Here is a 144,179-nt window from a genome sequence, read left to right as displayed (position 1 = left end):
TGCACCCCACACACCCCAGCCCTCTGCCCTGCACCCCACACACCCCAGCCTTCTGCCCTGAACCACACCCCACACACCTCAGCCTTCTGCCCTGAACGCCCCCATACACCCAGCCTTCTGCCCTGAAACCCCCCCACACGCCCCCAGCCCTCTGCCCTGACCCCTGAAATCCACCCCCCTCCAGGTCTGGGATACCGGCTGCCGGCCCCTTGCCAGCCAGCATCCCGGCCACAGGCCCCGCTCAACCTGCTGTCAGCCTAGATGAACAGAACCCCAGGCTGGCAGCGAGCTGAGCAGGCTGTTGGCATAAGATCAGCATTTTAATTTAATTTTAAATGAAGCTTCTTAAACATTTTGAAAACCGTGTTTACTTTACATACAACAATAGTTTAGTTATATATTATAGACTTATAGAAAGAGACCTTCTTAAAATGTATTTCTGGCATGCAAAACCTTAAATTAGAGTGAATAAATGAAGACTCGGCACACCACTTCTGAAAGGTTGCTGACCCCTGGTCTGGGAGATGGCCAGTAGGGGTTACTGATATTTATTATTTATCTTATTATAAAAAAAGACTCAAAACCATCTAGATATACACATACTGTTTTAGCTTCTTGTTGTGCCTTGTCTTCAATTAGGCCACAATCCTGCAATTGGCTCTTTGTGGAGGTCTGTCCAGGTACAATGAGTTGCAGGATTAAGGCCATAGATTTTAAGCTCTTCGGGTATCATATCTGAGTATGTTCTTGGCTCCCTAATTCCTACATAAATGTAAAGGACCTAATTCTCTGTAGCTTTGTACCTTCTGTGGTCATTTACACCTCTGCAGAGTGAGTTTAAAACACCCCCATTCTGACTTAGTAGCATTTGCTCTCCCTTTTGCGTAGTGTAAATGATGGCAGAGGTGCAATGCAGTAGAGCATCAGGCCCGTAACTAATTATTTTTGAATAAGGAAAGAATAAGGCAGGAGCCCTTGGGATCTGGGGGTCTATAGTGTGTCTGCACATGAAAGTTTTATTCCAAAGTAACAGAGGATGTGAATCTAAAGCAAAGTAGCTATTCAAGAATAAATCCACATGAAGAGAAAATTATTCCAGAATAAGAATACCTTCTTACAGTGCCAAAGTGGATTAAGCTAATTTGGGAACAGGCACCCTTATTACAGAATAAAAGTGTCTGGAATAACTCTCATATAGACAAGCCCTAAAATGGAGGAAGGATGTGAGATTCACTATGGGCCATCATGGTGCCTCATACCATTTGATCCCAATGTGACCTGAGGGAAGGTGGAGGACAGGCAGTAGCTGGAAGTCATGTGACTGCTTCCCAGCTGTCCAGGGATGAAGGATATATGTAGGGAAGGGAAAATGTGTGTGGATCCATTCCAATATAGTCTCAGTACACCATGTTTTCATAGCAAATTGAGCACAGACTGAATAGGGTCCTGAAAAGTTAATTTTACCTCTGACATTTAAGGCAGACATAAACCAGAAAATAATATTTGGATACAGCAGTGGTTAGACAGGAAAATCAAGCCTGCTTTCTCTTTCTGTGTCAAAGTCCAGAGCCCTTATTTCAATTTGACTTGAGCAAACACCTCCTCCTTTTAGCCTATTTAAAATTGATATAGTTTAACTTCTGTTCATCCAGAGCTGCTAATCCCATAGGGAAACAATACAGCGCTCAGAGCAAGTTGTTGGGAAGGGATGTAAACAATTCCCATGAACACTAGAGACAAGAGGATCCATTTGTAACACTGACCCCTCCCCTAGCCTGTTTAGCAGCAATTAGGCATCCAGAGATAATTGTTTAAATGGAAGCTTCCCAATGGTAGAATCTTAGACAAAAAGCTCTCTCTCACTGACAGAAGTTGGTCCAGTGAAGATATTACCTCACCCACCTTGTGTCTCTGATATCCTGGGACCCATGTGGCTACTACTACACTGCAGAGATAAAAAGCTGTCATTAAAAGAGAGCCTTTTTTAGCATAGCTGATGATCCCAAATAAGACCATCATGTCCCAAGTCTCCACAGTTTCAGTTTAAAAATTGATGGGGGATGGAATTCCCTGAAATTATGGTCATGATTACCTTGGGAATAGATTGTTAAACTTCTTAGCTTGTTGGGTCAAAGAATGGTTCTTTCTGCAGTCTTTTATGGTGACTACATTTAGCAAGAACATTTTAATAGATCCAAACAACACTACATGCAAAAAACAGCCAGAATTCATTTTGACATATGTCAATATACTGTAGTGGGCTAAATTTTTCCCATAGAGCTCATCTTCACTTACAAAATTACAGGGCTGTGGAATCATGTCAATTAACACACCATTGACCATGACTTTGCAAGTAATTTTCAACATCATTTCAGCTGGCCTTGGGTAAACCCTGCAGAAGAGAATTTACCTGTTGATCCAATAAAGGCCTGTAATCTATTTTTATAGTTACCAGCAAAGACAGAGATAATCCAACCCCAAGAGTTGACTGCAGCTTTGTCTTTACTAGAGAGTTAACTTTGTGTGATCCATGAGTTTTTTGTTAACACGCTTCACGTTCAGACATCAAGTCTCCATAATTATGCCATAGTAGTGCCACACCACAAGGCAGCCACCACATTGTGAAGTACAGGGCAAACCACAAGTTAGCTTGCTTCACTTATTGCCATCTTGAGACGTTTGCAGTGAAAACATGCAGCCACTCACAACAATCAATAGATGATGGTCTGCCAAGTCTTACCCACAAGCACTCATGGCGTGCAAACCTGTGCCTATCTTGCCATTTGCCTGTGATCTGTCCCCTAACCAGATACCACCTGCCTTCAATATGGCTCTGTTCAGTGTTCTCAGTCCCACACTGCTTCCAGTAGCTACAGAAGGGCAGTGAATGCCCATCAAAAAGACCAGATATCAATATGTATCCGCCTTGCTGGAGGCTGTTACCAAAGACTTGGTCAAACTTTGGGCTGAAGGGAGCCTAACCCACAGCTCTGGGACCCACAAGAGGAATGTTCAGCAGTATGATGGCATAACTTGGAAATTGCAGCCAGCCCAATCAAGAGATTAGTTGGACTGGACAACAGTGAGGGGGGGAAATGAAGAGATTCAAGGCAACCAGAGGACCAAGGACAACAGTTCCAAGTCTGATGCTGCCCCAGTGAGATGAGATGAATCATGTGCTAAGCAGTGTCCCTAGCACACATCCCCATTTCAACCTGTAATCAACTGTGGATCTGGGATGGGTGCAGATTTGGAGTTTGGATGTCTGCAAGGACACAGAACTTGCCACCTCAGCTGTGAGCAGCCAGCCCGGAGAAAATATCAGCTCCAAATTGCAGGATCTCTCCAGTGACCTGAGCCCCAGGGAGCACAGTGGAGTGGAAAAGTCCCTCATGGAAGAACTGAAGGAGGAGATGGGGTGTGACAGCACATGCACAGAACTCCACTGCTGTTCTGCAGTGTGGTCATGCTCTATCAAGTTAGGCTAATGGGAAATGCTTAACTCGTGATTGCCTAACTCTAGTTAGACTGCGCTGAAGAAAAAGCCTCCAAAATCAAGGCTTCAGGGACTCTTATTAATGAAATGTTAGCACTGGTACTGTGTGGTGTTAATACTCAGAGCATGCTAAGGTAAGAAACAATGAACTAGAGCTACTGACTGCTTTTTTTTTTTAAATGTGTTTGTCCATCCCCTCCACCAACTACTTTGTGACAAAATGTGTTAACCTGCATCTACACTTGGGAAGAAATAAGGGTTTGCTAACCTTGACTTAACCTCAACCTCTTTTCCTAATCTAGGTAAACCTTACAAGGGGACTCGAGAGTCGGCCATGACCAGCTAACACATTTTTAAACATGATTATCTTTGTTTATATTAGGGGCTAAATGGTGTTAACAACATGTTTGTTTTATTTAACATGTTTTTTTAATTGTCTTTTACTTTCACAAAGTAAACAAACCCTATGCTAACTAGCTTTTGCACAAGCTACTCCCCTGTTCTTATAAACATCTCCAATCTTTGTGCTCATGTGATATATTGTCTGAACATTTCCACTGTTATAGTTTCACACTTTGAGCTGGCAAGTCAGACCATGAATTATCAGCACTGCCACCTTTTCAATTTGTCCTCCCAGACAAACTCATTGCATCACAATATCCTCACCATTGCATACTGCCATCTTGCATCAAAGTGCCACAATGTACCATCCCTTGACATTGTGAAAGCTCCATTTAAAAAAAAAAAAAGTGGGGGGGGTGAGGGCTTCTGGTATTCTGCAGGCTTCTGCTGGGGCACTCAAGACTAATCAATTAGAATCAGGATAGTCCCAATTTGAAAGAGGATGGGTGGCAACTACTTGCAATCCAAATGACCAATCTTTAAGCAGCAACAGAGCAGGAAAACCAAATAATAGCATAGCTTCAGGGCAAAGCATAAAAATGGTGGGAGTTTTTGGGTTGTTAGTGTTTGGGGTTTTGCCACAGCTCAGGTTTGTTAGGGAAGGTTGGGGAGGAATGAGACTGGATGGCTCAGAGCAGTGATTCTCAAACTGTGATCTGTAGATGATTAGTAGTCCACAGAATTCTATGCTCATATATTTGATTTGATAAACAACAAAGGGTCAAGACAGTGAGCTTTTGACTTTGGAAACAACTTTTATAAAAATAATGCTAGGTAGTCAAAGCAGTTAATTACAAAGATTAGCCCTTAGGAATAATCTTAGCTAAGAGTGTGCTTTTCATTTCCCTTCATTCACTACTGAGAATATTCTCTCAGCAGGTATGTTATTCTCACAGAATGCCTTCAGCACTTTAGCCAGAGATGCAAATTAGGGAAAGGATAGTCTCATTTAAAGCCAGGACTTTCAAAAAAGCCATCCTATTTGGATGTCTAAGGCTTGATTTACACACTGTTTTTGTACTGAAATAACTGTTAGTTAGTAGTGTGATTTTCCCCCGCTCCTCCCGAAATAATTATTGTGACAGATATGGCAAGCTTCTGCAAGATCCTTGAAAGACTTTATAGTATTATATTTATGTATTACTATGAGTCAGGATTGTATGTAATTTCTTTACAGGGGAGATGTGAAAAATCCTCCAATCCCATACAGTGTCTTTGGGATCCATTGTTTTAAATGGATAGTTTATATATCATTATATTCTACTCCATGTAGGAAGGCGCTACCACAGCTCCTCCAAGAACTAAAAATGGTGCGTAGTGGTGAAGGAAAATCTCTGGTTGGGTTATAACCTGGTAGAAGTAACCATCTCCTGGGGAGGCTCACATATACTAGTTCAAACTAGATTCTCCAGAGACCAACAGAACAAGAAAGTACTTTTGGGTGAATAGCCTGAGTTTCAACTGACTCAGGACCACCTTTCTGGTCCAGCAGACAGACCAGACCTTCTGGTCAATCCTTGCAGAAGGGTTAGAAGGACTTGGCCTAATAGGACCCCATAAGACTGATGGGTGACCTCTGGTAATGTTAGCACACACATAGGAACTTCTATGGGTTTTAATGTTTCCTCTGTATTGCTTTCACCTTAAGATAAATGTGCTTGCTTATAAAAAGCAAGTGTGGTAACTTTTAGCTGCTGGCAATTACAGCTGTCCATAGCCTTTGAAAAGAAATCAAAGCACAAGTGCTTTCCTGTGTAGGCAGTCTGGCTTGCTAGGGATATCACAGTGTAAGCTGGGAACTGTGCAGCCTGGAAAAAAACCAGTAAAAAAGAGAGAGATGACAGCTGAGGAGCTAGTAGCCTAGAGTGGATGCCTTTGGTGGACCACACAGGGGCAATATAAGTGCAGTTGCCCTGATCTGTGACAGTTATATGGTTACAACCCCTAGTATGGACACAGTAGTACTGGTTTAAAGGTGCCTTAAACATACAGCTTATTCCCCTTCCCATACTATAAGCATATTTGTACTGGTATAACTGCATCCACAGTAGGCAGGTTTACCACTTTAACTACGCTGCTATAGTGAAGGATATACAATTTTCTAGTGAAGACAAGGCCAAGAAGTCTCTTAAACTCCTTTGAAAACGCTAGCCTAACTGAAGAGTTTTTTTTATCCGTGTTTCCTGAATTATTGCCTTCATTTCCTGACAATCTGGTAATTTCTTATCACTGTTTTAAGCAATAGAGTATTTGTCAAACACATCAGTCCCTTTGCATTCATGTCTCAAGAACACCCCAGACTTTTCAACTGCACATGGCAAAATTTTGCAGTATTATGAATGATGTTGTCTCACATGTTAAGATATTACATGTATATGTTAAATATAAATTCACTGGTTTCTTCAGTTTAGTTACCACAGAGTCAGTACTCTGTTTAGTTTAATTTCAGTGCACCAGGGCCACTGTCTATTCCATGTTTCACCAGTGTAACTGAGATCAGAATCTGGACCTTAAAACTGAACCACTATGTTATGATTTTATTTAGTTCACAATATTTTTGCAAGCTCAAGCCACACAGTTACAGGAAATTAAACTTAAATGGCACAACAGAACACCAGCACTTTCTATGAGTCTGTCAAATTAGGAAGGCATCTTAAAATTGCATGAGCTAATTTCCTCCTTAGATTGACACACAGCATTATTGGCATCAAGCAACCATGTCAAGATGTCTTGCAGAGCTTCTGAAACACCAATAGGAAAATTAGTATACGTAGCAAGAGCAGTACGTGGAAGATGATTTTATTTGCTTTGGCTGAACACCCTCTCTGCTCTCTGGGGACATTGACGTGCGTTCTTGTAATCGTTTTAGCTGTTTCACATAATAAGGCTTTCTCTAACAATAGGAATGAGATATTCTGCATGAACAGCTGAACCACAAAGTATGTTGTTGTTGGCTTTTTTTAATGTCGAGGGCCAGTAGACAAGCCCATTCTGGATAGTTAGCTGTTTGTTGGTAATCTGAAAGGAGGGAAAATTGAGTTTGTGCCCTTTCTTGCTTATAACGGGGATCTTTTAACAATAAAAGTTGGTTGTTTTTTTTTCCAGATTTACCTTAGAAATATTGGTTCTTTTGATTAAAAACATGATCACAGCTGCCCCTTCAGATAAGAGCAGAGAAATCTCTCATTCCATGGGTCCTCTAGTAGAGTAAGACTTTGGAGTAAACCAGTGAAGACAACCCAATTCCTCTTCTTCCAAATGTTTCTCAGGTGTCTGCATTAAAAAGACATTTTCAAAGAGAATTTTTTCAGAGCTGAGGGCTGGCCTCCCTTTATGCAGCTGCAGTTTGCATCATCAAAAACTGCACCCTCATTTGTATCTACAACCAGGTATTTAGAGGTGCAAGTATCCATATTTGTACCCAAAACTGAATTAAAGGTGTTACACTGTGGTTACAAATTTTGCAGGTGCAAAAGAGAAGCTTCCTCATTCTTGAAGAGTTGGTAGATAAGAATCACTTCCCATCTCAAAGTCAGGTTCCATTCCTTGGTATGTATAATATCATAAACCTATCAGTTCCCTAGTCGTCTACATAGTCTTCCACGAAAAGCAGGGCAGATGAGACCTGGATTTCTGATATAAGAAAACAAGCAAGGAAAGTGCTAAAACTAACAAATACTTTCAGACCTTCTGTGAAGTGATGAGTCATCCCTGAACTAGAGCCTGATTAAGCCACATGCAGTGATGAGTCGTTCCTGTGCTAGGACCAGCTCCTGGATTGTGGATTGACTGGTGACTTTCAGAGCAGGTATACAGCCTCATAGGAGAAACAGCAGCTCAGTCTGCCCAACATCACTTCATGGCTTGGAACTCTGCCCTGCCTGATAGTGGTGACACTAAGGGCAGCTCTACACTAAGGGCGGGGGTCGAACTAGGGTACGCAAGTTCAGCTACATGAATAGCGTAGCTGAATTAGAAGTACCCTAGTTCGAACTACTCACCCGTCCAGACGCCGCGGAATCGAAGTCCGCAGCTCCAAGGTCGACTCTGCCACCGCCTTTTGCAGTGGTGGAGTACTGGAGTCGACCGCGGCGCTTCCGGAGTTTGAACTATCGCGTCCAGATTAGACGCGATAGTTCGAACTCCGAGAAGTCGAACTCACCCCATCGACCCAGCTGGTAAGTGTAGACTAGCCCTAAGTTGCCTTAGCCTGCTCCAGTTCTCCAGCTCTAGCTGGCCCTGCCTCCTGCCCTTACGCCAACCTAACTTCTTGCCCTATGCTTTCCTTGTTCCAGCCCAGCTCTTAACCCCTGATTCCTGTCTCAGTATCCAACAGTTTGGCCAGAGTCACTTGTCAGACTCAGTGGCCAAGATGGATTGCCTATGCCCACAGGTGCCCCCCTACAGTTGAAATGAAATCTATAGGCACTCCCCCAATTGAAATGGAAGATCTTGTTCAAGGTCTTCAGAATCAAGTGGCCTCGTTACAATGGGAAAATGCTTTCCTGCACTTGCAGGTCCCAGCAGTACAGGGCCTCCCACACCATTAGCCATGATGGCACAAGATCTAGGCCCGAAGATCCCACTACCAGAAAGATTTGATGGGAACCATCCGAAGTTTTGGAAGTTTCTCAGTCAATGGTGCCTGCTATTTCTGTTGCACTGGGCAATGTACCTGAATGAACAAACCCAGGTAGGGGTTATTAACAGCTTATTGATGGGTGAAGCATTGGATTGGGCTCTGCCACTCATGGTGTGGGCAGACCCAATTCTCCACAGCTCTGATTAATTCATTTATCTCTTTGCTCATGTTTGATGACCCAAACTATGCCTGTTCTGCCAAAGTTTCCCTGCAGTTACTCAATCAAGGCCCTGGACCCAGGCGGCCTACCCACCCATTTCCAACACCTGGTTGCTGACACAGTTGAAACAATGTGGTGCAGATTTACCATTTCTACCTAGGCCATAGTGAACAAAAATGAACTGGCCTGGGTTAATCCCCCGCACACTGCATTTCACCCTTGCATAGAGTTGTGTATTCAGATTGACAGCTGACCATTTGAACAGTGTCAGGAAAGCCTAACTCTGCCCTATTCCCGCTCTCTGTCCCCAGCAATTGCTGGAGCTGAAACCATGCAGGTAGACATAACACATAGGCACCTCAAATTGAAAGAAGGAATATCATCATCTGAATGGCTTTTGCCTGTACTGTGGGAAACAAGACGGCTTTGCCACCAGGTGCCCTCTCAAGTCCTGTTTTATGGCTAGTGTGGGAAGACAGGCAGGTTCATCCACGTTAGGGGATGTGACCGGATAGCATAATCAGGTTCTCCAGGCAGACCCCCTCTGCTTCCTATGTGTATCCTAACCACAGTGGACAAAGGCCAATTGCACCTTCATATCAATCTCTGGCATTGGGCCCTACCTACACCCAAAGCAAGCTGCACCCAGCCTGCAGTGATAGACTCCAGAGCCTCTAGTTATTTCATGAACACCGGATTTGCTAAAGCAACCACCTGCCAGGGCAAAGGAAGCTCACCCCCGAGCTGTGGAGGCAATTGAAGGGAGATTGCTGTCCTCGGGCCCAGTTGTCTGCGACTGCACCCTGCCATGTTGTAATTCAAGACCACCAGGAAACCCTGCAATGTAATCTGATTGACTCACCCCACTTCCATGCTTGGTAACCATGGCTCTCCTTCTAGGATCCAGGCAGTTCCTGGAGAGCATGAGAAGTGCAGTTCAAGTCTAATTATTGTCAGCACCAGTGTCTATTCCAGGGGCAGGCAAACACTTTGGCCTGAGTGCTACATTGGGTTTCTGAAACTGTATGGCGGGCCGGTTAGGAGAGGCTGTGCCTCCCCAAACAGCCAGGTGTGGCCTGGCCCCCCACCCCCTATCTGACTCCCCCTGCTTCTTGCCCCTGATGGCCCCCCATCCAGCCCCCCGTCCCCTGACGGCCCTCTTGGGACTCCTGCCCCATCCACCCCTCCCTGTCCCCTGACTGCCCCCTGCTGCCCCATCCAAACCCCCCTCTCCTTTCTGACTGCCCCCCGGGACCCTGGCCTCCATTCAACCCACCCCTCCTCTGTTTCCCACCCTCTGACTGCCTCGACCCCATCCACAGCCCTGCCCCCTGACCACCACCCTGAACTCCCCTGCCCTCTATCCAACACCCCCTCACTCCCTGCCCCCTTACTGAGCTGCCTGGAGTACTGGTGGTTAGAGGCGCTACAGCTGCACTGCCCAGAGCACCAGGACAGGCAGCCATGCTGCCCGGCAGGAGTCAGCCACGTCGCCACACAGCACAGAGCACCGGGTCAGGCTGGGTTCTGCAGCTGCACTGTTTGGTAAGAGCTCACAGCCCAGTCGCCCAGAGTATTGCACTGGCGGTGCAGTGAGCTGAGGCTGTGGGGGAGGAGGAACAGCAAGGGAGGGGTCAGGGGCTAGCCTTCCAGCTCAGCAGCCAGGCAGGAGGGTCCCGCAGGCTGGATGTGGCCTGCAGGCTGTAGTTTGCCCACCTCAGGTCTAGTCCAACCTGGTGTCAAGGACACTAGATGGAATCTGGGCAAGACCACCATTTTCTGCACAGGGCAGGTTCTGTGTGAGCATAATTCACCAATTACTGTGAAATACAAGGACTTTGCGGATGTATTCATTATAAGAAATACCAATGCCCTGCCCCCACACAGGACTTATGACTGCCTCATAGATCTCCAGTCAGGGACTAAAACCCATTCAGCCAAGCTTACCCTTTGTCAGAACCTGAACTTGTGGCCCTACAGGAATACCTTTATGAAAATCTAGCAAAGAATTGTATCTATCCTTCTAGATCAATGTGGCACTTATATCCTGGTCTGCAGCCAACAGGGCAATCAATGGAACAAACAGCCTTTTGTACTCAGTATGGACATCTCATGCTTTATGGTCTCTGTAATGCCTCCAGTACTTGTATCCCATTTTTGGACAGACTTATTCAAACTCCTGGAAGTCCCTTTTATCCCAGTTATAGCTTCCACCCCCAATTCCAGCCATCCATATCACCAATCTCCCACGTCCCCATGGTCTTTAATTTGTTTCAACACATTTATCACATCCACTTGGCCAAGGAGGACTTAAACTTGGCCAAGGAGGACTACAAACAATATGCTGACCTCCATCAACAGAAGTCTTCTTCCATGTCAGTTAGAGACAAGATATGGCTCTCAACTGAGCCCTTAGATTCCTGTCAGCCCTGAAGGAAACTAGATCACCATTAGCTTGGCCTATTCTGGATCAGCCAACAGATCAATCTGGTAGCCTTCAAGCTCCAGTTACCCTATACCATGAAGATACATCCAGTATTCCATGTTTCCTTGTTAAAGAAATATGTGGATAATACACAAACATCCCCCCATCATGGTTCAGGGGCAGGAAGAATACCTGGCAATTTCCTGCAGTATCCTTGAAAACTCTTATTGAACTAAGTTTAAATATATTTGGGTTCCACTGTATTAAATGCAAAGGTTGTGAGTCTGGATATCAAGGGACTATACTGAACAATTTGGCAGATAAGAATGGTCTTTTGTGACCATACATGTGAAGATTTCCTGGGCAATATCTATGGGAGATGAATGCAAATTCCCTACTCCCAGTTACGCAAAAACCCAACCTTTTGAAGCTACACCCTGAGGAGTGGGCCTTTGTCTGTTGATTACCTGTTCTTGGAGTCCCAAGATCACATGATCAAGCTGCATAAAGAAAAAACTACCCCATTCATAGGGGTGTGAGTTCTCAGGTAAGGCTGTTATGAACTTGTAAGCATAGAAACAGCCTTTTGTGTGATTGGAAGGACTGATTCCTATCAGAACCCTTGTTGAAGGTGGGGGTGATCTCTGGTAACTTATTAGCGTGTGTGTAGGTTCTTTTATTGGTTTTAATATGTTTTTTTTCTGTAATGCTTTCACCTTAAGAATCAATGTGCTTGCTTAGAAAGTACTTGTGTGGTAATTTATACCTATGGGCAATTACTTTGCTCATTGCCTTCAAAGAGAAAGCAAAGCACAGATGCTGGCCAGTTTAGGCAGTCTGGCTTGCTGGGGATCACACTGTAAGCAGGCTGGAAAAACCCCACTCATGAGGGGGAGAGAGAAGCATGTCCACCCAAGACAGCTGATGGCTGAAAAGCCAGGAGCCTAGAGTGGGTGCCCTTGGTGGACCACAGTGGGAGAATTCATGTTCAGTTGCTCTGAACTGTGACACTATGGTCTCCCACGTTGATGAGGGGAAGCAGCAACCAAAACTAGCATGAGGTGCAGCAGCAGCATATCTGAATTGAAATATTTCAGTTTTCAGGCATTCAGGTTTTATATTAAAAATCAATATTTTCCATGAAAAAAAACAGTTTTGTCTGAAAATTTTGACCAGCTCTAATCTGAAGGCACAATTTGTCCCAAGACATTTAGTTCTGGATGCAGATCCCTACTAAAGCCTAAGGTAAAGGGGACATGTTGCATCACTTTGGAACATACCCTTCAGATGGTGATTAGAGCAGCACCAAGAGTCCTTGACGGATCAATCTGTAGCCTTCCTCTGCCAATGGGAGGGTCACTGTGAAACTTCTGAAGGTTGTGAGGAGCAAGTAGAGAAGGATGCTGATCCCACGTTAGTAGTTAGTTCACGAATTACCGAGGTTGTTTATTTTTTTAAATGTCATAGAAGAAGAAATAGTGCTCCGTGCAGGATTTCCCCCAAACTACTAGACAGTGGGGGTCTATGCATGCTTTCGCTATTTTTATTTTAATGTTTTCTCCCTTTGCCATTTAGCTCCATTTCAAATAACGGCAAGGTATATGTTCAAGCCACTTGATAGCATTCCCTCCCCCCCCATCTAATGATAGCATTAGAGCTGGTAAAAAAAAAAAAAAAAGCGGTTGCAGATGGGTTTTTTGGATTTTTATAATGCGGCACTTGTAAAGAAGCCAGCTAGACTGAGATTAGAACTAAGGGGAATGTACATAAAGAATAGCAAACTTCCTTGCTTCTTGGGTACCTCTACACCCAGGGGCAGCTCTAGACATTTTGCCGCCCCAAGCACGGCGGCATGCCGCGGGGGGTGCTCTGCCGGTTGCCGGTCCCACAGCTCCGGTGGACCCTCCGCAGGCAAGCCGCCAAAGGCGGCCTGCCTGCTGCCCTCCCGGCGACAGGCAGAGTGCCCCCCGTGGCATGCTGCCCCAAGCACGCACTTGGCGTGCTGGGTCCTGGAGCCGCCCCTGTCTACACCTTCTGGAAGGGAGATTGGGGAGTGGACATGAGATGGGACTGGTGCTAAGCACTTCCAGTTTCAGAAACTGTAGCTTGGTTCAGTTCAAGTTCTAAAAATGGGCAAAGATTCATGAGGAGTCTTTTTTTTTCTTAACCAAACCAATTTACCAGTTGCCTATTGATGACAACCCAATTAGGCCTGACATGAAAAGTGAAAAAAAAACAACAGAGAAAAGGGTGGTAAGAGTCTAGTTTTATTACAGAATAACCACTATGCAACACATGACAGTGTATATATGAAAGAGTGTATGGAAAAAGTGTAGTATACCTTTAAGGAATAGGCTGCGCCTAGACCTGGGAATAATTAAGGAGACCCTGCAGCATCCTGGCAGCTGAGTCATATGAAGAGATAGCAGGCTAGCAGAGAAAGAGGAAATAGAGACTGTAGTGGGTGTGGCAGTTGCTTTTTTAGGCACCAGGCACCAAGGCCAATCTGACCCAGACATTTGGGTGTGAACAGTAATTTGGGAGCCCTGAATGTGCAGCCTGACGACTGGGCTGTTTTGTTATAATGATGAGCTGTCCTGAACCCTTAGCATGTCCTCTTTTTAATATCTGGCTAATTATGTGTTGACTTCTCCTTGTCTTGGGTTGTTAAAGTTAATCTAGTGCTGCTCCACTTAAGGAAATGAATGTAGAGTACACCTGCAATACTACACCAGGCTGCAAAGGAGATATGCAAGGGCTGCCTACACCTTTACAGTAAGCAATTAAACCCTACATGAAAGCTTGATTTTAATTCCAGTAGGATTACTACTGTTACTAGGATGCACTTGTTCCAGTAAACCTGTCTCAGCTGAGCACTTACTGAAGTATTGTTTTAAATCAATCCTGGCTGTAGAATAGTAAGAAGCAACTAATATTGTAAATGATAATTAAATGCCTAATCTTCCCAATTTGTGTATAGTATATAATTTTACCAACAATAGCATTCAAATATCCATAAATGAACCATAATGTGATGATAAATGAACTGAAAGCTTATCCTAATTGCTTGCTCAATGCTAGCTGTATAATCAACGCACACAAAAACACCTACGTGGACAATAATTACTTTTAACTACTGCAAGTCCAGTTAAAAAGAGTTAAAATCCCATTAATTCCATCACAGGTCTTTCCACTTTCTGAATAACCCCACTATTCACTGTAACTATCCCCCAGACCTAGCACAGCCTACTTGCACAGTGAAGGCAAACATTTTGCCTCTAAAATGTCCTGGGCTGCACTAAATACCAGTGTACCTATGGCAATACGGGTGGTGGAATGAGCTACCTGCCTGAGTACTATGCAGTGCATTGGGGGACACTATGCTGGCAGCTAGCCCAAGCTGCTGCCTGTGCCACTGTGGCCACACTGCTATTTTTAGTCACTAGCTCAAGCAGAGCTAGTGCACGTATGTCCACCCATACTGGGAATTACGCCTCCCAGCTGCTGTGTAGACATATTCTAAAGCTTTAAGCTCCGTGCTAATTGAAGCCCTTCCTCCTGTCTTCAGAATATTAGAATGTTATCCTCATAATAGCACTCCAAGTCAATGGTGTCTTGAACCCTGATCCAGCAAAACGTTTAAGCACATACGTGTAGTCAATTACATAGTCACTGAAGTCAACAAGATTGCTGCTCACCTGCTTTAAATGATGTATGTGTTTAAATATGTAGCTGGATTGGGGCACTGGTGTGGCTGTTGCCTGACATCTTAAAAGTAAAGCCAGAAGAAATGGAGTGTTTTGATCACCCCTGAGTCTGAAGTGCAATCACAGACCAGTCAGTGGCATCCCCTCCAATCTGCTATTGTTATCATTTATTCATTTATTTAGATTTATAACTCAAAACCAAGAAAAGGTGCTTATCTAGTGTAGGCTCTAAGTACCCTTGACAACTAGTTAAATAAACAAGCTAACAATAAAGCCAGCGGCAGCCTCCAGCATATACAGCAGTAACAGGTTAGTCCTTGTAGAAGAGGAAAGTGAGGAAAATACTCCCTCCTTCCTAAATAACAAAATGGAACTTCAGGCAGGGGTGGCTCCAGGCCCCAGCACACCAAGCGCGTGCTTGGGATGGCATGCCGCGGGGGGGCACTGTGCCGGTCGCCGGGAGGGCGGCAGGCCGGCAGCCTTTGGCAGCGTGCCTGCGGAGGGTCCGCTGGTCCCGCGGCTCTGGTGGACCTCCCGCAGGCGTGCCAGCAGAGGGTCTGCTGGTCCCGCGGCTTCGGTGGAGCTGCAGGACCAGCAGACCTTCCGCAGGCACGCCTGTGGGAGGTCCACCGGAGGCGCAGGACCGGCGACCGGCAGAGCACACCCACGGCATGCCGCCGTGCTTGGGGCGGTGAAATATCTAAAGCCGCCCCTGACTTCAGGCCTTAAAAAAAAATGACTAGAAAAGCACCACACCACACTGGGCAATCCAGGCCTTGAAATGCTATGGAAATTATTAGAATCAGTTGATCACTTCTTTCATGTGTTCTGCTATAATGGGAGAAGTGGAACTACAGTGTCCAAATAACCTAAAAGCTTTATGACAGCTGCACTAAACTGTTTCCATCAAAACATACAATCCTCTAAGGCCGTGGTTCCCAAACTCGTTCTGCCGCTTGTGCAGTGAAAGCCCCTGGCGGGCTGGGCTGGTTTGTTTACCTGCCGCGTCCGCAGGTTCGGCTGATCATGGCTCCCAGTGGCCGCAGTTCGCTGCTCCAGGCCAATGGAGCTGCTGGAAGCAGCAGCCAGTACATCCCTCAGCCCGTGCTGCTTCCAGCAGCTCCCATTGGCCTGGAGCAGCGAATCACAGCCACTGGGAGCCAAGATCGGCCAAACCTGCGGATGCAGCAGGTAAACAAACCAGCCCGGCCCACCAGGGGCTTTCCCTGCACAAGCGGCAGAACAAGTTTGGGAACCACTGCTCTAAGGGAATCTTGGAATGCAGAAACTTAGGATCTGATTCTTAGTTACTTTTTTCTTGTACCTGGAGCAGGGATGGGGGCAAAGGTGGCTTCAAGCCACATTTGTACTCGCCTGTATTCTGAGGCTGTGTACCCTTGATGGCCCAATGTCAGTTAGAGGAGTCTCTAATTTACAACCTATGTCCATGGCTCTCGAAGGACTCTCTGAGGCAAATCTTTCCAGCCACATCCCCAACATGTCTCCAATCTCTCCCCTATGCTGGGGGCTCTCCGAATATGGAGTATTCCTAGGGGGCTATTTCTGCCCACTGCTACACTGGCTACATAATACAAAAGGTCGTTAGTATAGTTGAGAGTTAGGCTTCTTGTCTGGAAACTACTCTTCTGTCTTCCCCCAGGAACAGCACTCTCCTAGAACTACATATAACAGACTATTTTAAAGTAATATCTCCTTCAAGTCTGTCAATTAAAGTAGCTATTGGTAACATGTGACATAAAGGTCCTACCGGAACACCTTCCTCCCCATTTTTGAAGTGTTCATTTAGTTGGAGCTATTATTTCAGGCCAACTGCACGCTCAAGCAGACATCAGTTAGCCCTTAGCTAGATGGGAAAGTTTTACTAGTTATAATAGTAAAATTATACCAGCATCTCTCTAGCTCTCCCTCTCACACATACATACCCCCGCCCTGTGTGAACACTTATTCCATTATGAGGGCTTTGTTGTTGTTTAGATTAAACTCCTCCCCAGGTAACATAAACTAAACTGAAAAAAAAGGCAATTTTACATCATAATACCAATGTCTGCATGGAGAATTATCCCAGTATAACTGTAGCACTTAAACTGACACCTTAGGCTACACTGAAAAAGCATTCCCATATTGACAAGGCCTTACACTCTGTTCTGATTTTCAAACTTTCCTTCACAACCATGATGTCTAGAAGTTTTTGTTTGTTTGTTTTTATTTGAATTGATTTAGGTTTTTTTATCATGAAAGCGAAGACTATGATCTCATATTTGATTCTAGGAGCAGGGGCCATAGGCATTGGCCTATAGTGCCTATGTCAGGGGTCTCAAACACACGGCCTGTTGTTTGGTGGTGTTTAGGACTTTCCAGAAGGAAGGGGGGAGGAGCAGGGATGCAGTGCGCTCAGGGGAGGAGGCAAAGAAGAGGCGGGGCTAGGGTGGGGATTTGAGGAACGGTTTGGAATGGGGCAGGGTAGGGGTGGGGCCTCATGGACTAGATGAGCAGTCTGAGGTATGAAGTTCAGCATGTATGATTCCTTGCTGTGAGTAGTTGGGAAGAATGTTTGTTAAAAGTGGCAACGTATTTTGTATGAATAGGTACTTCAAAAAGTTCCTGCCATTATAGCTATGTGGATAAACTGTTAGTGTAGATCATCATCAGTGTTACTGACCACATAAGCAATAGTTACAGGTGTTTATTAAAACCCCTCTTTGCATTACAGTTTTTAAAAAGTTAATGCATTGACTTTTAATAGCATACTATATTACTCTTTATTTTTTTTCTTTTTTGAATATACTTTGGTATCGTTGTATGAAAAGGTTTCAGTGATGCGGCCCTCTGGCCAATGTACTAGTCCTCATGTGGCCCTCGTGGTGACTTGAGTTTGAGATCCCTGGCCTTTGTCTTTATCTGGCCCCAGTCACATACATAAAAATATATGTTAATCTTTCACTAAATCCATCAAAAATGTTATGTTAGGGTCAGGTGAATGAACTTTTATTTTAAAGGAAAAATTGTGAAGAGTTAATAATATTGTTGTATATAAAGGTGGTTTGGATTAGTTCACCAAACTGGGCTGCCTAGTCCTACTTTTTTCCTTTAACTATTGTACAGATTATCCTTTGCCAGAATTTCAGTACTAAGACTCTTGGAGAAAAATGCTTGGAAAGGATAAAATGTAATATATGGAATAAGCATAGAGAACTACCTTATGCCTTTTGTAGGTTTATTGTGTGAATCTACATAGTTGTGAAAACAGGAATAACACTGCACAATAGTACATATAAACTGGGACTTTCACTTTTGAATCAGTCCAACTCATATGTTAAATTACCATTTGATGATGGAATAATACCTACGTGAATTATATTTGTCTACTGACTCAGCTCATACAATGATCTTTGCAGTAGCCAAATGAGTAGGTGCAGAGCCAGAGCCTAAACCCTGTAATATTCTCACATTATTTTTCCAAATTAATTTTAGAATTACAGAAAACACCGTACAATTGTGCATGTAATCTTTCATACCATATAAAGGTATTTTAAACCACTCACATTTCTGAGAGAGAGAATTTAGCACCTAGATATTTCAGCAATAGGCACTCTAAATACCATAGATACTGTAATAGATAGATAGATCTTAGTTGGATACCAAACTATTGGTCCACTTTGTTGCAAATTCTTGGACTAGTAATAAAGAGTGGCCAAGTAGCACCAGTATGTTGTGTTATTTCAGCTGGGAAAGCAGCAGTGTGAACTAATACCAGACACCTAACTCAAAACAAGTTAAATCACTTTATTCTATCAGCAGGGAGCCTGTTTTCTGGTCATTTAGGTATGGTGTGCTGTTACACTGTATAGCAAGCATAACAGTGCAACATGTCCAAAAAAATGAAGACTTGTATTGAATAGTCTATTTTCAGATCAGAAAGCAGTTGTGAACTCATCTAGCAACTCTCTGCAGTTGAAGTAATGTGAGGAAATGATACAAAGTGGGCATGAAGTGAAAGCAAGCACTAGGTGGTTCCATCTCCATAGACTCTGAATCACTGCACACACAAAAAATTGGAATGCTTGGTTGTTTATGTTCTTGAGCATACATAATTGTAATGCAGTTTTCATTCTGTAACTGTCTCACCTGAGCTGTTCCTGTATTCTGTCAAACAAGTGTTTGTAGGGATGGGGCAGGATGTGTTGCTCCCAAACAAAACAGAAGTTCCTAAATACCAAAAGTATCTTGAGACTGGAATAAGGAAACAACTAAGATCAAGTTTCTCCGCTGTAGCTGACATCTGCTCAGTACAGCAGGAAGGAATGGTCATAAGGGAACCACTTACAGCTGCCCAGTTTGCACTGCTCTGCCCCACCTTGGCTGCACTAATATAGGGCCTGCTCTAACTTAAGCAGGTTGGCAGTAGTTCCAAGGGACCATTCACCAGCTGGAGATAGCTAGAGGGCCAAGCACTTTAGTTACACCCCATTTCTGCCTTCAGCACCCTCTGCAGAGAATGATACAAGAGGTGGCTATACCAATTGCTGGGGGACTTCCCCATAGTAGAAGAGATACAGGTGATTTCCCCAGTGTTAGTGCCACCTGACCACAGGCATTGTGCCAAGGGTGCTAGTGAGGAAAGCTCCCCCATGCACTCAAAAAAGGGCCATGCACAGTCTAGTCCAAAGTTGGCATTTATATATTTAAAGGTCCCTGCCACAAAAATAAAAAAATTCACGGAGATAAAAATTTCCCTCAGACTCTCCAAATACTATTTTTAATGATATAAAAATAGAAATAATTTACTTCAGGTTATATTCAGAGATGATTAGTTTCAATAAAATGCGCTATGGTCTAATCATTCATCAGCCTACAATACAGCTGCTATTTATCCCTTGTGTATATTCTGAGGCAAACTGAAAGGGTACTTTTGAAGTGTTCATTTAGTTGTAGAAGCAGCTACATATACTGTGATCCAATACATCATAAACAGCTGGAATAAATCACATTATGCTTCAAGAGTATGGTATGCAAAAGCGGCTGAAAGCAATACTAGCCTTTAAAAAAGCCAATAAAAACATTGGCATAGCAAGGAAGCTGTGCAAATTACTATTTTATATACCTTTCTAAGGAAATTAAATCACACTTATCATGAGAGATAAATCAATCAAAATCTTCCAAGTGACTAGCACAATGGAAATATTTACAAAAGTCTTACATTAAGTGCTGACAAGCCCAGAAGTCAGAAAATTCAAACCTGAATCTGAAATTCCATCTTTAGCCTTGCGTATAGTTACTGCAGCATGTGGTATGTAAAATTACCCATTGCTTAGAGACCACTGCAATCTCTAGGCAAAACAAAATGAGTTAATCTTAACGTCTAATTTCCTGGCTTTTGCTGATTTAAATTAATCCAGTAATGTTATTTTAACATGCTTAGTTTATATAATTTTTCTTTTAATTTTTTCTTTAATTTTGAAGAGCCCTCATCAACAAAGCTTTCTAAAGAATAAGTTCACTCTGCTATGCTGGAGTTAGCCCTGAAAAATCACTCTGATGCTGTACAACTAACTTTTGTATAACCCACTAAAAATTCCCCCTAAATCACTTTTAGTCTTAAAAATCCTTATTATGTATTTTCTCCATACACTTTCCTAAATAAAATAATGAGCTTTTTAGAAAGACATTTACTAATACAGGACCCCGTGATACAAACTCTTACTATAAATTCCGTGGAAAACTATTCTTTCAGAATTTTTCACATGATTAAGGATTGTCAAGACTGGGTTTGTAGTTTAGATGGGACTAGTCCACATTTTACAGACTGATGGCCTACGAAGTCACTTGTAAATTACAGGTGTGTAACTATAGCTGTAATGGTACAAGCCCTAATGTAGTTACAGCTATCCTGGTACAAAGGTGACTATACTACGGACTTCTGTCATCATAGCTACATCAGTCTGAGGTATGAAAAGATGTGATTTGGGGCTGGATAGGACATACACTACGCAAGCAGCCAACTAACATCACTAGACAGGCACTGCGGTGGAACCCCCAAGGCAAGCGGAAAAGAGGCCGTCCAAGAAACACCTGGCGACGCGACCTTCAGGCTGATAGCAAAAAAATGGGCTATACCTGGAACCAGCTAGAGCGAATGGCCCAGGATAGAGGACTCTGGAGATCTGTGGTTGGCGGCCCATACCCCGATTGGGGTGACGGGCATGAGTGAGTGAGTGATAACAGTACTGGCAAAAGCCCATAGTGTAGACTTAGTTAAACAGGCAAAACTGGACTTTTACCAATATTGCTTGTTTTGCTTGGAGTGGGTGGAATAAGCTATACTGGCGAAAGCACACTTTTGCAGGTATAAGATGCATCCACATTAGGAGCACTTTGTCAGTATATAATATGCTGATACAAACAGACAGTGTTCATGGACCTTGTCTTTACTGCAAAACCAAAAAGTGGGATAACTAAGCGGACCGGGGGTTGCAGACAGGGGAGTTTGAGGGAGTTTGACAGAGGGAGGCCTACGATGGTTAGGAAGACCCGCAACACCTGTGCCAGCACTGCTTCTGTCTCCTCCACCTGCGCCTGTAGCCAGACAGAGCACCTGAGCATGGATGCTTCTACCCAGATCCTGGTGTGGTTTTGCAGGGACTGTAACTTGCAATTCCCACTTACTGATATTCAGGCTGAGGAGACCATCCAATGTGAAAGGTACCTGCTGGTGGAATCTCTCAGGCAGCAGGTGGGAGAGCTACAGGAGGAGGTGGCTAGGTTGAGGAGCATCCGAATCCACGAGCAATTCCTGGACAGTGTCCATGTGGAGACAGCTGAGGTAGCTGTCCCAGTACACAGGACTGCTGACACACCACTGGTGGAGGAGAAGATGGCTCAGGGTGGACGCTGGCAGTTGGTTACTTCTGGCAGCAGGCAGTGCACCACCCCTGCCCCGAACCCTCCCGCCATGGTAATAGGTAACCGTTATGCTCTTCTTGATACAGGAGAGAAGGAATCACCCCCTACAGCAGAGGAAGAGAAGCCTCATACCCCTAAGGCTGGGAGGTCTGCTGCCACCACTGTGAATAGGAATCTTAGGATAGCGGTGGTCAGAGACTCTCTGATGAGGGGAAAGGAGGCACCCATCTGTCGCCCTGACATTTCATCTCAGGAGGTATGCTGCCTGCCGGGGGCCCGTATCCAAGATGTTACAGAGGCATTGTCGAGGATTATTCAGCCCTCTGATTACTACCCCATGCTACTCATCCATGTGGGCACAAATGATACTGTGAGGTGTGACACTGAGCAGATCAAGAGTGACTACAGGGCTCTGGGAGTATGGGTGAAGGAGTTTGGAGTGCAGGTGGTATTCTCTTCGGTCCTTCCTGTCAAAGGTAGGGGCCCGGGCAGAGACAGGTACATTGTGGAGGTGAATGTCTGGCTGCAAAGATGGTGTCACTAGGAGGGCTTTGGCTTCCTCGACCACGGAATGCTATTCCAGGAAGAGTAGCAGCCGTGTTAGTCCGTATCCGTAAAAGAACAGGAATACTTGTGGCACCCCAGAGACTAACACATTTATTTGAGCATAAGCTTTCGTGGGCTACGATGAAGTGGGCTGTAGCCCACGAAAGCTAATGCTCAAATAAATTTGTTAGTCTATAAGGTGCCACAAGTACTCCTGTTCTTATTCCAGGAAGGACTGCTAGGCAGAGATGGCGTTCACCTTTCAAGGAGGGGAAAGACCCTATTTGGACACAGACTAGCTAACCTAGTGAGGAGGGCTTTAAACTAGGTTTAAAGATGGGTCAGAAATAGAAGGGAGCGTGGGCTATAATGGCAGAGAGAAAGGAGGGTCAGGGCAAAACTAGGAAGCAAGATCAAATCAGTATCTTAGATGCCTATATACAAATGTGAGAAGTATGAGTAATAAGCAGGCAGGAAGAACTGGATGTGCTAATAAATAAATACAACTATGACATTGTTGGCATCACCAAAACTTGGTGGGGTAACGCACATGATTGGAATGTTGGTGTGGTGTGTGTGGATGGGTACAGCTTGCACAGGAAGGATAGACAGGGGGAAAAGGGAGGAGGTGTTGCCTTATAAATTAACAATGTACACACTTGGATTGAGGTGGAGATGAACATAGGAGACAGAAGTGTTGAGAGTCTCTGGGTTAGGCTAAAAGGGGTAAAAAACAAGGGTGATGTCATGCTAGGAGTCTACTACAGGCCACCTAACCAGGTGGAAGAGGTGGATGAGGCTTTTTTTAAACTAACAAAATCATCCAAAGCCCAAGATTTGGTGGTGATGGGGGACTTCAACTATCCAGATATATGCTGGGAAAATAACACAGCGGGGCACAGACTATCCAATAAGTTCTTGGACTGCATTGCAGGCAACTTTTTATTTCAGAAGGTTGAAAAAGCTACTAGGGGGGAAGCTGTTCTAGATTTGATTTTAACAAATAGGGAGGAACTCATTGAGAATTTGAAAGTGGAAGGCAGCTTGGGTGAGAGTGATCATGAAATCATAGAGTTCACAATTCTAAGGAAGGGTAGAAGGGAGTACAGCAAAATAGAGACAATGGATTTCAGGAAGGCGGATTTTGGTAAGCTTGGGGAGCTGATAGGTAAGGTCCCATGGGAATCAAGACTGAGGGGAAAAACAACTGAGGAGCGTTGGTAGTATTTCAAAAGGACACTATTAAGGGCCCAAAAGCAAGCTATTCCGCTGGGTAGGAAAGATAGAAAATGTGGCAAAAGACCAGCTTGGCTTAACCATGAGATCTTGCTTGATCTAAAAAATAAAAAGGTCTCATATAAAAAATGGAAACTAGGACAAATTACAAAGGATGAATATAGGCAAACAACACAGGAATGCAGGGGCAAGATTAGAAAGGCAAAGGCACAAAATGAGCTCAAACTAGCACAGGAATAAAGGGAAACAAGAAGACTTTTTATCAATACATTAGACGCAAGAGGAAGACCAAGGACAAGGTAGGCCCACTGCTCAGTGAGTGGGGAGAAACAGTAACAGGAAACTTGGAAATGGCAGAGATGATGAATGACTTCTTTGTTTTGTTCTTCACCGAGAAGTCTGAAGGAATGCCTAACATAGTGAATGCTAATGGGAAGGGGGTAGGTTTGGAAGATAAAATAAAAAAAGAACAAGTTAAAAATAACTTAGAAAAGTTAGATGCCTGCAAGTCACCAGGGCCTGATGAAATGCATCCTAGAATACTCAAGGAGCTAATAGAGGAGGTATCTGAGCCTCTACCTATTATCTTTGGAAAATCATGGGAGACAGAAGAGATTCCAGAAGACTGGAAAAGGACAAATATAGTGCCCATTTATAAAAAGGGAAATAAAAACAACCCAGGAAACTACAGACCAGTTAGTTTAACTTCTGTGCCAGGGAAGATAATGGAGCAAGTAATTAAGGAAATCATCCGCAAACACTTGGAAGGTGGTAAGGTGATAGGGAATAGCCAGCATGGATTTGTAAAGAACAAATCATGTCAAACCAATCTGATAGCTTTCTTTGATAGGATAACGAGTCTTGTGGATAAGGGAGAAGCGGTGGATGTGGTATACCTAGATTTTAGTAAGGCATTTGATACAGTCTCGCATGATATTCTTATCAATAAACTAGGCAAATACAACTTAGATGGGCTACTATATGGTGGGTGCATAACTGGCTGGATAACCGTACTCAGAGAGTAGTTATTAATGGTTCCCAATCCTGCTGGAAAGGTATAACAAGTGGGGTTCCGTGGGGGTCTGTTTTGGGACCGGCTCTGTTCAATATCTTCATCAATGACTTAGATATTGACATAGAAAGTATGCTTTTTAAGTTTGCAGATGATACCAGACTGGGAGGGATTGCAACTGCTTTGGAGGATAGAGTCATAATTCAAAATGATCTGGACAAATTGGAGAAATAGTCTGAGGTAAAGAAGATGAAGTTTAATAAAGACAAATGCAAAGTGCTCCACTTAGGAAGGAACAATCAGTTTCACACATACAGAATGGGAAGAGACTGTCTAGGAAGGAGTACGGCAGAAAGGGATCTAGGGGTTATAGTGGACCACAAGCTAAATATGAGTCAACAGTGTGATGCTGTTGCAAAAAAAGCAAACGTGATTTTGAGATGCATTAACAGGTGTGTGGTGAGCAAGACATGAGAAGTCATTCTTCTGCTCTACTCTGTGCTGGTTAGGCCTCAGCTGGAATATTGGTTCTGGGCACCGCATTTCAAGAAAGATGTGGAGAAATTGGAGAGGGTCCAGAGAAGAGCAACCAAAATGATTAAAGGTCTAGAGAACATGACCTACGAAGGAAGGCTGAAAGAATTGGGTTTGTTTAGTTTGGAAAAGAGAAGACTGAGAGGGGACATGATGGCAGTTTTCAGGTATCTAAAAGGGTGTCATCAGGAGGAGGGAGAAAACTTGTTCACCTTAGCCTCTAAGGATAGAACAAGAAGCAATGGGCTTAAACTGCAGCAAGGGAGGTTTAGGTTGGACATTAGGAAAAAGTTGCTAACTGTCAGGGTGGTTAAACACTGGAATAAACTGCCTAGGGAGATTGTGGAATCTCCATCTCTGGAGATATTTAAGAGTAGGTTAGGTAAATGTGTATCAGGGCTGGTCTAGACAGTATTTGGTCCTGCCATGAGGGCAGGGGACTGGACTCAATGACCTCTCGAAGTCCCTTCCAGCCCTAGAATCTATGAATCTATGAATGTGCATTAGCTACCGCGCTGTAAAATCCTAATGCAGACAAGACATTGTAGTTGTTACCACAAAGTGGCTAGGCAAGATCAACACTATATCCCTGACTGTGGTTGACCTTGCCTAGTTTACCTCACAGTAAACCCCACTCCCCAACCACTCTGAGGCAGGATCAAATACACCTAGACCGTCCCTCACAGATGTTTGTCTAACCTGTTCTTAAAAGTCTTCAGTGATGAGGATTCTGTAACTTCCTTGGCGTAACCTATTCCAGGACTTAATTATCCTTATAGTTAGAAAGATTTTCCTAATATCCAACCTAACTCTCCCTTTCTGCAAATTAAGCTCAATACTTCTTGTCCTACTTTCAGTGAACATGGAGGACAATTGATTATCCTCTTTTTTATAAAAGCCCTTAACATACTTGAAGGTGATTATCAGGTCCATTCCCCTCACCACCTCCCAACCTTCTTTTCTCAAGACTAAACATACCCAATTTTCTTAACGTTTTCTCATTGGTCAGATTTTCTAAAATTTTAACATTTTTGTTGCTCTCCTCTGAATGCTCTCCAATTTGTCCACATCTTTCTTAAAGCATGACACCCAAAACTGGACACAGTACTCCAGCTGAGGTCCCACCATTGTCGAATAGAGGAAAAATCCTTCTGATGCCTTACATACCACACTCCAGTTGATAAACCCCGGAATGCCATTTGCCTTTTTCACAACTGCATCACATTGTTGACTCATATTCAATTTATGATCCAATATAACATTCAGATCCTTTTCTGCAGTCCTGCTGTCTAGCCAGTTATTCCCCATTTTATATGAGTGTATTTGATTTTTTCCTTTCTAAATATAGTACTTCGCACTTGCTTTACTGAATTTTATCCTATTCGTTTCAGACTAATTCGGTGGTATATCAAGATCATTTTGAACTCCAATCCTCTCCTCTAAAGTGATTGCAACCCCTCCCAGGTTGGTGTCATCCGCAAATTTTGTAAGTATATTCTCTACTCTATCATCCAAGTCACTAAAGAAAATATTATAGTACCGAACCCAGATCAAACCCCAATGGGACCCCCTTTAGATAAATCCAGCCAGTTTGACATTGAACCATTGCAGTGCGGCTTTGCTATAGACTGAAAACACTGTCATTGCAGCTGCAACAATGCCCTTGGCCCTCCTAGCACTAACTCTACAAGTCCATCTGCTATCTCCTTCATCAAAACCAGTTTGGGTCTGCCTCATCCTTCATCTCACCTCCACACAAGTATGGACTGTAAACAACATCCTCATTGACCATCCCACTCCTGTCCCGCCATCAGTCCTAATGATCCAATAATGACATTTTCAAAATGGCCTTGTCCTCCTCAGCCACTTCAAAAAAACTTTGGAAATCCAAATCTGAATGCATGAACTAAACAAACTTTTTTGAGTTGTTCAAAAAACACCAGTGCAAGATAATCATATAGAAATGACATAAAGCCTCAAAAGTTGAATACAAAATTATAAATTGGATATTTACACATGGCTGTCCTGTCACAAACCTATTGTGGATTATTGCATCTGTCCCACATCTCCCACCACAGAATGTCTATGATTTGCAGTGTAGTTATAGCTGTGCTGGTCCCAGAATACTAGAGAGACAAGGTGTTTGAAGTAATATCTTTTATTGACCAATCTCTGTTGGTGATAGAGGGACAAGCTTGCAAGCTTACTCAGAGCTCTTCTTCAGGTTTCCATGTTATAAAAGTTACTAATAAAACTGTGTTATATGTTATCTCTGCTGCTCTGCTCATTTGGAAGTAGGGCTTGCCCTAAATTGTGAGGTAAAAAGTAGGGGTGTGATAGGCAGGGCCTTTGTCAGGGCTCACATTCAGGCAGCTTCAGAAACTTCCACCCCCATCTTCTCCTCTGTCACTTACCCTTCTCTGAGGGGAGGGGCCACCTCCTCTCACTTTCTCAGAGGGAGAGGCTACCTCCTCTCCATTGAAAAATTACAGTGCATTCACCCTGAACACACCCTTCATCATATATACCCATACAGAGCTGAGTCCCTTTACCATATTTACATTCTGATTGCGTACTCACTAATTCAGCCATTTCAGATTTAATAGAACTGAAATAAACACCATTAAATTCTTGCTCTCTCAAGGTTCTCTCTAAAGCACTATTTTTAGGAGCTGTTAAATGATGTCTAGGAAGGAAACCTTTATTGCTGAGGAGATTATTCTGGGGCTGGGAGCAATAGGGGAGAGAGAGGAATGCTTCCAGAAAGAAAGACCTTTCCTTATATAAAAAACAGCCATTCTGTATTGACTCTGAACATCCTACCTCCTCTTAAGAATGAGCTGGAGGAAGAAGTGGGATGTGTTACCTGTCTGCTTGAACTGACTGGATGGTTGAGCAGCTTGTCCTAATTTATTAAAAGAATGGGAGCGGGGGGGAACCTGAGTTTTGATGGTCTGTCCCTCACAGGGCACTTTACATTGATAAATTAGGCCACAAGTGCCCAAAGGAGCTATAGCAAACTAGAGGAGGAATCCGCTAAGAGTATGGCTTTGTTTGCAAGGATTCCTTTAGAACAGAGTCTAGCAGCATTTATGTCCCCTAAATGTCAGGTGTCCTTGAAAGGTGGAGATATCAATTTTATCTTGTCACTGAAATCTTTGGTCCAGGCAGAGCTAGGGGCCCTCCTGGTAACACCAAGGAGCTAATTAGATTTGCTTCCAACTTAATGAAATCCTGAACAAAGTCATTAAGGGTTTAGATGGCAATAATTGACTTAGAAAGAAGCTAGTGAGATTCCATAGGGAATTACTTTATCTGACTATAGATGTGAGATTCATTCTATGGATGCTCTGGAAATGTAAAATTCATAAATGGTGGCTCCCAACTGAGAATCTGCAATCTTGACATTTCTGTACAAGACCTTTTCTGTATTATGGTCCCGCACATCCCTAAGGGATACATTGGAGTCTAATGGGCCCACAGAGGATTTGTGGCAGGGTGCTGAAGAAGGAGGAGCTAACAGACAGAACCCCTTGTTTGATTGTATTAACATTCTTAGCTAGTCGCTTGGGCTGCCCACCAATTAGCTACTTTTGATGCCCTATTGTTTGGTTGTTGCAGTGACCATGATCAGTACTATAAGGCCTAGAGTCGTATAAAGGAACTGTCCACCAATTAGCTGCTTTTTCTTAATGAAAACCAACATACACTTTTCTTTCTTGGAATTTTTTAGGAATAAAGGAAACATTTATCATAATTTCTTAAATTTGGCTAAATGTACAAAGAACTAGTGATATAATTAAGTAGATCAGCTCTTGCTGAGAGACTCTAGAGGGCTGTGCCTCTAAGGCTCAGAACCACTTCTCCATACCCTAATCTCAACCATAACAAGGCAATAGCCACTTTAAGCTGTGTGAAGCCTGAAGTGTCACATGAAAATCTAGGTCCACTCCTGAAGATCTAGCCTCTCCCTGTGTAGTAAAGCTCACTCATGAACCATGTTGCCATCAGCTCCCTCTCCAAAGGCTGCATAGTCCCTCATGCTCACTCTCCCAGGTGGGAAAAGTTAAAGGAGAGGAGTTTTTACATCTAATAAACCCCAGAGTAGATTTCTAAGTTCACTGGATTTCTAGCAATGAGACTACTCCCATAAATAAGTAATACTTATGAGATTACTCCCATAAATAAGTAATAATAAGAAAAGGTTTGCAGGATCAGTTCGAAATTTACTATTGTAATATAGTATAACATAAGTTCCAGACTGTTGTTCTCTTCAAGATTGTCTCTGTACTATAGCTCTTTACATGAACATTTTTCACAGATAAGTGAATTCCATAATAAATAATATGTTTGTACTTATACAGCTCCTTTCATTACAGGATCTCAAAGCACCTTACAAAGGTGGGTAAGTAAGCCTCATCTCCATTTGTAGATGCAAAAATGAAGTGCAAAGAAGTTATGTCTCTTGCCCATGGTCAGTGGCAGAAGTATAAATAAGATACAGGTCTCTCTACTCAATCACATTATTAATTTATTTATTATTACTGTAGAGACTAGGAGCCCTAGTCCTGGGCCAGGAATCCATTGTGCTAGGCACTGTGCAAACTCTGATTCCATAGTCGACATTTCTATACCCCCTCCCTCATTCACCACCGTACAGTAACCTCATCCCAATGTTTTTCTGCATTGTTCTAGGGTAAAATCCTGGCCCCGTTAAAGTCAATGGCAAAATCCCATTGATTTCAATGGAGTCAGAATTTCACCCTTAGTACATTATATTACTATTCCTCATAAGAGATAATTTTCTTTATAAAGGAATGGGTGGTTTTTTATTTGTTTTCTTTTCTTTTTTTTGGTTGATAGTTGTTGGGTTATTTTTTAATTACACAGTAAAATATATTTATCTGTCTAATACAATGGCTCTCATTAGGTACCTGATTTTTCCACCAAAACTCACAAGTCTTCATTTCAAATGTATAGCACAGATCTAAAGCCTGGAAACTAATGTGGCACATTCCTAGTCATACTAGACTGTTGTGGATGAATGAATGAGCTTCATAGAGCAAATGTAAACCAAAACCAAATGAACATAAATAAGCTGTTTTCACCAGTTCCAGCCTAAATCTAAATTTAAACGTCCCTTCAACAAAATAAAAAGCTTACAACTGAAGAAAAGAGAGACATTTTATTATATAATATGGGTCAGCAAAATCAGATATCAAGGAAGGGCCTTTTATAAGCTGGCAATTACTTTATTGCAGAGTGGGATGCACAGTTCTAATAGTCATAAGTTATAACAACAGTGGTGGTATTCTGACAGAGCCGTAGGAGTGAGTGGTGACTACAACTATTTATAGCAAATGGGATAAACAAACACTTTTACTATAACAGCAAACAGGGCTATTTTGTAAAGAAAACACACTGAGGCTTGTTCCTATTTAAGGAACGGTATCTAAATCTGTGGGACAATAAGAATGGTGCAGGAAAAGAGAAGAAACCCAAATGTCTGCTACATGTTAAATTACATATAAATTATAGGCTGGAGACTCAAAGAAATTATAGTGAGGAACAATATATTCCTCTAATTGGTTAAATGATTCTCCAGTATAACATAGGTTTATAAAACATGTACTGCAAAAAGACTGAAATTCTATTTATGGGAAAATTATAATGAGAATGCAAAAAATCTGATTGTATTTTAACAAGGAACCAGTTTAACAAATAAACTGTACTACTGGGAAAGTATATCGAGGTTGACATGCTAGTAATCATGAAAAAGTGAAGTGGAATACATTAATTTTTTAAATAACCTTTATAGTCATAATTTTTAAGTATTTATGCAAATAACAAATCTAAAACAATGAAATTATATACCAAATAATATGAAACAAGGCCAAGATCAAGAAAAACATGTAACACAGCAAAGATGCCCTAAATACACAAAATACACAAAATTGCAGATAATCTTCTCTGACTCACACAGTTTAAAAAAAAAAGTCCTTCTATTTCTAGTTTGTGTCTTATACTGCATCCTCTCTGTCATGTTTTCCCAGAACTGGGAAACACAACAAATATAACCACTTCCTTCCTCCTCATTCAGAACACCATGTAGAAAGTTAAGCAATAATCATCACTGTTGTCTTCTAATATGATTCTGACTTGTAGAGAACTCTTTATGTAAAGTCAACAAGTTTAATTATATATATTTCAGTCATATATAGGATACTGAGAATAATTAAGAATGCATATTCTTATTTTAAAGGTGAACTGAAAAGTAAAAGTTTGGCTCTGTGCTCTTGGCTGCTCCTTTTTGATGTAGAAAGATTGCGTCCAATTTTTGTATTTCTTTTTATTTGTGTTTATTTATTTTAAGTTTCTCTGCTTGTTTTTAATATTGGAAATATTGGGTCCTCATATGCCAGATCCAAAGACAACTAAAAAAGAAGATGCTCAATTTCTTCAATTGATCTTAATCATACCAGTGAGAGTTTTCCAACATAGACAAAGCCTGAGAGGATAGGAGATGCTGAGTCTTATGCTGTCTATGAAATAGCACCTCTACACTTTTATATACATTGGAGAGGGACAACTACAACTCAGATTGCAGCTTCTTGAGACATCACTGTTCATCACTGCCTGCAAAAATCTTCCTGAGATCCTCCAGCAGAGAGTAGGAAGTGAGAAACTAACATTTCTACTATTTAAAAAGGAAAAGCAGAAACTAAGTTTGACCAGTCTTTATACATCATACAGAAGTATGAAAGGACAAAAAAAATTTGCTTTGCAGTTCACTTTTAATAAAAACACAGACTCATACACCAGAAATCCCCTAGTTAAAAGCTAAAATAACATATAAATTTAGAGCCTCACCTTTAAACCACTTCTGCAATTCCCAGTGCTGGGCCAGCTGTGTGCCAGACAACTCCTTCAATGTAAATTAAAAGTAGTGTGAAGGCCAATTTATGCTGACTGTAAATCCCCCCAATGCGCCAATATAGCAACTGGGGATCAACAAGATGCAGGGAAATCTTGGCCATATCTCTATTTCCCAATCACAACCTCTGTATCAGCCATAGGAATGATGAAGGCACTCTCACACCATCTGTATACCATTAATGTATATCCCACACTCGGGTTATATTCCCATGAACAACTGTACCAGCTTTAAGGTCACTTTGCATTTGGCATGTGATGACCCAGGCCATAATCTTCAACCATGAGGAAAATATACCTGAACCAAGGTATATAACAGACTTATTTTTAAACATGGTGGAACGGTAGTCATGACTGGAGTACAGGTATGGAAGGGTATGTGCTGTTTAGGAAAGACTGAAACAAAGGTATAGGTGGGGGAGTAGCATTGTATGTCAATAATGAGGTAATGGAATGGATAATACGGAGTCTGTTTGGGCAATGGTCACATTAGGGAAGAAAACTACTAGAGCCTCCCCTGGGATAGTGATTGGGGTGTGCTATAGACCACCGGGATCTAGCCTGGATATGGATAGAGAACTCTTTAATGTTTTTAAGGAGGTAAATACTAATAGGAACTGTATGATCATGGGAGACTTTAACTTCCCGGATATAGATTGGGGAACAAATGCTAGTAATAATAATAGGGCTCAGCTTTTCCTAGACGTGATAGCTGATGAATTCCTTCATCAAGTAGTAGCTGAACCGACGAGGGGCGATGCCATTTTAGATTTGGTTTTGGTGAGTAGTGAGGACCTTGTTGAGGAAATGGTTGTAGGGGACAACCTTGGCTCGAGTGATCATGAGCTAATTCGGTTCAAAATAAATGGAAGGATAAACAAAATTGCATCTGAGACTAAGGTTTACGATTTCAAAAGAGCTAACTTTACTAAATTAAGGCGACTAGTTAGGGAAGTGGATTGGACTAACATATTTAGGGATCTAAAGGCAGAAGACGCCTGGGATTATTTCAGGTTGAAGTTGCAGGAGCTGTCAGAGGCCTGTATCCCTACACCCTCTGACCTTATTGAGGTCAGAGGGTGTAGGGATGCAGTGAGAAAGGCCAAAAGCCGGGTAGAGATGGACCTTGTGAAGGGAATTAAAACCAATAGTAAAAGGTTTTTTAGCCATATAAATAGGAATAAAACCAAGAAAGAAGAAGTGGGACCACTTAAAACTGTAAACGGAGTGGAGATTAAGGATAAGCTAGGCATGGCACAATATCTAAATGAATATTTTGCCTCGGTCTTTAATGAGGCTAATGAAGGGCTTAGGAATAGTGGCAGAGTGACTGATGGGAATGAAGGTGCGGGGTTGGAAATTACAGTATCCGAGGTAGAAGTCAAACTTGAACAGCTTAACGGTAGTAAATCCGGCGTAAATGGAAGGATAAACAAAATTGCATCTGAGACTAAGGTTTACGATTTCAAAAGGGCTAACTTTACTAAATTAAGGCGACTAGTTAGGGAAGTGGATTGGACTAACATATTTAGGGATCTAAAGGCAGAAGACGCCTGGGATTATTTCAGGTTGAAGTTGCAGGAGCTGTCAGAGGCCTGTATCCCTACACCCTCTGACCTTATTGAGGTCAGAGGGTGTAGGGATGCAGTGAGAAAGGCCAAAAGCCGGGTAGAGATGGACCTTGTGAAGGGAATTAAAACCAATAGTAAAAGGTTTTTTAGCCATATAAATAGGAATAAAACCAAGAAAGAAGAAGTGGGACCACTTAAAACTGTAAACGGAGTGGAGATTAAGGATAAGCTAGGCATGGCACAATATCTAAATGAATATTTTGCCTCGGTCTTTAATGAGGCTAATGAAGGGCTTAGGAATAGTGGCAGAGTGACTGATGGGAATGAAGGTGCGGGGTTGGAAATTACAGTATCCGAGGTAGAAGTCAAACTTGAACAGCTTAACGGTAGTAAATCCAGCGGCCCGGATAATCTTCATCCTAGAATATTAAAGGAATTGGTGAGTGAAATTGCAAGCCCGTTAGCGATAATTTTTAACCAATCTCTAAACTCGGGGGTTGTACCGTTTGACTGGAGATTAGCTAATATAGTTCCTATTTTCAAGAAGGGGAAAAAAAGTGACCCGGGTAACTACAGGCCTGTTAGTTTAACATCTGTAGTATGTAAAGTCATGGAAAAAATATTAAAGGAGAGAGTAGTTACGGACCTTGAGGTCAATGGCAATTGGGACAAATTACAACATGGTTTTACGAAAGGTAGATCGTGCCAAACCAACCTGATCTCCTTCTTTGAGAAAGTAACAGATTTTTTAGACAAGGGAAATGCGGTGGATCTAATATATCTTGATTTCAGTAAGGCGTTTGATACGGTACCGCATGAAGAACTACTGGTTAAATTGGAAAAGATGGGGATCGAAATGAAAATCCAGAGGTGGATAAGGAGCTGGTTAAAGGGGAGACTGCAGTGGGTCGTATTGAAAGGTGAGCTGTCGGGTTGGAGGGAGGTTACCAGTGGAGTTCCTCAAGGTTCAGTTTTGGGTCCGATCTTATTCAATCTATTTATCACTGACCTCGGAACCAAAAGTAGGAGTGGGCTGATAAAGTTTGCGGATGACACGAAGTTGGGAGGTATTGCCAATTCAGAGAAGGATCGGGGTATCCTCCAGGGAGATTTGGATGACCTTGTAAACTGGAGTATTAGTAATAGGATGAAATTCAATAGTGAGAAGTGTAAGGTTATGTATTTAGGGATGACTAACAAGAATTTTAGTTATAAGCTGGGGACGCACCAGTTGGAAGTAACGGAAGAGGAGAAGGACCTCAGAGTCCTGGTTGATCGCAGGATGACTATGAGTCGGCAATGTGATGTGGCCGTTAAAAAAGCTAATGCGGTCTTGGGATGCATTAGGTGAGGTATTTCTAGTAGAGATAAGGAGGTGCTAGTCCCGTTATACAAGGCGTTGGTGAGACCTCATTTGGAGTACTGTGTGCAGTTTTGGTCTCCCATGTTTAAGAAGGATGAATTCAAACTGGAACGGGTACAAAGAAGTTCCACTAGAATGATCCGAGGAATGGAAAGCCTGTCGTATGAAAGGAGACTTGAGGAGCTCGGTTTGTTTTCCTTAACCAAAAGAAGGTTAAGAGGAGATATGATTGCTCTCTTTAAATATATCAGAGGGATAAATACCAGGGAGGGAGAGGAATTATTTCAGCTCAGTACTAATGTGGACACGAGAACAAATGGATATAAATTGGCAGTCGGGAAGTTTAGGCTTGAAATTAGATGAAGGTTTCTAACCATCAGGGGAGTGAAATTCTGGAACAGCCTACCGAGGGAAACAGAGGGGGTGAAGGACCTCTCTGGCTTTAAGATTAAGCTTGATAAGTTTATGGAGGGAATGCTTTGAAAGGATAACGTGATTTAGCCAACAGATCAATAACGTGCGACCACTGGTAATTAGTACCGAGGGTCAATGTTGGGATATTGAAAGTCTTTTTCTTGAGTGTCTGGCTGGAGGGTCTTGCCCGCATGCTCGGGGTTCAGCTGATCGCCATATTTGGGGTCGGGAAGGAATTTTCCTCCAGGGTAGATTGGCAGTGGCCCTGGAGGTTTTTCGCCTTCCTCCACAGCATGGGGCAGGGGTCGCTTGCTGGAGGATTATCTGCTACTTGAAGTCTTTAAATCAGGATTTGGGGACTTCAACAGCTGAGTCAAGGGAGAGAATTATTTCAGGAGTGGGTGGGTCAGCTTTTGTGGCCTGCATCTTGCGGGAGGTCAGACTAGATGATCATAATGGTCCCTTCTGATCTTAAGTTCTATGATTCTATGATTCTATTTCATCTCCCTTTCATTCATCTGCATTGAAGACTGTTTTAACAAGTGAAAAAAATCATTTCATCATCACTGCCAAGGTACATGAAAGACACATTTTGATATATAGGGAGAAATGTTAATGGCTTGCCTGCTCATCTTTATGACTAGATTAATTAAATCTAACTCTGAAGACAAGAAGCAAATATTTATTAATGTTTATGTTTTAGAAACATATGCCTTAAGATTGCCTTTTTTAAAATAGGGCCCCCAATCCTGCAGGCACTTATGCATGTACTTAACTTTTAGCACATAAGTAGTCCTAGTGTTTATAGAATATGGCCTAAAATGTTAATAGGCAAAAACAAAAAGCTAAATACACTATAAAAAGATCTTTCTTTGAACTAGCCTTCGGTTGTGTTCAGCACTTTCAACCAAAGCTTTAAGTATAGTTATTTCAGTTTATCATTGACTTGATTATATTTTCATTCCACCCTGTTAAATAAATTACCCTCTCTTTTAATCCACTCTCCCTAGTTTAAATCTTTTAAGCAATACCTTAGTCACAGTTTCCTAGCTAATTTAATCCATGAGCTACAAGAATTTATTCCTACTGACCAAAAAATATTGCTAATTATGATTAGATATCTTGATTCTTAGAAGTCAAATTGTCATGTCATGATTATATTGTATTTACTTGACTCCAAAAGTTGTAATGGTTATTTTGCAGATAAATTATTGATTGGTTTTTCCTACTTCTTAATTCCAAACTTTGGTTACCTTAGCAACTTTCCCATATCCACTGGGATTTAAAATGTTTCTGAGCTATAGGACATCTGCTGAAAAAAAGAAGACACATCATGCTGTGCAAGGTCGGACTTTTCACATATATCGTATCCATAGGTAATGTTGCTATTTTAAGATACGGCATTTAATAAATTGATTGTTATCTACAAAGGTCTAATTTCAATGACTACTGTTTTTAAGCAACATAAAGCAAAGGATTGTATTTAATGGTAGAGCAAATTGTATGAATAAAGAACAGTTTCATTTTATTTCATGTGCCATTTACCTGTTCTTCTACAATTTTGTTTAATCTCCTGGGAAAAAAAAACCCACTCAAGTGATGGCTATTTTATTTACATAATCACAAAATAATTTTCAGCTATTGTTCTTTTCATCAACCTTTTAAAAAATAGGATCCCTGTCTGTTTTGATATATACCTTCTAGGAATAAGCACTATACTCACAGGCTAAACTACAAATTAAATTTTAGGGGAACAGCCTAACACTGCATAAGATTAAATAAAACAATTCTACATTCTAAATAGTGCACTGTTCTTTTAATATGCCTCCTACTAGACTACATGTTCTTGGAACTATTGTTGTACCCATCTGAGGCTGTTGGTCCCAGGATATGAGAGTGACAAGATGGGCTGGTGATATATTTTACTGGACCAACTGCTGTTGGTGAAAGAGACAAGTGAAGGAGAGCTCTGTGGAGCTCAAAAGCTTGTCTCTTTCACTAACAGAAGTTGGTCCAATAAAAGATATTAGCACACCCACCATATCTCTCTTGGAGTTCTTGGAATTTAACGATATTACCTCTAATTTCACAAAGTCAATGACCAGTAGAGACACTAAATTACAAAATCCCAAATATATGCAAGCCCAAATCCAGCACTCTAGAGGGTATGTTGAGTTGGATAGATGAGTCTTACCTTGCACTATGCAGGTCTACAAGGAAACTCTATGCAGATTCTATTACTTGTTACAGCAGTGAACAACTGTACAGGCCTGTATGAATGGTGTTTGCAGAGCTGATTGCTTGTAAAACAAATACAGATTACACAGTATCTAATTCTGCATAGCTAGTATTCAAGCTGGTATTTCAATAAATTCACAGAATCATAGAACTGGAAGGGACCTTGAGAGGTATCTAGTCCAGTCCCCAGCATTCATGGCAGGACTAAGTAACTAGACCATTCCTGACAGTGTTTGTCTAACCTGCTCTTAAAAATCTCCAATGATGGAGATTCCACAACCTCCCTAGGCAATGTATTCCTTGCTTAACCACCCTAACAGTTAGGAATTTTTTCCTAATGTCCAACCTAAACCTCCCTTGCTGCAATTTAAGTCCATTGCTTCTTGTCTTATCCTCAGAGGTTAAGAAAAACAATTTTTCTTCCTCCTCCCTGTAACAACCTTTTACATACTTGAAAACCGTTATCATGTCCCCTCTCAGTCTTCTCTTTTCCAGACTAAACAAACCCAATTTTTTCAATCTTCTCTCATAGGTCATGTTTTCTAGACCTTTAATCATTTTTGTTGCTCTTCTCTGGACTCTCTCCAATTTGTCCACATCTTTCCTGAAATGTGGCACCCAGAATTGGACACAATACTCCAGTTGAGGCCTAATCAGCGTGAAGTAGAGCGGAAGAATTACTTCTCAGGTTGTGCTTACAATATTCCTGCTAATTCATCCCAGAATGATGTTGGGTTTTTTTGCAACAGCGTTACACTATTGACTCATATTTAGCTTGTGGTCCACTTCCCTTTCCGCAGTACTCTTTTCTAGGCAGTCATTTCCCATTTTGTATGTGTGCAACTGATTGTTCCTTCCTAAGTGGAGTACTTTGCATTTGTCCTTATTGAATTTCATCCTATTTACTTCAGACCATTTCTCCGATTTGTCCAGATCATTTTGAATTTTAATCCTATACTCCAAAGCACTTGCAAACCCCCTGCCTCTACACCTCCCCTCCAGCTTGGTATCGGCCACAAACTTGATAAGTGTATTGTGTATGCCATTATCTAAATCATTGATGAAGATATTGAACAGAACCAGATCCAGAACTGATCCCAATGGGACCCCACTCGTTATGTCCTTCCAGCATAACTGTGAACCACTGATAACTACTCTCTGGGAATGGTTTTCCAACCGGTTTTGCACCCACCTTCTAGTAGCTCCATCTAGGTTGCGTTTAACTGGTTTATTTATGAGACGGTCATGCGAGACAGTATCAAAAGCTTTACTAAAGTCAAGATATACCATGTCTACTGCTTCCCCACTATCCACAAGGCTTGTTACCCTGTCAAAGAAAGCTATCAGGTTGGTTTGACATGATTTGTTTTTGACAAACCATGCTGACTGACACTTATCACCTTATTAACTTCTAGATGTTTGCAAATTGATTGCTTAATTATTTGCTCCATTATCTTTCCGGGTACTGAAGCTAAGCTGACTGGTCAGTAATTCCCTGGGTTGCCCTTATTTCCCTTTTTTATAGATGGGCACTATATTTGCCCTTTTCCAGTCTTCTGGAATCTCTTCTATCTTCCATGACTTCTCAGAGATAATCGCTAGTGGCTCAATATCTCCTCAGTCAGCTCCTTGAGTATCCTTGGATGAATTTCATCAGGCCCTGGTAATTTGAAGAAATCTAATTTGTCCAAGTAATTTTTAACTTGTTCTTTCCCTATTTTAGCCAATTGTATTGATACCTTATGAATGCAACACACAAAGTGTACAAAAAGTTCAATTAATATTATTACAGTAATCCGCAGAAATTCTAAGCAGACATTTCCAAAAGTAGATGCTGTGAATAACTTTTTTTACAAACTACCTTACTATTGAAAGATTATCAGTAAGATCAAATTTTTCATATGTACATTTAAAACAGTCAGTGATTCAGGCACTCTTATTTCAGAGACCTGTACTTGTGGAGGCATGTTTTAACGTTCAGATGAGAAAATGAATAATTAAGTTGACAGACCACAAAATATGCCCATATCATTCGCCACTCCACTAGCATCATGAATTACACCTGAAGCATCTGTTTACACCTAATCTACAAGGTTTTCACAGTGTACTAAACAATGCACAAATGATAAAAGGGGGTGCTTTCTGGTAATACTCAGTTGTTCCTCCCACCCATACACAGACTATTTCATAGCTTTCTCCCAAAACAGACTATCTTAAATTTAAAACAAACAAACAAACAAACCCTTTACTGGTTAGACTAGGGGGCAGCCATCTGGACATCAGGGATTTTGTTTATCCAAGTGCATCTGAGATTTGGCATTCTATGGATTTTTAAGTTAAAGTGATTGAATGACAATTAACTCAAATTAAAAAATGAATGTAGACAAAATCCATGTGAGAAATGGACTGTGGCAAATCTTGCAGGGGACAAAAGGTAGTGCTTAAAATGATTGTGCCTCTTTTCCCCCTATCCCAGGTGACTGTGCCTATGCTTATGCACAGTAATAAGTACTTGCAAGATTGGGCCCTACTTCTGATTAAAGTGACAAAACTGTAGAACATTTTTTTTAAATGACCAGAGGTCCAGCTAACTAACCAGGGGCTGATCCTGCTAGAATTAAAGTCTGTGGGAGTTTTGCCATTGACCCCAAAGGGAGGGGGATTGGACCAAAGGCTTTTCATTGTAAAAGCTCTTTTGAAGTTAATGTCTCCTAATTTGTGGTCCCATTAATCTCTTGGGAGCCCCTGATGTTGCACTCTCTTGCACCAATGGGATGTTAGCAATGTTCTCCTGATGAAAACTCTCCCTCTCAGAACTAAAATACTTTAGGAGACCCCTTACCACAAACAAAAGGCATTTCCAAAGCAGGATTCTATCTCCTTTGTCTCATTCTGTACACTAAACAAAGTAATCCTGATTTGTAGCCATGTGGCAATGACACTGCAGCAGCTATAGCCTATTTCTTACTGACAGTAAAGTAAATCAAATACTGTAGGATAGTGAAAACTAAAAAAAACATTGTGATTGTTGTTACTGCATGTTCATTATCTTTTTTTTAAATGAACTAAAATGTTTAAAACTTTTTGCTCACGTTAGTATTGAATAAAATAAAGGAAAGTTGGCAAGAGAAATTTCCTTTTTTTTTTTTAATTTGCAATCTATATAATCATGCATCTCTGATCACATCTGTTTTTTCCACATTCCCTCCCTCGTCCCTTCTACATATGCACTAATCTGTCATGCAGGCATAGGCACTGGAGGAATGCCTCAGTGACCAAACTGCTGACCCTTTTACTGAAAAGCTCCTTGCCCCACAGCATGCAGCTCTCCCTGGGCAAAACTGGCAACAGATGGGAGAAGGTAGAGGAATGTCTCCTAACTCTTTCCCCTCCCTTCAACCATACTTCCCCCACCCCACTCCAAAACAAAGCCTGAAATATTCTAAGAGATTTCCCTCTACTTATAAAAAACAGCCTTTAGAAAGAAACAATTAAATATAGCTTTTTTTTTAAACTGGAAGTGGATTTCTTAACTCTGGTGACTATATGATACCATCTCATGAAAAAAGTAATGTTACTAGAAAAGGAATGGAGACTGTACAAATTTTAGGGCTCATCTACCTATAGAAGTTGCACTTTATACTTCTATGTGTCCATGCCAATGCTGCACCAATTTAACTAAATCAGTTTAAGATCACACCTGGTTTTAAACTGGTACAACTTCGCATCCATCTACGAAGCGGCTGAGAGGTGTAATTCCCAGCTGGGGTAGACGTACGCGCACTAGCTCTGCTCAAGCTAGTGCCTCACAATAGTGTGGCTGCAGTTGCACAGGTGGCAACTTGGGTAGCTGCCCGAGTGTGTACCCAGGGGGCTGGGTGGGATTGTACATGGGCGACTAGGCCAAACTGCCACCTGTGCTGCCGCAGTCACATTGCTATTTTAGGCACTAGCTCAAGCAGAGTTAGTGCGTGTATATCTCCCCTGCTGGTAATTACACCTCCCAGAGGCTGTACAGACATAACCTTTGTGTGCAGACTAGGCCTTTAAATTCTTTCTCTTAAAAAAAAATCTTACTTAAAATAAATACAACCTAGAAAAAAAAAAGAGAGTGGAAGGGTAGAGATCAAATAAAACACATAAAAAACATAGCCCAGGCCATATGGCATTAATCTTGCAGTCTATAAACCATAAGCTCATCCTGCAATCAGATCCAAAAACAAGAACCTTGACTCTCTTGCAGCGTCCCATTAGCTCTGCCCACACTAGGGAATTTTTGCAAAAATTCCCCATCATTGCTAATACCTGTTCAGTTAAAACAGTGATAGCATTAGCTCTAGTGAATGGGAAAGGCTGCCAATGACATTTTAAGCACTGTGTTTTAATGAAATGAATTGCTCTGAACAGGGTTAGAGACAAATTTATTTGGGCATAAGCTTTCGTGGGCTGATGAAGTGGGTTTTAGTCCACGAAAGCTTATGCTGATACAGACTAACACAGCTACCATCCTGAAACCTATTCTCCAATAGTTATTCTGGTCTATTTCCCTGTGCAAACAGCCCAAAGAAGACCTGGATCTGTGGTAGACAGTAGACAAAACCATTTATTTCAGTGGAACTCTGTGCAGGATCCTCAGGTCTGGAGGATAGGGGGAGGGATAGCTCAGTGGTTTGAGTATTGCCCTGCTTAAATCCAGGGTTGTGAGCTCAATCCTTGAGGGAGCCATTTAGGGATCTGGGGCCAGGGGTGGCTCTATGTATTTTGCTGCCCCCCACGGCTTGCCGCCCCAAGCACACACTTGGCATGCTGGGGCCTGGAGCCACCCCTGTCTGGGGCAAAAATCTGTCTGGGGATTGGTCCTGCTTTGAGCAGAGGGTTGGACTAGATGACCTCCTGAGGTCCCTTCCAACCCTGATATTCTATGATTGATCCATTTGCAGGACCAGGCCCTTAGGTCTCACTTTGTAAAACAAAAAGCTTTGATACGATCATCCGCTGTCCCCATCACCATTCATGAGACTCACTTTGTCTGTGAGCTTTCAGGACCTGATCCAAAGTCCACTGAAATCAATGAGAGCTCATTGATTTTAAATGGGGCCTGGATCTGGCCCCAAGTGAATGAACAAATGACGTGAAACTTTACATAGAGTCATAGACTTTAAGGTCAGAAGGGACCATTATGATCATCTAGTCTGACCTCCTGCACAACACAGGCCACAAAATCTCACCACCCCCCCCCCACTCCTGTAACAAACCCCTAACCTATGTCTGAGTTATTGAAGTCCTCAAATCGTGGTTTGCTCAGGATTATTTACATCACTGCATTTCCTCAGATGGGGAAATTAACAAACAACCCAAAAACAGATTATATATGGAACATGCTTTCCTTTTGCAATTGCTAAAAATGTTTGTTTTCATCAGAACAAAGATCACTGACTATCTAATCAAATCTCATTTTCTGCTCTATAGCACACACACACAAGGCTTTTTTTTTTTTTTTGCTTTCCTTGGAGTAGGGGGTTGGACAGAACATGTCTGTCTTATTGCCAGGGCTCCTGCAGTGAGCTGTTTGAGAGTCCTAGAGGGAAAAGCAGCAGAAAAGTCTCAAAGTCATTAACTGAGGTAAATAGTTCCAAAATGTTGAGAAAATGATTATGCAAGCCACAGAAAAATAGAAAGAGGAGGAGGGGGAAAATACACTCAGTGCAAGGCTAAGTAATGTTTAGAGTAAGGGAACAGATGATTTAGAGGGGGGAATTCCCTGGCTTCTCCCAGGTAGGAAAAGCCCCATTGGCAATATGTTTTCCCCCTCTATCTCTTCCTCTATCTGTGGTCTGTATTATCATTACATAAATATATTATGACACAGTCCATGACTTCAAGACCTATATATGGAGTTGTTTATAGCAGTGGTTCTCAACCAAGGGTCCAGGGCCCTCTGGGGGGCCACAGGTAAATTTCAGTGGGTCTGCCAAGCATGGTCAGCATTAGACTCATTAGGGCCCTGGGCAGAAAGCCAAAGTCCCACCACGCAGGACTGCAAGGAATATTGCAGAGCCCCAAGCCCTACCACCTGGGGCTGAGGAAGCCTCAGCAACTTAGCTTTGTGGTGCCCCCTGTGGTATGGGGCCCCAGGCAATTGACCTGCTTCTACCCCTTAATGCCAGCCCTGGCTTTTATATGCAGAAAAACAGTTGTTGTGGCACAGGTGGTCCATGGAGTTTTTATAGCGTGTTGGCAGATGGTGGGGGGCTCAGAAAGAAAAAGGTTGAGAACCCCTGGTTTATAAGACACCACTGGCTATGTCTACTACCTATATCCTATTTGTCCCTGCATTTTTACTAAATGACACAGTCCTGTTAAGATTTACACTCTTTCTAGGGTCCTGCAAAGAGATGTGTATTGACAGACTTGATTTCAATGGGGCATTGCACGGAGGCATACCAACAAAAAGGTCTTTGGAGGATTGAGAGGGAGCCTTAATAAGATAAACGCTTACCCGCAGAGAATTACACATTATACATTCAAGAGGTTATTTCTTTTCACATATGTATTGTGTTAGTTCTGTGTGTGTGTGTGTGTGTGTATAAGTGTGTGTTATTATTCTAAAGTTTATTTTTACTAATTTGACCCAGGAGTGGGGTCTATCATTGGCAAGAGAAGCCAAAAGAAGTGTATACTGAGGAAGAATTTTGAGTAGGGAGATCGTATGACATGGAGGATCAGAAAGGACGGTCCAGAAATAGAGAGCAGCTTAGAAGAAAGTGCAGCCACTTGTGGAAGAAGGGAACAAAGGGGGTGCAGAAGAAAGCAGAATTAGTAGTGTGCAGTGTCTGAGCAGGACAGTAGTAAAAGTCAAGTTATGCAGGACCTTGATGAAGAGGACAAAGAGTTGAATTTGATGCGGAAGAAGATTCCGAGCTAACAAACGGACACTAAGGGCCATCTACCCTAGGACAAAAGACATATTTTAAAAACATGTTAGCTAACACTTTTTAACTAACACATTTTTAAAACCATAGTGCAGACAGGGTAAGTTGTATTTTATCACCTAGGTTCCTTGTGCTTGGCTCTTTCTTGATTTGGGTGACTTGGGTCACCTAAACAAGAAGTACAGATCTGTAACTCTCTGTCTCTTTTTTTACAGGAGGAATTAAATAGATGACATTTAAATTATCAATACTGGGCATCTGTGTTAATAGTTTCCAGGCTCACTGCAGACTTATAGATACATCCGTGCATCAGGCCGAGTCTACATTAGAAAAGTTATATTGGCATAACTATTTCAGTTAGAGGTGTGATTTTCTTACAAAAAAGTTATACCAGCATAAACCCTAGTGTAGACATAGTTATCAGTTGCCTTCTATGGAAATAGTTTATTTTGCTTTCACTGTGGGGGAGGATGACATTTCAACTAAAACAGTGTAAAGCAGCCTGAGTACTTACCCAGGGGGTCAGGTGGGTTTGTGCTCGGGTGGCTAGCATAGTTAGCAGAAATAGCACTTATCTGTCTACCTGGGCTGCGAAGCACCCTGCCAGCTGCTGTGCAAACATACCCATAGCATAGACAAGCCTCAGTTGGCCTCAAAAAATGTGAACCGAGTGTTTCTCCAAAACCATAGGAGCTAGAGACTGACCTCTTTAAAAATACAAAAATTGACACCTGGCCAGTAATGCCACAATCCACTAGATACTACCCATGCTACCACCTGGTGAAGTAAAGAAACAGATTGACAAAGCCAGAAGTCACCTACTACAAGACAGGCACAACAAAGAAAGTAACAGAACACCACCAGCCATCACCTACAGCCCCCAACTAAAACCTCTCCAGCACATCATCAAGGATCTACAACCTATCCTGAAGGACTATCCCTCGCTCTCACAGACCTTGGGAGACAGGCCAGTCCTAGCTTACAGACAGCCCCTCAATCTGAAGCAAATACTCACTGGCAACTACACACCACACAACAAAAACACTAACCCAGGAACCAAACCCTGTAACAAACCCCGATGCTAACTATGTCCACATATCTATTCAAGGGACACCATCATAGGACCTAACCACATCAGCCACACCATCAGGAGCTCGTTCACCCGCACATCTACCAATGTGATATATGCCATCATGTGCCAGCAATGCCCCTCTGCCATGTACTTTGGCCAAACCGGACAGTCTCTATGCCAAAGAATAAATGGACAAAAATCTGACATCAGGAATTATAACAATCAAAAACCAGTAGGAGAACACTTCAATCTCCCTGGTCACTCAGTAACAAACTTAAAAGTGGCAGTTCTTCAACAAAAAAAACTTCAAAAACAGACACCAACAAGAAACTGCAGAACTGAAATGAATTTGTAAATTGTACACCATCAAATTAGGCCTGAATAGAGACTGGGAGTGGACGGGTCACTACAGAAACTAAATCAGTTTGTTAGTCTCTAAGGTGCCACAAGTACTCCTCCTTGTTTTTACAAAAACTAATTTCCCCTTGCTAAATACTCACACTTTCTTGTCAACTGTTTCAAATGGGCCACCTTGTTTACACTGGCCTCATTAACTCTACAAAAGTGATTTCCACTCCTTTTTGTCAACTGTTGAGAATTGCCTACTTCCAACTTAAATTTAATTGGCTCATTAGCGCTGACCCCCCACTTGATAAGGCAACTTCCATCTTTTCATATGCTGTGTATTTATACCTCCCTACTGTATGTTCCACTCCATGCATCTGATGAAGTGAGTTTTGCCCAAATAAATTTGTTAGTCTCTAAAGTGCCACAAGGACTCCTCGTTGTTTTTTCATGTAAAGAAAGACAGCATCTGCCACAAAGAACTCACAATCTAAGGTTACATCTACACTTAAAACACAAGAGCAGCACATCTGTGACACTGTAGCACTTCAGCATAGACACATAGACTCCCATCGCTGTAATAAATCCATCTCCCCAAGAGGCAGTAGATAGGCTGATGGAAGAATTCTCCCATCAACTTAGTGCTGTCTAAACCGAGGGTTAGTACGGTTTAACTGTGTAGCTCAGAGGGTGTGGATTTTTCACACCCCTGAGCTACATAGTTGTACCAACCTAATTTCCTAATGTAGACAAGGCCTCAACATTTAGGGCACCCTTTCACCGTAACTACATTAGTCAGGGGTGTGAAAAATCCACACCTATGAATGAAATAGCTACATCAATCTAAGCCCTAATGTAGATACTCAATTAACTCAAGTTAAATGACAGATGTCTACAGAAACCCAAGAGGATGATAAAGCGATGGAGGCAGGAGAAGACAAATTAGGTGGTGTAAACCACAAAACCAATGATGTGGGTTGGGGTCTCGGGAGGAAGACATGGATTTTGTGATGTTGTAGAGGACGCAGAAGCCAAGAGTTGCAGCAGCATGGATGCATGAGGCCAAGGAGGTTTACATTTCTCTATCACCATTTCAGCCACACATGAACAAACTACACCACCTTGGTTGGGTGGGAGAAGGTGGTGGGCCAATTGTATTCACAAATATGATTCAACACCGCAGCAGACAGCACAGGCGAGGGGGAGAAGGAGCATGAAAAGACAGAGGGGCCAGATAATCAGATCGCATGTCACAGAGAGCTGGGGGTGTGCATGAGTTTTGATGGGGAATCACAACATACACCGAGAGAGTTTGGGCAGCGAAGAACGGCGCTGCTCCCCTATCTGCCTCCTGTTGCGGCAGCTCCGCAAACACTGGAGGAACAAGGGGTTTGTTTGGTCAGTCAGCAGTGGCGGCTGGAGCGTCCCCCCTCCGCCGGCCTGAGCGCTGGGAGAGCCCCGCTTGTCCGCGCAGCCAGGCAGCCCCCCGCGGGGTCAGGCGCGGGGAAGGTGACTCCACACGAGCGCACTGACGGGGCAGGGCTGCTGTGGGGAGCGTGCGGAACGTGCGCCCGGATCCGTGACTAACACCCCCTCCCCCCGCACGGACACAGCCCCGGGGACAGCGCGGGAGGCCCAGGTGTGCGCCCGTCCTCCCAGCTCCGTGCCCCACCCCGGGGGCTCAGGGAGGGGGCGCAGAGCGCCCGCGGGGGGAGGACAGTCTCGTGAGAGGGGGGGGTTCGTGAGAGGCTCAATCCCGGTCGCTGGGAACGTCAATAATGACATCAAACATGATTAAATAAGTCTCCGCTGACGTCAGCACCTCGCACCTCCCCCCGCGCGGAGCTAGGCTCGTGCTGGCTCCCCGGACCACAGGCTCGGCCGGCCGGCCGGGGCGGCTCCGCTCGTGCAGTGGGCGTGTCCCGCGGGGGCTCCGTGCGGCGCGATAGGCGGAGTGGGCGGGCCCGTTGGGCGTGTCCCCGCCGGAGTGGGCGGGGCATTGTGCTGAGTGGGCGGGGCGTGGCGGCGGCTGCGCGCTGGCGGGGGTGGCTGGTACGTCAGCAGCAGGATGGCTGTAGCTGCGGCGGCAGCGGCGGCAGGCAGCGCAGCCCCGGCGGTGGCAGCAGCAGCGGGGCGGGGGGCAGTGTAAGATGGCGGCGCTGCGGGAGGGGGGCAGGTACGGCGTGTCCTGCGGCAGGGTCACCCAGGACAACGTCACGGTGCTGCACGTCAAGCTGACCGAGACCGCCTTCCGGGCTCTGGAGAGCTACCAGGGCAACAAGGTGAGGGGCGCCCATCCCCGGCGGGGATCAACCGGGAGGCGGCGAGGGCTCGCCCTGCCCTTTGTGCCCGGCGCTCGCCCTGTCCGCTCCCCCGGGAGGCGCTGCGAGAGGTGGCAGCTGGTGAGGAGTAAACGTCTTTGCGGGGCTGCCAGGCAGCGAAGGGGTCCGGCTGGGCTCCCCTCCCCGCTCCCCCCCCCGGGGGGTTCCGGTCCCTGAGTCCCCCACCGGTGGGGACTTTCCCCAGTGAGACCGGCCCCTCTTCCCCCGTCGCCTGCTGCCGAGCCAGTGCCCGTGGCACGGGAACAACCCAGCCCTTTCTCCCCTGTTGGTGCCAGCTGGTGTCCCTGGAGTCAGCGGTGACCGGAGCCAGCAGCTCCCCGATGGGGCAGATTTCGCTGAGCTGTCATGTCTGTGTTTGGCTCTGCCAGTCTCCTCCTCCCCCCTTCAGACCTGACTCCTAGGGAAGGCGGGAGGTGGCTGACTGTGGGTCTGAAGTGACAATGCCATCCGTGACAGTTTTATTACACATCTTTATAATGCTGCAAAGAAAACTTTCTTTTATGGCAGCTCTCCCCCATCCCGCCTTCCCTGGGCCTCCCTGCAGCCAGGCGGCCCTGAGAGATTATGATATGCCCCATGTCTCCAGTGACAATGGCTGCTGCTGCTTCCAGGGGCTATTGTTCAACACAGGAGAGTTAAAGTTGCAATAGATCTGCTGCTAGTTGGGGTGACCTGTCTTTTGGGGGGTGAGGGTCTTGTCGTTTTGGTCTCTTTGTCCTTAAATCTCTTTCTAGAGGGGGAAATTGATCTTAGGTGTGGCTTAGTGTAGTTAAACCGATTAAAAATTCTGGATGGGAAGTTTTGTAAAGTTTTGGGCAGCATTTACATCTTGTGGCTTTAAAAAAAACACCCCAAAACAAACAAACAAATAAAAAACCCTTCTTTAGAGACTTTGTGCAGCAGGGCAATGGTGCCCATAATCTTTTTCCCTGACTGTAGTTTTCCAGTTGAAACTTGAGACCTCAAGTTGCATTTAATGGAAGTTAAAAGTGGCTACGTGCTACAGTATGTCCCCGGGAGGAGAAGGAGGATTAAGCTCTAATTAGACTGTGTCCTTTCACTGGATTTCAAGCTAAATATCTGTCTTTTCCCCTATCCCTTCACTTAATTATGGTTAAAAGAGAATTGGTGGGGCTTCTGTGTAATTTATTTTGTAGTGTGTAATGCAGGACCTGGGGAAGAGAAGGTACTGATTGAACCTTTCTTTTCTGAATATGCTTTCTTAAGTGCCAGCAGGCCTTCATCCAAAAGACCTATTTCACTCATTGAATCAGCTTCTAGAAACACTTCTTAAAAGTGTATATATAAAGAGTAAAGTGGTCACACTAAAAGGAGAGATGAAGCTGGGTGATGACTTGGCTGTAAGTAACAGGTTCTTGATTGACACCAGATGCTCTCCCAACCTGGCTACTCTTTTCCTTTACAGCCTCCTTCACAGTAAAGGCTGACTCAGACCTGGATTTCCCAGAACTGACCCCCAAATTGAGCCTTTCCCTATGACTAATAGCTGCTTCTCCTTCCTCCATAATAAACAGCTTACTCTAAAAGAGTGTTCGAGTGTGCCGTGCTCTGTCTCCTCTGATGTGCTGGCATCTTATGTTTGTTTTAACATGTTTGGCAGCTTGCTTTCATCTTGCGCTCTTACCATTTAGCAATGTCTAGCCAGCTTGGGTTCCTGTGCTACATAATTATACCACAGCTTGTCCTTTTTGCCTGTAAAACTGGCTTACTGTTGCCAAATCCAGAGCAAGAATCAAACTTTGAATTGCCACTTGCCCTATATATGTTTGGGGAATTGCAGCTATTACTATGGCATGAATAGTTGGGGTTTCTTTTCGTCTGGTGGGGGACTTAATTCCTGCAGCTCTGTGTGTAAACCTTGCTTCCGTGGGTTTTATGCATTATTCACAGCCCCAGAATGAGTTCTGTCTGGGCAGGGTTAAAATGGTCACTCATGCACTGTAAACTTTTAAAGGGACAGCTATCCTTGCGAACCAGTGTCTTAAGAACACTTCCAGATCTTAAATGGAGAACTTTAGAAATACTTATAATGCTCCATCTAGTGTCACTTGGTTAAGTAAGTTACAACATTCTTCGTTATAACTGCTGACTAAATTGTTTGTTACCTATATAAACTGTTTCTGAGCTTGGAAAGTCACAGCAGTATGTGGGAGGGCTGTAAAATCTATTGGCAATGTCATTAAAGGGTTTAAAGCAAACTTGCACAATGCACATGTGTACTTAAATGACTAAAGTTTTTGTTGATATTTGAAGTTGCAACCATATTCCAAGTTGTTAAAATCATAAAGATAATTAAAGTAATAATTCAAGGTGTGTTGCTTGTGGTAGTGAACGAAGGAAACATTCTTACTGGTCCATATCTCAGGTGAAATGTGTACTTCTCAGATCAAGTTTGACTATAAGGAAAATATTTCAAATGTGTTTTTTAAGATAATTGTATAACTTTTAAACAAATTACTTTTTAGAATTAAATTTGAATATAAAATATTAATTTTCACGTGTGTAAACTGTAAATATGGTGTATAATGTTGTAATCTGAAATTGACACTTGCATGTTAGAACAGATGACATTTTGGACACTCTGCTGACGGCTGTAAAACTGCTTTCCTCACTGCAAGTAAATGCTTCTTGAATGAGGTTTAATTGCCTGGGACTTATAAAACAATTATGGTTAAATTATAACTTTATTTTTAAGTGATAATCAGTTTCTCAATTCTTGTGGTCTTTCAAAAATATTTTTCTAGATATATTTTTGATCTTTCTTCATTATTCTGCAGTTTAAAGGAAAATTGAAGTATTAACAAAACAATGACAAATCTGAAGAAAAATTAAATGTCTTCATAAGTACATGTTGCTGTTTTATTATCTTCATAACTGAGTGGGATTCTCTCTATGGAAACTGACTCTCTAGCTACAGTTTAATAGAGCAGGAATTGAAAATGAGAGAGTGGGATCTGTCACCATTTGAACAGATGGCAAGTTAAAGAACTATAAAGCTGTTACATAATACTAATTTTGTTTGCATAAACAAATTTCAAGTTGGTTTAGTCAATGAAATTTTTAGTTTAAAAAAACTGACCAGTTTAAAGGATTAAATCAATTTAAATAATTTTATAACAACCCTGACATTTTTCTACCCAAGCAGTCATCTATATCAGACTGTCAGTGACTGCTTACTGATTATTGAATTATATTTGAGATGCCCTTCAGTATTTTAGCAATTGATTAGAATATCTTTTTATATCATTACATTTTCTGGGTGGAGAAAAAAGGAGCCACTTTTCATAATCAACATCTAAATGGTCCCAATTATGTCTTGCAATTCACACATCATTGAGATGGCTGGGGAATGAAGAGTTCTCACTCCTGCAGCTGCTATTTTTTTAGCTGGTAATACCTGTCTGTTAGCCTAGATAGATAGATAGGTATCAGAACACTAGCTTAGTTTAGGAATCAGAATAGCAGCCGTGTTAGTCTGTATCCGCAAAAAAAAACAAAAAAAAACCAGGAGTACTTGTGGCACCTTAAAGACTAACAAATTTATTTTCGCATGAGCTTTCGTGAGCTGCAGCTCACTTCTTCGGAGCTGCAGCTCACGAAAGCTCATGCTAAAATAAAGTTGTTAGTCTTTAAGGTGCCACAAGTACTCCTGTTTTTTTGTTTTTTTTAGTTTAGGAATACACTGGTTGCAATAGGAAACTTGTTTTATTGAAAATTTAGAATTTGTATTGCATAGAATTGAAGAATGCTGTAAAATTCTATTCTCTTCACCTGTACCTGTCATTTCTCTGCCCTCCCTAATGTTACCAATTCTTGTTTTGAAGGGTTTCTGTGTAATACACGAGCAACATTTCAGAGGAGACATTAGTCAAACTTGCAGAGGTATGAGGAGAGGTCAGGGTCAAGTCCTAGTGAACCCATCACTGTAGTGTCTAGATACCATGTTAGTATGCTGCAAAGCAGTGTTGCACTTGTGTTTAATACTCAAATAGTTTACATAAAAAAGTGACTGAAAAGCACCCTACCTTGTCATAGCTATTAAACTAAAAGTTTGCCTCCTTGCACATAAATTGAATTCTTAATGCAAGGATTCTTTATATTTTGGTTTAACTAACAAACAAACATAGTCATATCTGCAACAAAACTGTTAACTGAATCCCTTCAGCATGGTTCATGTTGCAGGAAATCCTGATTCTTTACTTGGGATGAAAATGTAGGAGATGGGGCCAGCAGTAATCTATGCCTAAAAGGTCCTAGAGCAGTGTTTCCCAAACTTGGGATGCCGCTTGTGTAGGGAAAGCCCCTGGGGGGCCGGGCCGGTTTGTTTACCTGCTGCGTCTGCAGGTCTGGCTGATTGCGGCTCCCACTGGCTGCGGTTCGCTGCTCCAGGCCAATGGGAGCTGCTAGAAGTGGCGCAGGCCGAGGGACGTACTGGCCGCCGCTTCCAACAGCTCCCATTGGCCTGGAGCAGTGAACCGCGGCCAGTAGGAGCAGCGATCAGCCGAATCTGTGGATGCGGCAGGTAAACAAACCAGCCTGGCCCGCCAGGGGCTTTCCCTAAACAAGCGGCGTCCCAAGTTTGGGAAACACTGTCCTAGAGCATATGGAGTGCCCTTTTTAACATTTTTATAGGGCCAAGTATATACACACTTCCTGGATAAAATCTTGCACTGTTATACTACCGTGTTTGGTAGCAATGGTGGGAGCACTAGTGTACACAGGCTCAGGTAACTGCTAGCATTCTTACTGCTGTGTGGGGGGTTAGGCAACGTAATAGTGAAAATGGCTGAGCCCTGTTCACACTAGTATTCCATTCAAAGGTAAAAGCAACAAAGAATCCTGTGGCACCTTATAGACTAACAGACGTTCTGCAGCATGAGCTTTCGTGGGTGAATACCCACTTCTTCAGATGCAAGAAGAAGTGCATCTTGCATCTGAAGAAGTGGGTATTCACCCTGCAGAACGCCTGACAGATCCAGACTAACACGGCTACCCCTCTGATACTTGACACCATTCAAAGGTAGAGCTGAATGGAATACTAGTTTGCTTTCCCATGCAAAAATAGAGTGAATGCTGCAGATTATTCTGGGTGCCTTTTAATGGAAAAATCCTTCCATTTTCAAAATCTGAAATGTAGTTATCGAATGACAATGGCAATTGCTACTGGTCCTGACCAATGAGAGAATAGAGTTGAGAACATGGATTCCAAAAATATACTACCTTAGATTTTTTTTTTACTCAAAAACTAAGTAGTCATTCAAGTTTCTCAGTTGCAGAGGCAGTGTAGCTAATAACACGAGTCCAGTATATAATCTTATATTATTTACACTTTGAGTTTACGGAACTCAAGCAGCTAATCATTTAAAAAAAAAATTCTAGGCAGTGTTTTTGCCCACGTGAGGCTTTTGATTTCACTTGATTGGACAAATCACTTGAAAATGTACACTAAGGAGTAATCCTAGTTGGCAGGAACATGGACCAAAATTCCTATAGGTTGGTTTGATTGATGTAGTCCATGCTTCCTCAGCTACCTTCAACTGGCTTTCTGCTCTTTAGTCTTCTCCAGTTTGACCATCTTCTTTTTAAAGACCTGTCAGTACAGAAGATATCATTATGTATCAAAATCTCCAATGTGCTTTTGTTCTATCTGTTGAGCCAACTTGGTAGAAAACTGGTGGTACATAATTAACCTTATTCAGGGGGTGGGAGATACCTGTGCATGGGGCATGTGAACAGACAAGGTCTCTGCCCAAAGGATCTCTTAATAAACTAAACAGTAAACCTAGATGAGAACAAGTTTGGTGGTTTTGTTTTCCTCACAAAACTAGACATTGGGTAATTGAGTGGAGCAGTTCCACTACAGTTGTTTTGTGATATTCTGCTACACAGGCTTGTATTCATTCTTTACCTCAAATGTATGTTTAGCTGGAAACTACTTTTTTTTCCCCTGGGGTAAAATGTGACTGCAGCAATGTTTGAAAGACAAAAGCTGCATTGTATTGCCATTTGATTTAACTTTTACATTAAGGTGGTGATGCTCTGAATAAAGTCCCTCATAGCAGTATAGGCATGAACAATCCTGCCAGAGGGGTTCTCCCTGTGGTCACAAGCAGTCTGAGTTATACTCAGACTGCACTTGATACCTCAGTATTTTATTTTCCTTGGTGATCTTTCTGTCTGTCTTGTTGCTATTGGTCACTTACGTTTAGTGCAAAGAATGTATTGCTTCTTTGTTTGACCACACAAACTACTGGATCATTTTACTTGGCAAGGGTGCTGCAAAGCAATAAAGCCTGAACCCTACTTAGGCTTCCACTTAGCAGCTGCAAGTCCACTAATTTAAGATTTGAACTTTGGGTCCTTCATGATCAGAAAGTCCTGGTGTCATATCAGAATTTGAGATTAACGCCGGGTAAATTACTGCAGTGCAGAACTCTTTCGAAGGTTGGGATTGAGGGAAGAAAGCTTGCATTCTGAATGGTTCTGTCCTTTTATTTAGATAACATGTTATGGGTTGCTCTGCGATTAGAAACTTGAAGTTCTTATGTGGCATTTTCTCAGTTGAAATAGATAACCTAGTGTCTCAGCCAGCATTCCTTTGCTGAATTGAAAACTGGCTTATATTTCAAAATCTGTGAGCTCGTCTAAGAGCATATGGCTATTGCGTTAACCTACACAGTCACTACATTAGTATCTGACTCAATGCTTTGTAAGGAACCTTTATACATAACTTTTTACTTAGAATATTAAACTAAATTTTACTCCAGAAAATGAAACTATGGATTGTTTCTTCTAAATTTTCTTTGTACTGAGCAGGCTATTAACTCCACTGAGCACTACATTTTTGTCCCTGGGCAAGTGTTAGCTTGTATTTGTCACCCCTCCCAAACACAAGGTAGGGGTGTGTGTGTGTGAGAGAGAGAGAGAGATGGTGTGGAGGGGGGGAAGATGGGGGGGGGGGGTTGCCCCAGGGTGACTCCTCTCTAGTATAACACACTAGTCTCTGTCCCTGCCATTTGCAGCCTTAGAAATTTGGCCAGGAGTCAGTTTGGGGGGGGGGGGTGTCAGACATGCACACCCTCCGGCCAGGTTCTCCACTGCCTCTCTGTGGCAGCAGCAACTGCCACAACCCTGGAAATCAACTGCTGGGCAAGGGGGTGGGGTGCAGGATTTGGCCCATTCAGACCAGAGCCACTGCTGACATGGATTGGCAGCAGAGAGCCCAGGCATCCCTCTCCCTTAAACTTCTGTGCATGGGGCATCCCAGAGCTGCTGCCTTCTCCCAGCTGTGCAAGCATGTCTGTAGCCTGGTCTACACTATGCGTTTAAACCGGTTTTAGGAGCGTAAAACCGATTTAACGCCACAACCGTCCACACTAAGAGGCCCTTTATATCGGTATAAAGGGCTCTTTAAACCGGTTTCTGTACTCCTCCCTAACGAGAGGAGTAGGGCTAATATCAGTATTACCATATCGGATTGGGGTTAGTGTGGCCGCAGATCGACGGTATTGGCCTCCGGGCGGTATCCCACAGTGCACCACTGACCGCTCTGGACAGCAATCTGAACTCGGATGCAGTGGCCAGGTAGACAGGAAAAGCCCCGCAAACTTTTGAATATTTCCTGTTTGCCCAGCGTGGAGCTCTGATCAGCACGGGTGGTGATGCAGTTAAAAATCAAAATAAAGAAAGAGCTCCCGCATGGACGATGCGGACGTGATCGCTGTAAGGGCAGGCAAATCTGTTCTATCAGCGCTCCGTTACAGAAGACGAAATTCAAAATCATTTTTTAAATATCTCCAGACAGATGCCATAGCAGGGACTCAGCGCACTGCTGCGTGACAAGCGTAACGGAAAGCCAAAGAATCAAATGGACGCTCATGGACTGGAGGACTCAAGCTATCCTACAGTTCCTGTAGTCTCTGAAAAGCATTTGCATTCTTGGCTGAGCTCCAAATGCTACTAGGGTCAAAAATAGTGTCCGCGGTGGGTCAGGGCATAGCTCGGCAATTTACGCACCCCCCCACCCACCCCCAGAAGTGAAAGGGAAAACAATCCTGTCTTGACTCTTTTACATGTCACCCTATCTTTACTGAATGTTGCAGATAGACGCGATGGTGCAACACTCAACACCAACATCCTTGCTTCCCCCACGCTATGGCTGGCTGATGGTACAATACGACTGGTATCTGTCCTCGTCATCAGCCTATTGGCACATGGGGCAGTGCAAAAGGACTGGTAACCATGATGACCAGCATCTGTTAGGTCGATCAAGGGCGCCTGGTCCTAATTTTTCCTGGTAGATGGTGCAGTATGGCTGATAACCATCGTCGTCATAGCAACAGGGGGCTGAGCTCCATCAGCCCCCACCCTTCATGTGTAAAGAGAAGATTCAAGTGCCCGTGAACTAGCAGAGGGATGCTGGGCTTCTCTCCTACACACTCCTTACTGTCCTGTCTGGACTATCATAGCAGCTGGAGGCTGCCTTCCACTCATATCTCACTAACAAGTCACTGTGTCTTATTCCTGCATTCTTTATTACTTCATCACACAAGTGGGGGGACAATGCTACGGTAGCCCAGGAAGGCTGAGGGAAGAACGGAATCAACAGGTGGGGTTGTTGCAGGAGCACCCAATGTGAATAGAATACAGCTCATAATTTCTGCAGGATCTGACACAGAGCAGCTGTGCTCTCTGGTTCTCTGATACAGTGGTTCTCTAGTACACTTGCCCATATTCTAGGCAGGACTGATTCTATTTTTAGATACCAAAAAGGAGGGATTGACTCAGGGAGTCATTCCCAATTTTGGCTTTTGTGCCCCTGGCTAAGAGCAGCCAGGGGCACTTATGACAGCAGCAAATGGAACAGTGCAAAAGGACTGGTAGCCACAATCATCTTATTACCAATTTATGGATTGGTAGATGGTACAGTATGGCTGATAACCATCTCTGCTGTCATGCAAAAGCAAAAGCATGCTGCTGTGTAGCGCTGCTGAATCGCCTCTGTCAGCGGCATCTAGTACACATACAGTTACAGTCACAAAAGGCAAAACAGGCTCCATGATTGCCATGCTATGGCATCTGCCAGGGCAATCCAGGGAAAAAAGGCGCGAAATGCTTGTCTGCCGTTGCTTTCCCAGAGGAAGGAGTGACTGACGACATTTACCCAGAACCACCCGCGACAATGATTATTGCCCCATCAGGCACTGGGATCTCAACCCGGAAATTCCAAGGGGCGGGGGAGGCTGCGGGAACTATGGGATAGCTACGGAATAGCTACCCACAGTGCAACGCTCCAGAAGTCGATGCTAGCCTGGGACCGTGGACGCACACCACCGATTTAATGTGTTTAGTGTGGCCGCGCGCACTCGATTTTATACAATCTGTTTTACAAAACCGGTTTATGCAAATTCGGAATAGTCCCGTAGTGTAGACGTACCCTGTGAGACCTCTGTCCTCCTGAAGTGCTTTCACTCTGCCTCCTCACTGCAGAGGAGAGGAGCCTCATGCACCCTGTGGAGGAGAGGGAGGGCGAGAAGCAGGTTCTTAAAGGGCCACACCACGTTCCTGCCAGGGCCACCCAGGCGTAAGCAGCACTGGAAAAGATTGTCACATGGCCATGCAGTTTGCAAGGAACATTACTACAGACCAACATTAGGAACTTTTACTACGTAGGACCAATTACATGTAAACTGTTCAGAGTACAGTGGATTGTTTGAATTGTTGAATACTTGATATGGACCCATAAATATATGCTGACTCGATATATTCATTCAAAAGTGCACCTGAAGAACACATTAAAATAGGCCATGTTTTGAGTTCCGCAGGCTTCTGTGAATGGGAAATTTCAACAGAATGCCACCAATTTGAGGTTGATCTTGACTAGCTATATGAATGTAAGAACTACCTGTATCTAGTCTCTGAGGATTTTATAGCAAGATAGCTAATTTCAGTTAGCTATCCTGTTGTAAAAGGACCTGTTCTTTTGCAGTGAAGCTATGGCCAAAGACAAAACAGTCTAATTTTAACACACACAAGTAGGTTGAGTTAATGACTAGGCTTCCCCAGAGTCTTTAATTTGATCTGTAACTTATGTGAAAAGTACAAATTGCCTTATCTTCACTAGGATTTTAACTGGAATTAAGAATACACTTCTTCCTAGTAAAGACAAAGTCTCAGACATCTTTGCATCAATTACATTCTGGTCATGGTTTTTGAGGGTTGTTTAAATAAGGTGGCTTGGAGTATCTCAAGTGTTCACAAGACACCTAGCCCCATATCACTTGACAACAAACTTCCCAAGTTCCTTTGATACTGTTTAACTCGGTGTGGAGGCAAGATCCTTGACCTTGGAAGCTTCACATAGTTCTGAATGAAGTCTTAAAATTAACTTTTATGTCAGCAAAACATTGCTTGGTGCATATGTTTAGCTACAAGGATGGAAATACGGCTAAGCAAAACTGGAACATGGTATGAGCAGAATTTCTATTAGCTTCATTCAGATTTTCTCTTGGTTTCATTCAATTTTTTTTTCTTGTTGCTTGTTTCAAAGTGGTCAAAAAAGTTAGGTGAACCAACTAAATTGTCTTCTGAATTAGGAAACTGGTAAATTTTAATTGTTTACCCTTGGTAGCTCTTTCTTTGCTTCCACAGTGAAACGTCAGGTCTATCAGACTAAGGGTATGTCTTCATTGCACAGTTAATCCAGACTTTTACCTGGGTTTTAGCCCAGTCCCCTATACAATCCACACACACAAACTTCTAACAGGTTTGGAGGTGCATTAAGCTCAGGCTAGTTTGTGGCTGGGGTATAAATAGAACATGAGCTCTAGTCTAACTCAAGATGGAATTTGCCGACTTTGAAGTTAGGATGCAGACAGTATCACTGCTGATATTCCTCCAATGCCCTTCCCATAATTCCTCCCAAAAGACAGACACATTTTTCCACAATTAACTTGGAGAAAGAGCCCTATAGTGTCATCACAAAGAACCGTGGGATATGCCCTCAGAGTCACAGGTGAGTGCAGAAAAGTAAGGCCATGGTAAAACATAGGGTTTAGCCTCGCCAAAGCGACCGCACAGCAAACCTAGATGTTCAGATACCAGTGCCAATCACTAGGGTTAACTGTGTTGTGAAGACATACCCTTAATTTGATTACTTTACTAAATTTACTATTTCAAAAAGAAATACTGTGTCTGAGAAGTTAGTTTAAACTGCAAATGGTGGACTGTTTCATTTTGTTGGGGAATAGGGAACACACTGCTATTAGGAGCAGCATAAGTTCCATCAACATGAAGGTTTTTTTTTTCAATGCTTTGGCTGTAGCAGTGTTGCTAGCATTCACAAATTCAGAGTATATGATTGTTAGTCCTGCTGCAGGAACTCTCACAATAATATGAAGAGCTCCTGCCTTCCCACAGTCTTTAGCCCTGTGCTTGTGGAAGCTCTCATCTTCCCTCCCGCAGCCACTACTATCCAGTCTTTTCCTCTGCTCCTATCCTATCACCCCAAACCCCACTCTCTCTCTATTCCTCTGTTTCTATTCTGCCCTTCCCTTCCACCAACTCCTGTCTGTCACCCCTCATTCTCTGCACTTCTCAGCCTCTTTCCCCTCTCCTTCCCCCCCACCCCCACCCCCAACTTGAGTCAGGAAGCATGGAGGAGAAAGTTGTGTCTCAGTTCTTATGGCTAGCAGCCACTGAGGCAACACGAGGAACAATTTCAGGAGAAGTTGTGCTCAGTCCCTTGCAGTCTGGGTTGGAGCATGTCTCAGTTGTTTTGTAGTGATGACAGATGAGTGGTCTGGCCAATATATTGGAGCTGTGTAGGGATGCGGTATGATCCTTGTGGATGGAATCTTCAGAAAATTTAGTTACCAGCCTCTAACAAACTTCTACTGAGCATATGTGAACTGCAGTTTTCAGAGACCTGTAACTTGGCCAAATTTGGACAGATTGTCAATGATAGCAAACAGTACATACCTGACACCAGGGTGACCCCTCCTACCAAATTTCAAATTCCTACTACAAGACATGGAGCCCTAGAGGTTTCCAGTGAAATGGTTAAAAGAGGTGTTGGGTTTTTTTTTAATATGGGTAAAGAATCTTTTGTTACCCTACCCCTCTACTTGGAAACATCTGAAATATTTTGCCTGATATTTCCCAAATTCTGTCTGAAACATACCTGGCATGGAATATTTCAGCCGAATGGCTAAAGTTCGGCAAATTTGTAAGCAACTAGAAACAAGGCCTTATAGAAAGTGTTGAATAGCCATAACTACAGGCAATGCTACCAGCTCTACCTATAAATATTTACTGACTGTATTATATTATGTATTGTTTGGAAGAAATAAATGTAATCCCACAATCTGATAACTTTAGATGGAAAATGTATGCAATTTTCAATCTGATAATATCTCCTTGGAGGGGGAAGAGGGGGAAGGAAGTTGAATCAGACCAGGAAATATGATTTTTATTTTTAAAAAACTCATGATTTGCAGGGATCTGATTCAAGCTTTTTGATTTTTTGGTGTTGGCCTTATTATGTAGAATGTTGAGCATTAGTTGGCATGCCTTACTGCATTTTTTAGCACAAAAGCTACACTTTAACATTGTCTAATTTAAAATTAAAACTTAAATTTCAGTAACTTTAAAAATTACATGGGACTTCTCAACACAGATTTGAGTGTATTTTTTGCCACTTTGTGTGTGAAAGACTGGCTACCTTTGTAGTATTTCTACAGTGAAGAGCTTATTTACCTCTAGTTTATTGTATTTGGATCAATCCTAGAGTTTCCATTCATGTAGTGTTACGATGCCTAAAGTTTTTTAGGTTCTCTATTATAGCTTTTTCTGATTAAAATGAACCATTTTGTGTAGGCAGTTAAAACAGGGTGCCATTGAGCATCTTTTTAAAATATTTAAAATGTTCTGAATCAGAGTTAATGATTACACGTATTACCATAACACACGCCTCTTTATTCTTTAGCAGGCATCCAGAGCTATTATAAGACAAAATTATATTGCCTTAGTTGTCTTTCTGTGAAATTTTGCTGCTGCCCAACTATATTCAAAGCACCTCCTCTCAATTTTTTAAGTTTGTTATATTCTGATCTAAGGAAACCAAGAAACTATCGACTTTTTATGATGCAATATGTAAATGTAAACTTATGGAACACTTGAATGGGCCTTAACAGAGTTTTTAAAATGAGTTATTTTTGGCTGTTACTTTTAACTTTCACTTAATTATTGGAACTAAAAAGTCATGGAGAGAAACTTCAAAGAAGAACTCTAGTTTTACAAATTAACAGACGCTTCACGGCCCCATTCCTGGTCTCACAAAATGCTATCTAAGTTGTCTCTAACTACTCTTTCAGGACAAATCCTGATACGGACTTTCTGTGTTCAGTCCTTTTTTTGGAATTATTTGTTTATGGTTTTAAGTAATGTGTTCCTAACACATTGTTGTAAACTTCAGTAAGTGTCAATTAAAAGAATGATGAAAGACTCTCCTTCCTTTTATGTTGGGTAACCTGCTTCTCTTTGGGTTTTGACATGCAAGAACAGCATGTTTCTACAGTCATATAGTCCCAGTCAGTTCAGTCCCCTCAGTACTAAATTGTTGAGCATGATTTGCATTTAGCTTCTTACTGTATATTAGCTAAATATCCAGCAGGGAGTGACAGGCATTTTTTTAAAAAACCCTCATTTTTCTTATTCTGGGTGGTGTTGCTGAGTTCAGTTAACCCTTTTAGATCATTTAATAATTTATGTAGGGCCCTACCAAATTCACTGCCATGAAAAATGCATTACGGGCCATAAAATCTGGTCTCCCCCTGTGAAATCTGGTCTTTTGTGTGCTTTTACCCTATACTATGCAGATTTATGGGGGAGACCAGCATTTCTCAAATTGGGAGTCTTGCCCCAAAAGGGAGTTACAGGGGGGTTGCGGTATTGCCACCCTTACTTCTGCACTGCCTTCAGAGCTGGGCGGCTGGAGAGTGGCAGCTGCTTACTGAAGGCCCAGCTCTGCAGGCAGCAGCACAGAAGTAAGAGTGGCAATACCGTATCATGCAATCCTTACTTCTGCGCTGCTGCTGGCGGCGGCTCTGCCTTCAGAGCTGGGCTCCCAGCCAGCTGCTGCTGCTCTCTAGTTGCCCAGCTCTGAAGGCAGCGCTGCCACCAGCAGCAGCACAGAAGTAAGGGTAACAGTACCACAGCCCTCTCTACAATTACCTTGCAACCTCTCCCCCTCCCCCACTCCTTTTTGGACTCCTACAATTACAACACTGTGACATTTCAGATTTAAATAGCTGAAATCATGAAATTCACTATTTTTAAATTCCTATGACCCTGAAATTGACTGAAATGGACCATGAATTTGGTAGGGCCCTAAATATATGTAATCTTAGGAGATCCTCAGTTGCAGTTGTACTTTGACTAAAATTAATATAATTTGAAGGATAATTCAATGTAACTATAACAGCTGTCGGCAACCTTTCAGAAGTGGTGTGCCGAGTCTTCATTTATTCACTTTAATCTAAGGATTTACGTGCTGGTAATACATTTTAACGTTTTTTAGGTTTCTCTCTATAAGTCTGTATAGAATATAACTAAACTACTGTGTAGGTAATGTAAACAAGGTTTTCAAAATGTTTAAGAAGCTTCATTTAAAAATAAATTAAAATGCTGATCTTAAGCCGCCGGCCTGCTCAGCCCGCTCCTGGCCTGGGGTTCTGTTTACCTAGGCCGGCAGCGGGCTGAGCGGGGCCTGCATCCGGAACCCCAGGTTGGCAGCAGGCTGAGCGGAGCCGACGGCTGGGACCCCAGCTGGCAAGGGCCGGCAGCCAGAACCCCAGATCAGCGGCAGGCTGAGCAGGGCTGGCAGCCAGAACCCCAGACCGGGGTATGTGTGGAGGGTGCAGGAGTCAGGGATGGAGTTGTGAGGTGGATGTAGGGAGCTGGGGTGCAGGGGTCAGGGCAGAGGCCTGGGGGCGTGTGAGGGGGTGCAGGAGACAGGGCATGGAGTGTGAGGGGGCTGGGTATGTGTGGAGGGTCAGGAATCAGGGCTGGGGTCATGAGGGGGATGCAGGGGGCTGGGGTGCAGGGGTCAGGGCAGAGGGCTGGGGGGTGGGCTGGGATCAAGGGGGTGCTCCCACCCCCTGCCCTGAGCGGCTCACAGTAGGGTGGTAGAGGGATACACCCTGCTCCTACCTCCTTTCCCCGCGTCCTTACAGGTCTGAGCAGCGAAGGCGCTGGGGCTGCTCTTTTCCCCTCCCTCGCAAGGGCCATCAGTGGCAGGGAGGGAGAGGAGGTGGGGCTCGATGCAGCATGCTGGGGGAAAAGGCGGGGGAGAGGGAAGCTTGGCTGCCGGCAGAGCCTGCTGTACAGCAGCAGCCGGCAGGACCAAGCTTGCTTCTGCCCCCTGCCCCCACCAGAGAGAGCGGGGGGCGGAGAAGAGTGGATTGGGTCGGGGAGCCTTTTTAATGGCACGTTGCTGCCTGCCGGGGTCCGGCTCAGCCTGCTGCCGGGGTTCGGCAGCGGGCTGAGTGGGACCCCGGCAGGCATCAGCATGCCATTAAAAATCGGCTCGCATGCCGTCTTTGGCACGCGTGCCATAGGTTGCCGACCCCTGAACTATAAATTGGTTTTAAACCATGTAACCTTTGTCTGTGCAGTTCAGTGACCAACTCAACATATGGAAGAATGTTAGGTTACATCTGACAAAGCAAATAGCACTTAAGGGAAAAGTTGGATCCATGCTGAAAATCTTGAAAAATTATTTAATGCATATTAAAGCTTTGCTTGGTTTCTAAATGGTATTATGGCTTATATAGCTGTTTACAGATTATGGAAACAGTTTTTTACATCTTCATCAAACTTGTATAAATTTAGAAATACACTAGGTTTGGAGTACTAAACAAACTTGGTACAATATACAAGTATTTCTCTTACCTAAAGGTTCAGGTTTTCATTTTATTGATAACTCTTCTATTTTCATTTAGGGATTGAAGTTCAAGGTCAAATGTATTTACATTTCTTCAAATTATAAAACATTTATAAAAATGTAGCTTTTAGCTTATCTTTGTCTCTTGTTACTAAAAGGTATACAGCTCTGCAAATGTCTGTTTATATTATTTTGTAATAGCAAACCCTGTTCTGGGTTGGAATTGTGAAGTTTGTTATAAGATTAATGAGTTTTTCACTTTCTTTAATTTTTTTTATAGAATTGTATTCCTTCTCGACCCTCAATCCAATTTCAAGGACTCCAAGGGGTAAGTTGTTGTTTTAGTTGAATTTTAACTTGGCAGATAATGCAGTAAATAAAGCTTAGTTCTTTCTTGCATGTCTGCCTTTTTTTCTTCTAGAAGTGTTCATAATTAAGAAACAACTAATGTATATCTCACAAATAGTTCAGAAAAGATTACCTCCTCAGTAAACTTTTTTCCTTTAAATAGATTTAGATATTTGGCATGTGTTTTCCCTTAAACCCTAAACACGAAGGAGAGGAGTTAATTTGTATTGTAAATCAGCAGTTTAAATAGAATAATAGTGGAATCAGAAGAAATCACAAATGTAGTCCACTTGAGAACAGTGTAGGTAGTTCTTAAACTATTGTTTCTGAGCTATCAGTGATATGAGCTCTTCTTGGAAGTCTGTAAAATAAAATGTTTTTGGAGCCAGCTAGTGAAGGGTTGAGCTGAGGATGGGAGTGGAAATGGGGTCTATGAAAGGATTCTTCTCTTATGAAGTGGTCCATTTAAATGAAACCGAGTGAGACTTAATGCAGGAGACAAACTTGAGTACAGGTTATGATTTCCAGAAATACTATCATGCAGTGAAAGCATTTTAGATGATTTTCTTAAGATGGACAGTAACCAGCCTCTATGGAAATAGATTGTCTGTCTGTTTATAAAACAGACACAATGGAAAACATTTCATAAATTTGTAGTTCTACAACAGGCTCAGAGCCTTTTTTTGGACTTCATGCCAATATAGTTAACAACTTATTAGTGTTTAAATTCTAAACTTAATTTCCTATTCTCTCCCTCAGCCCCCATTCCATTGTCTGTTTCCATTTGTGCAGAAGCTAATGTGACAGATGTTTACTTGTTCTTATGCACTACTGAGATTGTTCTTAATTGCTGCAAAGAAGCAGTAGGAAGATTTATGAGGTGATAAACTGGTGATACATTTAACGCTAACACTTAAAATCTGTATGGAGTGTTGTGGCCATGTTGGTCCCAGGATATTAGAGAGAGAGGGAGTATCCTTTATTGGACCAACTTCTGTTGGTGGAAGAGACATGCTTTTGAGCTTACACCAAGCTCTTCTTAAAATCTGGATTTTTATCACAGTATGTCAGATACTGAATTTTTTATATAGGTGAAGATCTTAACATGTGTAATCTGTGACTGATTCTAAGACAATTTTTCTACTTTACTGCCTAAACATTTTTAATGCTAGAAGACATTAATGTATATTTTAGTTTTATTAATCAAGGACAGTGTTTTGGAGGCCTCTTCCCTTTCCCCTTAAGAGACCTTTGCAGTACACTGGAGGAAAAATGTGTGTTCTGTGTACTGAATGCTTCTAAAATTCCAGAGTCATGTTAAATACATGTAGTACTTATTAGTATGACACCATTAATGCATTCTCTTCCACATGCAACAGAACAGTAAAATACACTTAGAGGAAAGGTAAAATGTTTACATAACTGTTCTAGTCCTTCAAGGTATCCTTATTTTTTTAATGAATGTAATTTGTGCTAGTATTTTCTGTTCATGAGAATACACTTACATTGTGAGGCATTACTAATAAAGCATTAATTTTGTTTTAAGGATATTCTGGTAGTTATTTAAAAATGTATTTTCAGCAAAGTGTTTTTGAAAACTTCCCAATCCTCTACACCTTTTTGTTTTTTTAGAAGGGATTTTGCTGTGTTGTTCAGTATCCTTCAGCATTTGTTTTTGTCAAATTCCATTTTAAGTCAGCAAAAGCACTGATTGATTTGCAGTTGCTAGACTTCTGAAGTTGAACTGACACTTAAGTAAATATAAAAAATATTAAATATCCAAAGATCACTAATCTGTAATGAAGACGTAAACGTTCTTAACAAATATTAACACTGTAGTTCAAAGTGAACTCATCTGTCACTTAATTGTTCTGTGACTGAATTCCATACTTGGGATTTTCTTTCCATTGGCGTGGTTGATGCCAGAGCTAACATCTAAAACAGAATAAAGAATGCAGCTGTTAAAATACCTCAGCTGTTTGTTTTGGGAGAAATTTGCACAAGATCCTGGGCTTCTCAAGAAAAAAGCACTTCAGGTGATCATTATAAATGTATTTGTAATAAGTTCTTAATGTGTATTTTGTTATTGACTTAGAGTCTGGAAGTTTCCTATGTTTGCTCTAGCAAGCATTAAAAAGATGTTGCATGGAGATACTCTTACGAAAGGGATAGTATTTTAGTTTAGTATTACCGTTCATACAATAACAGAATAGAAGTTGTAAAAATGGTCTTAGCTGTAGGTATCTACCCCTCTCCCCCCAAAACTAAATGCTTTAGACCAGAGTGTGACAAAACTGCAGCTTGTGAGCCACATGCTTCTCTTCTCTTCTACAGTTAAAGTGCAGCTCACAGAGCCCCTCATTCCCCACACCTATTCTCTGCCTACCAGACTGGGGTGGGGGGGAGCTCAGGGTTTTATCCCCGCAGGGATGGGGGTGCTGGGGCTCAGTGCTTTAGCACCTCCCGAGCGCTGATGCCTTCCCCCCCCCCACACACACACACCATAGGACAGAAGCTCTGAGCCCTGGCGCACTCTTCCTGTAGGTCTAAAGCCCCTAGCCCTACCAGCCCATCAAGTAAACGGAGAATGGGGAAGATGTGGGGGGCTCCAGGAAATACTTCAAAAAAAGTTAAGCCCTGATGAACCCGATACTGTGAGAATGAGATAGAAAGAAAAGCTTGCACGTGCACCTTATATCAGGAAATTGCATCGTTCTATATTCAGATGTTGTGCTGTGTGGTCCTCGTGTGCTTGCGATCTCCTTTAATTCCCCAGAATACATACTGCATTTACTGTTCATAAGTCACAGTTGAATAGTTTTAGATTGAAGTGTTAACCCTATGTTAATTTCATGGATGGCAATGAACTCTTCAAATTGTAAGAAGTGCAAGTATGAAGAAGAAAACTGAAGTTTTAAACTAGAATGGGAGAAAGATTTTTGCATTCACTGTTAAAGATGGCAAACCCTTGTCTTATCTGCAATGCATCATTCACTCACTACAAAGCGAGCAATTTGAAATGTCACTATGAAATGTATCACAGTAACTTTTTTCATCTAAATACCCTCCCGAATCAGAATTAGGTGTAATTTTTTTGCGGCTAGCTTGTTTTTCCTTAAACAGTCAACAGACCCTGTTTTTGGCATTCAGTAAGGAAGCTGACACAACGACCTGAGCTAGTTTTGTTATGTCATTGGATATCACTCGTGCAAAATGTCCATATTGTGATGAAGAATTTAAGAATATTGCAGAAGTGGGTGCAATTTTACATCCAAGTAACACAAAACTTCAGTGACTAATAAAGCAAATTCCAATTTCATGCCACACTATAAAGAGGCATATCGCCTAGATAAGTGCTGATGTTGCAAGCAAGATGCAAAACAATCTAAAGAATTCTCTATCATTCAGCCTAACTGTCGAACAATCCACAGATATACAAGATAAACCACAACTAGCGATATTTGTACACTGTTTCCATGGATGTAATTGTGAAAGGAAAAATGTTGGATTTGGTGGCGCTAAAAGAAACAGCTCACGGTGTTGACATAAAGAACGCTCTTGACAAAGCAGTGACAAATGTCGATGTACCACTGGATAAACTTATCCGTTTTGTAATGGATGGAGCACCTTCAATGGCGGGGGGAAAAGTAGACCTTATCGGACTCTTGAAAAGTGATCCCAAATTTCCGGAGTTTATCCCTGTTAATTGCATCATCCATTGTGAATATCTCAGACAGATACTTCAAGTATGAAAATGTTATGAAAACGGTCCTAACAGTTGTCAATTTCATCTGCTCAAATGGGGAAAAAAATTTCATCAAAGAGCTGGATCTTGAAGACCAACCTAACCATGTCTCTTTCTACTGTACTGTGAGGTGGTTATCAGTCAGCAATGTGTTAAATAGGTTTGTGGAACTGTTGGAGGCTATTGGTGCTTTCCTTGAAGAAAAGGAAAAGGGGAAGTCCTGTCCACAACTGGGGATGAGAAATGGATGCAGGATCAAATTTAAGGGAGAAAGCCATTGTAACTGATTATTTTCCTCAGATTACTTCCAGTTTAATTATAAACTGACTTGTCCACATTCTGGCCAGTGAAGGGAACCTTTCAGCTTGCTAGAAAGCTTATATATTTCCTTGATGATTATAAAGTTCATACAGTCACCTAGATGCCATGGCAATGAGTGCCCTCTAAGTACTTGTAATAGTAATTAGTGGGGTATTATAAGGATGGTCATTTAGAAAACAGTTTACTTTTGAGATAACATAGCATGACTGCCATGCTAATATCTTGCCATAATAGGCAGCACAACAACTAGCTAATTTTACATAAATGTAAAATACAGCATACTTTATAGACACATCACACAAATTTAGGAGCAGTCTGGAATATGATAAACATTACATAACCTTTGTCTAGCAGACAGAGGTTTAATCAGATCTAATGGCTGGAAGATGAAGCTAGACAAATTTGGACTAGAAATAAGATACACATTTTTAACAGTGAGGGTAATTAACCATTGCAATAATTTACCAAGCTCTGTGGTGTGTGCTTAATCACTGGCAATTTTTAAACCAAGATGGATGTTAGAAATGATATGCTCTAGTTCTCTAATGAATTCCTGTTCGAAGTCCTATGTATGAGAGTCACAATGGTCCCTTCTGTCCTTAATCTAGGAACCAAAAAGAATAAGACCCACTGATTATATCACCTGCTTTCTTTCCTACTTACAAAAGGGTGCCCTAACACTAGAATCTGAGGGGATATACTTCTCTCTTCTGTGCAGCCATAGTCCCCACCAAAATATCAGCTCAAGAGCAGAACTTGATTGCACTGAGGGAGTCTAGAGCCCACCGTAATTGGAGAAAGTGCAGCAACTTCTAGTCACTCTCCTAATACTAAACAGTCCATTGTATTAAAAGATGGCAAGTTCAGAGCTGATAATGAAAAATCCTTTTTCATACACAACACAAAATTAGCCTGTAAATCTGATTTCCATAAAATATCATTGATGCTGAGAGTTTAGGAAGATTTGAAAAAGCATTGATCAGTAAATGGATAAGAATTTCTAGAGTTGCTATAGTAAATGTTAACATGTATATACAACTGTTTTGTCAGGGATATAAACATTCATATATCAGAGTATGACCAACTCCTTACTGGTAGAGATTAGGAGAAAACTTTCCTTGGAGGCAGGTTGTTTCCGAACTGCCTAATGCATGGTTTCTTGCACCTTCCTCTGGAGCAGCTGGTACTGACCACTGTCAAACAGGATACTGGATTAGATGGACTACTGGTCTGATCTAGTACAGCAATTCTTACATACAGAGAAAGCAGCCACAATGCACAAATGAAACAAAGACCATGTGGAAAGAAGTTGAATTACTGTCCCAAGTTACAAAGACTAGCTGTATGCATAACTTTAGGGTTCAGAGTAAAAATTTCTTAATAAGAAATATCAGTAATCCCACATCTCTTATGCCATTGTTGATCTAGACTTCTAAGAAGTTATGCTTCTTTTGATCTCCTGTGATAGTGAGTACTCCTAACTATTGTCGTCATTCTCCTTGTTACGGTATTGTTCAGTAAGATGACTAAAAGGAGGGTCTGCTCATTATCCACTATGCCCTCCGATTTTGTCTACATTTTAAAACACTTCTACCTTTCCAAGGTAAGTCTAACTCTCGCAGCACAGCACTGTGCTAGGGGATCACACACTTTCTATAGGATGATCTTATGGCATACACCAGGGGCCTCCGTTCCACCACACAAGCTCCTTGTGTGCCACCCTCCCATCCCTCTCTATTTCTAAAAGGACTTAAGTCATGAAGAGAAAATAGATTTGCTTCTTTAAACCAAGGAACTCACTCCTCCAATTCAGCACTTCCTGTAGGTGAGAGTAAATAGGGGATTCATTTAATTGGTGTGGTGAATCTCCATACAAATGCAGACTGAATCTTACCTTCCTTTCACCTCCGCCTTGCCCAAATTGCACGCTTTAGGAGTGGGTGGTGCTAGAAATACTTTACTGTCACTGCTACCTAATTCAGTGTGGACTTCTCCATTTTTATGTTCACAATTGCATTTCACTTCCTATATAGATCCCATTACCTCCAGAAAAATACAACCTTTTTCATATCTGGTAAACTATAAAGATCCAAGTTCAGCACTAATTAATGTTTAATACCCTGGAGCTGGCCACCTCTGCATACTCTTCTTCTGTTAATCCAAGTAATACAAAATTTTTGGTCTAAAATAGTTGCGATTCTAGTAATCCCTGAATGTTTAGACACACTTTCTTTAATCAGCCCAAGATTCTTTTACCTTCCACAGTTACTCCACTGGTTAACTAGGTGTTCGTTAAGAGGGATTTAGCTAAACAGAAAGACAAGGGGAAGGGAGACTTGGAGCAATGGGGAAAGAGCAGGTGAAAAAAGGGAAGGAAAGCAGGAGAGGTGTGGAATGAGGCTAGGGTAAAGAGCTGGGGGCTTATCTACACTTAAAAAGCTACTGTGGCATGTCAGTGAAGATACTACCTAGTAATCCACCTCCCTAAGAGGCTCTGTCTGCACTGGGAGTTAGGTTGGTATAACTGCATCGCTCAGGAGTGTGGATTTTCCACTTACCTGAGCAACATAGGTTATACCAGCATAAGTTGCTAATGTAGACCAAGCCTGAGACAGGGTTAGAGGGAGTTGAAGCAAACAGCCAATCGGCACAGGGCAGAAAAAGTCCCGTCAAATTTTTAGAAAATGTGTCCATTGGTCCCAGCTGAAGGTGCCTCTGCAGCTGCTATGCTTCAGTCTCTGGTTGGCTCTTCCATGTAGTCTTTCCAAAACACCATATAGCTAAGGGGAGGGGATGCACTAAATGGGGTCTCAGGGTAAAATGGTTGTCTCTCTTATATAGTTCTCAGTCCCAAAATAGGGTAGGCCCAATTTTACCTCTTCTCTCATACCCCAGTGCAGCAGTACCTGCTTAAGCTGCTTCTGTATTTACATGCATTGTCTAGGAAAATTTCCTGGCTTTTCAGCATTTGGTGCTGTTGGGCACAGTTTAGCTGATAATGTAGTTACAGGAGATGAACTGAGAGAAACACTTAGACCAGTTCTTGTCAGTGGGCTTGGGTTCAGTGTGGAAGAGAAGCAGAGTTACTTGCCTGGAGGGGGCAGCAGTGGCAGCAGCTGGAAACAAAAAGGCTGAATTTCCTGCTCCAAGTGTTAGAGATTGTACAAGGAGAGCAAAGGGTCATGAGAGATCTCCTCTGGCACTTTGATGGAGGCTCTGTGAGGAGTAGCAGTTGCACATTACATTGTACACTGTACACCATGGTAACTGAAGAAATTTTCCATGCTTTGGAATACATGTTTATTGAAAACAATAGGAAGGAAGATATATCCCACTTATAAGTTTATGGGGATGAGAAGAAATGATGCAGGAGGAAAAAATAAAGGCTCTGGTCTCCCAGACTAGTATTTATTTGCTGGGAAAGTGTCAGATTAAATAACTCTCCCTTTGAAGAGACCCACCTGTTAAAGTATGAACTGCAGAGGCGAGGACAGTAGTAGAGAGGTAGACAGTTAATTTCACTGTGCCCATATCTACACTAGGGGGAAAAGGGTGTTTAAAAACATGTTAGCTAACTTGTATATAAATACTACTAATTTTCCTAGTCTAGACAAGACCTTGGTGATTGTATGCAATATACATCCAGAGACTTTGCAGAGCTTTCTAATATTTGATTGCTTTTTTGGGGGACTGGGAACTAATAAAGACAAAGTAGGCCTAATGAAGTACTGAGGCAAGGATTTCATTGTTTTCAGAAGGAGGTAAAGAGAATATATTTTGCTGGTTGTACCACCTTGGATCTATGCTTTCCGGCATATGGAGATACAGTACTTGCTGATTTGGAAATCTGTGGGAATGAGATGTGAGAGGAATATGACAACATTCTTTTAAAATGCATTGCATACTATCTACATGGATGCATTTTACTGTAAAAAAGATTAATCAGAGTTGGGTATATACAGTAGCCTTTCAATAGAGCTTAAAACCAAAAAAAAATTGCTTCCTGATAGCCAGGAATAGAAAATGCAAGCTATTCCTGCTAACAGCAGTGTTGACTGAAGAATTCTTAAATTATGGCTCTCTGACCTTCTGCTAAGTGTACATCAAATAGGAAAAACAAACATTATAAATGTCCAAAAGTTTATCTTGAGTTGAAACATTGCACTTTCATTCTGATTACCCAGAAGTCCTTGACTTGTGCATGGAAGTTCTCTGAGGATTATTTAATTTTAATTTAAAGAAAGCACGACTAATAAAAAAAGTGTAGTAAAGTTTCTGTTTTACCTGAGGGTACAAGGGCAGAGAAGATTTTTGAAGTTATAAAAAGATGTAGGGTACCAGATCCCGGATAGGAGAGGCAGAAGGGAATTGGAAGTGAGGAAGGTGAGGTGTGGTACCCTCTAAAGAGCCTGGCGGTATGACAAAAGAGAGGTAGCTGGGAATGCTTCTTAGAGATATGGAAGTCAACTGTATGTTTAAGGATGGAGTAAAAGGAGCCAGAGTGACATTTCAGAGTCAAAAGCAGCAAAGAATCCTGTGGTACCTTATAGACTAACAGACGTTTTGCAGCATGAGCTTTCGTGGGTGAATACTCATGCTGCAAAACGTCTGTTAGCCTATAAGGTGCCACAGGATTCTTTGCTGCTTTTACAGATCCAGACTAACACGGCTACCCCTTTGATATTTCAGAGTCAAGTGACTCCTGAGCTAATCCAAAGGGTTGTCTTGGGCAACTGCTCTGCCTAATGGTGTCCCATTAGGCTTTATTCTCTCTCCCAGCTTTTTCAATGGCTACATGAAGCTGTTGGGAGAGCTAGTAGACAACATGGATTGAAGTGTGAGCAGTACATGGATAACACCCAATTCTGTACAGTCTCTACATCTGAAAATACTACTTCCAAGCTTTTCTTGCTAAGATCATCATGTGGATGAAGAGAAGCTGGCTGACAGTTAATGTGGATGAGACTGAAGTAATGCTAGTGAGATGAGAGACGCAACCTAATGAACAACTCCTACATAACTGTCCTTTCTAGTAAATGCATCAACCTTCAAACTGTAATAGAAGGAATGGGTAGATATGTCATCTTAGTATTGTCTTCTGTACTATCCACAGTAACTATTTTGGAATATTAAGTATGTAAATGCTTTTACTATGTAATGTGGTGCTTCCACCAGGCATTTTTTTAAGACTGTCAATTAACATTAAGATGTATACACTTTCAAAGTAAACTTGAAGCATATGTGACTGCAGTCATCTGCTTTGATCTATTTAATTGGTATTGGGGAAATACTCTCGAAATATAATTTTAAATGGAAGGAAAATACCCATCAATGGAGTGTTTGGAGAAAGCAAAACAGTCTGCAAAGTACATGGAGGCTTACTCTTTAGTGGGTCAAAATCTCACAGAATTTCATACAGAATTATCAATCATGCAAGGGACACATACATGAAAATTAGCTGCATTTTTAAATATTTTCAAGTACCATGCCTGCATCTGAACTCTGCCAATTCTTGTGGGTTTATAATCAGTCTTTAAAATGTGAAAAAGACCATATAAATGGGAAATCACGAAACTGACTCGATACAATGCTGTCAGATACACACAGTAAACTTGAGGAAATATTTTTATTTCAGTTATAGTCATTAGTGAACAATAGTAGGCTGAAAAAAATTCTGCATAGTAATATTTTTAGTGTTCTATAGTAACCTTGCAGACTCTTAAGATAAATCTGATATACAGGATCAAAAGTGGCCTCTACAATAGGTCTTTTTATGGCTGATGTTTTATTATTAATCTACCAATTGGGAAGATAAACTGTTATAACAGGTTCAGATACATAATCCAAGATTTGTATCTGCTAATTGAACTACTTCACTTAAATCCTTTCTCTTTACTGTATAATGTTTTATTGAATGGGACAAATACACATGTTTTGAGTTTAAATAGCCGAGTAGTGTGCAGGTTTAGTCCCTGTCTTTCTTTCTGAAGGCCAGCAGTTGTCCCAAGCTGCTGATGCGCTCTGTCCAACATTGGTGATCAAACTAAAAATGGCAGTGACTTTTTTCCTAGGCTTTCATTTCAAGGAAGAAAATCACACATTGTACTAGTTGTTTAAGTTAACACCAATCATGTCTATTGGCCAATTTTATAAGCAAAATAAAAGGAGGATTCCAAAAAGGGCATTGTGAATGTTGCTTTTAAATAAACGTTTTCCTTCAAAATAGGTTATTTAATGTGTTGAACCTTCAAATAGATTCCCCAGGAATCTCTTAAATAAGAACAGGAGTACTTGTGGCACCTTAGAGACTAACAAATTTATTTGAGCATAAGCTTTCATGGGCCACAACCCACTTCTTCGGATGCATAGACTTAAATAAGAGTTTGTCTAACTGCAAAATAAGTTTAACTTAAAATATATGGGACTCAAAAACATCTGCTTTATTTTTGCTTTTGTAGAACGGCATGTTAGAGCATGCATTGCATGGTTTTGCTCTTCTATTGAGCATGTGAAACTGATACTTTTTAAATCTACAGAATACAGAACATGTTGTGTACTATGCACAAAGCTTAGGATGAGTGTATTGAACCAGGAAAGCAAGTTTTATCATCTGACTTCTGATTTCTTGTACAAAAAGATATGTGTATTTTGTATTTTTACAAGCAACTTGATTTAAAATAGATAAAAGTATTTGTCTGAGAGACTTTTAGTCCAGGAGAGTTTAAACAAATCTATATAACCAAGCTATTTTTAACAGTCTTATTGTTGGTTAATATTCTTGTTTTCTCTTCTCCCATCCTTGGTTTGTGCCTTCATTTTTATTCTAGAAATCTAGTCCTGTCTAAATTCCACTAAGATTAACTGTAATTTAAAAGCCAGGAAACAAGGTACTGTAGGCTCTACTTATGTTGTTCTGTGTTTGCTTGGTTGGCCAAACAGTAAGGCTTTTGCTTATTCAGTAATGCACCTAATCAACGCTTAACTTTCAGTACACTAATAGTCCTATTGGAGTCAGTTGGGCTCTACACATGACTAAAGTTAAACAAGTGCTTAAGTGCCATGCTGAATTAGGGCTGTTTGTTGTAGACCTGAGCAGGGTTCAACTTGTATAACTACAGGTATAGTCTTGTATCCTGATAAGATTATTTTTGAGAGGAAAGTGTGCCAGCATTAACTCATTTATTATATGCTTCATAATTTTGAGTGGCAGTCATATCACAAATATTAAGTACACTTTATCACTGCACTTGGATTTAAAGTAAAAAGAAAAAAAGTACTATACAAATCACATTGATGGGCCCATGTAAAACTTCAGTTTATATTTCTTTTAGCTTGTCAAAATTCCCAAAGCTGATCTCCCAAATGAAGTGCATAACTTTAACTTCTACTTGTCAAATGTTGGCAAAGATAATCCTCAGGGAAGCTTTGATTGTGTCCAGCAAACTGTCTCAAGGTAAGCAATACTTAAATTTGTCCTAAAAGAAAATACTACGTTCATTGTGTGGTCTAGAACAGAAACAGTGAAAGGTTGTAAAACTTTTTTTTCCAAACTACAGTAAAATATAACCTCTAGTTAAAATAATATAGTCTCTTAAACTATAAATACCTGCTTTTACATATCACTGTTTTTGTTTTGCTTTCCAAAAACTAACCTCTGAATACTTTCTCACTTCACTAGTGCCATATTTGAAAAGTAGGCAGTATTGTCAATGCTTGGATCAGATCTGTGCTACTACAGTTTAAATATGGCTATACCTGGCAGCATTCTAGCATGGTTTCTCTGACCATGATGGATAAGGATTTTAAGAACTACTACGCTAGTCAAAAATCTTATCCACGATTGTATGACTACCCTGTTCCAGGATCTGGTTGCAACACAACAATTCCTTGACACTGTACAGTTGGGTTTGCAACAAGGCTTATACTGTTCACTTGCATCTAATCAGGCAAGACTGCTGTACCATGCTGAAGTAGAAACTTACAAGTGGGCCAAGGAAAACGGTGTTTCTGGTACGGTAGATGAATCCTGTCTTATAGACCAACTCCCTGGCTAATTTACAGTGTTAGAACATGTATCACAGGCAAACAGCTATGCATACCGATCAAGGAAATTGAGCTAAAACTGCAAATAAAAATCCATGCTTATACATGGACGTAGATGACATAGTTCTACTCTCAGTCTAGGCAGTGCTAAGTCTGAAGTTTTTAAACCTGTGTGGAGAAACTACTAGAGTCAAAATACCAGTTCTTTTATGGTTTTAGAACAGTAGCACTGAAACTTCTTGTTGGAATTTCACACAATGTTTAATTTGTTCAGTTTTGATAAGATCCTATGAATTATGATGGAAAATGCAACCAACACTTTTTTTAAAATAAAAATTTCCTGAAGTTTCATCACTGGAGTTGAGAAGCTTAAACTTTAAATTGCAGTGGTTTGGGGTTGCCAAATGGTCAACCCAGGCTGCAGAATTACCCAGCAGTCCCTTTTCTTCTCTGGTCCCTTGTCTCCTTAACTTCTCTCTCCCACTCCCAGTAGGCCACCCAAAATTATTAACCATTAATGGCATTTTGTATGTGATAACGTGCCCTACTTATTTTTGTTTAAGACATAACTAAAATGTTTATCAAGAGTCTCGAGAAATTCATTAACATGAACACTTTGTTAAAATGCCAAAGGATAAACTGAATCTTACTTGAAAAAAAATACTGTGCCCAATTGAAGGCTGGAGACAGCATTCAAGGAGTCAAGCAAGGGGTGCAATTTGCCTTGAGTAATGGAATGGAAGGGATATTACCTTGGCTTTTCAATATCCTAGTGCATTCTTTGTGATGTAACAAACTAAAGAACTTGGAAGTTACACAGTATTATAAAATACAACTTAATTTTGTCCATAGTAGAAATGGCACCCTGCTCCAGTGAGGCACTCTTGTACTGTGAAATCTTAAATGTATTCTGGGATGTTAAAACTGAGCTTGACCTAGCTGGCATGACTTTAGGGGAGTTAAAAATAAAATGGTAAGTGGAGGAGAAATGATGTGCTGAATGTTCCTTACACATTCTGTTTGGAACATTAAACAGAAAATTGTGGGGTTGCTTTCAAAAATGTTGCAGGTCAGCTAGAGTCACTGTCCTTTGTGGGATCAGAGCTACTCAGATACCACTGTAACTAGCATGCTTTTAACTAGGCATTTATGCTGTACTTGTCACAAAGTGTTTAAAAACATAGTCATTGGTTTGAATTTGAATAGTCTTCCCTGCCCAGTATAGAACAGGAACTTTTATATTAAAACTCTTTGAGGAACAACTGTCTCTATAAATATGTACAGGTATAGCACAGTTTTAATCCAGGTATGTAGGCTTCATTGTTGTAAAGTTCAGTGTGTGCACACTATAACATCTAGTCAGTGTTTTAATACACAAGTTACAAGGTACTACACCTGCCCTTGAGTTTTTGTGGCTTTATTATCATACTTCACTGTTTTTCAAATGTTTGTCCCCTGTTACACGTAAGACCCACACAAACAAATTTGGAAACAATGAAAATAGACTCTCTGGTGTGCAGTCAAGTGCACAAAGTAAGCAAGTTAAGAAACAGAACTGTTTAACTGACGGGTTAGAGAAATCTTAGGCTACAAGTAATGGTAAAATTGACACTGAGAATTACGGTAGGTTGATGGTTTTCCTTAAAAGGGTTGGAGAGAGTTAATTAGAACTGCATGAATGATTAAGGCCCTGTTACGACAGACAAAAAAGTCACATTTTCACTTATGTTAACTCAGTTGAGTGAGTTTAGCATAATTTGAAAAATCGTTTGAATGTTTAAGACACCGGGTAAGGCATGCTTTATGTAGCATTTTGATAACATATAACTCTTTTGGTTAGAGGGGTGACATTTTTTTATTGAAATAGTTATACTGTTTTACAACCTCTAATACGAGTACAAGGTTGTCTTAATCCAGCATCATTGTGTCCACTTAGGGTGTGGGGTGGGGGAGTTCTACCATTTAACTGTACTTGTATAGTTAGTGGTATAATGTCTATGCAGAGATGCCATAAAACACCTTTGAAGCTGTGTTAGATGACAGCTAGCTGTGGGATTGAAAAATGCACCCTTTTTGCCCATTAGGATTTGCCATAAATGCCCCTAATTTTTATTCTGTATTGATACGTTTTAAGTTTAGAATAAAGTACTTATTCTTTTGAAACTATTTTCTTTCAATACTTTCATAGTTCTGGAGTCTCGCAGCTCAATTGTCTGGGATTTATACAGGATAAAATTACAGTATGTGCAACAAACGACTCTTATCAGATGACAAGAGAACGCATGACCCAGGCAGAAGAAGAATCTCGCAACCGCAGTACAAAGGTCATAAAACCTGGTGGGCCATTTGTAGGTATGGTTGTATCTAACTTTTTAATCTAATAGACAATTAGAAGGTAGTAATTCTGACCAACTTCAAGATCAGAACTTTTTAGTCTACTGACACTGCTTACATCTCAATTTTTTGGTAGTACAGCCTCACATCATCTATTCACACAGCCCCATTCACCTCTTCTCCTTTTTCTCCTTGTTCCCTAGCACATGCTGCCTGGATTTCCATTCTTTCCCAGAACCCTGTACATCCATTTCCTCAGTTCACTGCTTCCTGTGCTCCTTGATTATTTCCTTCCCTTCTTAGACACTTAATATTCTCATTGTTTGTAACTGCCATTACAAGTTATTTAAATATTACATGTGTTCATGGATTGACCCTACAGTGTTTCAATTTGTAAAGCTATCAATATTGCCTTAACCTGTAGTCTGGAAAAGTGACACACTGAAGTTTTGGTCTACAAGATCATAAACTTAGGAGCTACAGAAAAGTGAATTCTGTATGAAGTGTGATGAATGTATCTTGATTTTAAAAATTCAAATAGTCTGCTCTTATTATATAGAGATCCATGACAATATAAACCATTCCATGCATGGTTGTTAGGCAGAGTCTACAGCTGGTTTGAAATAGTACCAAGATCACAGAAATTAGAGATGTATAGCTGGAAGAGACCTCAAAAGGTCATCTTGTCTATCCCCTCCCCCTTTCCCATGCTGAGGCAGGGTCAAATAAATCTTTCTTAAAAACCTCCAATGATGGGGATTCCACATCCTCCCTTGGTAACCTATTCCAGTACTTGGCTATACTTTATAGTTAGAGAACTTTTCCTAATATCTGACCTAAATCTCCCTTGCTGCAGACTAAGGGTACGTCTACACTACGGGACTATTCCGAATTTGCATAAACCGGTTTTGTAAAACAGATTGTATAAAATCGAGTGCGCGCGGCCACACTAAACACATTAAATCGGTGGTGTGCGTCCACGGTCCGAGGCTAGCATCGACTTCTGGAGTGTTGCACTGTGGGTAGCTATTCCGTAGCTATCCCATAGTTCCCGCAGCCTCCCCCGCCCCTTGGAATTTCCGGGTTGAGATCCCAGTGCCTGATGGGGCAAAAATCATTGTCGCGGGTGGTTCTGGGTAAATGTCGTCAGTCACTCCTTCCTCTGGGAAAGCAACGGCAGACAAGCATTTCGCGCCTTTTTTCCCTGGATTGCCCTGGCAGATGCCATAGCATGGCAATCATGGAGCCTGTTTTGCCTTTTGTGACTGTCACCGTATGTCTACTAGATGCCGCTGACAGAGGCGATTCAGCAGCGCTACACAGCAGCATGCTTTTGCTTTTGCATGACAGCAGAGATGGTTACCAGCCATACTGCACCATCTACCAATCCATAAATTGGTAAAAAGATGAGCATGGCTACCAGTCATTTTGCACCATTTGCTGCTGTCATAAGTGCCCTGGCTGCTCTTAGCCAGGGGCGCAAAGTTAAAATTGGGAATGACTCCCAGAGTCAATCCCTTCTTTTTGGTATTTAAAAATAGAATCAGTCCTGCCTAGAATATGGGCAAGTGTACTAGAGAACCACTGTATCAGAGAGCATAGCTGCTCTGTGTCAGATCCTGCAGAAATTATGAGCTGTATGCTATTCACAGGGGGTGCTCCTGCAACAACCCCACCTGTTGATTCCGTTCTTCCCCCAGCCTTCCTGGGCTACTGTAGCATTGTCCCCTCACTTGTGTGATGAAGTAATAAAGAATGCAGGAATAAGACACACTGATTTGTTAGTGAGAAATGAGTGGAAGGCAGCCTCCAGCTGCTATGATAGTCCAGACAGGACAGTAAGGAGTGTGGAGGAGAGGAGCCCAGCATCCCTCTGCTAGTCCAGGGGCAATTGAATCTTTTTTTTACACATGAAGGGTGGGGGCTGACAGAGCTCAGCCCCCTGTTGCTATGACGACGATGGTTATCAGCCATACTGTACCATCTACCAGGAAAAATTAGGGCCAGGCACCCTTGATAGACCTCACCGATGCTAGTCTGCATGGTTACCAGTCCTTTTGCACTGCCCCATGTGCCAATAGGCTGATGACGAGGACGGATACCAGTCGTATTGCACCATCAGCCACCCATGGCGGGGGGGAGCAAGGATGTTGGTGTTGAGTGCTGCAGCATCGGGTCTATCTGCAGCATTCAGTAAAGATAGGGTGACATGTTAAAGAGTCAAGAGAGGATTGTTTTCCCTTTCACTTCTGGGGGTGGGGGGGGTGCATAAATTGCCGAGCTATGCCCTGACCCACCGCGGACACTGTTTGACCCTAGAAGCATTTGGAGCTCAGCCAAGAATGCAAATACTTTTCGGAGACTGCAGGAACTGTGGGATAGCTTGAATCCTCCAGTCCATGAGCGTCCATTTGATTCTTTGGCTTTCCGTTACGTTTGTCACGCAGCAGTGCGCTGAGCCCCTGCTATGGCGTCTGTCTGGAGATTTTTTTAAAAATGATTTTGAATTTCGTCTTCTGTAATGGAGCGCTGATAGAACAGATTTGCCTGCCCTTACAGCGATCACATCCGCATGGTCCATGCGGGAGCTCTTTCTTTATTTTGATTTTTAAATGCATCGCCACACGTGCTGATCTGAGCTCCACGCTAGGCAAACAGGAAATATTCAAAAGTTCGCGGGGCTTTTCCTGTCTACCTGGCCACTGCATCCGAGTTCAGATTGCTGTCCAGAGCGGTCAGTGGTGCACTGTGGGATACCACCCGGAGGCCAATACCGTCGATCTGCGGCCACACTATCCCTAATCCGATACGCTAATTCCGATACTAGCGCTACTCCTCTCGTTAGGGAGGAGTACAGAAACCGGTTTAAAGAGCCCTTTATACCAATATAAAGGGACTCTCAGTGTGGACGGGTGTGGCGTTAAATCGGTTTTACGCTCCTAAAACCGGTTTAAACGCCTAGTGTAGACCAGGCCTAAGGTATTACTTCTCCCTTTTATCTTCATTGGATAAAGAGAATGATCAGCATCCCCTTTTCAACAGCCCTTCACTATCTGAAGACTGTTATCAGGTCCCTCCCTCAGTCTTTTCTGAAGGCTAAACATGTCCAGTTTTTTTAACCTTTTCTTATGGGTCAGTTTTTCTAAATCTTGAATCACTTTTGTTGCTCTTCTGAGGTTCTCCAGGTTGTCCACATCTTTCCTAAAGTGTGGCACACAAAACTGGACACAGTACTCCTGGCTAGAGCAGGACAGTTACTTCCTGTGTCTTACATGTGACAATCTTGTTAATGCACCCCAGAATACTAGCCTTTTTGCAATTGAATCACACTATTTGCTCTTATTCAGTCTGTGATCCACTGTAACCTCCAGATCCTTTTCTGCAGTACTAAGGTCTAGCCAACTCTTCCCCTTTTGTATTTGTCCATTTTATTTTTTCCTTTGTAAGTGAAGTACTTTGCACGTCTCTTTATTGAATTTCATCTTGTTGATTTCAGACCAATTCTCCAATTGTCAGGGCCCTTTTGAATTCTAATCTTGTCGACATTGGCAAATTTTATAAGCATACTTTCCATTCCATTATCAAATTCATTAATTAAAATGTTGAATAGTACTGGAGCTAGGACAGACACCTGCAGAATCCCACTAGAAGATTCATCACCCCAATTTGACAGTAAACCATTTATAATTATTCAAGTGTTTTTTCAATCAGTTGTACACCCATCTTATAGTAATTTCATCTAGATCATATTTCCCTAATTTGCTTATGAAAATGTCATGTGAGACTGTGTCAAAAGTCTTGCTAAAATCGGGATCGTGAGTACCGCTTCCCCCCATCCACTAGATCAGTAACTCTATCAATGAAGGAAATTGCATTGTTTGGCATGACTTGCTCTTAACAAATCCATGTTGACCATTACTTATGACTTTATTATCCTTTAGGTGCTTACAAATTGATTGTTTAATAAGGTAAGCCTGAAGTCTCTGTTCCCTTATTCGTATTAGTGATCCAGTCAACTGTAGTGACCCTCTGTAATAACAATATCTGGATGTGAATTTTGCCATATGGGAATGTAGAATTCCCTTAACACGTATAGTGCAAATGACCTCAGGAGGCACACTCACCATGCTGTGCTCCAGCTTACAGACTCTTCTTCCTCCTCCTTCATCTAGCAGTGACCTCTGAAAATCTGGAGAGCAAGATATTTAAATCTTACAACAGTACTTCATTGCCTGTATTTAACATTCAAGTCCAGTTATACTGCAGTTCTGAGTTGGCCTACAGCAAGCCATCTTAAATAGGTACCTACCTGGCCTGTGGAAATGCAAAACTGCATATATGCTGTCTGTGAACTGTAGACTCCAGGAAGGCAGATTTGCTTATACTAGAACTATATCTGCTGCTCCTCTGTACAGTGAGGATCAAAATTCCTTCTTCCTGTAGAATGCCTCCAAAGAACAGCCTTTTGTTGCTTTACCGACTGCGATGCTGGTGGGTTTTTACTATTTTATTCCATTTTCAACATTCTGGTGGGATATTCACCTATTTACTTAAAATTGTGTTCTCTTGAACACACCATTCACTTTGGCTACATAAGCCTTGTAAATCATGTCAACAGACTTTTGGATGAGAATGTGCTTACCACAAAGAAATCAAAAAGTAGGTTCTATAACCCTATGTCAGTCTCTCAGGATGTATATCCTCACTCCACTGAATTTTCAACCTCACCTAGCTATTCCCTTCTTGAAGAAGGTGAGACAGGGATGGTTCTAATTCTTGATAAGACAGGCCAAAAGTTTCGTATGGGTATGGAAGGATCTTAATACACTACACATTTAAGACTAGGTTGCAGTGAGGAATTTAACTGACCACAATTGCGTGAAACTAATCCCATATGACTCACTATTTAACACTGTTGTGCTAAAACTGCAAAGATTTATCTGTTCACATAGTTATGGTTATTTTTGAACCAGAAGTGCAAGATCTAAAGCATTAATGTGATTCTAGGCATAGTTAAAAATGGTTGTTAGTCTACACGCAAAATGGACATTTTTTTTACTATTCCAGGAGATGACAGCCAACATAGCTGATTTCAGACCATAAATGGAGTTGGTTTGTATGAAGTTTTGATGTCAAAGAAAGTATTTAAGAACCTGTTTTCTGGATTCCAGAGTGTCTAACCTGTGTTAAGGAAGAGGCCAGAGCCTCAGGAGTCTTAACACTTTCGGGTTTCTATTTTCCTACATAAGAACAGTCATACTAGGCCAGACCACTGGTCTCTCTAGCCCAGTATCCTGTCTTCTAACAGTGGCTGGTGCCTCATGTTTCAGAGTGAAGGAACAGAACAGGACAGTTATCGAGTGATCCATCCCATCATCCACTCACAGTTTTTGGCAGTCAAGGTTTGGGGATATCCAGAGCATGGAGTTGCGTCTCTGACCATATTGGCTGATAGCCATTGATGTTCATAGCCATGAACATTTCTAATTCTTCTTTAATCTAGGGTGTTTTTTTTTTTGTTTTGTTTTGTTGCTTCACGATGTCCCTTGGTAATGAGTTCCACAGGTTGACTGTGTGTTGTGTGAAGAAATACTTCATTATGTTTGAATCTGCTGCTTATTAATTGCATTGGGTGACCCCTTGTTCATGTGTTGTCTGATAATTCTGTTCTTTACTATAGTTTCAACCAGATTTCTGGTACTGAAGTTAAGCTTACCGGCCTGTACTTGCCAGGATCGCCTCTCTAGCCTTTTTTTAAAAATCAGCTTTACATTAGCCGTCCTCCAGTTATTTGGTACAGAGGCTTATTTAAGCGATAAGTTACAGAACCCAGTTAGTAGTGCTACAATTTCATACGAGTTCCTTCAGAACTCTTGGGTGAATACCATCAGATCCTGGTGACTTATTATTGTAAAATGTATCAATTTACTCTACTCTATTGACACCTCACTCTTGGACAGTTCCTTAGATTTGTCACCATAAAAATAATGGATCTCCCTCACATCCTCTGCAGTGAAGACTGATGCAGATAATTCATTTAGGTTCTCCACAATGGTCTTGTCTTCCTTGAGTGCTCCTTGATGGTCCAGTGGCCCCACTGATTGTTTGGCAGGCTTCCTGCTTCTGAAGTACTTACAAAAACTAACAACACATTTTTATCATCTTTTGCTAGTTACTCTTCAAATTCTTTTTTGGCCTGCCTAATTATTGACTTGCCAGAGTTTATGCGCCTTTCTGCTTTCCTTGGTAGAATTTGACTTCCGATTTTTCAAAAGATTTCCACCCCCCAGCCATTTCCTTTACTCTGTTTAGCCCTGGTGGCCTTTTTTGGTCCTCTTACTTTTTTTGTTTTTGTTTTAATTTGGATATACATTTAGTTTGAGCCTCTGGTCTGATGTGTTTAAATAGTTTCCATACATTTCACTCTTGTGACTGTTCCTTCTAATTTCTATTCAGCTAGCTTCCTCATTATTATTCCCCTTTTGGAAGATAAAAGCTACTGTGGTGTGTTTCTTTGGTTTCTTCCTCCCTACAAGGATGTTAAATTTTAATTACATTATGGTTGATAATACTGATCAGTTCAGGTATGTTTGCCTCTTGGACCTAGTCCTATGCTCTGCTTGGAACTAACTCAATAATTGCCTCTCCCCTCTTGGGTTCCAAGATGAGCTGCTCCAAGAAGCAGTCATTAATGGTGTCTAGAAATTTTATCTCTGCATCCCATCCTGAGGTGATGTACTCCCAATTAATATGGAGATAGTTGAAATCCCCCATTATTATTGGGGTTTCTGGTTTTGTAGGCTGTCAAATTTCCCTGAGCATTACACAGTTACAGTCAGTCACCATCCTGGTCAGATAGTTGATAGTACATTCCTGATATACTCTTATTAGTCAAGCATGGAATTTCTATCCATAGAGATTCTATGGACGTTTTGCTTCATTTAAGATTTTCAGTATATTCGACTCTATGCTTTCTTTCATATATAGTGTCACTCCCCCACCAGTGCAACCTGCTCTCATTCCTATATATTTGAACTCTGGTATTACTGTGTCCCATTGATTATCATCATTCCACCAAGCTTCTATGATGCCTGTTAGGATCAAGATCCTAATTTTATAACAGGCACTCAAGTTCACCCCCTTTGATATTTAGACTCACATTTTTATATAATCACTTATAATATTTGTCAATATTTAGTTGTCTGCCTGTGTGTAATTAATGGGACTCTTTTTTGTTTGTTTGTACCTTATCAACTTCTATCCTCTCCTCTTTCCTAGGATATATAGTACCCCTTTAATAAATCCTCCCCTAAGGGATGTCCATCTGAATCACATGCACCTTATGCCTGTCGGCTTTCCGCCAGCCCTTAATTTAGAAACTCCTCTACAATCTTTTAAATTTTACATGCCAGAAATCTGGTTCCATTTTGGTTCAGGTGGAGCACATCCTTCCTGAATAGGCTCCTCCTTTCCCAGACAGTTCCCCAGTTAATAAATTTAAAACCCTCCTCCCAATACCATTATCTCATCCACACATTGAGACCCTGCAGTTCTGCATGTCTAACTGGCCCTGCGTGTGGAACTGAAACCATTTCGGAGAACGCTATCAAGAAGGTCCTGGACTTTACTCTCTCACACAGCAGCCTAAATTTGGCCTTCAGGACCTCTTTTACCTTTCCTTATGTCAGTGGCACCTATGTGTATCATGATCACTTGCTCCTCCCCAGCACTGCACAAACAGCTATCTAGATATGTGTCTAAAGGTTCACAACCCAGCGGGCAATTCACCACGCTGTTTTCACGATCATCATAAACCCAACTGTCTATATTTGTGATAATCGTATCCACCTTTACTATTACCTGTCTCATTCTAATAACTGGAATCCCCTCCACCAAAAGGCTATCTTCAGTGAGAGACGATACCATAACATCTGAAAGGAGGGTTCCAGCCACAGGAGAGTTTCCCTCAGCTCCAGTTTGATGTTTTTTCCCTGAGATTTTCATTTTCCTCAACAGCACAGAAGCTGTCAGACTGGGGGTGGGACCACTCTACTGTGTCCCTGAAAGTGTCTATGTACCAAACTTATAAGGAATTGGGTTTGGAGGAATGCTCAGCTTTTAGCAAGTCTCAACTTTACTCTTTGATGGGAGCCAAAATAGTAAACCTGTTACAGTAAAGTTCTTAGCATCAATAAATCTGAGACCTGACTATAGTGGTAAATACTTAAGTGCTTAAAAAAAAGAATGCCTGGCCACTTTGTTTTGATTCTGGTGTCGAAGAGCTGTTGCTACTAACCATTTATCTTTATGGAAAAATAGCCTGTTTGATTAAATAGGCTGTTGAACATGTTTGCTTCATTATCTTTGGAGTGGCCTTTACCAACATGCAGTATCACTTGAATTTATTGGGGAACAATGTTTTCTAGACATGTAAAACTTTTCATTAGAAAGAGCATTTTTGAAACTTCTATGGATTTGATCCTTGGAACAAAGGTGTTGCATTTGATGGGCTCTTTCTAGTGAGAAATGTCAGGTCAGTTACATAGATTGTTTTGGTAATGGAGGTAAAATAGTTTCATTTTTGAAATTGTGTGGCACCAATGATTGGCTCTGACACTCCATTAATCAATTCAGTACTTGGTGTTGAATGTAAGCTTTTTTTTTTTTTTTCCCCCAATAAATTTCACAACCACATGGCTTGTATATTCACTTCCAAGTTATGGTGCTGTTAATATGTAGGTTTGGGTTCCTTAGGCATCAATGGAGAACATGTTACTCACAGGAAGTACTTATTTTCATACGAGTTTTGTCCTAAGTTAAAACATAAAATATCCCATTAGTTTGATGTTGAACTTTTCTCAGCCTATAAATTACTTAAGAAAATATTGAAGGCATGCATCTGTATAAATAGAGCAACATATCTTGCCCTCCTAGCAATATCATTTACATTTGGGTAATTTCATATCAAACTTTTTGAGTTCTTAAAATGATGCATTTTATGATACCCTCTTTGGACTAAACAGTACTTGTAAATATAACACTCTGAGTTAAACTTTGGGAAAAATCAGATGTTAATAAATCATACAAAAGCTATTAATTTTTCCCCCTTTTTAAATTCTGGACTTAGGTAAAAGAGTACAGATTCGGAAAGCACCACAAAGTATTCCAGATGCAGTGCCTGAGAGGAAAAGGTCAACACCCATCAATCCTGCAAATACAATACGAAAGACCCACGTAAACAACGGCGTTTCTCAGCGACCATATAGAGACAGGGTGATTCACTTACTGGCACTGAAGACCTACAAGAAACCAGAGCTACTTGCTCGCTTGCAGAGAGATGGCGTTAATCAAAAAGACAAGAACTCCCTTGCAGCTATCCTTCAGCAGGTGAGAACATCTGGACAGGATGTCTTTCCTGCTCTTTCTGCTCCTTCTCCTGGTTGTTTCTTATTATAGTTCAGGATGTTACTGCCATATTTCCTCTAGAAAAGTGAGGGTTCACTTTGGTGAATGGCGGACACATTCATTGATACTGGCTCTTTGATAGACTTCTTGAAAAGCTGCCCTGTTTTGTAAGTACTTAAAACAAAACAAACTGGAAGTTTAATGAGTTTATAGGGGAAGTTTGTACTATTGAAGACTTCTAAAGCTCTTCATGAGTGTTAAGGAACAATTGCTGGGTATATTTTTAGCTATCTTGTTCCTACTGCAATTTTTTTCCCCAGGAGGCTTACTCTTGTTACTCCAAGCTGCTTAATTGGTGAACATAGTTTCTCTTAACTGTTCAGACTAATTCACTAAGGAACTTATATTTCCATTGACAAATTTACTAGCCCTTTTTATAAAGAGGAAAGCTGTTTTGGGGGTAATGATTATGCAGATTTTTTTCTCATTTAAACAAATGTAGTGGCCTATAAGTTGGTGCCTAACCACATTGAGTTCTATTACAAAATATTTAACTAGCTATCCTGGGATTGAAACTCTTATTTAAATGTTGCAGTAAACGAAAATATTGGGGTTCTGTCACAGACAATTTCTTTAAATTGTTCGTTCTTCCCTAAAAAGATGAATATTTTAGAAAGAACTTCGTCTCTTTGCAAAAGAAAATATATCTGTAACATTACATGTACTGCACACTTTAATGTATGTATATGCATGCAAAGATGGCCGTGGAATTGAAGAAATGAAATCCCTTTTTACACTGCACTGTTCACACATTGCTTAAGCTATGCACTGGTAGCTTTTGATGTCAGAGCCCTTTGAGTGAATTACAGTTCTATCCGGAGCCATCCATTATTCCTTCACTTCTTTAACATCTATTAAGAACATAAGAATGGTCATACTATGTTAGGCCAATGGCCCATCTAACCCGTATCCTGTCTTCTGACAGTGGCCAGTGCCAGATGCTTCAGAGGGAATGAACAGAACAGGGCAATTTATCGAGTGATCCATTCTCTGTTATCCACTCCGAGCTTCTGTCAGTCAGAGGTTTAAGAACACCCAGAGCATGGGGTTGCGTCCCTGACCATCTTGTCTCATAGCTAAAGATATCGTTCCTCTTTTTTTTTAATCCAGTTATACTTTTGACCTTCACAAGATCCCATGGCAACAAATTTCACAGATTGTGCATTATGTGAAGGAGTACTTTCTCTTGTTTGTTTTGAACCTACCATCTATTAATTTCATTGGGTGACCCTGGTTCTTGTGTTATGTGAAGCGGTAAATAACACCTACTTTCTCCACACCATTCATGATTGTATAGACCTCTATCTTATTCCCCTTTAGTCATCTCTTTTTTTTAAACTGAATAGTCCCTGGCTTTATAATATCTCTTCAGATGGAAGCTGTTCAATACCCCTAATGATTTTTGTTGCCCTTCTCTCTACCTGTTCCAATTCTAATATCTTTTTTGAGCTGGGGCGAGCAGAACTGCATGCAGTATTCAAGGTGTGTGTAGTAAGTGCAGGCCCTGATAAAGGCCTATTATGAGGCCTAAGGCCTGAACTGAAGTAATGAACAAGACTTTGCTAACAAAAAGCAAAGTTAAGCTGTGAGCCAGAGGCCGGCTTGGTTCACAGAAGCTGGCACAAAAAGGGCTGATGCTGAAATATATTCACACTAGCATATCAAAAAATAAACATAGTACTAGAACATATTATACTAAAACATTCCATAGATAACAGGAGGACAGGCCGACCATCCCCAATGACAGGGCAAAAGGGTAAAATGATGAATAGAGTTGTTTTGAACAAAACAACACAAGAAAAAGCAAGTAGAAGGTCGTAGAAGAAAGGTTGTAACTTGCTTAGAGAGAGTAGGTTGTACCTCAGGTGGTGTGTGTGTGTTGTTTGTTTCGGTGTGTAAGAGAATGCATCCCTGGGGAGGTGTCTTGTCCGGCCGGAGGGGGGGGAGTCCCCCGCCACTAGCCGGGTCCTTGCCAAGAGGCACTTTCGTAGTAGTATGCCCTGAAGGCTAAGAAAAAAACTACAGGGAACTGCAATTGTGTCGAGGTCAAATAAACCTAGCCCGACGTGGCTTTGCATCTTACTGGACTCTGTGGTCATTGGGGTTTTCTGGTGGTCTGCTGTGTCAGCTTCTGCAGAGCTGGGGCAGCACACAGAGGGATTCACACACGCAGCCGAGTGATATCAACAAGGAGACAGCAGAGCACCACACCGGTACCGCTCTGACAACAGTGTGGGTATACCATGGTTTAATATAGTAGCTTTATGATATTTTCTTTATTATTATGTATCCCTTTCCTAATGGTTCCTAACCTTCTGTTAGCCTTTTTGACCAGTGCGGTACATTCAGCAGATATTGTCAGAGAATTATCTATGACTCCAAGATCTATCTTGAGTGGTAACAGCTAATTTTAGACACCAGCTAATTTAGACCGCATCATTTTGTACAGTTAGTTGGGATTATGTTTTCCAGTGTGTTTTCCTTTGTATTTATCAGCATTGAATTTTGTCTCCTATTTTGCTGCAGTCACCCAATCTTGTGAGATCCCTTTGCAGTGAGCTTTGGACTTCACTTTGACTAATTTTGTATCATCGGCAAACTTTGCCAGCTCACTATTTACCCTTTTTCCAGATCATTTAGGAATATGTTGAACAGCACTCATCCCAGTACAGATCCTTGAGGGGACCTGTTATTTATCTCTCTCCACTGTGAAAACTGACCATCTATTCCTTTGGTTCCTATCTTTCAACCAGTTACTGATCCATGAGGACCTTCCCTCTTATCCCATGGCTGCTTACTTTGCTAAAGACCCTTTGATGTGGGAACTTGTCAAAGGCTTTCTGAAAGTCAAGATACCACTATATCTGCTGGGTAATCCTTGTCCAGATATTGGTTGACGCCCTTCAAGAATTCTAATCGATTGGAGAGGCATGATTTCTCTTTACAAAAACCATGTTGTATCTTCCCCAACATATTATGTTCATCTTTTGTTATCTCCATGAACGTAAGGTTTTTTTTTGTTGTTTTTTTTTTGGTAGTGGAGTTTTAATCCTTTTGGAGAGGGTAGTGGATTTTTATCCTTAAGCTTGCGATCTGTAATTTTAGGCATGCTCTTGGACTCCTGGACTCAAAGGGGTGAGTTCTCATTTCATGTCCCATTATAAACAGTTGTGGGGGAAAATGCTTGCTAGGATACCTTTTTAATACTCTGCTTTGCTTATCCCCACATTGGCTACCAGGAGGCTGTAAATTTAGTCTCACTTCATTTTATTCATCTCTTTAAAAAAAAAAAAAAATTGGAATGGCTTAATCCACCACTTACAGTAAATATGTATGAAAAGAATTCTGTAACTTCATCTCCATAATGGTTAATTCATTGACTTTTAAACCAGGAATAAGTGTCTTGTGTCCATTTGTGAATTGAGCAATAATAAATTTGCTTAAATCAGTTTTTCAGACAGTAAGATTAAATTTATGTAAATTTTAAGTGTATGTAGACTGAAGTATTTTTATGCAACTGTTAAAGTGTGTTAGCAATTGTCATTTTCTGTAGCTTACTGTAATAGTTCTAAAAGATTAGGATGACAGATTTTGAAACTTCAGCCATGGTGTAGCTGCGTAGCAAAGGAATTGGACCTGGATGAAACATGGACACCTTTTTAACCTGAATCAAAGAAAGGGATCGCTAATAAACTTTGTACATCTGCCAGAACAATAAATTAAAAGTTTGAATAGTGCTTTTGTTAAAATGTTCGAGGTCAGATGTCAGTGAATTGTATAGTTTAGTCATAAGCTGTACTTGTATAATTTTTACTATGACACTGCAGTCCCCTTGTACAACCTACTGATGCTAATATAAAATTCTAAAGGCCAGGCCTGCATAAGTGCACAGTGGGGGAAGGGGGAGAAGGGTTAAATGATTTTTCTCCAATCCATCCGCCTCCATGACTGCAGTATGGAATATCTGTCTCAATGCCTGCTACCTCCCCAGCGCATGCACCTTTCAGAAAAGTGTGCCATGCAAAGTGCTTGAATTACTACTTGGCCTTCAGAAGCCAGCAGGGATGGTTGCTGGTTCAGTATAATGCGAACTCGTCTTATTTCTACACTACAGAGTTTTTATTTTTAGTTCAGTAATGCTATCATTTCAGCAGCGAAGTTCTAATAGACCTTTTTATTAGAAAGTGTTATACCATAACTCAAGGGTGGGCACCCCATGGCTTGGCCCTCCTCTGGCCAGGGCGTGGGGTCGGGGGCCACACTACATGGCTCCCGGAAGCTGTGGCATGGCTCTGCTCTGGCTTCTACATGTTCCAATGGGAGCTGCGGGGGGCGGTGCCTGCGAATGGGGCAGTGTGCAGAGCCGCCTGACTGCACCTCCACGTAGGCGCCAGAGAAGGGACATGCCACTGCTTCCAGGAGCCGCTTTAGGTAAGTACCACTCGGAGCCTGCCCCAGCCCTGATCCTCTCCCCATGCCCCAACCCCCTGCCCCAGCCCTGATCCCCCTCCTGCTCTCCAAACCTATCATCCCCAGTCCCACTCCAGAGCCTGCACCCCAGCCAGAATTTTCACCCCTGCCCCAGCCCTGATCCCCCTCCGAAACCCTTGGTCCCTGCCCAGAGCACCCTCCTAAACCCCAAACTCCTCATCCTCAGCTCCACCCCAGGGCCCGCACCCCCTCCTGCACCCCAACCCCAATATTGTGAGCATTCATGGCCCATCATGCAATTTCTATTCCCTGATGTAGCCCCTGGGCCAAAAAGTTTGCCCACCCCTGCTATAAATGGTCTTGAGTACGAAATGTACTCGCTTTTAGCTAGGGGCTGAAACTGAGAGCCTAAACGTAGTTACTGTTTGTACATGTAAGAAAGCGTTCTTTACTGAAAGTACTACTGTTACCTTGCTGTTCCTAACAAATGGGTCTACTCTTTGATTTTGGTAACTTTTATTTGTTTCAGACAATATGGTGGATCACTAAAAGTCTTTACCGGCAAAATATAGGCATATATAAGGCCTAGTATTTGTTTTTTGAAATACAATATCACAACCAGCTATGACAGAATACATAAAACACTTTAAAAATGAGACACATAACAATACAAAACATACCTAATAAATGTACTTGATCCACTAGCACACATTCAGATACCCTCTTTCTTTGAAACTTAGTCCAAATTTTTTTTGGGGGGGAAGGCAAATCTGCGTAAATCACAATGATTGTGTCCATATGTTTTCAGTGTACAAGGCTCTTTATTATCTTGACTAGGAGTAACAGGCAAAGGGCTGGTTTCTGAACTTCAGAGGTCTGTTACAGATAGTACAGTTTGAAGGTCTAAAATGGGATTTGAAGGGGAAAAGTTGCCAAATTAATGCTTTGATGTGGCAGGCATCAGTGAGCATGGATGTTTACCAACATGACTTTTTTCAAATACACAATGAAAGGAAGCAGAGCACTAATAGGATGTATATGCTAATAAACAACAAGGCATTAACTAGTATGGAATTATGAGTACATCATTTTTTCTTGGCATTCATGGATATGTTTTGCATGTACGCTTGGGGCTTATCATAGATTTAGGTGTGGAACAGGGCATGTATATCCTTTCTCAGTTACATTTGTGCATAATTTTACTTGTACCCTTATTGCTGTACATGGCTGAAATTGTTTTATATCTTCATTAAACCAAAACTTTTTAGGTATACTTTAAAAAAAAAATCACTCATTAAACTTACAACAGTTTTTGTCCCTCTTTCATTAAAGGGAAAATTTTAATGCTGGGTTAAATGTTGTACTATCTTGACACTTTCCGGTGGAATGCTACAACTTCATGTGGTTTCTAGGAAGTGTGTATGTACTAAACTCTATGACCGAGTCTCTGGGAAACAAGAATGGCTACCTATTTTTGTCATAATCATTTGGCTAGATAAAACTGCTCTTACTGGCACTGCAGTATGACTTACCAGTGTTCTTAGAGCTGTGCCAATTTCCTTTTTGTGATCTAGCATCATTGATGTCAGCAGAACTGTTGGCTGCTATTCCATTATAAATACAGGAAAAATAGACACTGGAATTATAATGTTCAAACTTGAATGCCTAAAGTTAGAATTCTGCATTTGTATTTAGTCATGTAAATATGAATAAGTCTGACTAATGCACATTGACCTTCAGATCTTTTGAAAAATCAGGCGATTCTTTTAGAAGTACCTAAATTCACACAGCCAAGATTGAACATTTTTGTATGCCAAAATTTTCACTATGTGAAAGGTCTGTTCTTTGTTGCCTTTAAAGCCGAAGGCTAGTAAATACAGAATAAATTTTTCAAAGTTATATTTTCACCTATATTTAAACTGTCCAATCTACTCTAGTATTATAACTTGTAGATAGCTTTAATATTTGTATTTTTAACTATATGTTTGTAGGTAGCCAACTTGAATCCCAAGGACAACTCTTACACTCTGAAGGATTATGTATTTAAAGAGATCCAAAAAGATTGGCCTGGATACAATGAGATAGACAAACAGTCACTGGAGTTAGTACTTTCTAGGTAAGTTCAATCTTTTTCTTTAACGGTAGCAATAAAAGAATACATTGTTTGAGAAGTAACAGGTTTCTTTCTTCCCAAATAATGTAAGATCTATTAGAGCATCTTTTTCTTGATTTTTTTTCCTTGTAACCTGGAATATGGGTGATCTTTACAGAAAACTAAATTCATCTCAGAATGCCACCAGCACCAGTCATTTGGAATCTCCTCTAAGTTCTTCTAAAGAGGCTGCATCTGCTTCTCCTTCCCAGGTATTTAATTTGTGATTTTCTTTACATTGCAATATGATGCAGTCAGACTTAATACATACGAGTTTTGTATTGGTGTGAAAGCTTTAATAATGTAACGAGAAGGCACCAATACCCCTTCTAATGTATGAAGAAGGTGAAGCAACTATTTCTATATATAATTGGATGGTGGCATAGAATATAACTTAAAAAAATAGTTGCACCATGGAAGACTGTGGAACTGATGTGTGGGTTTTTTAAAAAATTCTTGTCATGTAGTTCCTAAGAACCTCTAAACTTAATAACCCTGTACAGTTAACATTGTGGTTTATGTTCCTGAAAAATGCAAAATTAAGCAAAATGATGTTAAGCGAATCCAATTTCTCCATAAGAATTAATGTAAATGGGGGGGGGGTTAGATTCCAGGGAAATTTATTTTCACCAGACAAAAACTATAGATCTAATCTATCTAATCTAGTTTTAAACAATTTAATACTGTACACAGTAATGATTGTGAAGCTTGGTTGAGGTGGTGGAGGATGGAAGAGGATGGGATATTTCCCAGGGAATGCCTTTCTGCTAAATGATGAACTAGCACTCGGCTGAGCCCTCAAAGGTTAACACGTTGTTAATATAGCCTCACACTCTACAAGGCAGCACAAATGGAGGGAGGGGAGACAGCATGGCAGACAGACAGAGACACATACCCTGTGTGTGTGAGAGAGAGAGATGTGCATTGCTCCTTTAAGCTGAACTGCCAGCTGTTGCACAGGGAACTTAGGGGAGCTGATGGGGGGCTGCCGGTCCACCCTGGTTCCAAGCCTCCACCAGCTAGCTCCAACAGGCTGCTCTTCCTGCAAGCAGTGGACAAAGCAGGTGGCTGCCAAACAACATTATAAGGGAGCATTGAGCAACTTTAAACTAGCATGTTCTCTAATTGATCAGCAACGAAACAATGTTAACTGGGATGACTTTAAGTGAGGAGTTACTGTATTTAGAGATCAGATAGCGTTGTAATAAACCAGACTTCTATGTAGATGGTTCATAAAATGTTTTGTGAACATAGATTCTCAAACTGCCTATTGCTATGGTATCTAAACTTGTAAGTGACCATACAAAATGTAACTATTAATAGCATGCTGACAAAAGTTGTGTCCTTACTCATGGTTGAACTTGTCCTCAGAGGCTTAACTTTTTAGGTGTCAGTCACTTTCTGGTTGTTAAATACTTAGACAAAAAATATATCTCATATATTGCCAAACAATTTATCTTGGTGTGTCTTGGTACTTCAAATGAAGGCAAGGTATTTGTATTACTTGACTCTCGTACCCCGTTGCATGCTGTGGGTATTCAGTCCTTCTGTACTGTCATATTTTGATATTTCTGGCAGGCATTTTTATGCTGCAGCCTTTTAACCCTTAGTTTAAATGCAGTATCTACCCTGGACAGGACAGAACTAAGGTGTGTTAGGGCAGCAATATTCTGTTTCTGGAAAATATACTTTAATTTATTTTTGCTGTGGGTGTTATTGAGATATCAGTTATGATTAAGTGTAGTCCACTGGTTAAAGGGTGGAATGGAGTTAGACGATCTGGGTTCTAGATTCAGCCTGGCTGCAGGTGTCAGAGACCTTGGATAAATCACTTATTTCTCTGTGCTTCCCTTGTTCAGCTATAAAACTGAGATAATACCCACTTTAATAACGCACTGGGAGGCTTTCGATGAAAAGCACTATTTAAGATAAAGTATCAGTGATTGCAGTGAAAATATAAAATAGCACTATAGCAAAGGCAGTAGAAGAGCATTCTAAAAATGATTGGGAGGTGCTTTCATTTGCTGTTTCAGGACAGGTGAAACTAAGTACTGAACATCCTGTACTGAGGCCATTAACATATTCGGGACAGGAAATAAAAATACATACCTGTGTCTTGCCAACTTTGGCTACTGTTTCTCATGGTAACAGTGAAATAGTATAAATTGTGTGGTTCTGTCTTCTCATCTGCTCCAACACACACACATTGAATCTGGAAGTAATTCAGCTGTGTGGTACAGAGCTGTGCCTGGCACTTCTGGTCAGAGGCACTGCTTTGTACTGAAACATAAGCAATATATGCTTGTTAAGCAAACTGACATGAGTCAGATAGTATTTCAAAAGAACTCCAGTATTCTCTGAGGTTAATTTAGACCCCAGGCTCCCTATAGCAGAAACTAGATTTTTCCTTGCCACTTATTGAGGTTTAGGATTTCTGATAAGTACACTGTTCCACATTGGTTGGAACTGCTTGAATAAAACAGACTATATTAAGACAGCAACTATTTACTTACTGAATGTATCTGCACTGCACAAATATCTAGAGTACTGACTAACTTGCCATGTTCCAGCATGGACTGTGATACTTCCCCAGACAATGTCTTATGTGATTCCAAAGGCTTGGTCACAGATCTGAAGGGGATCGTCTCAGGATGACCATTTTTTTTAAGGCTATCTAGATTTATTTAAGCATGCAACAGAGCACATGTAGCTGTCATGATCTTCATCTTATCTAAAAATAAACTAGCAAGCATAGGAGACTAGGTTTTAATCAGTTTATTTTAGACATACCTTAGAATTGGACTACTGTAAATGGAAACTAATGGTCTTTTTTATTGCAGAAACGGCTGTTGGATTCAGATTTTATTGATCCTTTAATGAATAAAAAACCAAGAATATCTCACCTTACCAATAGAGTTCACCCAACATTAAATGGTCACTTGACTGCTTCCAACGAGAGAGCTCCTGCTGCACCACCACCTCCCCCTGCAGTCGCTGCCACCCCAGCTCCTCCAATGCTTCCTTCAACTCGCCTTCCTGTTTCAAATCCTCCTCAGCCTGTAAACTCTAACTCCAATTCCCCTAGCACTCCTGAAGGCCGGGGGACTCAAGACATGCCTGTTGATAGTTTTAGTCAGAATGGCAGCAGCATCTTTGAGGACCAGCAAGAAAAATATACCTCTAGGACTCCTTTGGAAATGCCAGCACCCATTGCAGTTGAGTTAGCGTGTCCAAAGTCAACAGATGAGATACATTCAGTGTTGCACAAAAAATCAAAAAAGAAGTCAAAAAAACATAAGGAGAAGGACCAAATCAAAAAACATAACATGGAGAGTATTGAAGAAAAGGAGAGAGACCTTAAGAAAGAAGAAATTGTCAAGCTGAAAAATTCCATTTTGGATTCAAGTGAAGGTATTTAAAGTGCTGCTTTTTTAAATTATTTTATGGATAAGTGAGACTGATCTGGTGGGTAAAACAATGGACCAGAAATAAGACGTCAGTTCCACTCCTAACTGCCACTGACTCACTAAACTTTGAACAAGTTACTTAACCTCTCTCGGCTGCCTCCTTCCATAGCTGTAAAATGGGAATAATGATAGTTACCTGCCTTAACATATAGCAATCTTCACCTGAACCAAAGTGCAAATTATTACCTTACCAAGGTTTAAGGCTATATCAAAACAAAGGGGAGGAATGACACATGTACACAAGTACAGCTATATTGGCACTCCAGACAAAATGTTTTTCAATTTTATTTTTGGTCAGATTGACTTCAGCTTTTGAATAACAGGAATAATTCATATTTTTTAAAAATTATAAACAATTCATTGTTGGAAGGGATTGTTGGATAATCAAAAGGACAGAACAAAAAAGAATACTACTTTGGTTTTGTTTTATAAACTACAAGGTGTTCACATACCACTTTGAGTGCAGGGCAGTTTAATTATTAACTGTGTTAGGTTAAATCAATTTATCAATGGGCATCAGTACTGTTGATGTTTACCGCATTCTTCAGATAATTGACTGTGACTTCATGGCTGTGGAAAAAATGCAAACTACCTGAAATTTGATTGACCATACAGTAAACGTTGTTATTGAGAACATTGTACTGTGTGATTCATTTCACAGTGGCTGGGAGACCAACCCACAGAAAATTAATGAATTTTGCAAATTAACAAGTAAAAGTACACACTAAAGGCAAGAGATAAGGTTGCATAACATACACTTAACTGCAATTTATTTTTAATTATAGTACAGTAGCAATTATAATTTTGTGTTTAAAATATTTTTTTTTTAAATCTAGCATAGTAAATCTTTACCCCAGAGTATTCCAGATCTCTGAGAGTTGGGAAGAGACTATCACTTTTCTCTTTACAAAAAACCTTGCAGTTTACTCAGATGGTACTAAAGTCTTGATTTGGAAACTTCTCTCCTTCCTCTTTCCTGCTCCAGAAATGATTCTTACAACTACTTAAAGTAGTAGTGGAGGAGATATAAAAATCTTTAAATCCTGCTTGCAAAACCAAATAAAAGCTTATCTAATACATTTGCTTTCCTAGTGCTTTAAAAAACAAAAATTTGTGGAATGTGGCTGTTAATTCAAAATCCATAAGATATCAGTTGGAGCTACAAAGTGTTTTAATATTGACATTTAATAAACAAATATCAAGTGTGTGTAAGAACAATTCCTTTAATCTTGCATTTCACGTTTTAAAATATTTTGTTAAATCAGAAGCCAGATTCAGCCTTCACCTAGTCTAAAACGGTTGTTTCATCTCTGGAAACAGAGCTGACTGTATGGATTGGACTCTCTCTTTGAAGGCATCCTGCTCTTGTAGACTGAAAATCCTTGTGCTCCATACATCAGTATATGATAGCATTCAGGATGCTGTCAGTCAGTTACAGAATTCTAAATGCCTAGTAAAATTCTATATTCTGCCTTAAATTGATATTTATATTGCTAGAGCACCCCACAACCTGCTGGGCACATTCAGAGGAAGACCTGGTTATAAAATATTTTTATTTAAAAAAATACTTATTCCTTTTTAAAATCGAATTTTTGTTCACAGTACTGAAATTTGGATCAGATAGGTTTTATTTGTATAATAAAATTAATATCTCACTGAATTGATAGTTACTGTTAAACTTTGCACTTCTCCTCTTATCTGTAAAAACTCTGTGCTGATTAGGCCTCAGCTGGAGTATTGTGTCCAGTTCTGGGCGCAACATTTCAGGAAAGATGTGAATAAATTGGAGAAAGTCCAGAGAAGAGCAACAAAAATGATTAAAGGTCTAGAAAATATGACCTATGAGGGAATATTGAAAAAATTGGGTTTGTTTAGTCTGGAAAAGGCATAACTGAGAGGGGACATAAGTTTTCAAGTACATAAAAGGTTGTTACAAGTAGGAGGGGAGAAAAATTGCTGTTCTTAACTCCTAAGGATAGGACAAGAAGCAATGGGCTTAAATTGCAGTAAGGGGGTGGTTTAGGTTGGACATTAGGAAAAATTTCCTAATTGTCAAGGTGGTTAAGCATTGGAATAAATTGCCTAGGGAGGTTATAGAATCTCCATCATTGAAGATTAAGAGCAGTTTAGACAAACAATTGTTGGGGATGATCTACATAATGAGTGCGGGGACTGGACTAGATGACCTTTCGAAGTCTCTTCCAGTCCTATGATTCTATAGTACAAAGAATGCCACTTATAGGAAGAGTAATCACTTGGTATAAATATAATTGCTTTACTCAGATACTTCTGGGCTGAATCATATACTTACAGATCTCTAACTGTTGGAGCCTGATTGAGTTATTTTGAACAACAGAATATTCTGGCCAAAGCACTCAATGTTCTGCACTACAAGGGTAACACTAACTTATCGTCTGTGAGGTGGAGTGTTCAAAAACTTGTTAGCGAAATTAAATTTTTAATGTTGTGTTTTGCCAGTAAGTTTTAAATACCCATCCCATGTATGAAAATATACCTATTGAATAACAACATAAAAATGGCCATACTGGGTCAGACCAATAGTCAGTCTAGCCCAGTGTCTTGTCTTTTGACAGTAGCAAGTGCTAGATGCTTCAGAAGGAATAAACAAAACGGCAATTTATCGAGTGGCCCATCCCATGTAGTGTTTACTCCTACGTTCTAATGGTCAGAAGTTTATGGATATCCAGAGCATGGTGTTACTTGCGTCCCTTACCATCTTGGCTAACAGCCATTGATGGGCCTATCTTCTGTGAACTTATCTAATTCTTTTTTGAACCCAGTTATATTTTTGGCCTTCACAAAATCCCTTGCCAACAAATTCCACAGGTTGACTGTGTTGTGTGAAGAAGTACTGTATATACTCGTTCATTAGCCCATTTGTTTATAAGCCAACCCCCAAAAATAGATAGGGTCATACAGTTTTTGCTATTTTTACCTTTCATAAGCCAACCCTATATTTCAGGGGTTGGAAAACTTTGGCTCCCGGGTCATCAGGGTAAGCCACTGGCGGGTTGGACGTTTTGTTTATCTGCAGCGTCTGCAGGCATGGAGCCCCTCAGCTGTCTGTGGCTGTGGTTTGCCATTCCCAACGAATGGGAACTGTGGGAAGTGGCACTCCACTTCCCACAGCTCCCATTCGTTGGACAGCAAACCGCAGCCACAGGGAGCTGAGGGGCTCCATCCCTGCAGGGTCTCCAGGTAAACAAAACTACAATGTATTAGATCAGGGATCGGCAACCTTTGGCACGTGGCCCGCTGCTCCAGGCCAATGGGGGCGACGGGAAGCGGGCGGGCCAAGGGATGTGCTGGCCGCCTCTTCCTGCTGCCCCCATTGGCCTGGAGCGGTGAACCGTGGCCAGTGAGAGCCGTGATTGGCCGAACCTGCGGACGTGGCAGGTAAACAAACCATCTCGTCCCACCAGGGTGCTTACCCTGGCGGGCCGCGGGCCAAAGGTTGCTGATCCCTCTATTAGATATTCAGTTCAATGATTCCATAGAGTTTAAAATCATCAAATTTTTTGTGTAGACCCATTTATAAGCCGACCCCCGCTCTGTGTGGTTTTTTTTTACCAAAAATATTCAGCTTATGAACGAGTATATACGGTACTTGCTTTTGTTTGTGTTAAACCTGCTGCTTGTTAATTTCATCCAGTGACCCCTGGTTCTTGTGTTATGTGAAGGGGTAAATAACACTTCCTTATTCACTTTCTCCACACCATTCATGCTTTTATAGACCCCCTTACCTTTTAATTGTTTCTTTTCTAAACTGAACAGTCCGCGTCTTTTTAATCTCTCCTCGTATGGAAGCTGTTCCATGTCCCTAATTTTTGTTGTCCTTCCCTGTGCCTTTTCCAATTCTAATATATCATTTTTTACATGAAGTGAGCAGAACTGCATGCAGAATGCATGGGGTGGGTCTACTATGGTTCTGTATAGTGGCATTATGATACTTACTATCGTCTTATCTGTCCCTTTCCTAATGGTTCTTAACATTGTTAGGAATGTGAGAAGAATTTTAAAACACAGGCTCTTCCTAAAGTAGAGGAAATAGTCCCATTTGTATTGCTGGCAAACAGATGGATTATTTAGGGATTACATTACTTTCATAACATCTTCCTGAAGAGCAACATATTGTCGTGCTTTTTTTACTTGTAAAAACCAATGTTGCCATATTAATGAAGAAATCTTCTGTTCAAAATTAAAGCCTGAATGCTAATTAGATTTGCATAAAATGCTATAAGGACTTCTTTTGTATAGAAAGTGTTCAAATTAAATTATAAACTTGGCTTACCCATAGTTGGGGGAGGGTTGGGGAGAGAAGCTTGCACCAAGAAAAGCACTTTGGCTTTCCACCCTATTGTCCTTCAGTTTGGTCCTGTGAGAGTTGCATATTGATGTAAAAATTCTAGCTCCTATTGTGTGGCCACATCTGCCACCTCAGATTTTGAATTGTTGTGCAGATGCCACAATTTATCTGGATAATACAAGGTTGACCTTGGGTTAAGATTTCGTTATTTTGTTGTACAGATTCTACAGTAGCTAGTGTGCTTTAAACTCCTGGTATTGCCTATTGTAGAGTTGGTCATATGGCCCCTATTGTAAATATTCAGTTGTGCTCTTTACTCATGATTACATGGTGAGACAAATATAGAATTCCTGGGAAGAAGTGTTCCAGACACTTCAAATTTGGATCACATTAGGTATATTAGAATCTTGTTATATGTCAACCTTTTATTTCCATATAGGTGTTAAAGAGACTTGCACTGACTCTGCAGATCCTTCATCAACAAGTGAACTACCAGACTACTTTGTGTAAGTAAAATTATGCTTAAGATTGACATAATTCATGCAGTGCACTAACAGGCAGTTTAAAAAATCAACTGTGAAAGGTCTTACGTAATTAGAAAATGGAGTTACCAAAATGTAACTTTTTAAAGGGCCCTGTCAATGCTGCTGATTCTAAAAGTAGTGCCACACTATTTGAGCACAGGTGTGCATATTGAACCTTCTCTGAGCTTGTCCGTTTAGTTCTTGAGCAAGAGCCATTAAATATCTAAGAATATTTTTTTTCTGAAGTGCTTTAAAAAGTGAAGTTCTTGAGCAGACAGGGTATTCAAATAAAGCAATAAAGTGGGTGGTAGACTTGCTCCCAACTTAATGGTTAGATTGGCCAGCAGGGATTGGAATCTTTGGTTTGAATATTTTCTTTACTATTATATTAAATACTTTTTATTGAACATATATAGTTAAATGACTCTCCTCATCAAAGAGTTTACAGCCAGGGTGGATTAAAAACTGAATGAATCATTTTTTTTTTAATTTAAATAAATATATTTTTTTTTAATCTGCCTTAAATTATATTTGAAATTTACAATCTATTAAGTTCTGTGCTTACTGTGATTAAGGTTATTTTGTCACAAGTATTTTTCCTAAGTCATGGACAGGTCGCAGGCAATAAACAAAAAATCATGGAAGCCCATGGCCTGTGCTTGACTTTTACTAAAAATACCCTGAGGAGCGGGGTGGGCAAGAGGATTAACAGTCGGAGTCTGTTGGAGGCTGGCTGACTGGCCGCTGCTCCAGCCCCAACGCTCTTCCTGCAGTGTTGACCCAGCCCTGGCTGAAGCCAAAGATGTCACGGAGGTCCTTTGAAGTCACAGAATCCATGACAGAATCAGATCCTTAATTATGATCTATTACAATAACTTCAGTAATATGAATTCATTATTTCATTTACTATTTGTGATGTATAATTATTCTCACAGGAAAATGACTGTCAAGTATCACTGCTTTCTCAGCTACATTTAAATCAATGTTTCCTACCTGCTAATTTAATTCATGATTTAAACTAGTCCACCCTGCATACAGCCAAAGACCTCAGTCCTATGAATGCTCATGCGCATGGGTAACCCTTTTCCCTTGGGCAGTATCATTGAAGTCAATGAGCAACTTAAATGAGTAAAGTTACTCATGTGCACAAGTGTTTGCAGGACGGAGCCCTAAACAGATTACTGATGAATAGGGCCCTAGCAAATTCACGGCCATGAAAAAACTTGTCACGAACTCTGAAATCTGGTCTCTTGTGTCCTTTTACCCATACTATACAGATTTTATTGAGGGGAGACCAGTGTTTCTCAAATTGGGGGTCCTGGCCCAAAAGAGAGTTGCAAGAAGGTCTCAAGGTTATTTTAGGTGGGGGTTGGGATATTGCCACCCTTATTTCAGCGCTCCTATCAGAATTGGGCGGCTGGAGAGCAGCAGCTGTTGGCTGGGTGCCCAGCTTTGAAGACAGCATCCCACCAACAGCAGCACAAAAAATAAGGATGGCAATACTATACAATGCCACACTTACTTCTGCACTGCTGCCTTCAGAGCTGGACAGCCAGAGAACGGCGGCTGCTGACCTAGGGCCCAGCTCTGCAGGCAGCAGCAGCACAGAAGTAAGGGTGGCAATACCATACCATGCCATCCTTACTTCTGCACTGGTGCTGGCAGCTGCTCTGCCTTCAGAGCTGGGCTCCTGGCCAGCAGCCGCCGCTCTCCAGCTGCCCAGCTCTGAAGCCGCCAGCACCAGCGCAGAAGTAAGGGTAGCAGTACCATAACCCACACACACACCACCAATAATCTTTCACACACCCCCACACACACATCTCCTTTTTGGGTCAGGACCCCTACAATTACTACACTGTGATATTTCAGATTTAAATATCTAAAATCATGAAATATCAACTTTTTTAAAATCCTGTGACCGTGAAATAGACCAAAATGGACCGTGAATTTGGTAGGGCCCTACTAATGAAGCACTGATAGAAAAGATGAAAACATTTTTTTATTTAAACTTTTCCCTGTAACATTTACTTTATTTGTACCCAGCTGTTAGCCCTTACCTTTAACAGTTTAATTCTAATACGTATAAAATTGTCTACTAATTTTTTTAACCCTACCTGCAATCAAATTAAGGGTAAGCCTCACTTTGTGACATCTAAACTGACTCCATTTATTCCTAAAGACTTCCACAAGTCAAAATGTTCTTCCTCGCTCAGCATAGATGAAAATAGTAGGTGATTGAGGACCGCTGCTCCACTAGGCTAACGTTCCCCTTGGGAGTTGTACTGTCTTTCACGTACTTGGGAGCTTTGTGTTGTAGAGTGGCTCAAGTTTGTCTGATGTTGGGGCCAGGCAAGGAACTGGCCAGTCATGCCATACACCTTAGCATGCTGCTTCCTGCTGAGTTTCCTCCTAATCTGAGGCCTAGCATTTCATGTTTTTTCTGTGATAAAGAACAATTTGTCACTCTGTAAGTGGAGTGGATGGGGTTTTCTGCCCTGCTTTCAATATAGCAGAGATTTGTTCTGAGCAAGATGTCTTCCTCACCACCCGTGTTCGTATTCTGATATTCCGGTGAAGTCATAGCACTGTTTAGGACTTCACAATTTCCACAACAAGTTGTGATGTAATAAATGCAGGACTGACGTCCTTGCAAGATTAAGTAATGGGAGAAGATGGGCTGTGACCAAACAAATCCTGGCTTAAATATACACCTCTACTCCGATATAACGCTGTCCTTGGGAGCCAAAAAATCTTACCGCATTACAGGTGAAACCGTGTTATATCGAACTTGCTTTGATCCGCCAGAGTGCGCAGCCCCGCCTCCCCCAGAGCACTGCTTTACCGCGTTGTATCCGAATTCGTGTTATATCGGGTCGCGTTATATAGGGGTAGAGGTGTAGTTTTTGTATTGCTACAAATATGTAAGAAACTAAAACGTGACTGAGGGATTTCAGTGAATGTTTGAATACTTTCACTAACATAAAAGTTCCTTTGTACAGTATGTTAAAGTTGAACTTGTCAACCGTTTTGTCTCTTTAATGGTCTTTGTCACTATAACATTATATATAGTGTGTGTATACTGTTTATATATAACTGTAACCTTGCTGCATTTCAGGTAAATAATACAGCTTTGGCTAACGTGTTCAAAATATCTATACAAAACAAATATTAGCAATGATCATGAAATATGTGCTCAGCTATGTTTCTATATGAGCTACATATAGTGATGAGCTGCCAAAATCATAACAACCGGTTCCCTCCTCACCCCAGGAGGGATCATGCCCCCCCCGGACTCCTGCCCCAACCAACCCCCCGCATTCCTTGATGCCCCCCCACCCCAGGGACCCCTGCCCCATCCACCCCCCTTCCCTGTACCCTGAGTACCCTCCGCCGCCCCATCCAACCCCTCCTCTCATTCCTGATGGCCCCCCAGGACCCCTGCCCCATCCAACCACCCCTTCTCTCTGTCCCCTGACTGCCCCTGGAACCCTTGCCCCTGACTGCCTCCCACCGCCCCATCCAACCCCTGATCCTTTCTGACTGCGCGACCAGGACCCTTGCCGCGGCCGGAACCGGTGGCCGGGGAGGGTCGGGGCCGGGCGGGGACCCGGGGGGGCCTCGGCTGGAGACCGGCCGGGGCACACGACCCCCCCCTAGCTTCCTACCTCAGTGTCGTCTTCCTGGGCCGGGGAAGCCTGCTTGCTTCTCAGCCCTCCCAGGCTTCCTGCGCGAACAGCTGATTCGCGGGAAGCAGGCGGGGAGGAGAAGCAAGGAGGAGCATTCATGGCAGGAGGTGGAGGCAGAGCTGAGGTGAGCTGGGGCCGGGCAGCAGGGAGCGCTTGTTAAATTTAAATGCCCTTTTAGAACCAGTTTGTCCCACGGGGAACAACCGGTTCTAAAAGGGCTTCTAAATTTAACAACCGGTTCGAGCGAACCGGTGCAAACCAGCTGCAGCTCACCACTGGCTACATGTATCTTACTACAACATTACGTTCCCTGCACTCTATATGAACATTCTGGGTTTATCTGGCATGAAAAGAACACCACCAATTTCAGTTAAATCATAGGAACACTTCTCTGTTTCTGTGATATACGGTTTTAGCCCTGTAGGAGCCTGAAGCCCTTGTTTTTCCTAAACTAAACTAAAGCAGCACCACCTTTAATAGGCAAATAGTTGGAAGTCAGCACTTTTTTAGTGAAACACAGTACTCAAATTATTTCTAAAGGGGGAGATTTGTGACCTGGTGCATAGTTTATAGTTTCCAAACTTGCCTTGGACTTAAAAAAATAAATAAGACTCTTTAGAGAATATTGTAATGCTACGTCACAGATGTCATCCACTCAGAAACTGTGTTATGTTACCACAGGCTGAACTTGAAACTGCTGCAGAAAATAACCCTTTTACCATAAAACTGCTCACCGAAGAGCTGCAAAGATCAGGGGACCTTGATTCAAAATTTAAGATTGAGCTTTCTGAAGAGTACACAGAACCTTGGTTATGACTACATAGTGAGAAGTAAAAATGTATCAGCAAACACATTTTTCCACTTGCATATGGCACCTAGAAACTAGAGTGGTGAGCATATTCAATTGAATAAATAGGTGTGAAAAACTGCTAATAAATCTTAATTTTAGCTCCTTAACTCATTCCATAGGAGATTATGTGAAATTTTTCAATATGCCAAAAATGTAAGATTTAGCTGTGTAATTCTTGTCTTGGCACAGCTAAATGTTGAACATTTTCTAGTATTTAAGAACTTGTCTCAGACTGAAACAACTATTGTAGCAGAGCCAATCTGTTGGCTAAATATGTATTCCTAGAACCTTTAAAAACCAATATTTACCAGAATTCCTTGGAACAGTTTTAAAAATCCTACATATAGCTTCAGCATTTGCTCAGTAGCTGTTTTTTACTGTTTTGGTGGTGGCTTTACATTTTTCTTCAAAATGTAAAAATCAAATATCTTTCCCAGTTCCAGTTGTGCTACTAACGAAGCACTCTTCTGCTATTTTGTGAAGTTTTTTCTTTTATACCAGAAACTACAAAAAAGTCAACATGGATTTTCTTAAATTCATTCCTCAACTTAAAGAATGAAAATAAATTTGGCCCCGCTTTCAAACTCCTTTCTCTCTCAATTCTTTGCCCCCTGGAGCGATTGATAATCCTGCCCCTCCAACAGAGCTAATATGGCAGAGCAAGACACGTACCAAAATACCAATAGATGCATGTATGGGGCTAGGGTGAAGCTACAAAGCCACCACCCAAGTATGGTGATGACAAAGCTAACTTACAACTTGACGTGTTGGGGCGGGAGGGCAAATAACATTGTTACAGCTGGGAAGAGAAAGAGATTCCACTTCATGTAGGAATGTTGCTGTTTTTCAAATTTGTTTCTGTTCTGATTCAGAATGTAAATTAGAAATTTCCTGCAAAAGGGGATGGAGCAGTCCACTTGGCAGACCCTGGAAGCCCTGCGGTCAAGGAACCAGAGCAGCAAGCTGGCAGGAAACCAGGCAGTGTCGTCAGAAACCAGCCTGGTTTCCAAAATTGAATGATATACCCAAAGCAATTTGATTTTGACAAATTGGCAAATTCCATTAAAAACCTGTGTAGTTGGAATTTTTCTGACCAGCTGTAATTATTACATTAAGGCAATGATAACACGTGCATGGAGTTAGCATGGAAATACTGTCCAGCTTAATGACACTCCTACGCTGATCAGAGTTGATAAGACCCACGTGACTTCATTTTGCTTTTGCATAGAAAATAAAATAAAACAGGTCTATACTCCACTCTAGTGTGTTCTCCTCTTCATGTGGGCTCCTTCTGCTGTACAGTAATGGTAGTACTTTGCTTGAGCACTCGATTCAGTGATTGCTGCAAAATAAGAGTTTTCTTCTATCTTATTTACCCATATGAAATATCTGCTTGTAAATCACCAAAGCTGCAGTGGATCAGTCTCTGTTGTGCCAATTAAATTCAATATAACCTAACAATAAATGTTTATCTTTAAATGGACTATACTAACTCTAGCTATATGTAGTGTAACGTACTGCCTCTAGCAAAACAACCTAGGATTGTACAAAAATAGGTCACGAAGGGAGATGAATAAACATGGATTGAAGTGTATTACTAAACAGAACAAGCCTATTACATTTAAAGAAAGAGTAGTCTTTTGGATTACAGTTGGTCTTGATTTTGTATATTGCCTATATTTCCTACAATATGAATTTTAATGTAGAAAGACACTATTGTTCTCATCTTATTCAAAATTACCATTTCATCAGCATTTCCTGAAAAGTTGAAGAGTACAAACTGTGTTTATTGGGCGTCTTCTATAAGAACATTAAGCAGCAGCTTTTAGAACAACACTGTTAGTTGCATTTCAGAAGTACTTCCTAAATCACTCTTAATTTGGACCAGATTGTAGTGGTTGAGAAAACAAATGTCTTTTCTGATTCAATCTTGAACAGGGCTCATAGATTCTGGAAGTACTATTGGAGTTTTTGGGCTATGACCAGTTGTGTGATTCATGTTCTCCTGGCCTTTTGATATCTACCAGAGACAAATCTATCAATCCCCTTCAGGAGAAACTTGCAGATAAATTGCTTAAAAAGAGGAATGAGTGAGATAAGCTGGTGGCAAAGCAGTTCCGCTGATACTTTGGAGTTAAACTTCCTTGATCTCTGTCAGCCTGCTCGTTCTTTAGAGCCTGGGTGTAGAACAGACTACTTAAAAATCTGACAGCTGTCTCTAACCATTGATCACAAGATAAACGTACCTCTGGGTCATGAAAGGAATAGATGGAGGTGCTCCTGCTCCATTACTTTATCTGAGAGCATCCAGAGAGTGTACTACTGGGCAGTGTCTCATCTGCCCTAAATGCTGCTGTTGTACCCTTCTGCTCAATGTATGTAGGGCACTTGGGATTGTAGTGCCTCTGGCGACACGGACATAGTAGTTGATGGGCTTTCCCAGTGTCTGGTCAGAATAAAGGTTTGGATGAGGGCCAGTTGGCTGAGGCTAAAGTCAGACATGACCAAAGGTGATGGTGTATTTGGGAAACCTGGAAAAAAGACAAAGATTATATGTACTCTCTTGATTGTTTGCCTACTTTTAATCACACACACAGGCCTTGCTAGGTCCTCAGCTACTTTGAGGGATCTGGTTGCATCCGTGGCCAGAAGCATTTTTTTGTGCCTGGCAAGGTTTTGATAGTCCCTTTCAGTTGCAGACCTCATCACAGCTTGTTTTGTTGCCTAACATGTACCACAGATTCTTTAGATGAATTTGACCCTTACTTAATACAGCACAATCATTAGGATAAAATATTAATTTAACTTCCTATTCAAGAGTGACACATCTGCCAAATCTTGAAATAAATTATTGTATCAATTCAAGCCCTCCCAAATGCCAGCAAAAAAACTGGTCTGCTTAAGCAGCATTCCCAGAAGGTAAATGCACTTTGCTCTAGCTGATCAATACAGGAAACAAATTCTGAAATTAAGGGGCCATCATAGGAAATGAGTTGCTAGCAGCTGCACTCTTATTTAAACGAAGGTATTGGTTCTGTTGAATTTGAATGCATGTTAACTATTCTGCATATGCACCTGCAGTTGTATATAGTCTAATAACTTCTGAATAAATACCATATAGAACAAAATACTTATACATGTATAGACTGCAATTTGCCACTGAAATATTGTAGGTTCTGTTAAAGATCAGTTGTAATACATTGGTTGAGGTGGTTTTTAGAGTCAAAGTGTACAGTTTAATATTTATCTATCACAACAGGACAGAAGTATATTTTAAATTAGTCAACTCTTTGATTTACTGGGAACTGAACTGCCTAGAAATGTATGTTCCAGCTACTTGCAATGAACTGTAACAATTTAAACCAAGGGCATTTCATGGAAGATAAGTGTAACTTTGCTCTTTCCATTAGAAAATATATAGCTATTGTCTCATATGAGCAACGCCAGAGTTACAAGGATGACTTCAATGCAGAGTATGATGAATACAGAAGCTTACATGCCAGGATGGAAAATGTCACTAGAAGATTTATGAAACTTGATGCTCAACGTAAGCTCCTTTCTCCAGGATCTAAGGAGTATCAGGTAAAGAGGAATAGAAGGCATTTTGTTAGCCAGTTTTACCTTTTGCTTTGTTTTTACATCACTCTCTTCTTCCTCTCCCCAAACGTTTAAGCATATAGCAAATACTCCAAACTTTCTAAAAACTAATATATAAGATAAAAATCAGACTTCACAGAAAATCCTTAGACGAATGTATAATTTGGTAGAGGAAAACACTTAATTTGGCAGAAGCATCTTTTGTCTCAGGTACTTATTTGGATCCCATCACCAAATTATCGGAGAGCCACACAATCTACTGTATTTATCCCCTCAACACCCCTGCAAGATAGGGAGGTACTGTTATCCTCATTTTTACAAATGAGGATCTGAGGCATGGGAAGGCTCTGACTTGCCCCATTTCACAGGAAGTCTGTCGCAGAGCAGAGAAATGAACCCAGGTCTCCCAAGGTCTAGGCTAATCACTGAAACAAATTGCAGGGTGCCAGATCATCTAACAAACTATTGACCCGAAGTATATTCTTCCAGGATTGTGTAGTATGTGGCAGTGTAGGTTTCTGCAAGATGAGAAGTTTAGTGCTGTTTGTAGCTCACACTCTTGTGCAAGATCAGAATATATGAGTGGGAGGAAATAAATAAATTAATGAACAGTCTCTGGAGCAGCAACTCTATTTTTTTCCCCATAATCTGCATTCCCAAGGGGGCATGTTATGGGCAGCAGATGGGCCAGGAAACTGTTCCTGAACTGTATAGTCCTGTTGTGCAGAGGGATTTGTTCCTCTATAATCTTTACTCCAACCATAGCAGCCCATAGAACCAGTACCTATGCTGCTATTTGTTACTGGCCTCTCTGACCTTGCTGAAAAAACAGCAGGCAACAGAGATTAATACTGTCTCAGGCAATATTAATGCCACAACTTTTCTTACAGATTTTTCCAGGCTTTGGGAGGGTGGGAGAAGATCCCTCTCCTTAGAAGTAGGCAAGGCCTTATGTTAAGTAGCACGTGACTGCACAATATTTTACAGGGGGCATTGAGAAGGTGGCTATACAAGAGGATCTTCAAACATAGCCACTTCCCCTCCATGGCCTTATCGCAGCTTTGTCTGCAGACTTGCTCTTCTCCACAGCAGGAGAGTGACCAGAAAATAAAGGTTTGTCTTTGCAAACATTTATTTCTTGACCAGCTGAGATGTGAATCTATTTGCTGCAGACTAACTATCCATGTGGACTAAAAGTGCATTAATGGACTGTTTATGGACATCAGCAGGACCTACACGGGCAGTTAATCCATGGCAGGCTTGTGCGGGGTAGATTCATACTCCAGCTTGCCGTGAACTAAAGGTTTGTGTAGACAAGGCTTAAGTGTCTGTGTGGTAAAACTGAAAATCTTCATCCCACTCTTCTAGCCCTTTTTAATATTCATTTGCACTTTGCAACTGTGAAATGGTCTTCAAGTGGTCTTTATTTCAGTTTTCTTACTCGCAGGTAGTTCATGAGGAAGTCCTACAGGAATATCGGAAGATCAAACAGGTGTGTACAGCGGAGAGGTGGGAAGTATGGATATGTTAAACTCTTTCATAATCATTCTGTGTGCAGGATCTGGATGCCCTTTTTAGTGACGGGCATTCAGAGTAAAATATTGCAAAGATGTTTCTGCACCCTGACTCGTTTCTCTTTCTTTGCAGTCTAGTCCCAACTATCAAGAGGAAAAGTACAGATGTGAATATCTTCATAACAAACTGGCTCATATTAAAAGACTAATAGGTGAATTTGACCAACGACAAGCAGAGTCATGGCACTAGAGCTCTGCTTGGACCAGATGATGTGAATAAACTTAAGCTTATTTATTTAAAATTCCAAATGAGTTGCTCTAAGATTCTAAAAAAATTAAACTTTTGCATTACAAAAGTTTCAGTATTAGCAGACTTGAGTTACTACTTTTGTTGTTGAGGTTGCTTCTCTGCATATTTGAAGCTGCTTTTTTTTCTGGTCCCTTCTTTTCCTTAAGACTTATGTTTGTCCATGGAAATCATTTTACCAGTAGATACTGGGGATTCAATGTCTCTACTTTAAAGTTCAGCACACTTAAAAAAAAAATGTAGCAAGTTGAAATGCTTTTGGATAAATATAAGCCTGTTTTCTGACCTTTCTTGTTAATGCAAACTCTTTGCCTTAAACGGTAGAAGGTTTTAAATTTGCACAAAATTTTTAAAGGAAGTGAAAACATTGTTTTGGAGGGTTAAAAAGAGGTGTTTGTATATATGAAAGCTATATACAGCCTCTTTATTGACAACATTAACTTACCCCTGCAACTTAAACCCCCATTGCAATGGTTGCCTTAAGGTGTTTGCTTGTGTGTGCTTAGTGTAGTTAAATTATTAGCTACACTGCTTCCCATTTTAGTAAAACAACGGGAAGTATTCTGTGGCCTACCAGCGTCTGAAAGCGTGTGCTTGTACTGTATGTGTGCAAAGTTGTGTGGGTGTGAGCATGATGGGGGGAGAAAAAAAGCTGCTACTCGAAGTAGGCCAAACGCTCAGGTTAAAACAACTGACGAGTGTTGCTGTAGGGTTTTTCCTATAAAATTGCTACTTCTATTGTGGAAGATGAAAACATTTCCATTTCAACAGTTTGTCAGCTTTCTTAATGTTGGGGAAAATTGATACTTTACAAAACTTAAACAGATCTATAGTTTTTGGGTAAAATTAAACATGTAGGTGACCTATTTATATACTGCTATAAAGTATTTTTTTGAAGAGAGATATGCCAAGAAGCTATTGCCTACATGAAATGTATATTTAAAGAGTTTTCTCCTGGGTGCCAGGAATATAACACAGAACAGATATATTTAACTATAAAATACTGTGATCATCAAACAGCACAAACTTTCATTTCATGCAGTTTATTGGTTTAATTTGATTTAAACCATCACTTTATCATGTGGGAACATAAATTATTTGGTCAAAAGATTAAGCATTTTGAATTAATTTTTGTTTACTTGTCTTACTGTATTTGTCTTTTCAAAGTGCTGCCAATTGAAAAGGGAAGCATTATGTTTACAAATCTGGTTTTGGAATGTTTGCCAAAATTTTGGTAGTATCTTTAATAAACTTTATCTCCAGCATCAAAACAATTGTTGTGTATCACTGTAAACCAGAAAATGTTTTATAGAATTGCCAGAAAGTATACACTAAAATAACTGGAACACTGGAGTTCACCTCTAGTGTCAGTTCTTCTGATACATTAACTAGAAAGATTCATTAGCTTGGAAGACAAGTCCCTCTTAATCAGACCTTTGTTACAGTTACACTACAGATATGTACAGATTTCACTACTGTAGTATAGAGTTGAAGTCTCTAACACAATATGTTGAGATTTCAGGTGCTTTTACCTGATTAATTGTAATTGGTACAATCACCATGTTAAGTTTTGAATTACTTGAATGTTAAAAGCGTAAGAGGATGCAAAGGAAATTGCATGCCTCCCATTGAAATAAATGTGTCTTTTCTGGGATCTAATTCAGCCCTAAATGTTATGAAAGTAATGTGTAAACACAATGCCTTGTCACTTGACTTCAGTTTTGATATAACAACTTTGTTGCTGATGGACCAACATCTAATGAAATCACAATGGCTGTATTGTTCAAGCTGAACAAATAATGTATGGTTCTAAAAACGGGCTATTTTAGGTAATGTTCTTGTATCTGAAATGTAACTGCAGGGCAAAGCTGCTAGACTACTCTGTTACTCTAGAGCAGTGATAGTATGTGTAGTAATTATCTCAGTGCCTACTTTGTTTGTAATACCATCACTATAAATTAGCCTACTGCAATTGAAGCATTCATATTGTCTTTTTGTGCAAAAGGAGTCACCTGTGCTGGCACACATCTTCTGGTTTACAGGTATCTATTGCAGCTGGAGGTTAATATTTCATAAAGGTCCAGCATTGCTTATCATTAGACCTGACAAACTACTGTAAAACCCTTAACTTAAATTTTGTTCTTTGCAGTGAGTGTTTCTCAAGCCTTGCAAAATATACCCAGTAGCCTATGTATGGCAAAATGCAACATATCTGCTGTTTCCCTGGAGTCTACATTCCTGTTGAACAAATGTCAGAGCCTATTGAAGTAAAGCCTCTATTAGTATTGCCGTTCCTGCAAAATTTGCCCACTCACTCAAACAGATTCAGCTTTTTGCAAATGGTGGCAAAACTTGACTTGAGTTACACTACTGTTAAGGCAACCCTATGTAGGTTTTAGAGAAATGGTGAAGGGGAGCCAGTGTGTCTGGTTTTAGGGAACCCAATGAGTCTTGCATTTAAATAAACTGTGATGAAACATTTGAAACACCATTTTGATAATTTCTGTTAAAGGGAATGAATAGCTGCCCACTGTTGGCAAAAGATTCATACACGAAGGGGATCGTTTTTCAGTGTTACTAGGTTGTTAGTCTGATGGGAGGAATTGAGGGAGGAGAGTTAGTGCATTTTTAAAATTGTAGAGGTTAAGTGGTTGTTGTGAGAACATAACAGTTGAAATAAGTTCTCTCTCTTTGCTGGCTACTTTGAATTTTTTTAAATTTGGTGTTAATTTTTCTAGGTATCCAGTTGATTTTGCAAGTTTTACAATAATTTTCCCCTAAAAGTATTTAACTAAGATGCTATGTAGAGCATATGCAGACACAAATGTTGGAGGCACATTACTTAATGGGCCTTAAACAAAAACTGGATTGATTAAACAGTTCAGATACTGTAACTTTTACTTTGAAATAATAGTAATACCACAGCCAGTCTCTTTCTGGCAATGTAAATGTGCATTCATTCCATATAGGCTTGCTGTTTGCCTTTGCTACTTGGAAGTCTCCTTACAGCTAATTGTTTTCATAAGTGTTACTAAATAATTTCTTCATGTGTACCTGATGGGAAGAGATGTGGGTAGCACTTTGGTAGCCTTTTCAGTTTTGGGGAAGTATATCATTGACATTACTAAAGGAAGACAGGGAATGTCAGACAGCACTGTGGTAATGTGAAGAAAACCAGGGCTGGAATCCCCCTTTCTGCCTTTTTTGAAGCGTTGTTTTAAAACAACTATTTTTCAATAATTCCACACAGACTGTGTTAAGAGTGATAAAGTGAAATGCCCTGGGGTATTTTGTTAACCAATGAACACTTGAGCCATTGTTGCCTCTCTGTTCTACACCAATTTAAGTTCAATAAAATGTAAACTTTGCAATTCTGACACTTGTTTTTTCTTTGATTATTTACGTCTTGAAAGTGAAACAATCAAACATGCTCAGTTCTATTGCCAGAATGACTTGCTCACTTTTATGGTGTAACCACATAGGCAGGCAGGAATGTTGGTTGTGTCTTACAGTTAATGGGTACGTTTCAGAGGGCAATGCAGGAGTTGGTATTCTGATGGCTCACTATATTAGTGGCTGCATTGGGGGCTCACTCTAGCTGTGGAAGTACTTCAAATGCAGCTGTCAAGTCCCCTGCTCTCATTCTCTACTTTAGAGGAATTTTCCATTCCTCCCACTCTGGCACTTCATCCCCCTCTCCTTCTTTACGTCCTTGGGAAAGAGTGGGGGAGGAGAGGAGAAATTCCCACCTTAAAATCTCCCCCCTCCCTTTTTCCCCTCTTCCTTCATTTCTGGTGGTAGTAGAAATTGGGGAGCAGGGGTGTGGTGTTTGAAACGGAGCCGCTCTCTGTGGGGCTTGATAGTGCTGTTGTGTTGAAAAGGGAGTGGGGGCTGGCCCAGGCCTAAAAAGAAATAAAATATTGTTAAACTCTTGTTTTATTGTTATGACATTAAACAGTTAGTTTAGTCTGTGGTTTTGTGTCAAGTTATCTCTAACTCCCAAGGTAACAGTCAGCACTAAACACACAACAATTAAAGCATTTGATATGTAAAGAATTTGAATAATTGTCCTTATTCCTTTTCACATTAGCAGTTGAGCCTCTACAGGAAGCGCCCCCTGCTTAATAGTCCTCCTAGATGACACTAGACAGTACTTAGCTGTTTTTTCATAGCTTCCAGGGCCAGAAAGGACCATTCTGATCATCTTTAGTCTGACCTGTATAGCACAGGCCGCAGAACTTCCCCAAAACAATTCCTAGAGCAGATCTTTTAGAAAAACAGCTAATCTTGATTTTAAAATGGTCAGTGATAGAGAATCCACCACAACCCTTGGTAAACTGTTTCAATGATTAATTACTCTTACACAATGCACAGCTTGTTTCTAGTCTGAATTTGTCTAGCTTCACCTTCTAGCCATTGGCTCTTGTTATACCTTTCCCTGCTAGACTGAAGAGCCTGTTATCAAATATTTCTTGTAGGGCTGTCGATTAATCGCAGTTAACTCATGTGATTAACTCAAAAATTAATTGCGATTAAAAATTGTGATTAATTGCACTGTTAAACAATAGAATACCAATTGAAATGTATTAAATATTTTGGATGTTTTTCTATATTTTCCAATATGTTGATTTCTATTACAACACAGAATACAAAGATTACAGTGCTCACTTTGTTGTTTTTATTGCAAATATTTGCACTATAAAAATGATAAACAAAAGAAATAGTATTTTTCAATTCACCTCCTACAAGAACTGTAGTACAATCTCTTTATCGTGAAAGTGTAACTTACAAATGTAGAATTTTTTTATTACATAACTGCACTCAAAAACAAAACAATGTAAAACTTTAGAGCCTACAAGTCCACTTGGTCCTATTTCTTGTTCAGCTAATAGCTAAGAGAAACAAGTTTTGTTTACAAAGAGAGACTGCTGTCTGCTTTTATTTACAATGTCACCTGAAAGTGAGAACAGGTGTTCGCATGGCACTTTTGTAGCTGGCATTGGAAGGTATTTATGTGCCAGATATGCTAAACATTCATATGCCCTTCCATGCGTCGGCCACCATTCCAGAGGACATGCTTTCATGCTGATGATGCTGACACGGGTTGGATCACAGAAACCCCCTTAGGAACTGTCAAGTGATGTGCCAAGACTACTTCTGCCCCTGCTTTCCCTGCCAGCTTAGGACCCCAGCACCCTGTCATGCTAAGCCAGACACGTCCATCTGCTCCAACACAGACCCAGGGTCTGAATTACTTGACCCAAAGCTACAGACTTAACTGAAAGCAGCTAACAGAAGTGTTCTTGTCTTTAACACCCAGATGCCCAACTCCCAGTGGGGTCTAAACCCAAATAAATCCGTTTTACCCTGTATAAAGCTTATACAAAGTAAACTCATAAATTGTTCGCCTTCTATAACACTGATAGATATGCACAGCTGTTTTCCCCTTCCCCCCCCCTCGGTATTAACACATACTCTGGGTTAATTAATAACTAAAAAGTGATTTTATTAAATACAGAAAGTAGGATTTAAGTGGTTTCAAGTAGTAACAGACAAAACAAAGTGAATTAGCAAGTAAAATAAAATAGAACATGCAAGTCTATAGCTAAGAAACTTAATACAAATAACACTTCACCAGTTCCAGTAAGCTTCCTTTTACAGACTAGTCTCCTGCTAGTCTGGGTCCAGCAATCACTCACATCCCCTGTAGTCAGTAGCGTAGCTGGGAGGGGAGCGGGGCAGCGGCCACTCTCCTGCCGAGCACAAGCGGCGCCTTTTCAATTTCTTGGCGCCTTTTTAATTTTTACTTACCCGGCAGCGCTTTTACTGACAGGGTGGCGCTCCGGGTCTTTGGCGGCATTTCAGCGGCGGGTCCTTTGGTGCTGCTGAACGCACCTGAAGTGAGTGAAGGACCCGCTGCTGAAGACCCAGAGCGCTGCCCCATCAATAAATGCACTGCCGGGTGAGTAAAAGCGCCACAGCGGGTGGCACCTTTTTTGGTGATGGCTCCCCTTGTTCGCTACACCTGGCTACACCACTGCCTGTGGTTACTGTCCTTTGTTCCAGTGTCTTTCAGGTATCTTTGGGGGTGGAGAGGCTCTTTAGCCAGTGGAAGACCAAAATGGAGGGGTCTCTTGACATTTAAATAGACTTTCTCTTGTGGGTGGAGACCCCCTCCTCTCTCCTATGCAAAGTCCAGCTCCAAGGTGGAGTTTTGGAGTCACGTGGGCAAGTCACATGTCCATGCATGACTCAGAACTACAGGTAGTAGCCATGGTTCACATGCTACCTTGAATGTCCTCAAGTAGACTTCTTATGTGGATTGGAGCCTTCCAAGATCCATTGTTACTTAATTGCTTCTTGATTGGGCACTTAACTTTGCAAATTCCTTTCTAAAGAAGCTGACCAAATGCCTTACAAAGCTTACTTAGAAATCAAGCAAGTATACAGCCACTGTTCTTAACTTCAAGTACAAAAATGATATATGTGCACAAATAGGATGAATAGTCATATTCCCATAAAGCATTGTGGGGTACAGTGTCACAGATGTGTGTTAAAAAATACTCATTAATTAAATGTGACTGAACTCCTTGGGGGAGAATTGTATGTCTCCTGTTCTGTTTTACCTGAATTCTGCCATATATTTCATGTTATAGCAGCGTCGGATGATGACCCAGCACATGTTCGTTTTAAGAACACTTTCACAGCAGTTTGGACATGCAAAGAAGGTACCAATGTGAGATTTCTAAAAAATAGCTACAGCACTCGACCCAAGGTTTAAGCATCTGAAGTGCCGTCCAAAATCTGAGAGGGATGAGGGTGTGGAGCATGCTTTCAGAAGTCTTAAGAGCAACACTCAGATGCGGAAACTACAGAACCCGAACCACCAAAAAAAAAAAACCACCTGCTGGTGGCATCTGATGATGAAAATGAACATGTCAATGGTCTGTTCTGCTTTGGATCATTATCCAGCAGAACCCATCATCAGCATGGACACGTTCTCTGGAATAGTGGTTAAAGCATAAAGGGACATATGAACCTTTAGCACATCTAGCATGTAAATATTTTGCGACGCTGGCTACAACAGTGCCATGAGAACACCTGTTCTCACTTTCAGGTGACATTGTAAACAAGAAGCCAGCAGCATTAGCTCCTGCAAATGTAAACAAACTTTTGTCTGAGCGATTGGCTGAAGTAGGACTGAGTGGACTTTGTTTTGTTTTTGAATGGAGTTATTTTTTGTACATATCGGTAATTCTACATTTGTGAATTCAACTTTCATGCTAAAGAGATTGCACTACAGTACTTGTATTAAGTGAATTGAAAATTGCTATTTTTGTTTTTTACAGTGCAAATATTATCAAAAATATAAAGTGAGCACTGTACGCTTCATATTCTGTGTTGTAATTGAAATCAATATATTTGAAAATGTGGAAAACATCAAAAAATTTAAATAAATGGTATTCTATTAACAACACGGTTAATCGTGCAATTAATTTTTTTAATCGCTTGACAGCCCTAATTTCTTCCCCATGTAGATACTTATAGATTGTCACCCCTTAAACTTTTAACTACATTTAACTCTCCTTTTTGGGAGAAAAGAGTTAGCTTAGGTGAGGGTGAATAGAACAGTTTCCCCTTCTGTGAATTTTTGTGATTTCAAAGACCTTCAAGTTCTGGATCAGGGGAACCTGAGACCTTTCAAAGTTTGTGAAGAACCAGAGCTGGCACTGCAGAATAGCCCACTGATTAGGACACTCACCTGGAGTGTGGAAGACAGAGTCATGTCTCTGCTCTGAATCAAGACATGGCAGGGATTTGAGACCTAGGTTCAGTTGCTCCTAGGACCCTCCATGTTTTGTCCAGTAATTCTGAGAAGTCTTCCTGACAACAAAGTTAAGTCAAAACTGATACATTTTTGTGAAAAGTTTTGTTTCTCTGTGAACTGGTCTTTTCTGACAAAAGTTTGGTTGAAAAATTCCTGACTAGCTCAAGTTCTGAGCTGCTGCTATTAAGTGTAATTCTGTTCTCTGTAAGGTATAATAAAACACACACAAGGGGGAGAGAAAAGAATAGCAGCAACAATAGGAAATACAACTTCTGCCTCTGAAGCATGCTCATTGCTGGCAAGTTACAGGCACAACACACACTTGTCAATCATTCTGAGGCCTGGCAAACTTTTATTGTCAGGCTGTTTAAGGCTTTGCTTTTAGCTTGCTTTCCTGATTATAAACTCAGCTGTGTTGCAAAAGGAGTTGTCTTGGCCAGCTAGGCCAGATTCCTGCAAGGGCTGGTCTACATACAGCTATTCTATGGATTTAAATTCATCTCTTTAGAGAGAGCTTCTGCTTATATTGATACTTATTTCCAGTACAGGAGTCAATTTTACGCATGTGCATACCTTATGCTGGTATAACTGCATCCATACTAGAGAGTAAAACAATATAGATAATCAGTATTAAAAAACAGTTTGTAGATGAGAAGGCAAAAAGAGAGAAGAGGAGAAAAAGGTGAGGAAGGAAAAAGATACATGAGGTAGGGAAGCCGGAGGAACGTCAGTCACATTTTAATGTTCAGAATTGAACAGTGGAGGTGATGTCACTTGGTGCCCTCTCGCTGGCTTGGTCTGATTTAACATACCTTTCAGGATCAGGACACTGAAATCTGAATACTGACATGGCGAATGCTCGGGTCCCAGGAGAGAGTGAGGACAGGCAGGCATGATGATAAACCTTGTTCCTTCTAGTATGCCCATCCCACTGGCTCTGTCAGTAACGCCTACATAGGCAATGCCCCAAAAAGGGTGGAACACCTCAACTTCAATCCAAACACATTTTGGGATGTCAACTATAAACACTTCTCCCATTTCTAGAACCATTCAACTCAACATTATGCCAACTCATAACTTTACCAGAACCTTGAAGACTCCCATTGCAGTTCTTTTCACTAAAACAAGCCTGTTTATACCAATATTTCCTTTCATAAAATTCAGATAGCTGGCTTTCTATCAGCTTGGACAACTTAAGTCTGGCCTCTGTGCAACAGGGGCGGGAGGTGAGGCAGCCACTCTCCTCCGCACAGTCCAGTGGGCTTGGCAGGGGTGTGGGAAGGCATGGGGGACTGGGGAGGAGCCACGTCCAGTCTGCACCCAGGCTGAAGGTCCCCACAACTACAAGGGAATGCAAAGGAGGGAGGGGCTCAGGTGCCTGGGCCCAAGTAGACAAGAGCTCCTGATTTCTACCAACTCTTAACTCCGATCCTTCCTGGTCAAGCTGCAGAGGAGCAGCTGTGGCCCAGGTATCTTTGAGCAAAGGCAGCTGTGGGCTAGATGAAAATGCCTAGTAGGCTGGATCCAGCCCATATGTTTGATACCTCATCCTGGTTGAGAGAATAAAACGAGAACTTGAGATGAAGTGTGTCAATAAAACACCTTTTGTGAGCTGGCTTCAGTTGGAGAAGGCAGGGCTTGTAGAGTTGTGTGCTCTGAATCCAGGCACTATTGTATAGTGCTATCAGTTACTAACCAGTTCAGATTAGGTGGCCGGTTAGTCAGGCTACCAAGAAAATAACAAACCTAATTAGCAAAGGGCCTAGCAATAGTAATCCCTTGTCTAGATAAGGAAAAATGCAATTTAAAAAATATTAGCTAACCAATTAAGTAAGCACTGTTTAAAACTATCTTCACTAAGTGCTAGCACCTTTAAAAATGTTAGCTGGTCATAATCAACTCTAAGGTTTTTTAAAGGTTTAAAAACACCATTTTTATTAATCTATACAAGGTCTGAAAGCAAAGTGTCAAAGGCTGGGAAATGAACTTTCACAGCAGGGACTTTCTGGTGTTTCCAACGCATGTTCCCCAGAAGTCCCTGCCCAGGTCCCAGGCTCTCTGGGCAGCCGGCTCCCCAGGAGGCCTGTGAGCTGAGCAGCCCAGGCAACTTGATTCTGGGGAGTATATTTTGTTTCAGAAACTGCAGACCACTTCTGCTGCAGCATTTAGTTTCCTGGACAGCTCTAATCATTAGCCATATAAAAATGTCTAAGCTGATTAATCCTGTTGAGTTCTTGCCCGCAGTAATACCTTGTGGCAATGAGCTCGACAGAGTACTTTTACATGGTGTAAAAAAGTATTGCCTTTTATTGATTTTTAAAATGGAATTATTCAATGGATGAGCTTTAATAATAGCTCAAAAGATGTGTATATGCCTTGAGAATGAGCCTCAGTTTCATGCTTTTACTACTGAAGAACAAATACGGTGATAACATTTTGCTGTAGGACTCTGGCCAAGTAGAAATGCTTGATAAATGCATTTAATAAGTCTTGAGTGCAGCTACGTAGTTGGAGTGCTACTATCATTTTTAAAGCATGTGAGTTGCACCCCAATGCTATACTGACATTCATTTTTCATCAGGCTACTAGAAAATTAAATTTTATATGCCAGAAAAGGAAGTTGATTCCCTGTACAGTATCTGGAGTTCTTTCAGATGTGTTGTCTTTACAGAGTTAAACTCTGAGGCATGTGTGCTTGAGATTGGAATTTTTTGGCCAGCAGCATCCATTGGGCCACACCTGTGCCTTTCAAACTCACCTACCTAAGGGCATAAAGGGGACAGAGACCAACCAACCCTCAGTTTCTTTGCTAATACAGACTCTAAATGGTGTTAGTCTGTAGTTGTGAGAAAAGCAGGGTAGGTTGTGGAATACATAGAGAACACATCTGGAAGAGCTCCAGTTATTGTACAGGTAAGTAACTTCTCTTTCTTCTTTGAGTGCTTCTCTGTGTATTCCACCTCTGGTGACTCACAAGCAGCAGGTAAAAAACAGAGGTGGAGACTGACTGCAGCATAGCTCTGCCAAGTTGAGCATCGGATCAAGATGCTTCTGTGATGGAATAATGCTTAGTAAACGTATGTATGGTCCTCTGCGTAGCTTCCTAGCATATGTCAGCTGTGGATATGCTTCTAAAAGAAGTCACAGAAACTGGTTGTGCTCTCATGGAGTTGCTTTAATCTGCTCTTTGGGTTCTAAACTAGCACAGGTTAAAACACTGGGACTAACTTAGATAACCTTTGAATTAAACTTGCCTGACCCTTAGGGTATGTCTACACTACAAGACTATTTCGAATCAACTTAAGTCGAATTTGTGTATCCACACTAAAAACACTAATTCAACTGTGTGAGTCCACAGTAACGGGGCCAGCGTCGAATTTGGAAGCGGTGCACTGTGGGAAGCTATCCCACAGTTCCCGCACTCCCTGCTGCCCATTGGAATTCTGGGATTTCCCCCCAATGCATGCTGGGGGAAAAATGTGTCGAGGGTGGTTTTGGGTAACTATCATCATTGAACCGTCAATCACGCCCTCCCTCCCTCCCCGAAAGCGCCTGCGGGCAATCTGTTCGTGCACTTTCCTGCTCAGTGACAGCGCGGGCGCCACAGCACTGCGAGCATGGAGCCCACGGCAGTTATGGCCATTGTCAACTCCTCGCACTTTATCGTCCACCTCTTCCACAGTCAGCTGCTGAGAAATCAGGCTACTTTTCAATGGTGCTGCGAGCACTGGTGGACCATGGGGGACGTTTTACCAACATCAACGTCGGGTGGCCGGACAAGGTTCATGACGTGCGTGTTTTCAGGAAATCTCGTCTGTTTAGACGCCTGCAGGAAGGTAGTTTCTTCCCGGACCACAAAATAACTCTTGGGGATGTGCAGATGCCTATAGTGATCCTCGGGGACCCAGCCTACCCGCTAATGCCCTGGCTCGTGAAGCTCTGTGCAGGCGCCTTGCACAGCGACAAGGAACTCTTCAAGTACCAGCGAGCAGTGTGACCTGTGACTGTTCAGTTTCTTTACAGAGAAGCTGAACCTGCCCCTGTTTCTTTACCAAGTTACTGTTGACTAGCATCTGCAGTTACATACCCCGTCCACCCCGCTTCCCCCACTTCCAACACACGTTTAAAAATAAAACAGATGGTCCACTGTGACTTTACAAAGGTTTCTTTATTGATGACTTTGCGTTAAAGGGTTGAAACTGGCACGCAGACTGTGCTGGGTAGGGTGTGCGGTGATGTAAAGACCGCCTCTAAACTCGAGGAATGACAGGCTCCTGCTCCCAGAGCGGTCCGCAGTGCCGGACTGGTTGTTTCAACGGAGCCTGCCATCCCTCCTTTTGGGACTCTGTGTGCGGGGGCTATGTGGCCTTGCGGCGGGGGAGGACGGATACAGATTCCTCTGCTGCATGGCTCTGTGGTCCAGGACAGGGACCGTTGCATGAGATCTGTAACCCCCCTCCCCCGCTACAAAGTCACGTACCCCCCCCACCCACACAGAACCTGCAAACCACCTCCCATACCGACCAGGGTGCCTACTGACTGCACTGTGTGTGTGACCTGCTGCTGATCCTGCCCCCGTCTCTGTACCCTGCTAAAGGTGACTGTCCTATGCAATACCCTACCCCCTTCCCCACCCACCCCTTCAAACGCAGCGTTGTGTAAAAAAGCATGACGGAAACAGTAATTAACAGCAAAGTATTTTTAATAATTAACCAGACAGTCAAGGGATGAAACTGGGATTGGGGCTAGGGTGAGTCAGGAAGGGAAGGAATTCTCAAAAATTAGGGTATGAGAGCTTTTGGGTACTTGAGCACTCTGCTGGGGTGTAGTGACAGTTTTCACGGCCCCTGGCGCCACTCCTTCTGGTTACTTTGGGTGACGGGAGGTATGGGACTTTGTGGCGGGGGAGGGCGGTTGCAGATACACTGCGGGGGGGCTCTGTCCTCCTGCCTGCGGTCCTGCAGAACATCCACAAGGCGCCGGAGCGTGTCCGTTTGCTCCCTCATTAGTCCAAGCAGTGTTTGAGTCACCTGCTTGTCTTCCTCACGCCACCTCTCCTCCCGTTCGCTGTGTGAGCGCTGCTGCTGAGAGGGGGTCTCCCTCCACTGGCTCTGCTGGTCCGCCTCGGCTCGGGAGCACCCCATAACTTCAGCGATCATCTTGTCCCGTGTCTTTCTCTTTCGCCGCCTAATCTTTGCCAGCCTCTGTGAGGGGGATGCTGTGGCAGGTCTGGAGACAGTCAAAGCTGTGTGATGGGAAAGAGGGAGTGAATTCCTTGCAAAGATACATTTCTGCGAACAATGAACACAGTCTAGTCTGTGTGAACAACACCATGCACAGCACCTATCTCGTCCGCACTCCTGCAGCAGGCACTCTGGAAAGCATAAACTCTGCCCCTGTTCTACCCCATCGCAGTGTCCCCCGACCCTTGCACTTCTGGGTTGAGATCCCAGTGCCTGATGGTGCAAATTTCATTGTCGCGGGTGGTTCTGGGTAAATGTAGTCAGTCATTCCTTCCTCCGGGAAAGCAACGCCAGACAATCATTTCGAGCCCGTTTTCCCTGGATTGCCCTGGCAGACGCCATAGCGTGGCAACCATGGAGCCTGTTTTGCCTTTTGTCACTGTCACCGTATGTGTACTAGATGCCGCGGACAGAGGCGATTCAGCAGCGCTACACAGCAGTATTCATTTGCTTTTGCATGACAGCAGAGATGGTTATCAGCCATACTGTACCATCTACCATGCTATTGTAAATTGGCAAGGTGATGATGGTTACCAGTCGTATTGCATTATACCTTCTGCTGCTGTCATAGGTGCCCCTGGCCGAGATCAGCCGGGGGCGCAAAAGACAAAACTGGGAATGACTCCCCGAGTCAATCCCTCCTTTATGGTATCTAAAAATAGAATAATTCCTGCATAGAATATGGGGCTAGTGTAGTAGAGATCCAGTGTTTCACAGAACCAGAGAGCACAGCCGTTCTGTGTCAGATTATTCAGGAATGATGAGCTGCATGGCATTCACAAGGGGTGCTCCTGCAACAACCCCACCTGTTGCTTCCCTCCTCCCCCAGCCTTCCCGGGCTACCGTTGCAGTGTCCCCTGATTTGTGTGCTGAAGTAATACAGAATGCAGGAATAAGAAACAGTGACTTGTTACTGAAATGAAATAAGGGGAAGGCAGCCTCCAGCTGCTATGATTGTCCAGACAGAACATTAAGCAGTGTGTGGGAGAGGAAAACAGCATCCTGCTGCTATGACAGTCCAGGTAGTACAGAATCTTTTCTTTACACATGAAGGGCGGGGGCTGATGGAGCTCAGCCCCCTGTTACTATGATGAAGACGGTTAGCAGGCCATCTACTTATGGGCTGATGACGAGGACAGGTACCAGTCGTATTGCACTACACCATCTACAGCAAGGCTGATGATGATGACGACGGATATCAGTCATACTGCACCATCAGCCACCCATAAGTGGGGGGGGGGAGGATGCTACAGTGCAGTGCCGCAGCATCGCGTCTACCAGCAGCATTCAGTACACATAGGGTGACATTTAAAAGAGTCAAGAGACTTTTTTTTTCCTTTTCCTTCTGGGGGTGGGGGGTGGTTGTACATTGACGAGCTATACCCTTAACCGCCGCGGACAATGTGTTTGACCAGACAGGTATTGGGAGCTCAGCCAAGAATGCAAATGCTTTTCGGAGACTGCAGGAACTGTGGGATACCTTGCGTCCTCAGTCCCCCCTCCCTCAATGAGCGTCCATTTGATTCTTTGGCTTTCCGTTACGCTTGTCATGCAGCAGCGTGCTGAGTCTCTGCTACGCCGACTGTCCGGAGATTTTTTAAAAATACTTTGGACCAGGCATAACATTACAGTAATTCCCCTAATTAGATGCAGGAGTCTCCGAGCGAGATTACCCTGAGGACGGTCACTGAAGGAGATAGAGAGCGCATGCTGTGTGAAAGCAAGCACAAACCAGGGCCCTATGCAGCCGTGCTCGGGGAGGCAATGCTCCCTGAGTACCTCATGAAAGCCTGGCGCGGAAAAGTGTGCTACCACGGAGCACCCAATAAGGCAGCTCTCCCCAGGAACCTCCTGCGGAGGCTTTTCGATTACCTCCAGGAGAGCTTCGTGGAGATCTGTTCTATCCCCATATATATAGAGACCTCCTTTTCACATACTTCAGATTCCTGTTATATTAAGAATAAAAGTTTACATGTTTAAAGCACTTACCGACTGCTCCTTCCCCTGATTCAGGGTCCGGGTTAACGGCCGGGGAGGGTTGGTAGGGGCTCTCCGTGACGGTGATGAAGAGATCCTGGCTGTCAGGGAAACCAGCGTTGTAAGCGCTGTCGCCTGCCTCATCCTCCACAAACCCTTCCTCATCTTCCCTGTCCGTGAACATCGCCGAGGAACTGTCAGTTGACACTGTCCCATCGTCAGAGTCCATGGTCACTGGTGGGGCAGTGGTGGCAGGCTCCGTAGCATCCGTTTGCCACTTTGATTTTTTGGCAGCCTTGTCTGGGGTCCTTGATTTTCACGCGGTGTTGCGTTGCATCCCGTCTGTATCCTCTGTCTCTCATGGCTTTGGAGACCTTCTCGTAGGTCTTTGCATTCCGTTTTTTGGAGTGCAGCTCCGAAAGCACAGACTCCTCGCTCCACACACCGATCAGATCCAAGACTTCCCGGTCAGTCTATGCTGGGCCCTCTTTCTATTCAGAGATTACATGAACTCCTCTGCTGGAGAGCTCTGCATTGCTGCTGGTGCTGCTGAGCTCGCCCCAATGTCCAACCACGAAATGAGATTCTAACTGTCCAGACAGGAAAAGGAATTCAAATTTTCCCGGGACTTTTCCTGTGTGGCTGGTCAGAGCATCCAAGCTCGGACTGCTGTCCGGAGCGTCAACAGAGTGGTGCAGTGTGGGATAGCTCCCGGAGCTACTAAGTTCGATTTGCATCCACACCTAGCCTAATTCGACATAGCCATGTTGAATTTAGCGCTACTTCCCTCGTCGGGGTGGAGTACCGAATTCGAACTAAAGAGCCCTCTAGGTCGAATTAAATGGCTTCCTGGTGTGGGCGGGTGCACGGTTAATTCGAATTAACGCTGCTAAATTCGAATTAAAGTCCTAGTGTAGACCAGGCCTTAGATATTTCAGTAAAAGCGACAAAAAACCTAGGAGAAACTCGGAAGGACTTTGGTTTTTATGTAAGTAAAAAGACAGTATCTAAAGAACATCCCAAGTGTGTAAAGTGGCCTCTCCCTAGAAGAAGGGAGTGTGGGAAGTAGGGGGACTGGTAAATATATGGATTAGTTCAAGTAAAAGTCTGAGACCAGCTTTGGAAGAAACTTAGGGTGTGGCCTAAATGTAAACTTATCTCTATGAAAGAGGGTGTTTGGTGGCGCTACCATAAGAACCTGCAGTACACTCTCTCTGAAAGCTGAGGTTATCACTGTCTTTATGGAGAGATGTAGCAAAGAACATGTAGTGGCTGAAATGGAAGGGACCTGTTAATGATATTGAGATCCCAGGAGAAAGTGGGTGTTTGAATTGGTGGGAATACTTCAGAGAAACTTGACCATTGATGAATAGGAAAAAACAGTATGATCTTGAATCAGTGGATGATGAGCAGACATGGAAGTTAAATGGATGGGTAATGAATGTGTGGACAGTCCAGAACTCTTTAAAGATTGGTCAAAACTTTCAGTGGAAACCAAGTTGGTAGTCAGGCAGGATGGTTGGCTGGTTCCCACCCTAGTGGGTGTCCAAGATCCCTGGTTCCCTGAGATCCACAGTTCCCCCAGAGCTTGTCCGCTGGGCTGCCGTCCTGGCTGGTTGGGCAGGTTGCGTGGCTCCTAGGCAACCTTGCAGCCCACCAGGCAGGGTCCAGGAGAGCTAGGGATCCCAGGCAGCCTGCCAGTTAAACTTCAAGTGTACGGGGGAGCCAGGCAGCTGGCCAACCAACCATCCTGCCTACTTACTTCTACCTGCCTGCTTGATTTCTGTCAGTACATTTGACAGAATCACTATGTTCCCAGGGAATGTTTTGATTGTGTTAAATCAACATTTTCCAGCAAAACTGCTCTATCAGGAAAGTACAAGTTACATTAGCTAGGATAATAATATTTATAAAATGTAAAGACTCATGCTTTAGGCCACAAACTATTAATGGTGAGTTAGGAATCAACTAACTTTGTGAGGAGTTTATTCCATTATGGGGCTTCTTGTACTTTCCTCTGAAGCATCTGGTATTGGCAACTGTGCGGTAGCGTGTTCACCACACACTAGCCTGTACAGGGTTAATATGGCTCAGAAGGGGCTAAGTAACCTGATAGGCCACACCTGAAAGGAGAGTTAAGCTTGATAAGATGGAGCCCAGGCGGGCTGGTATAAAACTAGGCAGTTTGCCGCAGAAAAGGGCTGCAGTGTGGAGGCCTGCAGTCACTCTTTGGGCTTAGAGAGGCAGAGAAGGAGACCCAGGAGGAGAGCAGAAGCCCAGAGATCCTGGCCCAGAAGGGTGATGGAGCAGAAGCCTGCTACCAACAGAACAGAAAGCAGCCCAGGGAAATAATAGCAAGGTTTGGGATGGAGCAGAACTTGACTGCTAATAATAAGGGCCTACAGGAAGATCTGGATGACCTTGTAAACTGGAGTAATAGTAATAGGATGAAATTTAATAGTGAAAAGTGCAAGGTCATGCATTTAGGGATTAATAACAAGAATTTTGTTATAAACTGGGGACACATCACTTGGAAGTAACGGAGGAGGAGAAGGACCTCGGAGTATTGGTTGATCACAGGATGACTATGAGCCGCCAATGTGATATGGCTGTGAAAAAAGCTAATGCGGTCTTGGGATGCATCAGGTGAGGTATTTCCAGTAGAGATAAGGAGGTGTTAGTACCATTATACAAGGCACTGGTGAGACCTCATCTGGAATATTGTGTGCAGTTCTGGTCACCCATGTTTAGGAAGGATGAATTCAAACTGGAACAGGTACAGAGAAGGGCTACTAGGATGATCTGAGGAATGGAAAACCTATCTTATTAAAGGAGATTCAAAGAGCTTGGCTTGTTTAGCCTAACCAAAAGAAGGCTGAGGGGAGATATGATTACTCTCTATAAATATATCAGAGGGATAAATACCAGGGAGGGAGAGGAATTTTTTAAGCTTAGTACATGTGGACACAAGAAGAAATGGATATAAACTGGCCATCAGGAAGTTTAGACTTGAAATTAGATGAAAGTTTCTAACCGTTCGAGGAGTGAAGTTCTGGAACGGCCTTCCAAGGGGAGCAGTGAAGGCAAAAGACATATCTGGCTTCAAGACTAAGCTTGATAAGTTTATGGAAGGGCTGGTATGATGGGATAGCCTAATTTTGGCAATTAATTGATCTTTGACTATTAGCGGTAAATATGCCCAATGGCTTGTGATGGGACACTAGAGAGGGTGGGATCTGAGTTACTACAGAGAATTCTTTCCTGGGTGTCTGGCTGGTGAGTCTTGCCCACATTCTCGGGTTTAGCTGATCGCCATATTTGGGGTCGAGAAGGAATTTTCCTCCAGGGCAGATTGGCAGAGGCCTTGGGGGGTTTTCGCCTTCCTCTGTAGCATGGGGCCCGGGGTCACTTGCTGGAGGATTATCTGCACCTTGAAATCTTTAAACCACAAGTTGAGGACTTCAATAGCTCAGACATAGGTCAGGGGTTTGTTACAGGAGTGGGTGGGTAAGATTCTGTGGCCTGCGTTGTGCAGGAGGTCAGACTAGAAGATCATGATGGTCCCTTCTGACCTTAAAGTCTATGAGTCTGAGTCCTTGGGCTGGAACCCAGAGTAGTGGGTGGGCCCGATTTCCCCTACTAGCCACTGGGGAAGGGCACAGTCTGGTCAATAGAATGAAATACTGCCTGAGGCAAATCGTCCAGTGGGATCTTGATGGTGACCTGGCCAGAAGGCCAACCCATGAAGAGGAGCATCCTGACTCTCGGGGAAACTACTGTAAGTACTACATGAGAGGGGTAGCACAAGCAAGAGATGGGAAGGGACATCAGATTGAGCAGAGCTATTCCCCTGATGCAGCCACAAGGAGGCACCCCAGCAGTGAGTAGAGCAACTGTCAAGCAAACTGGATTAAATGGAGTTCTAGTCTGATAACTCATGTTCCTCTTTACAGAACAATCTGCTTACTACAAATATTAGTGGCTCACATATAAAAAAATTCTGGCACTTATTAGTCCAATTAGAGATGATTGTTTACCCTTATTTTAAAATTGCAAACAACGTGCAAGACCCTCAAATTTATCTTAGCTGTTGGGTTAAAGTTATATTTGATTACTAGTAAGTGTGGTTTGTGTACTGACAGCTTGAATACAGAGCCTGTGACAACTGTTTTTGTCACATAGGGATCTCTACCACAACTTTAGATTGCTAATCCAAAAAGCACCTAGTTAGTCGCCAGTAGTTCTGCTTTGTCATAGTCATGTAATAGAATTCCATTGTTTGGCTTGTTTATTGAGACTGATCTTTTCAAGGCAGAGATTCTTTTACTGTGTGTCTGTGCAGTGTCTAGGACAGTGAGATCCTGATCTTAATTGGGACCTCTAAGTGCTACCATTCATATAAAATAATATTCCTGGCCTAGAAACCTCACAATCTGGGCTGTGACAAGATGTAACAGATGATGAATGAGACAAACAAGCCAGGAGGAATTTTAAGGATAGCTAGTGGCTTTGTAGTGTCCCCCCACTCCAGGCAGTTCTTCCCACTTAAAGGGGTGGCATGAGAAAGAAGCACAGAGGTATCTGATGGAGATGCAATGAACACTGGGCTTGTTAGCTGAGCAGTGTCATAGGTAAACATTGCAGTGAAATAATAGAGCAGATAAGTAGGGTGGGGCTAAATCATGAAGGGTTGCCAAGGCAGACATAATCAGTTGTGCTTGATGGTGTGGGAAAGGGGGAGCCAATGAAATGACACAAAAGAGGTGACATGGTAAATGTGACAAGAATGATGATCTTAGCAGAAGCATTTTGAATTACCTGATAGGCATCCAGGTTGCAGTAGTCAATATTCATTATTGGATGACTGAGGAAAGGCTAAAACTTATATTACATAAGAAGGAGTGGTGACATTCCATGGATGAGAGTCGAGAGAGGGGGCCAAGTCAAAAGTAACACCCAGAATATGGGCCTGAGCAGCTGGGAAGATAGTGATATTATCTGCAGTAACAGAGAAAAGGGAGAGGGAGAAAGATCAAGAGCTCAATTAAGCAATGTTAAATTTCAATTGATGGCTGGATGTCTCACAAGGAGATGTTACAGAACCAGACCAAGGTACGAGCTTGAATTCTTAGATTTTTTTAAGTTCAAAAAGAGACATGATGGTCCTCTGATCTCCTGTACAATACAGGCCCCACAATCTCACCCAGTAACTTCTGCATCAAGCCTATAACTTCTATTTGAAGTATAGTAACTCTTGGGGCATGTCTACACTTAATGGGGATCGGAGCTGTGATGATCGATCCTCCAGGAGTTGATTTTTTTAATGGGTCTAATGAAGACCCACTAAATCGACTGCAGAGTGCTCTCTCGTTGACTCCAGTACTCCACCAGAATGAGAAGTGTAAGGCAAGTCGACGAGAGAGTTTCTCCTGTTGATCCAGCACAGTGTAGACATCTCAAAAGGTCAACCTAAGCTACGTCAACTCCAGCTACCTCATTCATGTATCTGGAGTTGCGTAATGTAGGTCGTCTAAGCCCTGTAGTGTAGACCTGCCGTTAGATTGATATGCGGTCTTGATTTAGAGACTTCTAATGATGGAGAAGCTACCACATCTGCATGTAAATTGTTCCAATGGTTAATTGCCCTAAATGTTAAATTGGCAACTTATTTCTATTCTTAATTTGTTTAGCTTCAGCTTCCAGCCATTCCCTCTCATTATGTACTTTCCCACTAGAACAAAGAGCTCTCCACTATCAGATCACTAATTAAGGTCACTTCTTAACCTTCTCTTTGGTAACTAAATAGAATTCTGATTCAAGTGTCCATGAAAAGCAAACATGGGCTATGATTATGGATACCAGCAGAGGTGAATTAGTGATTTTATGATGATTTTTTTTTCAGAATTTGTCCAACTAATTATGATAAACCTGGAGTTGAATTTTTTTTCCCTTCATTAATATTTTGGGGGAAATTACGTGCTCTTGCTTTCGAAGAAAATCCTCTCTGTTTCTGTCCGTTTTGTAGGACTTGGATTTTGATTGTTGTACAGCCATGCTAAACCAGTGTGGAGAGAGAGGGAAAATTAACAACTAAGTTAATTCATTTTGTGATAAGGAATAGAAAAGGGAAAGGAGGCCAGGTAGCTCTTCTTATCTTATACAATGCCCCTTATCCAGAAGGATCGAGTGCAAATTGATATACAATGGAACTGTACCAACTACCACTTATACTGGGCAACCTGTTGTCTTCAGAGGCCATCCTAAAATATCCCCAAATTTACTGAGTACAATTCTATTTTTCTCCACCTTTATGCAGTGACTACTTCTGTTACAGCAATTGAATTGTCAATCCTTGAGTAGTTGCTTAACGCAGGTTTTAGTCTAGAGACTTTCACCTCAGAACTACTTATTTCAGTAGTGAATGAAGTGATCCTTATGTACTAATTGTTGAACAATATCCAGCATCATTACACAATAATTTAGAATAGAAAGGGAAGAATCATTTTTCCAGTTCAAACAGTAGCGTAAATATGTAAGCCCAACATACAGTTGCCTGCATTAGAATTTGGCCAGGACAATGCATTAACTACAGGCTTGTCCACATGAGCAGTTATTCCAGAATAGCTCTGGGTGGATGCTCTTATCTGGAATGAGCCTACTGAAAGATCAACACAAGCCCGAGGGAAAGTAAGAAAAGGGACGCCCCCTAGAGATAGAGGGGGAGAAGGAAGCAAACACAAAATTAGCCTTGCAGGATATGGACAGCCTGTACTTGTTGATGAGTTGAGTGGTCACCCAAAGAGGGGGTGGGACCTAATAAGCTGTTTGGAGGCCTGAGAGAATCTGAGACCCTGGATAACCAGGATGGTGAAGGATGGCAATGGGCCCTACCACAAAACAAAGGGGATGTGAGATTGGGGAGAGTGTTCCAGCAGGCTGCACCTGGTGCGAAGATGTAAGGGCTGAGACGGAATTATGCGGGCGGGGATTGCCCCTCAATTTGATTTGTGATTTGTGTGTGTGGAGAATGGGTAGACCCCATAAGGGGAGCCTGGAGGACCACCCTGGGGGCAAGGAAGGACTCAATGAGAGCAGCACCTCCAGCAACAGGGGGAGATCCCATAAAAGGAGAAACATGTCCCCCAGACAAGGTGGGGAGGTGTATGACAGCATGCTGAGAATCAGGAGTTGAACCAGCATTCTGTAAATCCAATTAATTCCCCTGTAGAGAACATGACTGAGGGAAGGAATGGCTACTTACTAGATCAGCCTAGGCTGGAGAGCACTAAGGAGACAATTAGTCTATGAATTGTAAGAGTTAAGATAGAAAAGGAGCACAGATAGGAAGCACAAGGGGAGGAGAAGAGAGAGAGAGGGAGAAAAGCCAGCAGGGCCAGGGTAAAGGGACATCTCTGCTTGGAGAGATCTCTTCCCTCCCTTCTGATTGTATAGCATTGTTAATAAGAATTTCTGCATGTGACTGTAAGAGGGTGGTGGGTGATAAAAGCACAAATAAAGTACACAGCGGTGGCTACAGACCCAAGGTGTCAGAACCACTTTACAAGAAGACAGGAGCAGGGGGCTGTGCCATGTCACATGTACTGTTTGTGAGTAGGTGAGTTCAGACTTGAGTATATGTTGCAGTAAGTATAAGCCAAGTCCAAAATCACCTGGTTTATGGGAGGAGAAGTGAAGCATGTCTGCCAATTGACATTCCATGGGCACCTTTAGGCAAAAAATTGCTTCCAGAATAAGTAGGCCAGAACACTGGGCTTAAGACTTCTAAGTGTTGGGAAGGACATCGCAGGATCTTTAATGACTACCAGTAGTCAGAACCCTGATTTTTTTTTAAAATGTCTCATTTTCCAGCCTTGCAGCACTCCATGTTAATCACAGATTCGGTACTGACTCAGGGAACAATGTCGCCTACTGAATCAACAACAACACTTCCTGCATCACCTTCAAAAACCAAGTACTGACCAAGCCTGACCCTGACTGAGCTAATGAGATGTCAGAATCACAGCCAGAGACTGCATGGCCGCAGATTTACTTGCAAGGTGTTACAAAAACCACAGCCAGAGATGTTAGTCTGTTTATAATTAGGTGTAACAATTAATGATTTATACCAAGCAAATCATGTGTTACCAACAGACACTGAAGTGGCATCACACAATAAGCAAGATGTGCTGTTCACTACAAGGGAGAGGCAGGGAGCACACTAAGTACATAGAGAGAATGGGACTCCTGCTAGAAGTATGAAGCTTCTCTCTGAGCTGATCCAAAAACAGGGGCTGGGGTACCTAGGAAAGGCAAGTAGTGTTTTATATCTCTAGCTTTGGCCGTTGCCCAGAGAGGGTGACTGGTTGATTGTCAACAGTCAGAGTAGAGATGCAGCACTTTAAATACAGAGAATGACAGCAAAATAAGGGAAGTCAATTATAAGTACTTGAACAAATAGCTTTGTAAAATCCAGCCTTATATGGGTGCTCATCCCTTAAAGTCCAGGAAATTTCACTGAACAAGTAGGTGTAAGACAGGAAAGTCTGCTTGTAGTGAGCAAACAGGCAAGTTATTGCATGTGGCCAAAACTCACTGTGTCCCTGTCTTCCTGCACTCTTCTGCACTTATGACAACATTGTTGATCTCATATGATTTCAGATTGTTTGGCTTGTAGCTCTAAACGGCCATTTATTTATATCTATCTGCTATTAAAATAAACCTGGGGCTGCCCCACTAGCCTTCTCATTGGCCTCTTTTGAAGGGGAGACCACCAGTCATTTGAGATTATAGGGTGGTGAGGTGATATGAACAAACAGGAACAAAAAAAATCACTTTCCCTTGTGATGCCATCTCTTCAAAAGTTGCATCACCTGAGCATCTGTCTAAAGTGCCTGTCACTATGATATCAAAGTGTCATAGGGTGGGATCCGCAAAGGGATTTAGGTGTTGCAGTGTTGAACATCATGGCGCCAAATTTTTAGCCACCTAGAAAATCACAAGAACCAACCCCGATATCTAAAAAGCCTGAGTCAGGCTCCCTATACAATGAATGGAGAGAGAGAGAGGTGCCTTGGAATGTGTTCCACAAAAGCCAGCATGCTAGGTGGGGGAGCTGCCCAAGCTAGTCAATGGGAGCTGCCATCAAGAGGTGTGCCAGAGCCCCACCCCTCTCTGAGATAGGTGCCTGAGTGCAGGCTGCAGGGAGGCACCTACCTCTGCTTGCCAATCCACAAACAGGAACCTGCCACCATCTGTAGCAGGTGTCTTCAGAGCCTAAGTTCTGTAGTTTCTTGCAGGAATGAGTTGATGCCTGCGTCACTTAACACAAAAGAGGAGAAGGTGGGACTCACTTTTAACTTTTATCCTAGTGATTAACACAATCAGCTTGGATGTGGGAAACCCAGGTCCATTTCCCCCTCACTCGAGGGTTGGAGAGAGGTTTTGAACAAGGGTCTCCCACTTCTCAGGAGACTGCTCTCACCTGCTGTCCCACTGTGGATAAGAATGAAAGAGGGATTGGTGCGGGGCGGAGGGGTAGAGGGATAGCTCAGTGGTTTGAGCATTGGCCTGCTAAACCCAGGGTTGTGAGTTCAATCCTTGAGGGGGCCACTTAGGGATCTGGGGCAAAAATCAGTATTTGGTCCTGCTAGTGAAGGCAGGGGGCTGGACTCAATGACCTTTCAAGGTCCCTTCCAGTTCTAGAAGATAAGTATATCTCCAATTATTATTTTTATTTTTATTATTAGACCTGGGGTCTTCCACCTCGCTCAGGCTCAATGACCATTTAAATATTTAGCCACAGTGAAACAGCTTCAACAGGCAAGAGACTGAGGGAGTCTCACAGCAGAGTATGCCATTGCTCAGTGATTAGTGCACCCTGCTTAGAAGTGGGAGACCACAGTTCAAGTCCTTTTTCCCTCTGTGGCAGAGAGGTGGGGAGTGAACACAAGTCTCCCCCATCCCAGCTGAGTGCTTGAATCACTGGGCTAAAAGTTGTAAGATAGGCCCCCATTTCCTCCTCTGTGGGAGGAGTGGGAGAATTCTGAATGGGACCCAATCTCGTAGATGGCCTCTGAGCATGCCTACCAGACTAAGCGCTGCATATGACTTGGCAGCTGAATGGCTCTCTTCCCGTGGTTTGTGGCAGTGCACATGCTCAAAAGCAGAAATATAAGCTCCAAGGGAACTTTCACCCTGAAATTTTAGGCATCAAGTCAATTTAGATGCCTGCAGGTATCCAAGGGAGTTTTGTAGATTGTAAAAAGCAACAAAGAATCCTGTGGCACCTTATAGACTAACAGATGTATTGGAGCATAAGCTTTCATGGGTGAATACCCACTTCGTCAGAGCCATGTAGATTGTAATGGAGGCAAAACTGGGACTGAAGTGCCTAAATCGACCTGGGGATCTAGGTTTCCCTCTCCAGAAGAACTCGAGGCTTTGACTTATAGCAGAAACTGAGATACTAAGGTAATAAGTGTTTCTTACATGCCTCTAGACTGATTAATCACAGCACATAATTCTTTCCTTATACCAAGTCTACTGAAACTGCTCTCTAAAAAGATTTGAGTAGAAAACTGTTCAGGGGAATAAAATTCCCTGTGTCACCATCCACCTTAAGGATGTGTCATATCTTCCTCATTCCTTTGAAGTTTGCTGTGTCCTAATAAAAGGTCTTGGGCACCATCTGCCTTAGCATGCAAACGGTTAGTACGCCTCTTACGAAACTGATACCTTTTAAAAAAACTCCTATTACACTAAGTTGGAAAAGCAAAAAATGCTGATGTGAGAGAGAAGGCTGTGTGTTTGATTAGACAAGATTACAAATAAGGCGCACTCATTAGATATGGATTGTAGGTTAGATTATGTTCCTCGCTATAAATTGTCATATACCACTGTAAAGCAACACAGCCTGAAAAATGAAATGTAACTATCAGAGGGGCAGCCGTGTGAGTCTGGGTCTGTAAAAGCGGCAAAGAGTCCTGTGGCACCTTATAGACTGACAGCCGTTTGGGAGCATGAGCTTTCATGGGTGAATACCCACTTCGTCAGATGCATGTAGTGGGCAGGTATATGAGCAAGCAAGCAATGTAACTAATAATTTTGTACTGATACAGTAAAATGCCTTTTTAATCCATGTTTTATCCAACCTTTGTCACTGCTTGTATGTACAATACATATTAGTGTACTCTGCCACAAAATGAAATCTATCAGCAGGTTTAAGGGTCTAATCCTACAAGACACTGATGGCCCTGGCCTGGCATTCACATCCGTGGATGTTGAGGGAACTCAATGCCTTGTAAGACATGTTTGATACATGTCAGGAGTGACAGAGCAATGTCACGAGGGAGTTTGATAGGAAGTGAAGAAGCCAATTTAGAAATAGTATTTTGGGAATCCTTCATTCATACTTTTAGTTGAAACAATGTAATAGCAATCTCAGTTTTCTCAGGTTAAAATTTTTGGCCCAGATTTTGGTCTGCAGTTGAGGATGGGTGAGTGCAAAGGAGGTGGTAACCCTGATCCTAGGGCCATCTGGTTGCCAGGACAGTCCCAGACACAAAGTAGATAATATGCCTCCGGATTTATCCCCTACACTGTGGGCCAGGAACAGATTCCATGGGTAGGGAGAAACCTCAGGAGCCATATCCACCTGATGTAAGATAGGTCTGGAGGCACAGAACATGCCAAGTAGCCATTGCAGGGTCTCATAGTTTTGGAATGGTTAATTTTGGGGCTGTTGGGCATCAGAGGCTATGTAAAATGTTACCATTTCTCCAAACAGACTTTGAACATGGCTGTGTGTACGTGCATCATCAGTTCAATTGTCAGTGCGACTTTCAGTGTTGCTGCCTTGTGTGTCTACTCCAGTTATAACAGAAATATTTACATGCGGGATTGGAGAGAGACTGTGGTGGCACATCTCTGATAATGGCAGCAGGAGTTCAGGCAGCAACTTCTTGGTGGTGGTGGTCACTTAAACTGCTTTTAGTCAGTTAAAGGCCTGTTTGCAAACCAGTTAAGGGCCAGCACTGAAAATCTCAGAACATGCTCGGTCCATACTGACTCACAAGGAAATGCACCACTTCCTGCACCATCTAGGCTTTCCCTGAAGATCTTCCACCCAAGCATTGGACACAGGCTAGCCATTGTCTATTTTTGAAGGTGTAGGTTTAGTGATATACTATTAGTAAGATCTCGTCATGTACAGGTGGCCACCAATAGCCTTTGTTGTTTTCTTTTAGTAAATGTTTTCAGTTGATTTAAAAAAAATAATCTTAGATAGCATTTCTCTCAGTAGCATCAAAACAAGCAGCTGACTCAATGGTGAAGGTTAAGCTCCAACTGGTGATACCTCTCTAGCAGTGGTGGATGGAATATTTCGTTCCACAAGGGCAGCAGTACATTTCCAAAAATCCTTCTGTATTTTTTTTAACCTTGGTATTTTAACTGCACCAGAAAGGCATGTGTATGTTACATTTGTGTGCATGTGCTTGTATCTACTGGTAGCAATTCCATAGTTAAGGCTGCAATGAGATTTACACTTAAAACTAAAATCTCTGTTTCTCACTCTCTGATTAAACAGAGTCCCCACATGTGATAGAATAACTCTTCACAAGCCCATTGGATTCTCTATGTATTTTTTTCTGATCACATCTCCGCCATAAGCCATTTTTGAAATTTTTAAAATTAAAAGTTTTGCTTTGCCCCCTAGAATTAGCTCAGATTTGTCCACTACGGCTGATTTCTGATGCTTCCAGCCTGTTTCTCTGACTCATCAGCTGTCCTCTGCACCAGCCTGAGCTGGGCTCTTTTGGAGAGAAGAAGATAATCAGGGGCAGGCAGACACAGTGAGTAGGGCAAGCTGGGGAGGTGGAAGAGGTTGAGCTCCCTGCAAAGAGAGGCAAACACACGTGAAGGCAGAGTCCTGGAGCGGAGGCTGCTGTGGGGAGAAGCTTGATGCCCGTAGGCTGAGGCATTGACCCCCTGAAGAGCTCTAGTAGCACCAGGGCTTTGGGTCCCTGGCATGCTGCAGCCAACAGCTTCATATGGAGCCCTTCAAATTCCAGTGGTTCAGTGCCAAACACTCCACCCTTTCATGTTGCTGCCTCAGCTCCAGCCCACCATGTAGCAGCACCAGAGGAGCTGGGTGACACAATGCTGAGGCACCAGTAGACCAAGTCTAGGAAATGACTTAGAGCCCCTAGCCATCATTTTAAGGCTAACTAACTGCTCTAGCCCTTTCTTCCAGATTGTTGTTTTTCATCCCCAGTGAGGCAACCCAGGCAAGCTAAGAATATCCCAGCCTATAGCTTGCAGGTAGCAATCAGTTATGCACTGCTTGGCAATCTGCTGCTCTGCCACTGATTTGCTGTTCTATCTGGGACTTAAATCCCAAGGATTTTTCCATTAAGCCACCCTGCACCAAAGGGTGATTCACAATGCCAAGCTTTCATTCTTCACTCAAGTACCTAAAAGGAGTTGAGAGACAGGAATGGCATTATAAATCCAACCAGTGGATTGTCTGTCTGAGGTCTAATCAAGCATAGTGCTACTACATCATCTGTATGGGCCTGCCCCTGTGAGATGCTACTGAGCATCCCCAACAACTGCTGAGTTCATTTGGAATTGTGGACATTCAGTACCTCACAGGATTGGGTCCTTTCTCAGCTAGAATTAACATTAATTAATTAAATAAAAAGTCCTTGGTGGGGGAGGAGAGGACACAAGTTTTTCACTCTAAAAAGATTTTAAATACTATTATATTTTGGAAGCCAGTCTCAGAAGCCCTGAGCTATCACCTACTCTTCCTCTTTTAGAATCTGAGTTACCTGGATACCTGTTCAGGCAGGATGTGTCTAGTGGCAACCATGTAATATAAACATCCGGATGTGTCATCCAATAAAGAACTTTATCAGCAGCTGTTTGGCTACTGCTTTCTTACACACGCAATAGCAATAATTACTTTACCATTTAGTAGTGTCACCTCCTTTGTAAGATGCATCATGCAGTGCCTAACACTGTTTTATATTGAAGTTTTGGCTTGACCTGTGGGTGTAGTGCTGCAACCTTCACTTACAATTAGTAGGACTTATGCAAGTGGATCTACTGAGGCTGCTTATGCAAGCAAGTACTTGTCCAGGTGTGTATGAGTGGCAGACTCAAACCCTGAATTTGTATTAAAATTGTCAGAATTGAGAAGTTAAATGTTATTCTTGAAATTAATTTTGGCCAACTGGCATTACTGTTAACAGGAGAGTAATTGTTATTTAAAAGCTGTAGCTGCGTCAGTTCTGCTCGTAAGTACATCATATAGATTTGTTCTGTCTGATTTGCATCTGCTCTTCTCAATTAAAAAGGATTTAAATTGTTCCATTTCTGTTTTAAAATGTATTAACAGAGTGCCAGAGGCATCGTGGCAGTTTACAAATACCTAAGACAAGCTCCCTACCCTACCCTGAAGAAGTTATCATCTAAATTAGATGGATAGCACAAGCAAGAATCTTTGTCCTCCCAACTCTAATTACAGACTATGGAGGAGATCCTGGATCAGTTAAAATAATTATCCTGTGGTTCAGAATTCAAATCCTCATTTACATTTCTCTGCTTCACTTCAGACCAACACCCCTGCTAATATTGGAATAAGTGATACAGTTTGCCATGGCAGCAAAGAATCAAAGTTCTGACTCAGTTGTTTAACCATAAGGCTCAGAAGCCTAAATTGCACAACAGTCGTGTGTGCAAACTTGATGCTCTGAGCAGTACACCCAAATATAAAAACTGTGATGCAGTAATCAAAACAGGAATCACTGTGACGTGGATGTGATTTATATTTTCTCAAAGTCATTTCCTTCTGATGGCCCTTCCTCTTATTCTGTTCATTTAATTCTTTCTTTCAATTATGAAACCTATGGGCCTGATTTTTCTTTCACACCAGTTTTATACCTGAATAACCCCACTGACCTCAAGGGTTGGTGTATGCTGTGTGTACACCCGTGTAAGTGAGAGGAAAGCCCTATTTACCTGGGAGCACTGTAATGACTTAGAAGCTTGAATACATTCATAATATAACCTCAACTGTAAGAGCAATTGAGCAGGATCACTAGCACCAGGATGTTACATTGATTTTTCCAGTGGGATTGTAAAGGCAAAAAGAAATACATTTAAGTCTACACAACAGTTGACAGATGACTGAGCAGCGTCTCTGCTGTAGTAGAAGTCAATGAGCAATACTTGAGCAATGAGGGGAAATTACAGCTGGAGAAATACAAATACAGGAAATCTACTCAGCTGTGCAAACATACAATAGGAACAGAGGGGAAACGTTACTAATGAAAGCTATGGTTAAGTTGAAGATGCTGGACCAAATTCATTCCTGATGTCACCCCACTGAAGTCCATGTCAATACACCAAGGATGATCTTGATCGCCTGTCATATTCTGCATGACCAAGTAAGACCAATGGCTTCTCAGCTGCTAAGCAAACAGCACTGAGACCATTTTTAAAAGAACATAGTGATTGTTATCATGGTGAGCAAACACACACAAAGCTCCCTCACCAGAAACCACTGCAAAGATGATCTGTACACACAGGCAGAGTTCCAAATTCATTTGAGAGGACGGATGCCAGTCTTGTGTTTAAGGCTCAGATTAGGAGACAGGATCTTGGGATTCTGTTCCTGGCTCTGCCACAGACTTCCAGTGTGACCTTTTGATAAATCTCTCAACCTCTTCCCTCTGTGAAATAGGGCTAATAATGCTTCCC

The 144,179-nt window shown here is 41.9% G+C and overlaps 1 protein-coding gene and 1 long non-coding RNA gene across 3 annotated transcripts; one reads left to right on the top strand and one right to left on the bottom strand.

The window, feature by feature from the left end:
• The first annotated feature begins 48,043 nt into the window (after positions 1-48,043).
• Positions 48,044-116,743, top strand: ELL2 (elongation factor for RNA polymerase II 2). 2 transcript variants are annotated; one of them, XM_039544107.1, is made up of 12 exons: positions 48,044-48,231; positions 64,536-64,583; positions 76,001-76,122; positions 78,901-79,064; positions 88,174-88,433; positions 94,934-95,058; positions 95,213-95,306; positions 97,935-98,505; positions 103,328-103,394; positions 111,359-111,530; positions 112,993-113,037; positions 113,193-116,743. In XM_039544107.1, the coding sequence occupies exons 1-12, from the start codon at positions 48,100-48,102 to the stop codon at positions 113,307-113,309; spliced, it is 1,917 nt and encodes a 638-aa protein (XP_039400041.1). In that variant the 5' UTR covers positions 48,044-48,099; the 3' UTR covers positions 113,310-116,743. The 2 variants fall into 2 exon arrangements, with proteins under 2 accessions (XP_039400041.1, XP_039400042.1); XM_039544108.1 differs by lacking the exons at positions 48,044-48,231; positions 64,536-64,583; positions 76,001-76,122 and adding an exon at positions 77,570-77,685.
• On the bottom strand, positions 53,598-77,441 carry LOC120407865. The gene is made up of 3 exons (XR_005600289.1): positions 77,363-77,441; positions 57,749-57,822; positions 53,598-53,902 (listed from the first exon to the last, which is right to left on the bottom strand). It is a non-coding gene; the product is annotated as an uncharacterized LOC120407865 (long non-coding RNA).
• Positions 116,744-144,179: the final 27,436 nt, after the last annotated feature.

Source organism: Mauremys reevesii, linkage group 6 (assembly GCF_016161935.1).
Source record: "Mauremys reevesii isolate NIE-2019 linkage group 6, ASM1616193v1, whole genome shotgun sequence".
NCBI lineage: Eukaryota > Metazoa > Chordata > Testudines > Geoemydidae > Mauremys > Mauremys reevesii.
The sequence above is the reverse complement of the archived record's forward strand: the minus strand, read 5'-3'. Positions and strand labels throughout refer to the sequence as shown.

What these genes read in the sequence shown, in the direction of transcription:
- ELL2 (XM_039544107.1), top strand. Translation starts at nt 48,100, where the DNA reads ATGGCGGCGCTGCGGGAGGGGGGCAGGTACGGCGTGTCCTGCGGCAGG. An exon ending in TTGCAGCTATCCTTCAGCAG is followed by an intron (nt 88,434 to 94,933) that starts GTGAGAACATCT and finishes ATATGTTTGTAG; the next exon opens with GTAGCCAACTTGAATCCCAA. An exon ending in CATTTTGGATTCAAGTGAAG is followed by an intron (nt 98,506 to 103,327) that starts GTATTTAAAGTG and finishes ATTTCCATATAG; the next exon opens with GTGTTAAAGAGACTTGCACT.